This window comes from Canis aureus, chromosome 4 (assembly GCF_053574225.1).
Source record: "Canis aureus isolate CA01 chromosome 4, VMU_Caureus_v.1.0, whole genome shotgun sequence".
Taxonomy (NCBI): domain Eukaryota; kingdom Metazoa; phylum Chordata; class Mammalia; order Carnivora; family Canidae; genus Canis; species Canis aureus.
The window spans coordinates 33983051-34127229 of NC_135614.1; the positions used below are offsets into that span (position 1 = coordinate 33983051).

A 144179-nucleotide genomic window follows, 5' to 3' on the forward strand; every position below is an offset into this window, starting at 1 on the left:
CTTGGTTAAATTACTCTGACATTTTAGATACAAGCCAATTGGCCATACATTTATTTCCAACCTCTTTATCCAGTTCCATTGACCAGCATGTCCATCTTTACCACAGTGCCACCCTGTTGTGATTACTGTCCCTTAAAGTAAATCTTTTTATCAAGTAGTGTTAAATCCTTCAATATATTTTGTTTTTTGAAATTGTTTAAGCTATTCTAGGTTTAGGTATTCTTTGATTTTCCGCTAAAACTTTAATCTTGTCAATTTCTGCAAAATCTGCTAGATTTGTCATGAACATTACATCAAATATACATACTTGGAGTGAATTGACAGCCATGCTGATGCTTGCAATTCAAACACAATATATTTTCTTTATTTACACTGTCTATACATCTATTTTGCAATATTTTGAAGTTTTTAGCATATATATTCTAGACATCTTAAATTTATCCCTAAGTATGTTATTTTGGGTGCTATTACAAATTGAGTTCTTCAATTTTGTTTGGATTACTCATTGCCAGTAAATAGAAATATAATTGGTTTTCGTATCTTTAATTTTGATAAGCTTATTTACTCTAACCTACTTATAAATACTTTAGGGTCTTTAATATGCATAAGCATGAAGTCTGCAAATAAGGACTGCCACTTTTTCAATCTTATGTATTTTCTTGCCTTATTTCACCACTTAGGACTTTCAGTATAACATTAGATAGGAAAGAGCAATTCCATTGCTGAGTTTTAAAATATCCAACTATTATTGTGGAATTTTTGCCTCAGGTATTTTGAACCTCTGTCATTAGTTGCCTGCATGTTTATGATTATTATGCCTCCCTGAAGTGACCAATGTAATTACAAAATTTCCCCTTTATCTCCAGCAATATTTTAGGGTTTTTTAAGATTTTATTTATTCACGAAAGACATAGAGAGAGACATAGGAGAAGCAGGCTCCGTGCAGGGACCCAATGGGAGACTCGATCCCAGGACCCTGAGATCATGACCTGACCTGAGCCAAAGGCAGACACTCAACCATTGAGCCACCGAGGTGCCCCTGGCAATATTTTAGTTTTAAAATCTATTTTACCTGATATAAATATAGCTGTTACAATATTTTAATGCTTAGTTGGCCTGGTGTATCTTTTCCTGTTGATTTACTTTCAATTTTCCTGTGACTAGCATGTATAATGTGTCATTTCTAGAGAAGACTGAACACTAGATTTAATGAAATATAAGTTGTGGAGAATCTGGTTTCCATTCTTTTTCCCTGGTGAGTGCTATTTCTTTTGTTTTAAGAAGCAATTATCTTAGATGAACTTGAAGTACAAAGTCTGTTTCTTATGCAGTGTGTCAAGTCTCAGTTCAGATAAGTTATCTTTATCTGAGTAACTTTGAGTCTTAGAGAAGACTTGGGGATTTCCTATTTGGATCCTCCCCCTCCAGGATCCTCCCACTCTGTTTAGTGGTCACAGTGACCCTAGCTTAATTTTATTTTATTCCCCAGGCCAAAATACTGCAGATGTTTCCTCTGATCTCCCTACCCCACTACTGATGTGGCTCATTAAAGGTATTTGGGCTCAACCTAAGAATCATAAATACAGGAACTCATATCATCAAACTCCCCTCTCTGGGTACACACCATACCACCTGGTCTACTAATGTTCATTGTCTAGTGCCCACAGCGCTGTTTTTTTTAAATTATATATACTGCTTATAGTTATTTTCTGTGAGAGATTCAGTCTAGTAGAATCATAGACTGTCATTATCATCAGATCTCTATCTATTCTCCCATAATGACTGTTTTTTCCACTAGCCTTAAATGGGGAGATATCAACGTAGAGCTGACATTTGCTAAAATAGCAAGCATAGTGTTTTCAGATCATTCTTACTGTCCATGTAGGGTTTTTTTTTTTTAAGATTTTATTTGTTTATTCATGCAAGACACAGAGAGACTGAAATATAGGCAGAGGGAGAAGCAGGCTCCATGCAGGGACTCTGATGTGGGACTCGATCCCAGGACTCCGGGGTCATGCCCTGAGCCAAAGGCAGATGCTCAACCGCTGAGCCACCCAGGCATCCCTGTCCATTTAGGCTCTTGGAGCATCTTCCTTTCATATCCAATTAAAGAACAGGTTGAAGTATGTTGTCCCTGGTTCAACTGCAATGTCCAATCAGCAACTGATCCAAAGTCTCCTGCTCCAAAGATCAGGTTTATCAACCAAACATCAGCTACTGTTCAGACCCTGTAGTTCCTGAAAGCATTGCTACTTCTTGCGAACATTTTATGCTTCTGTTCTTGTTTACACTTATTTTCTCATCTGCTACGAAATTAGGGTGTGACATTGTTTTAAAGCCCTTACATTTACTGCTATATCAGATCCTAAAAGTTTTGGTCCCCGAAGGATGCAAATAAAGGGAAGATGATGGTTTCAAAAATATCTCTTAGGCAACCAGGGAGTAACATCCCTTTTCCTGGTAAGTCAAGCCTCTGAACATCAGAACTAGAGGTGAATCAACTGATTTCACACATTCTTTGAAGTAGTGTGTCCTGTTGATTTTTAGAAGATGAAGGATATAACATATAATAAAAATAATCTTCATAACCCATGACCCCCCATGATTTAATAAGTAAAAGTTCTACCCTGTTGGCCTTAAAAAATAAAATAGCCAGTTATCTTACCAGCAAAAATGAGTTTATTCAGGAGTAGCAAACTATGTTCAAGACAAGCAAACTATGGTGAGCCATGGTCAAATCCAGACAGCAAAGGAGAAGAGTATTCCTTTTATGGAGAAAAAGATGGAGGCAGGAGGGGCTGTTTAGGATGAAAGTTCATTGAGGAGAAAGAGTTCAGAGTAGCTGTCACTTCTTTCTGGCTGAATGTGGCAATTTCTCATTGGCTAGGCTGTTGTTGATGGCCAGGGCATCTTCCTTCTTTCCAACAGGATATGTAAAGTAAGTTTCTTCCTATTGAAAAATGTGAGGTGTGATTCTTCCTGCTGGAGTTTGTGCATGGCTGCAAGTGGAGGTACATGAGAGCTTCCCCTTTTGGGTTTCCTAACTCCATTTTAAGTATGGTTTCCTTTATTTATTTTCTTTTTTTTTTTTTTCAGGCGAAGAGTATTCATTGTTTAATTATTACCAGTGGAAACAGGAATTTTCCTTTCAATCTACCACAGTGTTTCATAGAAGCAATGTTGCCTTAATATTATATTTCATGAAAACAGTTCATTTGAGCCAGATCAAATCCAGCTGAGGTTGAAATAAAAGGTGAAGGAAAGTGCTGTGAATGAAGTGAATCCTGGATCATTACAGATTCTTCACCATCCAACATCATAATAGAAGCAGGACTCTCTTACAGCTATGGATGACCTTAACATACTACTTCAAATCAAAATAAAGATACCTGCACCCACCCTACATTTAGAATATGCATTTCAGTATTCACCTAGCAGGCCAAGATCCAGAAGTTTTCATTCAAAGCAGCTATGCCTGTGGCATACCCATAATCTCTCACCAACCTACAGTCAAGTTACAAAGTCCAAAGCAAGTAATACTTTAGCCTGACCTCCCAAGGACCATCTTTATTTTCAAAACCCAGTGTTAACACATCACATTTTTTCTGTTTTAGAGAGCAATGGCTATTATTTGTCTTGCTGTGAATGTTTGTTTTTAATGAGAAATCAGGAGATATGTCAGGCCCACGTAGTCTGGCATCACGTTAACCCAAAATTGTCAATAACCTGATTTCTGATTTAAATCCTCTTCCAGGATTTAAGATTTGGCTTCTAGTTAAGCTCTTACACTGATTCCCACTGTGACTTTGGCCAAAGTCTATTTAGATGAGGACTATGAAATCACTCATCTATGATCAGATGATGAACTTATACCATAATGTAAATCAACATACTGCTTCATTCACCAAAGGGAGGGAGGGAGGAAAGGAGAGAAAGAGAGAGAGAGAGAGAGAGAGAGAGAGAGATGAGGAGAGAAAGAGAGAGTCCAAGAAACACACTTAACAAATTGGTGGTTACCAGAGGTGAGGAGGTGAGGTGGCAGGAGATGGGTTAAATAAGGATGAGTATTAACATTACACTTATCATGATGAGCACTGTGTTATGTTTAAAATCACTGAATCACTATATCGTACACCTGAAATTAATATAACACTGTGTGTTAACTATATTGGAATTAAAATTTTAAAACTTAATACACAACAAAAACCTTACTACCAAAAAAAAGGGGGGGGGAGAGAAATAAGGTCAGCCAAGTAAACAGTGTAATTAGTTATGGATTGTATTTACATTGTATTTACATTCCCTCATTCTGATGGCTTTTTTTTTTTTTTACATGACTCGATCCTAGAACTGACAAGAATAGCATTATCAGGCTATAACTTAGATTAATGAAATCTGAAATTTCAAACTTCAATAATGCACTCTTCATATCTCTAATTGTAGGTTGATACTGAGGAGAAATCATTCTTGGGATGCAGCAGAATATTTACTCATTCAACAAATCCTTGAGCACCTACTATATACCTAGTAGAGATACATATTTGATACATCAGCAAATCAAACAAAAATCCCTGTCCTCATAGAGCCATCACTGAGTGGAGGAGATGGGGTGTAATAATAAAGATAATAAATAAATCAACTATGTGAATAGCTGGGCAAAAGACAATTCCAGGAAAAAAAAAAGTCCAGCAAAAAAAAAAATTAAAAACTAGGCATGCCTAGAGTGTTTGAGAAATCACAGATGCCAGCATAGCTGGAGCAAAAGGAATCAGATAAGGACTAGAAAAACCACCAGTAGGAGTCCAGATCACATAGGACCTTGTAGAGACTTGGATTTTTGGCATGAGTCAGTTGGAAGACTTTTAGAGGACTTAAAGAGCTTATGCAACAACTTTAATTTTTAAAGGCTTGATCTAATTGCTAGGTAGAAAAGAGCCTGATGCAGAGCAAAGGTAAAGTTAGGAAACTTTTGTATTAGTCCTGGCAAGTGATGATGGATAATGGTCAAAGTAGAAGTGGTGAGAAGTAGTTGTAGTAGCAATGTGTTTTGAATATAGAGTCAATGATATTTCCCAAATTTTTTAGATCAAGTATGAAACAGAGAAGAGTCAAAATGACTACAATGAATTTACAGGGAGCAAAAAGACAGATGGGCTGCTGTAAAGAAGATAGGAAAGGATGTGGATGAAGACATTTGAAGGTGGGATGGAAACATGATAAATTTGTTTTTAATATTTAGGTGGAACTGCCAAGGAAGGCATTAGATATACAGATCTGGAGTTTAAAAACAAGATCTAGATTCAAGATAGAAAGCTGGGAGTTATCAGTATATAGAAGATATTTAAAGTAATGGAAATAAAATTATTTCAAGAAACTTTCCAGAAATGTTTTAAGACAGAAATTCTCATTTTTCTCCATTTCCTACTCCAAACCATTTCAAACACAGCCTACAGGGAGATGTTGCTAGTTTACAGGTTTTCAGGACCCTGGCTCTGGCACCAGGCCTGGATGCACCTGCTGATGCTGACTGGTTGGCAGGTACACATCACCAGGTACACATCACCAGTCGTCAGGAAGTCATGGAGATGACAGATTTGGCTCTGAGAACCTGAAGCAATTATACACCCTCTAGTCCTGGCAGCTACTCCAGAATCAAGGCAGGGGGCCTGCCAGGATCCCACCTTGATGGTGTGAATACATAACTGTGCATTACCTAATGAGGAGGCTGTGCGCCAATAACATTCTTGCTTGTCAAAAATTTTATACCCTAAAGAAAACAATACCAAAAGCTGAGAGACTTCTAAAGCTGTGAATAAAGTAGTCGCACACCCCACAAATAACTAAATATTAATTATTAAAGTACTTTCCCAAAAATAATAAATATCTATGGAAACAAGAGAAGGTAAAGTTGATGTAAGGCTAAGAAGGACTGGAGAAGATCTATGCTTAAGAAAAAAGAAAAATAACATTGACATCACCTATTCAGGCTTGCTGGAATCAGAGAACTCAGGTATATTTTGGGGGGAAAAAAAGAGTAAGCCAAAAGCAAGTAGAACTGAAGTCAGAAGCACTAACTGAACTCTCTGGGTGGCCCTCAAATAGGTAGCCCAAAGTCCAATAGTTACTGTTCAAAGAGGTGCCTTGAACTTGGGTTTGCTTTAGCCTAGTATCTATCAGCTCTGGTGTAAAAGGTCCTCAGAAAAGGAGCCTCTGAATCAGCCATCTCCAACGTCCCATCAAAATATCTATGAAGAAGCTCAGAAAAGCATGAAAAATTTTAAAAAAGGACTGAAAATAGGTTTTAAAAGTCAGCCAGCTGCCAGAAGATGAGAATAATTTAAATGTATAAAACTAAGAAAACAACACTTAAAAATATATTCTGTGGCCCACCTGGGCTGTTTTCTTGGTGACAGGTATCATGACCTCTCTTCTACCACAAGCTGCCATGGGCAATGGACCTGAACAGACATTTCTTCAGAGAAAACATACAAGTAGCCAACTGGTAGAAGAAAAGATGCTCCATATCACTAATTGTCAGAGAAATGCAAATCAAAATCACAATTGGATATCACCAAAAATCTGTTAGGATGTTCATTATTTTAAAAAAAGGAAAGATAACAAGTGTTGGCAAGGATATGGAGAAATTGGAACTCTTGCACACTGTTGATAACGCAAATTGGTACAGCAGCCCGCAAACCAATGTGATGGCTCCTCAAAAAATTCGAAATAGGATAACTATGATCCAACAATCCCACATCTGTGTATTTATCCAAAGGAATTGAAATCAGAATCCCGAAGAGATTAAAAAAAACAGGCAGAAGACATGAACAGACATTTTTTTCAAAGAAGATGGCCAACAGAGACATGAAATAACACTCAACATCACTAATCATCAGGGAAATGCAAAGCAAAGCCACCTTATACCTGTCAGATGACTAATATCAAAAAGACAAAAAATAAGTTCTGGTAAGGAGGTGGAGAAAAAGGATTTCTCATGCACTGTTGGTGGAAAAATAAATTGGTCCAGCCACCGTGGAAAACAGTATGGAACAGTTCATCAAAAACTTGAAAACGGAAGTACTGTATGATCCAGTAATTCCACCACTACTGGGTATTTACCTTCTCCCAAAAATGAAAACACTAATCCAAAAATAGGTATGTACCTCTAAGTGTATTGCATTATCTATGATAGCCAAGATATGGAAGCAACCTAAGTGTCTATCGATAGATGAATGAACATGATATCTGTTCATTCATATCTGATATCTGTGATATCACGCACACTCACAAACATAGAACATGTATATATACAAATGTACATATACACAATGGAATATTACACAGCCATAGAAAGGATGCAATCTTGCCATTTGTGACAACATGGATGGACCCACTGGGTATTATGCTAAGTGGGTCAGACAGAGAAAGACAAACACCATATAATTCCACTCATATGTGGAATCTAAAAATCAAATGAGCCAACAAAAGAGCAGAATCAGACTTATAAATACAGAGAAGTGATGGTTGCCAGAAGGTAGGTGGTTGGAGAGATAAATAAAATGGGGGAAAAGGGATGGGAGATACAAGCTCCCAGTTACGGAATAAATAAGTCATAGGAATGAAAGGCACAGCATAGGGTGTGTAGTCATTGATATTTTAATAATATTGCATGGTGGTAGATGGTAGCTACGCTTGTGAGCAAAGCATAACGTACAGGGACGTGGAATCACTATATTGCACACCTGAAACCAATATAGTATTGTGTGTTGATGACACTCAAAATTTTTTTAAATAAAAACTAAAATAATAAAAATTTAATGCAAATGCAGTATAACTGGAACACACAAGTTGGTGTCCCACCTTTCCCTTTTCCATCGCATTATGCCTTTACTACAGTTTTTGTCACACTCTATTGTATTAACCGCTTTTGTTTCCCCCTCACCCAGACTATATGCACCTGGAGGGCAGGGACTTTTGATCTTTTGGAGTTGCCCACACCAGTGCAGAGCTTTGTATATAGAAAGTTGAATCACATGGAATCGCTGCTTTCAAATATTTTGGTCTACAGAAAAAAAAAAAGTAGCTATTTTCATATAATTCAACCTGATAGGATTCGATGGGTATATATTCAATCAATGCTGAGTTAGATAGAAGCTGAGTCTCCACAGGGTAACCAATATCAGACTCACTTCTACAACCCTAAATATCAAAAGACAGACAAGTATCTATAGAATTTTAAGTATTGAAAGCCTAAAATTTATACCCAGACTGCCTTTTCAAATGTGAATGCTACAGAAAAACTGTCTGAGATATTTCAATTCTCAGAAATTGTATCATTCCTTTAACATTTATGAAAAAGATAACTTCAAGGAAATATTCCAAATGGCCAAGATATTCCAAATGATACTGGGATATTAGTGCTAAGTACAATTCCTGGCAGTATCTAGGGGAAGCTAAAAAATAAACTCTCATCAGGGTATCTGCCCACATCTGGGGCAGGTGGAAATCTGGAGAGCTCACCCGCCTGCAGGCATCCAGCCCAGGTATGAAGAATGGGAGTATCCCTCCTCCTCTTTCTCCTGTAGTTCAAGCAAAGAGCTGGCCAGAAAGGTTGGCAGAGGAGAAGTTCCAAGATAAACTATAAGGGTACCCCCTAAATCAGGGAGAGCCCAAGACTTCAGACTGAATAATACTCAGCTCTAGAAAAACAACAACAACAAGACCACTGCACTGGTTTTTAGGGCCCTGCCTCTAGTCCACAAGAATGGAGAGTCCTCCCCAGACCCGTGCAGATCAGAAAAGGAACATCCTAGCAAAGGACGGAGACAACAGGGACACCTGGTCAGGTTAGACTGGCAAGAGTGTCTAAGGATCTCCTGCTTCACCTTGGTGCCAATCCTCCCATATCAGAGAACAAAGTGTGGCTAAGCTGGCAGGTGAGAATCAGTATGAGGATACAGGAGCACACAGAGTCACGCTTTAAGTGTCTCTTCATGGTTGGGGAGCCTGGGTGGCTCAGTTGGTTAAACATCTGAGTCTTGATTTCAGCTCAGCTCATGATCTCAGGGTTGTGTGACTGAACCCTGCATCAGGCTCCCCACTCAGCAGGGAGTCTGCTTGAGAGTCTCCCTCTCTCCGTGCGCATGCACGCACTCTCTCTAAAATATTCTTTAAAAAAAAGAATTCTTTAAAAAAAAAAAAGTCTCTCCGTGGCTGAAGGATAAAGTACCAACTCCCTGGAAGATCAGGTCTTGCATGTCATTCCTAAGCACTCCCAAGGACGTGTGTTTTGTCTCGCTGAAGTACACCCATCTCCAGGGAGCTCTGGCCACAGAGTTGGTGATTCCTTCCTTCACGCGACCAGCTCTAAGCCACACACCATGCTGCTCTGTAAGGACTTGATTACGCCTGTGTTTCTGCTCCTTGGCAAGGACCATCTCCCTGCATCTCCAGTGCCTATCACAGAGCCAGACTACAGAAAGATACACAAAATATGGACCACAGGACACATGGAGCCACATGTGAGCTCCTCTAAGCCATTGAGGACAAGGCGGTATGACTACAGGGTGGGGTTGCTAAATTTATTGGCATATGGGGAAAAAATGGGACTTGGGGACTATTGCTTGGACTTTACCCTGACTGCCTCTTTGATCTCAGGCTGTAAATCTTTCATAGAAACGCTCATCTTTGCCTTCTTCAAGGCAGGAAGGTGACAGGTGCAACTGGCTGGCATTGAGGAATGCTTATAAATGATGACAAGAACTCAGGACTTGAAAAGTGTTACATTTGGGTGTTATTTTTTAACTCCAGGAGACAGCACCTACGAAATATATTTTCTGACTTTATAGCCTCCATGCATAAATAAATAAATACGAGGCATTTTGATGTAGTGGAACCACCAAGGGCTTGGTTTCACAGATGTGGTTTCCAAATTCTAGCTCTACCACTTAATAAGAAAGTGAGGTGATAGGTTCTGAAGCTGGGATATTCCCCTTTAGCCCACAGAGCTGTGAAAATCATGGACAAATCAATGTAATAGGCCTAAATCTGAGCGGGGCTCCTATTACACACGCAGCAAATGTCTATCTCCCCACCTTTCTGTGTCAGATCCCGCTCTAGAGCCCCAGAAATCTATGCATCAAGACAAAATAAGTTTTAGCCTCCAAATAAATATTATATAATCCTATAAATATAAGAAAGTTCCTAGCCCTTAGTGTTTTCTTATTCAGCTAAATGATCTGGAGAATCACCAGGGAATTCTGGAATCCGTTGGCTGTGGATTTTAATGTGAAGACTTTAATGTTTCTTTCAAATGTAAAAATGCTGTGATATTCTTTGGTGCCTCTGGATCCCTTCAACCTTGATATCACCGAGAATGAAAAATAGTAATTGGATTCACCTCTGCAAGGGCTTAAGCTGCCCAAGTCCTAGACACTGCCAGGACAGCATCTTCCATAGTTGCTCTACTCCCTTGGCAATGCTTCCCGGGGAGTCTAGAAGGTTCAGAGAGAGACCAAAACAGGGTACGAGTTGGACAAGTGTAACTCCAGGGCATATAAGGGCCTCAGAGCTTAGGAATGCAGAGGAAAAGCAGCTGTGGGTGAAGGTGTCAGGGATGAAGTGGATCTTCCAGGGGACACGGTGGCCTGCAAATCTGCACTGCGTCTAAGGTTGTGATGAAGCAGGTTTGCTCCCCACAGACCTTGCTCTCAGAGGAGCTAAACCTGGTGGCTGCTGAAGCAGTATAGCAGGGAGCTCTTAAGCCAAGTGTGATGACCGGGGTCAGGGGAGGTCAAGCAGCCCTGTGCCTTTCTCAGTCCTAATTCTGAAATGCTTAACCCCAGCTGACCTCTTCATTCCTTCTGGCTCTATGGCCCGTGGTTGCTCTGCTGTTTCCTTCCCCTCCGTGCTCCTACCAGTAACGCGGACAGGAATTACCTTCACTGAGCAGCGCCCGGAGACGTATCAGCACGGCTCCTTTCCCGAACACAGGCTGTCTCTCTATCCAGGTAAGTGGATTTCAGCTGTCTTGCAGCAACACCTCTGTCAATTCAAGCTGATGCTTCAAATCCATCCCTGTCCTCCCTTCTCGTCCTCCCTCCCTCTCCTTGTGCCTAACTTCTTAGCAGATGACCTCAGCATTCTGGGTGATGACTCTGAATAAGCCCTGAGGTGGAGCTGAGGGTATGCTGATGGGTCCAGTCCAGTAGGTGGTAGAGCCCAGGGGTGGAGGCTGAGGTTGGGGCAGGGCTCTAACTTAGCAGGAAGGGGAAGCTAAGCAGATGTCCAAAATTGGCAAAACTGGAAATTGGAGCATTGAGGGTTCTACGGGTGCCCTGAGCTTCCCCAAGTTATTCAAAGTATATACAGTAACTTGATTAATCTCCCACTTGTAGGAATGGGTCTCCCTGTCCTCACAAGGATCGATCTAGACTGGGGTGATCCTGCAGGAGGAGGGGAGAACCCTTGAAGACTATGGACTGCACCCCAGAGTTAGTACATGTCCCCAAGCTCTAGCCACACTGGTCCTCTCCCCCAGTTGGCAGCCTTTACACAGCCTCCTTCCCCTGGTCAGGAAGCTTTTCTACTGCCCTTCTCTCCACACGGGAGCTTCCTGGTAATCTTTCAACATTCAGCTCTCCCTAAGCCCCAGACCAGACCAGGCCACCCTGCTTTTTAAGGGTGCCCTGCACTTTTCCTAGACATCCCTTATCACAGCTGATAATTATCAGTCTCTGATACCACTTGATTCATATCTGTTTCTTCAAGGTTGTAAGATCCATGAGGCAGAGATAGTATGGATTTTATTCTGACCCCAAGAGCCTAATATGTGTACCGTAATTATTGCTTCCATTAATGCATTAATGAGTTTGTCAAGGCCTTCTCTGCTAGCAGTATACTCAGCATCTTAACTGTGTCACCTCATACAATCCACACAAGGACCTAACAGGGTTGGTGATGTCATTTTCCTCGTTTTGCTGGTGAGGGAACTGAGGCTTAGAGGGATTAGTTAACCTACCCCAGGGTGTCAGACCCAGGTAGAAGTGGGGTCACTGTGTGAACTCAGGCCCACCTAATGCCAATGCTTGAGCTCCTTGACAATGATCCATAGTTTTTACACAGGGGACAAGCACAAGGCATGAATTCTGAAGTCCTCGAGGTGGCTATGGTCGTACTCACCCTCACTAAGTGCCCAGTTTGGGCATATCACTCCTCTACACTCCCTAGGCCTCAATTGACTTTTTGTATGGAGGCAGCTGGACTAGATTATCTTTATTTATTTGGCGCCTACTAGGATTCTCTGGGAAGACATCAAAAATATCTCCTGGACAAAGAAAGGAACTAAATGGCCTTTATCTCTCTAAAGAGAAATGCCCAGGACATCAGTAAAAGAAGAGCAGGAAATAGGCCTTTAGACATTGGGGTGAAGGGGAGCTCTCCTCAGATTATCCTGGTCACAGGCAAATTCTTTCATGGCCCTTCCTTTCGGACCAAGCACTTGGCCTGTGCTCTTACCTTCTCTCGACTCCCCGCCGTCACTAGCTTTCAGGCTCGTGGCTCACAGCTTAGTGATCCCCAAACACGGGGCTCCATTCCCTAGAGGCACATTTCCACCCACCTTTTCAGATGGCCCCTTAGATGTCCACATGTGTGTTATACCATTATTTCAACTTTACAATGATCCCCTTCAAAATCTTCACATCTTTTAGGGGCCTAATAACAATGCTCTTGGGCATCAAAGCTAAAGATAAGAAAAACCTCCAAAGAAAGTCACCCGTAACACCTCTCTTTGCTTCATCCCCTGTCTCCAGCCATCCCCCAGTCTTACAATTGCCCTGCTGTAGTGTTTCCCAGAGCGATCCCCATCTGTTCCCAGCCATTTCCGATCCTCTGGGGGCAGGCTCAAGTCATCTTATACCTAAATGGCTGTGGGAGCCTTCCTGCCAGTCTCCTTGCTTTGGTCTCTCTCATTTCAACCCACGCTGCCACCCTTTGTCCAGTCCCAGCCCCTTGACAGCCGTTTGTGAAATCAAAGCTCAGCCACCTGTTAAGGGTCAGAGGTAGTGGCAAAAGAATGTATTAGGAATGTCCGGTTTGGGTTTGGGCCACAAAATCAATGGTACTTTTTATAGACGTGGTTGAGACATGGCAGGGGCACATTCTTAAAACATGAATTTCCCTAGTGGTACCACGCTACCTACAAAAGTAACTGCTGGAGCTTTTTTATTATTATCATTTAATCTGGCCTTCAAAGCCTTATTTTACTTGTTACCGGTATAAAGTTCACTCCTCTGCAATCCATCCCCAGTAGCTCCAGCTGGGCTGTTCTAGCATTGTCCCACCCACACCACACTTACTCCTGCCTCTTTCATATAATTTGTCTCCACTTGTAAAGGCTTCCACCCTCGTTTTCCACACATGCAAATCCAAATATACTTCAAAGCCTAACTATTGCTGCCCTGCCTTCCTTTAAATTTCTTCCAACTTTTCCAGGTCATCCCAGAAACCCCCAAGCGCACAGATGACTCTTGGGGGCTCATTTAGCCTGAGCTTATATCTCCCAGTGGATTTTTAACCACTTGCTAGCCCATTTCTTAGTCACTTCAAGAGGCTAAAGGAAAGGTAGGCTACTTAAGCATAGGAAGGAAACTTGTCTGATCCTCATGTGTTCCCCAGCCCCTCGCACAGCTCTGAGTCTAGGACATAGGCTCACCAAGAGGTGTCGATTGGTTGTGATACTCGGTCAGGTAGGTTGCTCTATCTGAAGCTATGTGCACAGACCCGCAACCAAGACATCCTGGAGATGATGGGCAGGTTTCTACTTAGCTCTAAAGCCAGAATCCTCACTTTTTCCTGCATGGTTGTAGTTCTGATCTGGTAGCTCCAAAACAACCCATGGTTGTCTAGATTATTGAAAACCCTAATTGCAACACTCACAACTTGAAGTAGCTGTGCGTATCTTCAACTAGAAAGCTTAGGGTGTGCAAGGATAAAAAACCTCAAGCGACACATCAGTGCAGGTACCACCATTGAAAACTCCACATGGAGAGCTATTTAAGATTCAAGTTGATCTTGCAACTGCCTGCAGCCTCTCTAAATTCTAAAGCCACCTGAAGGATTTACCTTTCTAAGGAAAGGAGGTGCTCAAGCATGGCTATACTTATCCCCCTGAAAGGAGCCAAGAAAAGGCACTGAAACATACCAAGGATTTCCAGTGACCTAAAAAGACTAAAAGGCTATTAACAATGAAGGCTACGATACGATTTGAAGAGTGTTCGCACTCAAGTTCAATATTTGAACTTTCCCCAAGCTCCCAGACCTTCACCCAGATTAAGTATGTCCTTTTTCTTTATCTAAAAATGTTTCTGAGCCACTCTGTTCCTGAAATATGAATTTCCTCTTCTTCCTGGAAAAAAATACCCCTTTCCTTTTTCTTTCTTTCTTATTCATTGTCCTTTAATACAATGCCAACTCCGGTGCTTGTCATCCTCAGGCCCAAGACAGTGTCTAGGTCAGCCTCCATAAACGTCCTCTAGCTAGACCGTGTGCCTGAATAGCACAACCTGCATTTCTGCTCCATAGAGCCACGAGGCAGTTCCGAGGGCCTGTGTATGGGGTTAGGGTTGCCTGTCTCACAGAGACATCTGCTGGAGCCAGCCTCACATTGCAGCTCTACGACGTATGGCCGCCTAGAGATCCATACCTGTGCAGAGGCACTGTGCAGCCCTATGCTTCAAAGTTAGCTTATGGCTGTATGTCTAATCGGCCCCATTTCCTACCCACTATGAATTAAAAGGAAAAAGAATATTCACTGGGCATCCCTTAAGTGCAGATACAATGGTAGGTACTTTCTATTTACCACTATAAGACCCTGTCATTGCCCCAGAAACAACCGGTAGATTTCCTGTCCAAACAGAAGCAGGCACGTGTAACTCGAATGCTGCTAATCTTTCTGTGTCTGCAAATCTGAATGCTCAAGGTCTATCCAGGTGGAGTCCTGGTCTGCTGGGGCTTTATAAATAATTCATTAATCTACGGCATCATCCATCGTTTGACGTCTCTTCCCAAACACACGTGAGCATTACCAAATGGGGTAGGAAAAAGATGGAGCTTTTATCAAGCATTTACTAAGAGCTAGGCCCATTTCATACCCCATCACATTGAGTCCTCAAACAATCAAGTTGCTATCTCCACTTAATAACTGAAGGTCCCAGAAAGCTGATTAAGTTGAAGATGGCACAGCTAATAAGCCATTGGGCTGAAATAAAAACTCAAAGCTCTTTTCTCAATCTACTTGAGCCTTGTCCTTTTACAGCCTAATGCAGTACTCACGTTTCTACAAAGCTGGCTCTTGGCATGTATGGTAAGTAATTTTTCATAGGCAAAGCCAGCTTACTAGTAAGAAACAGAGCCCCAACATCAGCAAGAGTCAGAAAGAGAAATGGAGGCTGAAATTCCATCTGAAGAATTATAGATCAGCTGAGCACATTTTTTTTATAACTAAAATGCATCACTACCTTTTTGTATTTCTTTGTGAAACATCTTAATAAGCAGGGGGTGGAAAATATAGTGGAGGCCATGCTGCGACCATCTAGTTTGCAAGAAATAACAAATGAGCTCAAACCACCAGGAGATAGATTGGTACAGAGGGAGAGCAGCCCCTGATTCCAAAGTCAGAATTTAAGTGGCTTTAGCACCTGAAACAGGTGGACTCCCCACAGGGATCTCTGATGATGAAGGGGGAAAGCAGCAACACGGGGTAGAAGGAGCAATCACAACAAGGTCAGAGTAGAGACAACCTATGAAATTCAAGGTCACAAAGGAGCTATGAAAGGAAGATGCTAAGGAGAACTGAAAAGAGGCGGCTGCAGAAAGCAGTGAAGAAATCCACTGAAAATGCCAAAAATGGTGAAATGCCCCTACACAAGAGACCGCAGAAGCCAGGCCTGGGGTATACATATATGTGTATGTGTTCATGGGTAACATGAAAAGCCATAGTCCGTACGCATGCAAAAATTCTGAATAGATGCGTTGGCTACAGTTCCCTGAGTCTGCCCGGAGACTTCTAAGCAGGATGGCCCAATCCCCAGGACAGATGAGTGTTTCAGCACTGTACTCCTACGGAGTATAGACACCCAGGGAATGTTCGTAACAGAAATCATCCTAGCACCGTGGCCAGGCTTCTGGGTGCCCATCTGTCATGCCTCTCCACTAGGGCTGTTAGGAATCACAATAATTAGGTCCAGTGCACTCACCTACACAGTGTCTTCAAGACTGAATGAACCACTACCCTCTTCAAACGGATGTGACCACCACCACCCTGACCTGGCTGTCCAGTCAGAAGTTAATGTTTCTTAGAGCATCATAGCTCATGTAAGTGTTCCAATGGGGTAAGTTTTTCAAAGGGAACATTTGTTCATAACTTTGTCTCCCTAGGACCTATCATGTTAGTAGGAAAGATAACACGGTTGGCAGATATCAATTATTTGTATGACAGGGTGAATCATGATCAGAACAAAGAGCAGTAAACTTCCCAAGGAGGAGATCTGAGCTCAAGAAAATGAGACTTACTCCTGCCCCATCCACACTATATATAACCTTGAGTTCCCTGAGCTTCAGCTGTTCCACATGTAAAACGAGCATTAAAAACTCAAGAAGTGGAGGAAAGTGGAGTGATATGATGGAAGTAAACAAATGATGCTAATTGGATCCTACTCCATAAATGTTCCCTCAAATTTGCAAACTCTAAAAGCATTGAAATGGCAATTACAAATTGGAAGTTTTGTCTACCAGCTGGAACGGATTCCAAGCTTGGGAGATGCTGGAGGCCAGCTTTTCCTCGTCCTCCTCCTCTTCATCTTTTGTTGAGCCTACTGTGTGTTGGGGCTAGGTTTCATACAGTATCTCATTGAAACTTCAAAATAACATTCAGAGGTAGACATATCCATTCTTGGCAGACCACGAAATCAAGGCCCAGCGAAGGGAGGTCACTTGCCAAAGGTCTCATAGCTAGTCTGTGACCCAATCAGAATATGAACTCAAGTCTCTGAGACAAAGCACACCATTTACCTGTAATGCCTTTCTGCAAATGGCCCATGGGATTGAGTCCTTGATGGGAACTAATCCTGGGCAGGCTAAATTCCCTAACTTCTCAGTTCCTCTGTTTGACTCCCAACATCTAAGAATTATTTTATGTGTCTTATGAGTGCTTTAAACCTCAAAGCCACTGAACTGGAGAAAACAAATCACATTTCCTTCCAAGTGCTAGCACTCCGGGTGTCCCCAGTGCCCATCTTGTTGAAAAGGATGTTGTCTCTAGACCCAGGTGACACCCAAGGGGGGAATGTCAACACTGAATTAGCTGATTGGATTTTTGCTTCATCACCCGGGGGAAAGCACACATAGCTCTTTTTTCTGTGTGCAGAGGTATCAACTAAAACGTCTATGGCTAAGTAGGTTCCCTGTTCATCGATCTGCTGTGGTTTGCAAATGACCCCTCTGATAACACAAATTCGGTATCCTTAAAGGGGCCATAAAATCAAACATCCACTAACCTATCACTAACCCTGACAACAACCCAAACCTTTCTTTTCTCAGTGGTGGCCTGGGGCTCCCAACCCACATTCAGGCCTGGAGCTCTGTAGACACCATTTCTCCTGGGGCTCAGTCAGCACTAAAGTCATGAATATCTCACAAATGGAAACTCTTGCCAGGAGAGAAAGTGAATGGTGCCAAGATGATACCATCCATGTGGGGCCTCCAGCCAAGGCCAAGAGAATGAAGTAAAAAATAAACAACATCAACAACAAAAGAAACAGTAACCATAACCAAAAAAAGGTATTTGTTCAGAGCTCATTGATTCATCCAAATATATTTAATGAACACAGACTGTCAGGTGCTTGGTAAGGCCTCTGGATGTAGCAAAGAGGAAGATACTAGCCCTGCCTCTTAAGTGGGTTCCAAGACCATGGATCTGGTTTCATCAAAAGATATATTGATAGAGAACGACAATGCAGTGTGAGAAGTGTATTCATCAAGAGATGCACAGATACGTTTAGGGCAACGTTAAACTTTTTGCTGATGATCCGATAGACTTCATAAAGGAGGGGTCGCATGAGTTGGACCTTAAAGAAAAGAACAGTTTCCACTAGAGATCGCCTGGAGGTCTTAAGGAGAGAATGACAACTTGAGGTCCGGAATGATTTATCATGGGCAGAGAGAGCTGGAGAGCAACTTAACATGTCTCTGTGTAGCTGTTGGAGAGCAAAAAATTGATAAAAGGCTGCCCGCGGTAAGAACCCAAGGCAGAAAGGACTACGTCAGGGGCCGAATGGCCAACAGCATCCCCAAAGACCAGCAGAGTCCAGGTTAGGCCCCAGGACCCTGTCTTCTGATGACACCTGGGGAAAGGCCCTTCACTGTGCTTGTAGGGGAAGGGGAGTTTGTTCCTGTGGGATTTTAAAAGTCTATTTCAACACACATAAGTCACACAGCCTTGTGAAGCGCTGCTCAAAGGGCAGGAAAAGAAAAACATGAGTTGGTAAAATGAGTGTTGCTGCCTCTACTGTGGTCTGAACAACAGATGCAGCCGTGCTCCTTACTGCTTGCAAGGTGGCTCTTGCCACCAGCCCGAAGATGAATTCCTCAACAAGGGCCTTGCTGATGCTTTTCTCCGTTCAAGGCCAGACAAGAAAAACAATCATCTGCTAGAACAAAAGAGATAATTAAAAAAAAACTATCTTCAGATTGTTTTCATTAACATACAAATGCCTTAAAAGGGGGGGGGTGGAAAAAACCAAAATCCTTCTTGAGAGGATTAGATGAGGCAATTCAGGAAGAGCACACTCAAGGGAAAATGGAAGGAACTAGTGATTCGCCAAGGCCCAGGGACCACACAACTGCTCCGAGGTCAAAGAAGGAAGGTGGAGGCGCCAGTCTGAGCTCCTGGGTTGCATGGCAGGGATCCATGGGGCTCCTGGGGCGGTAGCTCATGGCCCTGTCCCCGTGTCCTGCTAGAAGAGCAGAAGCATGTGGGGTTGGCTTCGCTCATGGTGCCCCTGCTGGGCCCAGCGCCATGTGGCTCAGGGACAGCAGGGGACACTAGGCCTGTCTTCCCCGGCACACTTTCCAGTTGGCAGGGCGTCTCTGAACTCCCCCAGGCTCCCCGAGTAGTTCCCTACCGCACCCACAAGCTCCAAGGGGCGTTACAGATGCCAGCACGACAGCCACCATGGGGGAGTGTCCTCCGCGGGCCCACAAGTCGGTCTCTCAAGGGAGCACGGGTTCCTGTCCATCCCCCTGCAACCAACCAAGTCGTGGCCCAGAACGGGCACCCCTGGCAGGGTGGCGGGGCCCAGGAAGAGAGCCCAGTCTATGGCCCGCCACCCGGACCCATCCCCAGCAGCACCAGCCCCACACGAGGTTGCTCACTATGTGCCCCTGAACTCACGGCTTTATTTATTTATTTATTTTTAATATCATCTTTTAAGATCTGATTTTGTTTTCAAGCAGGCTCTGTGCCCAGTGTAGAGCCTGACGCGGGGCCTGGGACTCCCGACGCTTGACCAGCTGAGCCACTCAGGCCCCAAACTGGTTTCTTTCCTCAAACTGCTTCTTCTGACTTCCCTCACGCACCTGTGTCTTTGATTTCTGCTCCTTGGACCTTCTGGTAACTCCTCAGTGCCCCGGGTCTCCCTACCCCGCCACAGAAGAGGATGGGTCAGCCAACCATTTAAGTCATGGAAGGTCAGGGGTCGCCCCAGCTTCCCTTCCCTGATGTGCTTCGACGGAAAGGAAGCGGACACGCTCGCCCCTGAGAAACGTTTAAGACGGCCTTCTCCGGTCAAGGGAGAAATGAGGTTCTTGGTGGTCAATGACTGGGTTCGAGGCCTCTCACAAAGAGCTGGAGGAGAACGGGGCTGATGGGAGGAGGAAGCCAACACACAAAACAAAAGCAGTTCTGAAGAAAACACAACTCCACAGGAATTTCCCTGAGGTCAAGAAAGTCTAAGAATGAGAAAAGGGGGTGATGCAAAGATGGCCAGAACCCTAAGGCTTCTCCCTAGGACGCCAGCCCGCAAAGGGATGGGGACATCGAGGGTGGGGTCTAAGGGATCCCGGGAGGGACTTGGTGCAGGTGCCAGGAGCTCAGTCCTCACGAGGGTACCCTGTCGGCCACACGCCGCCTCCCTTATCAGGGGTGGGCTTCATCCCAGCAGCATGTAGCCCGCCACCTGCCACCCCCTCAAGCCCTGGCCAGTAGCCCGGCTCCAGAATGCCCCCCCATCCCTGCCACCTGGTTCCTGTACCTGTGTGCTGTTCCATGCAAATACACACGCACGCACACAGACGGCAGCTTCTGTCGTGTTTCCTCGGTCTCTCCCACGCATGTGACACATACTCACTCCGGGGGAACCAGCTGCCTTATCATGAGAAGCCTCAGGCAGTCAGTAAGGAGGCCCATCTGGCAAGGAAGCCAACAGCCAACGAGAGCTGAGGCCTCCTTCCAACCACCACCCAAGAGGCCTTGCACGCGGATCCACCCCAGGCCACGCTCTGAAAGGACTGTGGCCCCAAAGTGGGGCCTCCTGAGTGACCCTGAGCCAGGATCCCGCAGCTAACCTGCTCCCAGACCACGACCCTCACAAACTACGAAGTTGCATCTATTTTGTGTTTTTATGCCGGTCGGGGTACTTCGCTAGGCAACCCAAAACCACATGGCGCACTTTACCCCATGCAGACAACCCGTTTTTCACTTCTAGAATATCTAAGCACCCAAGAAGCATGGAACACATGGCTGGACACTCACCGGAGTGATAGTGAGAACCTCGGCCCCGCTCGTACACATCGGGCTGACGGAGCAAAGTTCAAAGGTTATGCCTGCCTTGTGGGGGCCTCACGCCAAGCCCCGCTCACTGCCCCCGGCCACACGGACGGAGCCGGAGCCTTTCCTCCAGCCCCCCAGCATCCGTCACTCCTCCTTGCGGCCCCCGTACGCCCCCAAGCCTACTGTCAGGGTTCTGAGCCACAGCCCAGGCATGGCACCTCCTCAAGATCCTTCACTCATTCCTCTGACTTCTACAGAATAATGTTTAATTATAATTAGGGCCCAACTCTCCCCTAGCGCTCCCCCTGGAGAAGAAAATGGAGAAGAAAGAGGAGATATAATGGGTCTGGTTGGGGTTTTTTAATTTTTTTTTTTTTCCTGTTCTGCAGCTGTTGTTCAGCTCTCAGGCTAGTCTGAGGGGAAAGGTCATGTCCCCACTCAAACACGAGCCCGGTGGGAAGGCGGTGGTGGCTCAGGCCTCAGTCTCCACAGGTGTCAGCGTCCCTGGACATCAGATCAGGTGTGAAAGGAAGTATTGACAGGAAAAGGGGTGGACAGTCATAGGTGCCCCCGTCCTGGCTCCTAGGAACACTCTCCATGAGGAGCACAGCCAGGAATCGGGGCCGCCAAGGCTCAGGTGGTCCGTCCGGCAGCAACTGGGCTGCGTCAGCCTGGAGCTCAGGCCAGGGGGTCCAGCAGGCCCAGCCAGGCCCGCGCTAGCAGCCTGCAGGTGCTGGTTAGGCTGCGGCAAGTGCCATCAGGCCCCGGACAAGCCACACCGACTGGGTTTCAGTCGTCTCTGGTGACGGCTGGACCGGGCACTCGGGAGGCCTGGCCTGAGCTCCTGGAACTGGCACAGCCCTCCTGGAACAGAAGCTGGGCCTCACTTAACGTCTCCCCTGAGGGAGGTTCGCTCCTGCTGGAAGTAGCATTGGTCCCCTCAGCCGTCATTTCTACCATCATCATTCAGCCATCATTTCCTCGGGGTCACACATGGTTACAGAATGGACACCTTCAAGCTCCCGGGCAGAGGAGACACACTGGCCACAGGCGGAGATGTCCTCAGTCCTCACGACGCCTCAGCAGCAAGTACTACAGGCATTTTCTGTTTTTTCTTTTTTTTTTTATTTATAAGATTTTATTTATTCATGAGAGACAGAGAGAGAGAGAGGCAGAGACTCAGGCAGAGGGAGAAGCAGGCTCCACACAGGGAACCCAACGTGGAACTCAACTTTGGATCTCCAGGGTCACACCCTGGGCCAAAGGCAGGCGCTAAACTGCTGAGCCACCCAGGGATCCCTGTTCTTTTTATTTCCTTCTGTTTTCTTTGCTTCATGGTTACTGTTACTTCTTTTCACTTTTCTCTCATTTATTTCCCTCCTCTCCTCTAGACGCATAACCCAGTCCCCATCACCTTCCTCCTCCCTCCCTCCGCCCTCTTCCCGCTCACAAGCTTTCTGCTGCTCCCACCACCATGGGTCATGAGGCCCTGCCCTACAGTTCCCTAAACTAAGGCCGCACAGGAGGGAAGGTCTAAACGTGGTTGACTGACATGGATGCCCTTCACATCCTGGTCAGGCTCTTCAACTCATTTCCCAACATCCATCTTCCCTTCTCCTGGGTGGCTTCTCCAGAAAAGGCCCACTTACTTCCATCCAGGCTACACCTCTCTGCACCCCCTTGGGGCACCCAGTCATGATACAGCCTCGTGCCCCATCTGCTAAGACAGGGGTGATCTAGCATTACTCAAATTATTCAAAGGTCAGGGTGAGACAGTGACACAGACAAGACTTTAAGATTGTATTTATTCATGAGACACACAGCTAGAGGAAGAAGCAGGCTCCATGCGGGGAGCCTGACATGGGACTCCATCCGGGGACTCCAGGATCATACCCTGGGCCAAAGGCAGGTGCTAAACCATTGAACCACCCAGGGATCCCGAGACAAGACTTCATTTTTTAAAAAAGATTTATTTATGAGAGAGAGAGAGAGAGAAAGATCGGCAGAGACACAGGCAGAGGGAGAAGCAGGCTCCATGCCGGGAGCCCGACGCGGGACTCGATCCCGAGACTCCAGGATCATACCCTGGGCCAAAGGCAGGCACGAAACCGCTGAGCCACCCAGGGATCCCCCCCAGACAAGACTTTAAATGCTGGGGCTGTGCCATTTCTCCAAGCTGGGTAATCTGGGACACATAACTCATCCTTGCTCACTCTTGGTTTCCCAATCTAAGGAATAGTTTCCATAAAGTAACCAGGATTCCTGCACGGGCCAGAGAGATGATGTAGTAGCACACCTACCACAGTGCTTGGAACATGGTAAATACTCCAAAATTACCGGGCATTTCACCCTTTATTGTATCCCTTCGTTTGCCCTCTCACTCTCCAAACTGAAAAGCCCATAAGAACACATGCCTTACATTTGAAGACCTCTCTAGCCCAGCCCGACTATGATGCCCCATTTGTTGCCAGTGTCAAGGAAAGTTGAGATTTTGATGACAATTAGAGCATCAGTACTAGGCACTTATCACAAGAAGGTGCTGAGGGGAGTAAGCGGTTGACAGATTCACTGTTGGGAAAACAATTCAGAGTTTTGGCAAAAATCTCCCCAGATGGTTGGCCAAACCAGACCAGGTTTGCTTACCTATGACCTCAACTTCCAGTCTCCTGCTGGGAACTCTACGTGTTTCAGAAAACCCACACTGTCAGCTAAAAAGGCCGCAATACCCAAACATCACCCTCAGGGACAGTGGCTGTGGCTCACAACTGTTGGAGGAGTCGCACCAGGGAATCTGTGTCATTTAGACACCAGCTCACAGGTGCCTCCCACCCAGGCTCTGATGAGACGTGCAAAATCTAATCCTGTAGGGTCTCAGGATTATTATTATGTGTTTTATTTCCTAGCAATTAAGAACTGGCCAACGAAGCAAGGCTGCACTCTTCCCTCTTTAGGCAGGCGGACTTCTAGGTAAAGGCACTCAGCAAACATCATTTACAACCAAAGAGCCCACTTGGGTAACACGAGACCTACTGGCTGAAGGGTCCAAGTGTTGCCCACAATTCTCCCCACGCCAGTAAATGAAAGATGCCTTTATTTGGACTCCAAAGATGGTATCTGTTACCTTTTCTGGGAAAGATATTAGGGAATTCATCATCCTACTAAGAGCCCTGATCTTTGCTTGTCTCCATCAGGATTTTCTGTAGCAGAGAATGGAGCTCTAATTATTAGGAGAGAAGCAAGAACTGCAAAAAGGCACTGAGTTTTCTCATAGGAAGAGTCAAGCACTAAAAGAACTCTGGTTTGGGGCCTTTATTCTTCTGGTCAGACCCACCTGCCTAGATCTGACCAGATTTTCAGAAGTGAAGGTGCAAGACCCCTACCCCGCATAGCCCTCCTCCTGCGTATGCTGCCCACTGTTCCACCAAGACACAGTCAAGGACCCTGTACTCTTGACAGTCACTTGCAAGAGCACTGTGCCATTTCCAGCCACGGGAACCAGGAAGGAAAAGTTTATAGGCTGCTTCTGGAAAGGCCAGTGAATCAAAAAGGAAAAACTCCCCAGTTCCCCAATGGGGTGATAAATGCAGGTAAGCTGGCCACTGGCCTTTTAAATGTCTCACAAAATTCACTTGCTTCAGAAGCACAGGAAAAAAACAAAAACAAGAAAACCCTGACTCTTTTCCCTTTGTCCTCTCACTTCAGAAACTGACTTGTTTCTTGAGATTTTTATTTTTCTTTTCCATGAAAGGGACAGAATCATTAACCACCCTTGGGCTTTCCCAGGACCACATTAATCTGATTTGGGGTATTTCCCTTCGGTTAGAAATGGTAAAGTGAGCCAACTCCAAGCTCCTGAAATGGAAACCTGTGTCACTCACTCCTCATGCAAAGCCCCAAGGCTCCCTGGTGGAATCGGAGACTCGAATTGGCCTTGTTCTTTTACCCAGGCAATTAATAATGCATTTGGCAAAAAAAAAAAAAAAAAAAAAGACTTGTTTGCTAGGCTCCAGAGACAGCTGCCAATGTTCCGTAATTGAGTCCAACCTGCTCAGCTAAGGTGCTTTTCTCCAGGATCTGCTGGGTGGGAGCTGCGGGGACCCTGCCAACGATGCGCTCTCCCTGGGAAGGACATGCTGGCTCATTATTTGCATAATCAGACCAACTCCCCCAGCATGTGTATGGCACTTTGCAGTTTACATAACGTTTCTCAACAGTTATTTCAGTTAATAGTTACTGCTCGTGTCTCCCATTTGCATTTCCAAAAAAAAAAAAATGGACAGTAGATAAGCCCCACCATACCTTCTCAGGTGTGACTGATTTCATACAGGATTGTTCAACTCGATGACAGTTGCGTTTACTCTGGGTCTTTCCTATCCTGTTAACATTCCAAAACTGGGGATGCTGCTTTCCACAGAACACCCACCCCCAAAAAATGACTCATCTCCAGAAACAAGTTTGAGGCATATGTGATTCCTATTTAAAGTCCTCTCAACTCCCTATTCTTCAAAGGATACAGTTTAAAATCTTTAGCCAGATTCTGTTGATGCACATGGATCTAAATGATTAATTTAAACCACTATGCGGTCATGTTCCTGTGGGTACGTAGGCCACAGTGGATGCCTCCATTGCCTTCCTGGGGAGTGATCTTTTTTGGCTATTACAGTGTTTCACTGCAGGTGCTTGTACATGTCTCTAGTGTATTCACACCAGAATTTCACCAGGCTGGAAATAAAAGTCCTGTGGTAACAAGGAGAAACTTAGAATGTCTGACTCCATTTTGCTGCCATCCCCTTGCCTTTGTGATCTATAGCTTAGAAACTTCTGCTTAGCCCTGCATAGAAGCATGCATATTAGCTAAGATTTGCAAATTACTTCTTAACCAAAATCTACCTCACCAGAGGAGATAAGTACACACAGAAGTGACTATGCTGGGGCACCTGGGTGGCTCAGCGGTTGAGCATCTGCCCTCAGCTCAAGGGCATGACCCCGGGGTCCTGGGATCGAGTCCCCCATCGGGCTCCCTGAGAGGAGCCTGCTTCTCCCTCTCACTGTGTCTCTGCCTCTCTCTGGATCTCTCATGAATAAAATCTTTAAAAAAAAGAAACAAACCAATGACTATGCTAGGTTTAAGATTTACAGGAACATGACCAGATCCTTATAAGCCAAGATCAACTGACCTAGGACAAAGAAGTTACAGGACCTTCCTTGATGCCTACAGATGCTCAGTACCTCTGGACTTCAACCTCTCCCAATTCCCCCTCTTCCTGACATAAACTCAAAATCTCATGCTCAGAGGGGTGGTTCTATAGGACAATCGTCCACTATCTCCTCAGTCTGCTGGCTTTCCAAATCAAGTCACTTTCCTACCCAACATCTTGCCTCTTAATTCACTGGTTCGTCGTGCAGCAAAGCAGATGAGCTTGGACTTGGTTATGATTTGGCCAGCCAGCCAGGAGCAACTGCCAGCCAGGTGGCCAGCCTGTCTGTCCCACGGATTTGTCAGGTAAGTCCCTAGCAGCGGCAGGGACCATTTGTTGGGGGGCTTTCCCCTTGAGTACCTGGAGTGGGACTGGTTGCCCCTGCCTCTGACACTTGGGGCAAGGAATGGACAAACCTCTCCAAGACATCAGACTGGAAAGTGGGGTAAATCTCTCCGCTGTGTACAACCAGGAACTCCCTTTCCCTTGGTCTGGGCTTTTCCTTTAGAAGAAGCCACTTTGTTAGCATTTGTGGGGGGTGCACTGTGAGAGACGGGCAAATAGTTGTTAGACTTTTACCCAATTTGCAAACCAGTTCCTTTGCATTTGGTTGGTTTGTTGCTGCAGCTTTTGGGATCTTTGGACAAAACAAGCCATGTTAGATTTGTTTTATAAAATGCCTTGAATGTTCTTGACTGTGTTCCTTCTCCCATTCAGTTGCCTCCAGATAGGGGGTTTGGCTCTCTTGGCTTGTCTAGGAGGCTGTCTGGCTCAGTCAGTGAAGCTCTGGCTTTGGGAGAAAAACCAGAAACCGAGAAGCAATTTGGTTCAGTTGGTGAAACTCCAACGGTACTGCAGGCTCCATTCACAGTTTTGTTCCTTCTGTGTCCTGGGTTTTTGCCTAGGAAGATGGCACTGCCCCTCCTGTCCCCCCAAAGGAAGTACATCAGCACGTATTTTTGAATAAAGGGTGCTGAGGGCTGAAAGGCAACCAAAGAAGCCTATTTTGCAGGACGGAGAGACAGAAGATGGAGATAAAGGAATGTTAGTCCAGATTTTGAATCTGCCCCTGCCCTTGCCAGCAGCACCCCTGCTGCGTCTGCCCGCACCTCTACCTCCCTCTGCTCCTGCACCATGGCCAGTACAGCCCACAGGAGGTTCCCTGTGCCTCTGGAGCTATTGGCTCCTCCTCCTTTTACCTTCACTGTCAAGGAACAAAAAAGACCCCATGCAGATGGGCCGCCACCTTTTGAGGTCCAAACTGAAGCACCTACTACATCAGCATGAAGGGGCCCAGGGTCTCCCCTGGATTTCACCCACTTCAGATTTCCCCCCAGAAGCCCCAGGTATAATTGAGAGTGGGGAACACCCTGACTTTTAGTGGGCACAGGTGCAACATACTCAGAATTAAAGCTAACTCAAGGTTGTTAGCTTAATTAAAATAAACATGTCTTTAGAGTTATCAGCATCAGATGTAAAACTTCATGCTACCAAGGTTTATTAAAGGTCACATAAGCTTATGTTATCTCTGTTGCAATTCATCAGCAAAAAGAGGACTTAAAATAATGGTTAATTTTATCTGACTCAGGACGTTTTCATGGGTAATTAAGAGCAAGCAGGTTAATAAAAAAATTTATAGGTAAACTTTTTTTAAATTTTTTATTGGTGTTCAATTTGTCAACATACAGAATAACACCCAGTGCTCATCCTGTCAAGTGCCTTCCTCAGTGCCCGCCACCCAGTCACCCCCACCCCCCACCCACCTCCCCTTCCACCACCCCTAGTTCGTTTCCCAGAGTTAGGTAAACTTTTAAATAGCTTTCAAAATCTGTGGTAAACCTGAAACTTCAAAGTTTCTAAGTTAAAAGGTAAATTTAATTAAAGTCATCGGATAGCTAAGTCTTTTCCAAATATGTTAAAAATACTAAAATATTACTAAACATAAGTTTGTCAGCTTTTATCTTATTACAGAAAAACTACTGATACCTGGATCTGTTAATAAAGGTGTTTTAGGTTTCGTTGAAAGTTGCACTATAAAAAAAACATTTCTAGAAATTATAAAATGTATTTATGAATTTGTCAATCTAAGGAATTCTGGTGTAACAGGTTCCCAATTGGTCACTACTTAGTTTTCATTGGAAACTAAGGTTTCTAAGGGTTAAAATTCTGATAAATATAACTAAATCCTGGGTCACATGGGTGGTTCAGATGGTTAAACATCCAACTCTTGATTTCAACATTAGGTCATGATCTCAGGGTCATGAGATTGACTCCCGTGTCATGCTCCTCACTGGGCATAGAGCCTGCTTAAGATTATCTCTCTCCCTCTCTGCCCCTCCCTTCAGTGCACTCTCTCTCTCAAAAAAAAAAAAAAAAAAAAAAAAAAAAAAAGGAAGAAAGAAAGAAAAAGAAAGAAAGAAAGAAAGAAAAAAGAAAATATATAATTAAGACTGCTAGAAATAAGGAAAACAACTCTGCATGTAGAGAAAGCATGAGAGGTGTAGCAAAGGTATAAGAAATTAGAACATTTTTTGTTGAGGGAAAAGAAAATAATTTTGTCCTGAAATTAGATTGGTTGTTTAAAGAGGAAAACCTTAGGACAAAATCTGAATGAAGAAAAGTTGTATATGAAGTTTGTGAAGGGGAATCTTTGAAATAAATCTTATGCATGGTTAGGACTAAGACTGGAATGAATGAGTTTTTAAAATACACCAGTTTAAGATTGGAATTTGTTTTTTCCCTTGTTAAAAAGACAGTTTTCTTGGATTGTTGGTCTACTCTTGATAAATTGTAAATAAGCCCTTTTTATCTGACCAGAAAAATAAAGTTTCAGTGTTTTATCTTCATCACATCTTTGGTTACTTAAAACTTCTCAGTATTAAAAGAGCTAAGCTGTGGAGGTCATATTGGTTCAATGGATAATATAAAGTTTTATAATAATCTGTAACCTTATTTAGGCATGTGCTTTAGAACCATCCAAGGCTCTTAATAAAATTCCAAAAAATTCAAATTCTAAATGAGATCTTTTTGACTACTCAGGTTTGTTTATCTGGTATGTTAAGTTACATAGGAGGCATTGTCAAACAAATGGCAAACCTTCTTAGGTAATATGTGGGCAAATGCTATAACTATTCCAGAAATTATATAAAATTTCTAAAGTTTTAATGTATCATGGTATGTTATCATATGTAATTCTAATTATTGAAATATACATCACAAAGGTAACTGAATTTCCTTGTCAACTGCATTATAATGAACACTCATCACATTTTTAACCATGGCCATTTTTGAGTCTTTTGGGAATGAGAGGTGCAGACACTTCCAGTGCTGTCCGGCAGACCCACATGGAGGGTACAGAAATCAACAAGAGTCTGCTGGCTCTGAAGGAGTGCATCAGGGCCCTCGGACAGAACAAGGCTCACACCCCGCTTCGAGAGAGCAAGCTGACACAGGTGCTGAGGGACTCCTTTATCGGGGAGAGCTCAAGGACCTGCATGATCGCCATGATCTCACCAGGCATAAGCTCCTGTGAATATACTTTAAACACACTAAGATATGCAGACAGGGTCAAGGAGCTGAGCCCCCACAGTGGGTCCAGTGGGGAGCAGCCAGTTCAAATGGAAACCGAAGAGATGGAAGCCAGCTCTCATGGGTCCCTGGTCTCAGGCAATTTCTCCAAGGAAGAGGAGGAACTATCTTCCCAGATGTCCAGCTTTAATGAAGCCATGTCTCAGATCAGGGAATTGGAGGAAAGGGCTATGGAGGAGTTCAAGGAGATTATATAGCAAGGGCCAGGCTGGCTTGAGCTCTCCAAGATGACCGAACAGCCAGACTATGACCTGGAGACCTTTGTGAACAAGGCAGAGTCTGCCGTGATCCAGCAAGCCAAGCACTTCTCAGCCCTGCGTGATGTCATCAAGGCCTTGCGCCTGGCCATGCAGCTGGAAGAGGAGGCCAGCAAACAAATAAGCAACAAGAAACGGCCCCAGTGACGACTGCAAATAAAAGATCTGTTAAAAAAAAAAAAAAAAAAAAAAAGTTACAGTTACTGCTTCACCCCAATGCCCTTGTAAATGTGTTTCAGCTTCAAGGAGATGCATGAAAATGACTTTTGACAAGTACAGGTTTCTGATATCTTTAAGATCCTAAAACTAAAAATTTCCAGAACTAATGGAAAAACTGCATTCAAACAGAAAAATTAGTAACATAGGACTGAATAAACTGAGGAAGATGATCATAGTTTTTATGACTGTTATTTGAAACTTTGCTGGTTCTCTAATGTTTGCTTTTCTAGATTTAAAGAAACTTTTCTCTCAAGATATCTATGAATTACAAAAATATGAAAAAAAATATTCCTTTGTGAGCAAATTTAAATTTATCTTTTTTCCCTACCTGAATCCTCAAAAATTCAGGAACTCTTGGTGAGTATTGTTTCTTTCGTGGCAATTCTAATTATTTGCATAAGTTCAACAAGAATCTGTTCTTCTTGTAACAGGACACTGCTGAAAACATCAGTTATTTGACCAAGGCTTTGACTGGAATGTTGTCTTTGAGACACACACACATGGACTCAGAGGTGATAAACCAGTTTTAAGCAACTAAGTTTGACCTTATGGAGCCAGTAAAGCCCCTTGAAAATGGTGGTCTGATGCTTTGCTTAAAGGGTTCCCAGCAGCCTTGAGTACCTGGGTGGCTCAGCTGATTAAGTGGCCAACTCTTGATTTTGGCTCAGGTCATGTTCTCAAGGTCATGAGATTGAGCCCTACATCAGACTCCAAGCTGGGCATGGGGCCTGCTCAAGATTCTCTCCCCCTCCTTCTGCCCATCCTCCCACACTCATGCATGCTCGCTCTCAAATAAATAAAATCTTAAAAACACACGCAAAAACAACAACCACAACAACAGAGTTCCAAAGAGCTTTGCCAAGTTAAGAATGTCACTTCCTAGCAGGTGCAGGAATCTCAGGATATTTTGTAGACCTCAAGAAAAGAGGAATTCACCCAAACCTACAAGTATCACAGGCACATTTGATGGCAAGTATTTGGTGTGGTTTTTAGCCTTGAAAGGCTATTAAAAGTCCAATATGAAATTACTTATAAAAACTTCTAGCAAAGCAAGTTTAAAAGAAGCTACATGAAAAAAATAAAATAAAATAAAAAAATAAAATAAAAAATATAAAATAAAATAAAATAAAATAAAAAGCTACATGGTCAACTGCTATTCCTGCTGTACTTCCGTAAATAATGGAATAAGTGTCTTACATACTTATGTAAATAATGGAATAAGTGTCTCTCCCCCTGCCCTTCCCCCTACTGGCATGCACACTTGCATGCAGTCCCTCAACTAAAAAAATCTTTAAAAAAACAAAACAAAACACTCCTACATTCCTAGGGAATCCATGCAGCAAGAATACATTCATGGTATCAGTGTGTTTTGATATTCTTATCCTCACACAGACGCTACACAAACTACACCTACACACTACACACCCATACATGCTACACATGAACAACCCTAGATTCACTTTGTTAATAACTCAGAATTTTTGCCTCTGTGATCACAATTAAGCTGTAAGTTTTCCTTTTGTATGCTTCCTCTGCATGATTTTGAAATCAAGGTTATAATAAACTCATAAAATTCATTGAGATATTTTCTTTCTTGCCTAGTCTCTGAAAATACTTCTATAATGTAAAGATTATCTATTCTTAAAGGTTTGAAAGAAGAGGTTTGTAAATGATCTGGATCTATTTTTCATTAGTATTTGAGGAAATTCAGTAAATTTCTAGTAACTGATTTCTTTTAGGGGAATTTTCTATTTATAAATAATTTTCTAGAAATATTTTTTTAAGATTGTATTTATTTATTTATTCATGAGAGACACACACAGAGAGAGAGAGAGACAGAGAGAGAGGCAGAGACACAGGCAGAGGGAGAAGCAGGCTCCTCACAGGGAGCCCGATGTGGGACTCGATCCCAGGTCTCCAGGATCACACCCTGGGCCAAAGGCAACGCTAAACCACTGAGCCACCCGGGCTGCCCCTAGAAATAATTTTCTGTTTACAAATGGTTTTATAGACTTCTATTCTTTAAAAATTTCCAGTTTTTCATCACATAGTCATTCATGATTTCTCTCCATAAATATTTAAAACCCTATGACCTTCAGTTGAGGGTTCCTGAACACACCAATAGTAAAAATTAGCATTTCAACCCTAGCAGGGGGCACCGACCTATGGTCAACAAATCGTAGGGAACATTTTTCCCACCCAAAATATCAACTTTTGCTGTCTGCCTCTATGTGTCCAAGGGTGTATTCCTTTTTCTGAACTATTTTTTCATACTATTTTATTCTACTATTTTATGCAAAGGTCTCAGTTGCAATATGCTGCCTGGGCAACAGCATGGCTTTAATTTTGCAGGCAGATGTTAAAATTCGTACCACTGGAAAGGAGTTAAGACAGCAGAGAGGGGACCCTAAGCTTGTCTCATCCCTTAAACACAGCTAGATAGTTAGCAAATAGTTCTGAACACACCAGAAATCAGTCGGAGATCTGAGAGAATAAAAACTACAAGTCTACATAGAAAAGCGATCACCTTTTGAAAGGTAGGAGGTGCAGAGTTGACATAGAGGAGCTATAATTATAGGTACTGTGGCAGGAAGGGAGCCTTGCTCATGGAGGCTACCGCAAAGTATTATAAGCAGAATGCAAAATCTGAACTTTTAGAAGTCTGCGACCATGGGGGACATGCCTGACTTATGGTGCACAGGGGGTAAAGTGTGGTATAATCTTGGGAGTCACAGCATGGTCTGAGGGTCCCCTGGGTTGCAAGAATGGGTGGCTCCAACCTGCTGTGCTGTGCCCAGCCGTGGAAGAGAGGAAGCCACTGAGAGCAGCAAGTCCTGGTGTCAGCTTTCTGCTCCATTTTGCCATAAACTCCAAATTGCTTCACAGTTTGTGAGACCACTTTCCTGGAAGAGGACAGGAAATGGCAAAAGTGTGACAAGACCCCCTCCCCCAAGAGGATCATCACAGGTCCCTGCCGCAGGGGTCCCTAAAACTTGGAGTTTAGAAACTCAGTTGCGCACCTGAGATAAGAAAGCTCAGACACAGGCAGGGTGAAGGCAGGGTTCAGACAGAAATCAGGGACACAAAAGGTGATTATTGCTATTCTGTGAGGGCTCCCAAAAAGTGGGGGTTGTGAGCTTTCAGCCCTGGGGCTAGAGAGCAGGGCGTCACCATCTTCATCCCACCCATGGAAAGCCTTCAGGGAGCAAAACAGTGTCACCTCATGGAGGCAAGAGCCACTTATACCAAGTCCCATCCTCTTTACCCCAGAGAAGTGTTTCCATTGAAACAAGTTAGCTGGAGAATCAGCGCAGCAGTCCCCTCCCCCAGAAGAGCACCACAAACAACTTGCTCCCACCAAGTCTGCTGATCACAGAGTGCTGCAAATCTTCAGCTCTAGGGGAAATAGGATCTAGCTTCCTTTTTACTTTCATTCTTTATTCTTTTTACTACTATTCATTTTTTCAATTCCTTTTTTTTTTCCCCAATTTTGAGTTTTATGTATTTTGTATATTTTTTTATTTTCATTTTATTTTGGAAAAGCAGGCCAAAACACACCCAGGATCTATTTTTTGTTTTGGGTTTTGTTTTATTCTTTTCCAGACAAAATGACAAGATGAAGAAATTATCCCAAAAGAAAAAATAGGAAGTAAGACTCATGGCCAGATATTTAATCAATACAGATTAAAATGTCTTAACTAGAATTGAAAACAATGACTCTAAGGATATTAACTGGGCTTGAAAAAAGCATAGGACGCAGCAGAGAATCCCTTACTGCAGAGATAAAATAACTAAAATCTAGTCAGGCCAAAATTAGAAACTCTATAACTGAGATGCAAACCCAAATGTATGCTATAAAAATGAGGATGGATGAAGCAGAGGAACAAATCAGTGATACAGAAGATAAAATTATGGAAAATTATAAAGCTGAAAAAAAGAGGGAAAGAAAGGTAATGGACCATGAAGGTAGACTTAGGGAACTCAGCAACTTATTAAAATGTAGTAACATTGATATCTTGAGTTCCAGAACATGAAGAGAGAGAAAAAAGGGCAGAAGGTTTATTCAAACAAATTATAGTTGAAAACTTCCATAACCTGGAAGGACACAGACCTCAAAATCCAAGAAGCACAGAGAACTGCCATTAAATTCAACAAAAGCTAATCATCACCAAGGCATACCATAGTCAAATTCACAAAACACACAGACAAAAAAACCTGAAAGCAGCAAGGGCAAAGATCTTTGACCTACGAGAAAAGACAGACCAGATTTTCAGCATATCTGTCCTTGGCAGGCCAGAAGAGTGGCAGGATATATTCAACACGCTGATTGGGAAAAACATGCAGCCAAAAACTCTATCCAGTAAGGCTGTCATTCATAATAGGAGAGATAAAGACTTTCCCAGACAAAAGCTAGAAGAGTTTGTAACCACTAAACCAGCCCCTGCAAGAAATTTTAAGGGGGACTCTCTGAGTGCAGGAAAAAAAAAAAAAAAAGACCAAAGCAAAAAGACTAGAAAAGACCAGAGAATATCACCAAAGCTACGAACTTTACAAGTAATACAATGGCACTAAATTCATCTTTCAACAATCACTCTGTATGTAAGTAGCCTAAATGCTCCAATCAAAAGGCATAAGGTATTGAGAATGTATAAAAAACAAGATCCAACTATATACTGGCTACAAGAGATTCATTTAGATTCAAAGTTTAGATTGAAAGTGAGGGGATGGAGAACCATCATCAGCTAAAGGACATCAAAAGAAAGCCAGGGTAGCCATATTTATGACAGACAAATTAGATTTTAGAACAAAGACTGTAACAAGAAATGAAGAAGGGCATTATATCATAATTAAGGGGTCTAGTCATGAAGAAGATCTAATAATTATAAGTATTTATGCCCCCAACTTGGGAGCATCCAAATATATAAGTTAATAATATACACTCAAAATAATAACAGTAGAGGACTATACTACCCCACTTACTGCAATGGACAGATCGTCAAAACAGAAAATCAAAAAGGAAACAAGGGCTTTGAATGACACACTGGACTGGATGGATTTAACAGATATATTCAAAACATTTGATCCTAAAGCAGAAGACACATTCTTTTCAGGTGCACATGGTACATTCTCCAGAATAGATCACATACTGGATCACAAGTCAACCCTCCCTGAGTACAAAGGGTTGAGATCAAATCATGCATTTTCAGACCACGATGCTATCAAACTTGAAGTCAACCACAAGAAAACATTTGGAAAGACCTCAAATACATGAAGGTTAAAGAACATCCTACTAAAGAATGAATGCGTCAACCAAGAAATTAAAGAATAAAAAAATACACAGAAGCAAATAAAAATGAAAACACAACAGTCCAAAATCTTTGGAATGCAGCAAACACAGTCCTAAGAGGGAAGAAAATCTGATCTACTGAGATAGATCTCCTACTACCAAGGCCACTGAAGGATTTGCTGTCACCCTTCCCAGTCTGTTTCCCAGAAACCTTGCCATTTCTAGCATACACCAAGTACCTCTCCTTTCTTGCAAGTTTAATTCTGCTTTTAAAGGAATATCGAGGGCAGCCCGGGTGGCTCAGCAGTTTAGCGCTGCCTTCAGCCCAGGGTGTGGGTCGGGCTCCCTGCATGGAGCCTGCTTCTACCTCTGCCTGTGTCTCTGCTGCACCCCCCTCCCGTGTGTGTGTGTGTGTGTGTGTGTGTGTGTGTGTCTCATGAATAAGTAAATTAAAAATCAAATAAATAGATAAATAAATGGATTTCGATTTCATAAAGCATTTCTAGTGCTATGACAACGGCAGGGTCTTCAACTATGTCTCTGAGGTATCATGGGAAGAGGAGAGTCGACTGGCTCCTAAGGCTGCAGAATCCTGGAATCTGGAACCAGTGAGGAATTAAAACCTAGGCCTATATGAGGAGGCTTCATTGAGGAAGAAACATTTTAGCTGAGACCTGATGGAAAGCAGGATTATTTATATAGAGCTGGGAAAGAGGAAGGAGGCATGCTTAGTTGTAAACAGATCTTCACACTGTAAATTTAAGGCAACCCCAAATTGTAATAATCTGAAGGGAAAAAAGCTAAACAGACAAAAACCCTGAATGAAAGGAGTAGATGCAGGGTAAGTGAATAAGGGAGAACTAGTGAATGAAGTAAGAAAACTTTTCGGTTGAGAGCTCCCAAACGAAGCAAGGCTATGTATTTAGCTCTGTTCAAACCCTGAAAGCATCAACCCAGAAAAGCCATTCCCAGAATAACTGGCCCCAGACAGACACAGCTTTGAGTCTGTGTAATTGGTGCTGTGCTAAGAGGCTGGTGGTGAAGTGGCTGGATCCTAGCCGGAAACGGGCCACTTCAGTGTAATTGGAGGAACAAGATGTCCTCAAACAGAGTCCAGTACCTGAGTAATCAGGGCTGTCCTGAGGACGTAAAGCCCAAGGTGAAACGAGCCACTCCAGTAAATGACACAAACATTGGCTAAACTTCATCTCATTCTAAGTACAAGTTCAAGCCCACTTTCCACCTTGCAAAGTGAAATCAGAGGCATTTTTATTCATGAAGTGAATCAAACCCAGGGATAAAAACAGTACTGCTCCACTTGTAAAGGTGCCTTTTATAGCTGGCGTAAGAGCTGTGAACAAAGTGATAAAAGGGGCTGGGGTGGCTGGACTATTTCCCCATTCTTGTTAGAACAAATTCACACATACACTAAAGTGTTTTGTCTTTTTCTCACTTTGGCCCCAAATGCAAGCAGGCGATAAAATAGTTTGTGAGCTAAATCCATTTTGAAAGAGCAGCATTATGAGTGCGTCTGGGCAGATGAAGGGATCAGGGCCTGTTCATATTAAATAAACACTAGTTATAACCAAGTCCTTTGAACATTTGCATCCAGGGATGAAAATCTTAATTATCTGACAAAAGGCTGTTTAATCACCAAGATCTGAGCAAGTACTGAAAACTTCCAGCCCGCCGGCCCGCCCTCCGTTTTGCATGTAAAGACATCAGTGATGTTAAGAAATCAGAGCTGTCCGTCTTAAGCTCTGGACGCTCCAGGTCCCTCAGCAATACACTCTTTAAAGGGAAAATGCTAGATAGATTGAGAAATTCTATTGCAACTAAATGTTTCTCCATCAACTAGGCAAAATTTCTAGATTCCAATATGGAATTTCTTAGTTTTCTATTTCCAGCAAAATTTTCAGGTGGGAGTTGGGGGCAGCATCAGAGTTCATTCAAAATCAGTGAGGACTATCTTGTGGTAGGGATATAATTTTACCAGCTTTGGTAAAACAAGAATGCAATACCCCCAGGCTTCGTGATGGGCCTTAATTACAAAGATATAGACAAATTAGAAAGAGGAAAAGTTCTGAGAGAAGGGGAGAGACAGAAAGAACAAAAACTGTAGTTCAGAAGGAGGAGAGACTCCTTCCGGCTCAGCATCTTCCAAAACAATTGCTGTCACACTCTAGGCATTATGGGAAGTTAGTAGATTTTTTTTTTTTTTATGTCCCTAATGTGAAATAGGGACGCCTGGATGGCTCAGCAGTTGAGCATCTGCCTGTGGCTCAGGTCGTGATCCCATGGTCCCGGGATCGAGTCCTGCATCAGGCTCCCTGCACGGAGCCTGCTTCTCCCTCTGCCTTGGTCTCTGCTTCTCTCTGTCTCTCTCATGAATAAATAAAACCTTTTAAAAAGATTTACAATTATGCTGCAGAGAACACTTCCCTGGAAGGTTTTCACACAACTGCTTACACCTTGAACTACATCCCAAGTGAGGGAAGAGGAGGGCAGTGGGGTTGGAAGATGGAGAAGGATATCATGGGATGATAATGACCTGAGCTGGAAGCCAAGTTTGCTCAGGATGCAGTAGGAAGGGAAGGCAACGATGCTGGCAAAGCCTGTACCAGGATACACAGGAAGAAACATTAAGGACTTGATTCAACTGGAGTAGGAAGTGGAAGGAGGAACCAAAGGGAATTATGCTTACAAGATTTCATGGATGCTTTAGGTTTCCTCCAAATTCACATTTAAACCCAACTTTGCTGTTTATCGTACTTTTCCTGACTTCTTGAACCTGTGAATTAAGTATTTCACCAAATTTTGCAACTTTCCAGCCTTTATTTCTTCAAGTACCACCCTGGCCCATTCTCCTCCTTCCTTGTGGAATGTTACAGTTCCATAGCTTGTTTGATGTTGTGTTTATCTGAGGTTCTATTCAGTTTTGTCTTCAAATTAGTTGTGACCTTATGCCTTATTGTGTAAAGTCTAACTCTTCACCACAAAAATTTTATTCTTAATCCTAGGGTATGTCATCCTCAACTCCAAAGACCTAATATTTCTGAGTTTTCCACTGAAAGTCTAAGGTACTTAGAGGCATCTCCTCACTCTGCTCTGGAACGCTGCTATCTCCTGTCCTGTTCTCTGATATCACCATTCAGCTCTTGACCTACAGGGGGAAATTTGTATGAAGCCTCATAAAACCCTTCTCTGGACACATGCAGCTCAGCCTTTGGCCACAGGCCCATGCTGTATCCTCCTAGATTACAGAGGTTCCTGCCCCCCATGCACCCAGGTCCACACAATGGCCCCTCCTCAGCTAGCTCACTCTGCAAATCACAGCAGTTTCAGCATCCTTGGACTTCATCTTTGGATTCTTAGCTTAGAGAGAATGTGGCTCTATTTGGGACCACTCGCCTTCCCTTATGTCAGGAAAGTGACTCCAGACAAAAAGCTGGAGCAATCGGGGGAGGGGGTGCTTACCTTGTTCCCTTTCTCTCCGAGAGCAGCATCCTATACTGCCTGTCGCCCAATGCTTCACATATTTTGTCTGGGTTTATAGTCATTTTCAGTGGAAGGAAAAATCCAATATCACTGTCATGGCTGGAAGCAGAGTAAAGAATTTTGATAGCATGTTCATCATTATTCAAAATTCTATACCCAGTCACCATGTTATTTATGTATAAAGCCGGCTGAAACTCATACTGCTAGGGCTCAGAAAGCATACTGCCCCATACAGCTTTCCTGAAAAAGAAGTACCCAAAATTCTGTAACCTCCAAAACTGTGCAAAAATTCAATTATACTTAAGATGCCACATAAAAGAAATGATTGAGAAGACTAAAACTGGTCAAATTTGAATCTGTTTCTAAATAACTACTGATGTAATCCTGAAACATCATGTAAATTGAAAACAAAACCACTAAAAAAAAGATACGAAATAAAAATGTCAAATGTATTTACTAGATGTTATGGAGCACCCCACATTTTGCTCATTTTAGTGTATATAACTTCTTTCTAGCTTTCCGTAATAGCTGCTTGTACTTTTTTTTTTTTTCTTTTTTTTTTTTTTTTTTTTTTTGCTTGTACGTTTCTAATGGCCATTGAGCCAGGGCACCCATCACTGTGGATTTGAGGGGTCTGCTGTGATGACAGCTGCAGATTCCTCCTATTGCCAACACCAAGTGCCTTCCCATTTACATGTACCTGTGTCATACAAGCCTTGCTTTCTATTTCCAGGTTGCCCTGCTGCCGCTGAGGAACAAGAAGCCGTGGGACCCACCCAGCACCCACAAAAGCACAGCCCAAAGAGGACAAAGTCAAACTTTGATTAATAAGGCACAGGATTCAAAAGATACCAATCTCCCCCTTTCTTCTGAATGAACTGCTCAAAGTTCTATAGAATTTTTTTTCAGTTACTTGGAAAATATAAGAAAAGGCAATCAGTCCACTTGCCACATGTTCCCTGACATGTGCTCTTCCGCCTTCCCTCCCTTATCCCAAATTCTCCCTCAGTCCCATCCCCCAGAATTGCATTCTCGCACTCAAAATGATACAAGAGCGTTATGTATGATATAGTAACAGATCTAGAAGCCGAGGCTGTACTTAAAATAAGAATATTTGGGGGAAATAAAGAATATGTAAACACATTAAAACATGTCACAATATAGGATAATCGAATACTGCCTTCAATCTTGCCATTGGTAAAGAAATTTTTAAGTGAAAGAAAAATTGCTGGCATAAAGATAATTTCTGGACAGCTGGGGGAAAAAGTCTCAAAGAAAACTTACAAAATATAGAAAAATATAGGACACAAGGGTAGGAAACAACTAGCAGAAAAGAAGGAAAAAAGGAAGTATAAGATACAATTAATATACCACAACAGGATTTTTTTAAGAACTGCCTCAGTACAAGCACTGTTTGGAACCTGGATAAATGAATCAAATCAGATATGGACTCCAATCTACTACGTTGGGGGAAACAGAAATTAATAAACAAACGTGTAATTGCATGCCACATGATTGCTGTGGGTGAAAGCCATGCTTCCATGTGAGCCCATAACAGAGGATCTGACCTAGCCATAGCTTGGGGTTGGAATCAGAGGAAAAAAAAAAAAAAAATCAAGCTCTATGCTTGACAACAGCCTTCATATGGGGCACTCTCCCAACCTATCCGTGATCATTTTCTCTCCCATAACATGACAGCAAGTCATAATCCCTACCTGACGTGTTTTTTGTGAACCAGAGGAGATGATGCTATTGAGAACATTTTGCAACCTGTAGATCCCTCCACCTGAGGATTTGTGACTTGGTTTCTCGTCTCCTTAAAAATCAGCATGACACTTAACACATAGTAGGTGTTAGATACTGAAAAATCTCCTAAACCTTTTAACGGGCCTAAATAGTGCCAGTCTAGCAAATAAAATGATGTAAAATCAACTTGATTTTTCCTGTTACCATTCATTCTCTTGTGTCCCTGCCATCACAGCTCACACCTACAGAAAGATTTTATGGGAGAAGTTGTGACAAGAGTTTAAAAAAAAAAAAAAAAGTGCACACATTGCTCTAAGTATGAGAGCTAATAGAGTAGCATTTGCTATAATGTATAGGTGAAATAAAGCATCTAGGCTCCACAAATGACTGGGTCTGCCTCAATCCATTCGCTTAGATGAATCATGAATTGCTTTCAATTCTTGCTCCCTCTGAGCTACAGAGATTTCCAAACTGAAATCCTGCTACTGCGTTCAATAGGTACTGATGATGGAAAAGCCATTTCTTTAATGAGAATTTGGTAGGAAATGGTTTCTTTGTGACTCCTCCTCCTCCATTGAATTGTTCCTAGAATTCAAACAGAAAGGGGACTCACTCCTATAATTTGTCCAAACTAAGGTATCTTGAAATGACAGATAATGCACAATTTGCTTTTCGGAAATAGAGTCCTATCTCATGAGCTCCGAAGGAGGAATAACTGAATTGATTTGTGAGAAATCAAAAGAGAAAAACACTTTCCAATCTTCAGTAGCACAGGAAAAAATATTTCACCTACTATACAACCTGAGCCCTATCACAGGATTATAGTCGGGGCTCGGGTCAAAGGCAACTGATAACATTCTAATTTGATCGCCTTTTCTAAGTTTTTAGACATACGGCCTGATTCTAGGCCTAAATGTTTTCATGGAAATATTGGAAAATGAATGAGATAAGCTCTACATCTTGAAACTCGGCATCAGGGTTTTTGTTTTTGAGATAATTACAGACGTGTATGTGCTGCTAAGAAATAATAGTAATGTATTTCCTCTTTACTCCATTTTCCCCAGTGAGAAACTTCTTATAAAACTATCGTACAAACCACAACCAGGATAGCCACACATTAAAACAATCTACAAATCTCAGATTTCTTCAGTTTTTTTTTGTGCTTATGCTATGAATTGTTTCACACATATAGATTCATGAACCTAACATTCTATCTGCACAAGCATTTTCCATGTCGATGTTTTATGACCTTTCCCACATCATTCCTTGTCCTCACAATAATCCTTTGGGATTTTTCCCTCACTCAGCAAAACATGAGGTTTTTTTTTTTCCAAATTGTTGCACATATCAACAGCTTTGTTCCTTTATACTGGTAAGCAGTACTCTATGGTGTGATGTACCATGACTTAACCATTCTGCCACGGGAAAACACGGATTGTTCCACATACTGGGCTATTAAAAGTAAAGTTGCTACTTAACATTCATTCACAGATTTTTGTGTAAACATGAATCTTCATTTCTTTGGGATAAATGTCCAAGAGTGCAATTGCTGGGTCATATGGTCATTGCGTGTTGAGTTTTATAAAACATGGGGGAACTGTTTTCAGAGTGGATAGAACCTCTTACGTTCCCACCAACAATGTAAGAGTGATGTGGTTTCTCTCTCTGCGTCTTCGTTAGCCTTTGGTGTTGTCGATATATATATATATTTTTTTTTAATTTTAGGCATTCTAATAGATGTGCAGTGATATCACATTGTGGTCTCCATTTGCATTTCCCTAGTGGCTAATGATGCTAAATGTTTGCACATATGCTGATTTGCTCTGTTTTTCATTCTTTTGCTTCTCTTCTTGTAGGTTGCTTGGGCTTTTTAAAAAAAAAAAAAAAAAAAAAGATACCATCCTGACTCATTTATTGTGTTTCTTCACATAGTGCTATGTATAGCTTTGTTGTGGCTGCTCTGTGTTACAATATACATACAGGACTGTCTACTGGTATCAAAGTTATGCCACTCGGATTGAAGCATGGAAACCTATTTAGGTCATGTCACACTTTTAAATGTCATGTCTTGAGAATCAGTATTATAATTTACATTTTAATCACGTAGGTTTTATAAAACTCATGAGAGGGATAGTCTACTTACCCATTGATCTGTTCTTTCCATTGTTTTTCCTTCCAGCCTCACGTTTCAAGATTCTTTCTTCTGTCATTTCCCTTCTGTTTCAAGAAACTCTTTCAGCTATTCTTTAAGCAATATTTTATTAGTTGTCTTTCAACTTAGAATGTCTTTATTTCCTCTTCATTTATGAGGAAGTTTTGCTGGCTATAGAATTCTTGGCTAACTGTTCTCTTCTTTTGCCGCTTTAACAATATTATGACATTTCTGGCATCCATAGTCTCAGGTGAAAAACCCAGTTATTTGAGTGGTCCTTTCTCTCCTGGTTTATTTATTTTTTACCTTTTACCTCCCGCACTTTACCCATTTCTTTCAACCCACACCCCACCTCTGGCAACCACCAATACATTCTCTGATTCTATAAGCTTGTTTAAAAAAAAAAAAAAAAAGATTCCATATATAAGAGATCATATATTTGTCCTTCTCTGACTTATTTCACTTAGCATAATGCCTTCGAGGTCCATCCATGTCACAAATGGCAATGATTCATTCCTTTTCATGGCTAAATATTTTATGTGTATGTATGCATGTGTGTGTATACACACATCTCTATCTTAAGCACTGATAGATGCTTAAGTTGTTTCCATCTCTTATCTATTGTAAATAATGCTGCAGTAAACATGTGGGTACAGATAGCCTTTTGAGGTAGCATTTTCACTTTCTTCAAATAAACACCCAGAAATGGAATTGCTGGATATCCGATAGTTCTATTTTTAATTTGAGGAGCATCCATATTTTCATAGTGGTGGCACCAATTTACATTCCCATCAACAAGGCACAAGTGTTCCCTCTTCTCCACATCCTTGCCAATATTTTTTTATCTCTTGCCTTTTTGATAATTTTTTGATAATAGCTATTCTAACAGGTGTGAGGTGCTGTCTCGCTATGGTTTTGATGTGCATTTCACTGATGATTAGTGATGCAGAACATCTTTTCATATGTCTGTTGGCCATCTGTAGGCCTTTGGAAAAAGGTCTATTCAGATCTTCTGCCCTTTTTTAAAATCAATTTTTTTCTATTAAGTTTTAGTTCTTTATATATTTTGGATATTTACCCCTTATCAGCTACACGATTTGCAAATATGTTCTCCCATTCAGTAGGCTGACTTCTATTTTTGTTGATAGCTTTCCCTTGCTGTGCAGAAGCTTTTTAGTTTTATATAATCTTTTTTATTATTATTTTTGCCTTTGTTACCTTTACTTTTTGTGTCAAACCATCATCCCCAAGACCTTTCTCAAGGAGCTTACCACCTATGTTTTCTTCTAGCAGTTTCATGGTTTGGGGTCTTACATTCAAATCTTTCATTTTAAATTTTGTGTATCATAGAAGATAATGGTCCAGATTCACCTTTTTGTATGTGGCTGTCCAGTTTTCCCAGCATCATTTATTTAAGAGACTGTCTTTCTCCATTGTATTTTCTTAGCCCCTTTGTCATAAATTGACCACATCTATCTCTGGGCTCTCAATTCTGTTCCATTGGTGCACAAGTCTGTTTTATGTCAATACCATTCTTTTTTTTTTAAATACCATTCTATTTTAATTGTAACAGCTTTGTAATAGAGTTTGAAAACGGGGAGAAGCATGGTACCTCTAGCTCTGTTCTTTCTCAAAATTGTTTTGGTGATTCGGGGTCTTTTGTGAGTGAATATAAGTCTTAGGATTATTCTTTTAAGTGAAAATATGCCATTGGAATTTTGATAGGGATCATACTGAATCTGTACATTGCTTTGAGTGGTATGGACATTTTAACAATATTAATTCTTCCACTCCATGAGAATGAAAATACCTTCCCATTTATTGTGTCTTTGATTTCTTTCCTTAACGTCTTGCAATTTTCAGTATACGGGACTTCCACCTCCTTGGTTAAATTTATTCCTAAGTATTTTATTCTTTTTGATGTAATTATGAGATTTTAATTTCTGCTTCCCATAGTTTATTAGTGTAAAGAAATACAAATTTTTGTGTACTGATTTTAAATCCTGCATCACTAGTGTATTACTTTTATTTGAATTAAATGCACCAACATATATCATTCGTCTCAGATGTAGTGTTCAATAATTTGTCAGTTGCATTTAACACCCAGTGCTCATCATATCATGTGCCATCCTTAATGCCCATCACCCAATTACCCCATCTTCCCACCTGGCTCCCCTCCAGGAACCCCTCTTAATCCAGTTAAGAGTCTTTCAGTTTTTCTCCCTCTCTGAGGACTTTCTGGTTTTCCCTTCCTTCCCCTAGGATTCTCTGTGCTGTTTCTTATATTCCACATGAGTGAAACCATAGAACCATCTTTCACTGGTTGACTTATTTCACTCAACAAAATACCCTCTAGTTCCATCCATGTTGATGTAAACTGTAAGTATTCATCCTTTCTGATGGCCAAGTAATATTCCATTGTATATAGAGACCACATCTTTATCCATTTATCTGTCAGTGGACATCTTTGATCCTCTCAATTGATGCAGAAAAAGCATTTGACAAAATATAGCATCATTTCTTAATTAAAAATCTCCACAGTGTAGGGATAGAGGGAACATACTTCAGTATCATAAAAGCCATATACAAGACCCCACACTAAATATAATTCTTAATGAGGAAAAACAGAGTTTTCCCCTAAGGTCAAAAACATGACAGGGATGCTCACTCTCACCACTGTTGTTCAACGCAGCACTAGAAGTCCTAGCCTCAGAAATCAGGCAACCAAAAGAAAAGGCACACAAATTGGCAAAGAAGTAATCAAACTCTCACTCTTTGCAGATGACATGATACTTTATGTGGAAAGTACTGTATTATTTCTAATGTTTTTTTAACAGAATCTTTAGGGTTTTCTAAATATGTCATCTGAAAATAGTAATAGTTTTACTTATTCCTTTCCTATTTGGATCCTTTTTCTTTTTTTGTCTAATTTCTCTAGCTAGGACTTCCAATACTATGTTGAATAAAAATGAGAGGGGGTATATTTGCCTTGTTCCTGATCTCAGAAGAAAACTGTCAACTTTTTACCACTGCTTTAAAGAATTTTTGTTTTTAATTTTCATAAGTTTAAGATGAGTTTTGGTATAAATATCTTTGTATTTATTCTATTTGGATTTTTCTCTGCTTCTTAAATCTGTCAGTGTATGTCTTTCATTAAATTTGAGAAGCTTTCAGCCATTATTTTCTTCAAAAACTCATTCCTACTGTCTCATCTTCTGGGACTCGATATGTTTGGATATTGTTCCTCAGGTCTTTGAGGCTCTATTCATTTTTTTCAGTTTATTGTCACTGGGAAAATTCTATTTATCTGCCCTCAATTTCATAGATTTTTTTCCCTATAATCTTTGCTCTATGATTGAGCCTTTTGGGTTTTTTAATATTTCAGTTCTATCATATCACTTGGTTCTTTTTTTAAAGCATCTACTTCTTTGCTAAGATTTTTTTCTATTTTTTTCATTTGTCTTATGAATATATATTATATATATTATATATATATATATATATATATATAATACATATAGCCCTTAAGCTTTTTTAGTTAATATTTCAGTTCTATCCTATCACTTGGTTCTTTTTTTAAAGCATCTACTTTGCTAAGATTTTTTTCTATTTTTTTATTTGTCTTATGAATATATATATATATATAATACAATACATATAAGCCCTTCATCTTTATAAGATCATTTCAATATCTGGTTCATCTGAGTGTAGGCATCAGTTGTCTTAGCTAATTCCATTTGTAACCTCTCCTGTTTCTTTCTCTGATGGACAATTTTCTATTGTATCCTGGACATTAAATTAGGAGACTCAGGTTCCTGTTTAAATAATTTTAGTATGCAGTCACCCTGTTTCAGAATCAACACATGGATCCCAGGCCTACTATTTTGGGCTGTTGTTCCAATGCATTTTAATTTTCAGAGCCTTTAGGATGCCATTTTGGCCTACTATGTTTATCTGACACTGCTGAGATTTCCGCTGTTCCTTGCTGAGGCTGCCTGAGAGAGAAGGAGCTTCCCCAAATGGGCCACCTGATGCCCCTAGGTAGAGGAACAAAGAGTATTTCCTGGACCAGATACTTGTTCTGTCAGGATGCTCCCTACCAGAGCCACTATTTGCTTGAAATCTCTTGTGGGGGAAATGATATTTTGGGCTGCAGGATACGGAGAGTTCTTGGGCTTGGGCCAGCTGCTTGTTTTTTGCAGGAAACTTCTGCCAAAATCTCCTGGCCACCCCTTATCTCTAGGTTAGGAAGGGAAATGTCAGATCCAGCATGAATGGGAAGTACTTTCTGGGCCAGAGCATTTGCTGTGCCAGGACTCCCCCTACTTGCAGATGCTGCCTGGCCACCCGATGTCTTGAGGTGAGGAAAAAGGAGTTTTAAGTCTAGTAGGAAGTAAAAGTGCTTCCCATTGGCTCCTCAAGACAGGTATTTGACTCCTCTTATCAGTTCTACTGATCTTGCAGCCAGGACGTCTCATTCAGTTCAAGAGAATGCCAAGAGGTCCTCTCACTATGTTGTTCCTTCTGGTTCAGTGTCTATAACCAGCCCATCTGCCTCTGTTCAGGCTTCTCTTTTGGTTGCCTCTCATTTCCAAAGCTTATCGTTATCATGACCAGAGAGGAACAAGGAGAAATGGTCTCGTGCCATTTTTATGCTTTCAGCTTCCCTTCTGAACCAAATCTTAAATTGGCAGCGTGTAGGACAAAGACAAGTTCCAGAAGTATTTCTGTTCATTCCAAGATATTTTTTAATGTATGTCTGAAGTTAAATAACAAATATGTTAAAATCAGAAGGGTCCACAGAAAGTTCTATAGTCCTGGATTCTCTGAGAAAATTAAATGTGGCCACCTGGGCCTGAATTGGGGGCACAATCAGCTGAAAAAGTAGACAAGCATCCCTCTCCAGACACGGCACTTGTACCACCTATTCCCCTTTTCAAGGCCAGGCTTTTTCAGTCATTTAAATCACCAGTCTGGCCTTTGAGTTAAGAAACTTGACTTAGCCTACTACCGAACAATCACAAACCTTTATAAGTGCATTTTACACTTTCCCATAAATTCTTTCACTTGATCTTTACCATAAAAAAAATGGCACTATTTAATCCTAACTCTAAATAACAGATTGTACTATTTCCATTTCACAGCTGAGGAGACTAGGTTTTAGAATGAGGATGTGAATTACCAAGGTCATAGTGCTATTTAGTGACAGAGTTGGGATTCAACGTTCATCTTCTGACCCCACATCTGGGATGCTTTACTTGCTCCTGATAGCATAGGAGACTAAGAGGATGTTCCAAAATATTGCCACAAATATAAGACCACATTGCTCTGACACGTGAATGTCCTTTCGAAAACAGACTCATGGATTCCTTCAGCCATCATTCATTTGCACCTAGGTTGTATACTTACTTCATTAGGGCAATTAAACAGACAAAACAAAAATCTGAATCACCCCAAAGTAAACTTGAGCATTACCTTTCCAATCAATTCTATCACACTTCAGGCAGACTGCTTTGCTGGCACTCAGGTTGATGGGATGGGTACAAACCTACCACACCACACACGTCTCCCACCTGCACAGGTTTTAAATATAGTCTAGGAGACTGGACCAACACACTTTTAAACAATCTATAGTCTTCTATGATAGAAATCTCGGTTGTGTAGATTTGCATGGAGAACAGCTATTGGAAAGCAAAGAAGTTGAGATACTTAAGACTTAATGATTTATTCTGTAGTCTGTATCTTCTATAAAAGGGTGACCTTTGATAAAACTACTGGGAGTATAGAAGGAATCAGAAGTGTCATAGAAACACCATGAATAATGCCTCCTTGTGAGTGATCTTTCTGGTGTCACTGCTGCAAACTCAGCCAAATGACCAGTTTTCCTGAGGGATAGATAAAGAATAACCCCGTCTCTGCAACCATGCAGCAAGAACTGTTAAAAAAAAAAGAAAAAAAAAAGAAAGAAAGAAAAAGAATGAACAAGAATGAACAGATAGGCTCAGACAAATGAGAGTGTTTGTTGCCCGAACAGGGAGGCAGCATGTTTGAATGGAGAGGACAGAAAGTAGGTGAGGTGTAGAAGCAGCAGCAACTCAACAAATACAAAGTCCAAAGGGCATGGTGGTTTTAAACCCTGGGCTCAAATTCTAAAATACTCCATTTCTCTTGAGGTTGGCAGGCTTGTTGCCAACTTTGACCAGTAGAGTATGGCAGGAGGGAAGCTGAGTGACGTCCAAGGCTAGGTCATCATGGCCACGTTCAAACACCTGCTCCTGGAGTCCTGAGCTGCCACACTAAGTGGGTCTCATGTGGGCTTCTCTAGATGAGAGCGAGTCCAGCCTTCCTGCCATTCCACCATAGGTGGCAGACATAGGAGTGAAGAAGGTTCCAGATAAACCCAACCCCAGCCGTTCAAACCACCCCCAATCTCAATAAGTCTTCCCAGCTGGGGTCCCAGACATCACAGAGACAACCCCTGCGGTCTACACACTCTCTAAATTCCTGACACATTAAATCCAATAGCAAATCAAAATTGTTATCATTTTAAGTCACTAACTTTTGAAGCTGTTTATTATGCAGAAATAGAACAGAGGGTAGTTATAAAGGCAAAATGGGGGAGAGAGAGAGGTAGGTTTAGTAGACAGTGGGTGCAGGAGGTAGAATTAAGCTTGACTACAGAACACAGCTGAAATGTGAATGGGAAAGTCAGTGGTAAGAAACCACATGAGCTTCAAAGGACTAGGAGCCTCTGCTGCAAGCCCAACTCTGGGTGCCAGCAACATGTATAAAAAGCTAGAATTACATTCATTCATGACAGCATGAGATTATTCTCCAGGAAAATGCCAACTGGTCTTTTGTATTTTTCCTTCTGTACAAAAGAACTCTCACTTTCACCAGAACCCGCCCACCCACCCCCTCCTCAGCCTGCAGCACCCAGTCTCACACAGCCTTGTGGGCAAATGCCACCCAAGGCATCCACTCCTCAAGAAACCAGAATTCACCAGCACTCTGGTGGAAGGCCCTTAGTTGTGTGAATCCCGTGTCCCAGAGTTGCTGAATCCACCTCATATCTTATTCTAAGCTGGTGTACTGGACAACCGCCCTCATGTCTTAGACCACAACACTTGGTTACGATGCACCCTCTTTACCTTCCTGGGCTGGACTTGCCTCACTTTAACTCCTGGCTGGCATCCCGTGTGCACCAGGCACACCACCTGACTTGGATGCTCCCACAGTTAGACAGGAGTCCCCATGCTGCATTGAATGTCCAGAGAATGAGCAACTGGCCATCCTACTTTGGGGGATTTCCCTGAAGAGTTGTGTTTGTTGTCCAAACCCCAATAGCTGCTTCCTCCCGCTCCACAGTGGACCCACCTACCTTGAAGACATACCCTCTAAGTTGTAATAACTCTTGCAGGAAGTGCAGCAGTTTGATAATAGACCAAACACTGCCCGCCCAGATCCAGTATGAAACCTCTTTTCTTTTAAGCACTTCCTCTGATTCCCCAAACACCAGTGCAGAAGGTCAAAGATGTATGCCAGCTCGGTGCTTCCCTGATTTACTTGTGGCTGACTACAAAGCCAGCCCTCCTCCGTGGAGCCATTCGTCTAAGTGGGATACTTAAGTTCAGATTTCCCGTTAATACCCGTGGAGCCAACTCCCAGCTTACTCAGCTCTGAGACCAGAGGAAAGACTTAATGGACCTCAAAGTCTCACAAGTTGGCAATTTAAGCAGAAATTTCCAAATTTTCCAAAGGAACTGATTTCCTGCTTCAGTCGCTAGAAGGGAGAACAGAACTGGAGAATGTGACAGTCTGGTGACCTCATTGCCAAGGAAATTGGGCTGCAAGATTATGAAGTAGCACCTCATGGGTCACAAGCCTTAGCAGACACCTCCCATCAGCCAATGATAAGCATCAGAGAAACACCCAACAATGGACTCATTCTTTTCTCCCAAAGGAGGGAAGCAAGAGCAAGTGTGAGGGGCTGGGAGGAGAAGTTCTGAGCTTTGATTGAGCCCCATTGTCGAGCTGTCTGGGAAGATTGCACAGCTGGGCTAAGTGTTGTATTCAGCAAAACATATGATGGACAGTGCTTTTGTGCCAAGGACACTCCAGTCAGCGCGGAGCCTTAGACGCCTGAGAAAATTAAAGCCTTTTCAGGTTCTTTCGCAACACATCTGATTTCTATATTAAATTTGAGTGTGGATGGGCATTGTGTCGGGTAATTGCCAGCCCTGAATGTCACCTTAGGTGTCAGGCTTGCTCCGATCTCAGACAGGGAAAAGCCAGCTCCCCCAGCACTCACACTGCCCCAGATATGAGTGACAGCACGGGGTGTGCGGGGAGGGGGCCGGGGCTTGAAAGAGAGATGGCTGGAGTCTTATCCCATTAATTTCCGGCCCCACCTGATTTTATACACAAGAATAGGATCTATAGGTTTCTGACCTCTAAGTCACAAAGCCTGGGCTAGAAGAGAAGTTACCTGTGTTAACATCACAGGCAGCAAGCATCAAACCCCAGGCTGAAAAGGAGGAGAAAAGGGAATCTGGTATTACATGGTAGAAAACGGCCGGGTTGGCCCGGGAGCCCACATCATCACAACCACAAAATATAGATGATTCACATCCTCATCAGGCTGATGGCTTTGTTGTGGGAAACTGGAGACATTCTCGGGATGGGCCAGGTGTTAAGGGAGTAGCCTGTCCATGGCAGGTCAAGCAGGGCATAGTCCAGAGTGAAGACCTGTGTGCTAGGCACGGCACTAGATGGCCTTACGCACATCAGGTAACCCAACTTACAGAAAAATACACAGAGATTCCGAGAAGTTCAGGGATGGTCAAGGTCAGTTACTTACAGAGCTGGTATTCAAACCCAGGTCTCTTGAACCCCTCGACAGTATCCAAATGTCACCTCTTCAGAGAAACCTTCCCGGCCCACCTGAAGCACCAGACCCTCCATCGCTAGCACATCACTAAAGCCGAATGGTTCTTCTTAGCCCTTGCTACTATCCAAGTTATTCTGTTTACTCATTGCATACAGGTGCCCTATCTCTCCTCATAGAATGTCAATTCAATGAAAGCAAGGATTTCATCTCCTGCATGGCTGCCTCTCCAGAGCCAACAACAATGCCTACACAAGAATTGATGCACAATACATGCACAGGAAATGAATTCAAGCCAGCCTGAGGGGTCTCTGATGCTTCTTCCTTTGGGCATAGGATTGGGGGTAAGGCCAACTCAGCAGAAAGTTCAGAGCTCATCTTCTAAAGGAACATGAAGGTGGGTATGCAGCAGGAAGCATGGCCCCTGGCATCAGTGGATAGGCTGGGACCAGAGGGCTAGAAATAAGGCCATGAGTGAAACTCTTACCATAGAGCCACCCCATCTATAAAATGAGACTAATAATAGAGCCTAAATCATAGACCTATTGGAGGGTTAAAGGAGTTAATATAGGTAAACTCTTAGGGGTACCTGGGTGGCTCAGCAGCTGAGCATCTGCCTTTGGCTCAGGTCATGATCCCTGGGTCCTGGGATGGAGTCCTGCATCTCTGTGTCTCTCATGAATAAAATATTTTGATAAATAAAATTTAAAAAATAAAGCCTGACAGGAGTCCTCAGTAAGTGCCCATTATTGTATTTCTTTCACGGATAGAATCAGCAAGTTTAGGATGTATTGTGTATTAGGTATTGCACTGAGAGCTTTGTAAAAAGTATTTTTTTATCAATAGATGAAATTAGATGAGTATTTATATGTGTATGTGTATATATGTGTGTATATATAGATCATAGATTATATATAATTATAAATTATTATAAATGTATAAATTATTATTATAAATTAAATTATAAATTATAGGTTGGATAAAGAAAATGGAAAATTTTCTTCAAAGATTTTAAGATCACCCAAAGTTACTAAGGAGGAGGACAAGGCTTTAAGCCCCTATTTGACTCCCAAGATGGAATTCCTCACCATAACAGAATAACTGGCTACTTTTCTTTCTGGCTTGAACAGCTCTGTACCCCAGAACACACGGGTTCTGTCCCCCAGTCATGGCCTCCAATGCTCAGTGCATGAACATGGAAGTTCTGCAGGAATGGGAGGACCCCAAAGCCTTGTCCTTGGGCAGCCAGCACTTCTGGAAATAAGTACCGTGCCAGCCGCGCTGAAGCAAGCTGTAGCCACCCTGCGAGGAGATAATTTCCTGTAGGCCCTGGTGCATCCCTGGGCCAGGGAAGCAATGTGAGGCAGCAAACCCAGAAGGTCCCTCTCCTGGAACCTCCAGGGTCCACACCAGCTCTCCTATAGCAGGGCCTTGCCTACTCCAAACCTGCTCTTCCAACAGCTGGACTAAAACTGGAAGTTCAGGAAGCTGAAACAGGAGGAAGGACCTGGAGGTGAGGGTGGCGAGGAGGTCACGGGGTGAGTTAGAGTCGGCGACGTGCTTGGACAAACGGCCCCCCATCTCAGCGGCTTGTACAACAAAGCTTTACTTCTTATACCACAGGCTGCACAGTCAGTAAGGAGGAGGGGTGAGCAGGCGGCCCCCCCAGGCTCTTCCCATGTGCTTGCTCCCTTCCTCCCAGACGCCTGGGAGCTTTCTAGGCCTTGGAACTCTGTGTTGGATCTTGGGCATGTAGCCGGCCAGCAAGGCCCGAGGGAGCCAGAAGGGAGTATCTACCACACGGGAAATATTTTATTGCCAGACCCTAAAGAGGCACACGGCACTTGTACCCACAGGCCACTTGCCAAAATCTAACCAAACTGCAAGGGGTACTAAGAAACGTAGTCAAGCTGCCGTGCGTGGAGGGAGCATGCTTGTCGAAAACCTAAGATCCTCTTTTGCGGTTTCCATTTCTTTAGAAATGAGCTGTGTCCAAGTCATAGGACAGCGGGGACTGACCTGCCCGGCATGAATTCCCTTCGGCCAGGTCCAAACTGCCCACCCTGGGAGTTCTCACGTACACACAGGCCAACCATTCAGTAGCCCCCCCGAGCTCCTGTGGAGCGGGAGTCCAGGATGGGAATGGGGAGCGCCTGCATGTGCGTGCAAGGCCTGCGTGTACGTGCAAGGCCTGCTACACATGCAAGGCCTGCAGACTCGGGCGCTCTGCAAAGTGGGGTTCCCCGAGGCAACCTCACAGTCACTCGCATGCCCCCTGGACTTCCTCAGCTCCCCCCAGCGTTGCAAACCCCCGAGGTGACTAGCCTCCTCAGCTGAGGGCTCTGGAGCCAACAAGACATGGGCCACCTCTAAAGGGCTACCGTTTTCCTGCGGCCAATGCCACAACCGCTGGGGCGCCCGCACCCTACTACGAGTCCTGTGATTCAGCCAGCATTTGTTGAACACGACGGGGGCAGGCAACAGATTCCAAGTAAAAAAGCAATTAGAAGAAAGCTCCCACCCTGATAGAGCTTTCCATCTGTTGGGGGAGGCAGAAGGGGCCTCCAAGCCCAGAGACGGCACCCAAGCCAGGCCCCGGGGACCAGAGGCGGGTGTCCTGCTAACCAAGCGCTGGAGCCGAGACCTGGGGCGTGCGAAGCAGCTACTCCCCCTGGACGGAGGGGGCAGGGGGGTGACCAACACACAGCGCCTGAGCAAAGGCGGCAATGACCAAGTGGTTCCACGAGGCTGGAGAAAGGAGTCTGAGCGGGAAGAGAAGCCAAGTCAGTCCAGCCCAGGCAGGCAGACGCAGGTTGTCTCCAGGCACTTAGGTGCTACCCAAAGACTAAGGGGCAGCCCCGAAGGCCCTGCAGGAAGGAAACATGGTCAGGTTTGTGCGGAAGAAGAGCCGCCCCCTGTGACCACAGGGGCCAAGGGGAGAGCGCGAGGGCCAGAGGCAGGCCGTGTAGCAGGTGCTGGGGGCCCACACACCCCGAAGGCAACAGGATGGAGCGGGCCCGGCCGCATCCAGCACAAGCAGGAGCTCTGCATATGATGCCTCCACACACCAGAATGTTCTCTCCTAAGGAACTCCTGAGGGTGCCGCCCGAGCAGGGGAAGGGCTATGTTCTGAGCACGAGCAGGCCCGAGCAGTTCACCGCACGACGCTGCACAGAGCACCCCCAGGGGTGCAAGAACAAGCAGGCCACCTGCCTCATGCCCCCGGAGGCCAGGCTGCCCGCTGCCAGCTCCCTGGCCGCCCTCCCACCACCGTTGTGGGGGTCCCCGCGAGAAGTGGCTGCCTCCACAGGCAAAAGTGAGGAAAGGGGTAACACAGTGAAGGAAGAAGAGTGGCCCTGGCATGCAAACTGCGGGGTGAGGAGAAGACTGGGAGGCGCCACAGGCCTCCAGGAGGGCATCTCACAGACCCTGCCTCTGGCTTCCTGCCCTCAACCCTGAGTAACCCCCGAGGGGCTGGCAAGGCTTGGGTAGACTTGGGCCATCTCAGCAGGCAGGCGGCACAAGCAGCTGCCCTGCAGGCAGGTCGGGTCTTGGAGGGGCGCTTGTACTCCAGGCAAACGCGCTGCGAACGGGTATTTGGGGGGACAGTCAGCCGCCTTGAATCTCCAGGCCCACTGTCCTTGAGTTCACCCTCAAGGCTGATTCTCCTCCTCCTCAACGAAGTCATACCGGATGAGTTCATCTACCCTCTCTGAATGCTTTTGTGTTTCCAGGGCAGTTGGGATGACAAGTGCCACTCCTGGGTGGGTTCACATTTTGATCTTTTTCTTCTCAGAGGAAGGTGGGGACTCCTGCCCACTTTGGCACAATGATAGTCATCCTAACAACTTCTCATTCATAAAGGATTAGGATTATGAAATATTTTCATTTGTGCCAAATTCTTTTTTTTTTTGGCTGAGTTTTTTTTAATTCAACTTGCCAACGTAGAACACCCAGTGTTCATCCCATTAAGTGCCAAATTCCTCATTTTCTTTTAGCTGAGTTTTTATATTTTTTAAATTCAATTTGCCAACGTATAACACCCAATGCTCATCAAGTGCCAAATTCCTCACTTTTGAAACAAACTATAATCGCATTTTAAAAAAATAAAAATTTTAAAAATCGCATTTTTATTTCATCCTTCATCTAGTTATGCATGAAAGTTGTGTCTTTGTTCTGATTATGGATTTTTTTTATTTAATTCTGTGGTATCCCAGTCAGGAAATGTGGCATGTGTCATTTTATACTCTTTGGAACATACTAAGATTTCCTTTTGGGCATACATGATCAACCCCTGTTGAATCCTTGATTTATCTCAGTCAGCTGAAATGCATCTTAGCACAGTTTCTAGGAGGAATGAAAAAGTGGCATCCTTTCTAAACCACTGCATTTCTAAAAGTGGCTTTTTATGGATTCACACACAAAAGACAATTTAGCTGAACATAGAAATCTTGGGTCACAACCTTCTTCATTTAAGCCTCTAGAGATGGCAGTTCTGGGTTGGAGGGGAATCTGAGTGAGTGGATGTTTCCTCCTTTGTAGATACCTTGTTCCTCTGTTGAGATGCTTGCAGGCTTTTTTTTTTTTTTTTTTTTTTTTTTTTAGCTCATCAAAATAGTGTCTTCTTTTCTCATCTTCTGTGGCAGCCCTAGTGGCTCTGAAAACACAAGGATACTTCAGAGGAGGCAAGACACCACGTAGTGGGGTTGGGGGACCCACGGCTGATATATCAAATTTACAAATGCACAGATTATAAACTGCTGAATGAGGAGGCACAAGCCACCTGCGCGGAGCCAGGAGGTAGCTCCTAGGATCTGAGCTCCCACTTTGGGGAAGTGAAACCCATAGGGTCGTTTTGATTAAAAACAGTTTCAACCTGCCTGCAAAAAGTAGTAGAGTCACAAGATTTCCTACTTACAGATCCCAGAAATGGACTGTGGGGGAGGGGGTGAAATTAGGTGCCATCCAATGAACTTCCAATGAGGAAGGGCACTCTTCCAACCCAGGTAATGGAGAAGAGAGAGAGAGAGAATGAGCGTGCAAGTACAGGGTAGCAAGTGCCTATTAGTTATGAGGTGGTTGGGCCAGAGATCACTAACTTTTCCCAGGCTTAACTCTGCTTATTTTAAAAGGTACCCCAGGAAACGTAAAGTGTGAACTTAAAGCAGGCATCCTGAACTCAAGTCCTTAAGATATAATATCCAGACTCCGTGTGAACAGGGTTATCATCCTGCAAAATGCCTAGGTAGCAACTCAGAAAAACTAAAGTTATGTTTCCCATCACAGGGAGGCAAGCTCTGTGGCTTCTGGGAAATGTCCCCCATAGGGACGTGGGAGGACTATACTTTTCATGGCAACCTCCCAAGCTACACCAAGCATTAGCCATGAGCACAGTAACTCAAGCACACACTCCTGTGCACTCACTTCCCCTCGTGAGCACAGCTTTATTATAAATCAATAGGATTTCTGCAGCAAGGGCAAAAGTCACGTGTGTGGGACTGAGCAAAGAATAAGTTGAACCTTGAAAAGGATTTTCCTAGCTGTAGGGTATCTTCTCCTCCAGGCTTTTGTCTCAACAACAGATGCCAGTGTTCACACCCATGCCCTGCTTTCCTCTGAGTGTTGCCTCTGTCCGTGCCTGAATCTAGTGGGTCCTATGCCTCAGAACTAGTGAGGCCCTGAGCCATTCTCCCCACCCCACATAGGTCTCATACTAAAACATTATGGGACTATACTCCAGGACCTGGAAAAGGTATCTCAAGAAAACCGTAAGAGAAGATGGCACAAAGCTGGTGGAGGTGGTCCTGCTAAAAATGGAATTGGCCTCAAGATGCTTACCAATAGAATCCTAATAGAGGTATGAGGATGTAAGAGCGGTAGGACACCTGCCTCATTTTCCAGAAGGAGATCTTGCAGAAGGACAGCCTCATAGGGAAAACCGGCCAAGCCCACCCGCCGTCAGCAGGTACCAGTCCCACCACTATTATGTGAATGAATGCTCCACAGGGCACTCCTGTACGAACACGTACGGCAGCCCCTTTGAGAGGACACCCCCAGCTCAAGACGGTGAGTTAGATCAGACCTGAAATTGCTAACTGGCATGTCTAGTCTGAAAAGGGTGAAATCCTTAAACTCTCATTTAATATCTATCATGGACTAAACATGTCCCCCTAAAATCTGTATGCTGAAATCTAATTTCCATCATCTGTGATGATGTGTAGAGGGGGAGCCCGTGAGAGGCAACTAAATCAAGGGTAGAGCCTCCTCTCCCACCCATGACGTGATTGGTGCCCTTATAAGGAGAACTTACCCCCTCCAGGCCTGCCTCTTGGGTGAAGAACCTTTCAAGGTGCCTGAAGTCTATCCCTTTTCCAGGGGACCCACACCTGCTGCTCACTCCCACTCCCATCTCCCCCCAGTGTTCTCTGCCCTTTGCCACACGAGGACACAGCAAGATAACAGCCGTCTATGAAACAGGAAGAAGGCCCTCTCCAGATGCAGAATCTACCAGGGACTTGATCCTGGACTCCCCAGCCAACTAGTGAGAAATAAATTGGCTGTTGAAGCCCCATAGTCTAAGGCATTTGTGGTATAGCAACCCAAACCCAAGACAATAGCTCTTCTGAAATTTTCTCCCATATATCTGTGACCAGAAAGCACTGCTATGACATACTAGGACATGAGGTACTTCCCTAAAATTCATCTACTCCTAAGTGTTTCCAGAGATGCTAGACCTGAGAGATATTCATCAGTACGACGATGTAACTGTCAAAGGAGTTTCAGCTGGGAAAGCCTACGCCAAGAATTCAAAGCTCTGAAACAGCATAAAGAATACCACTGAACCTTATTTAGCCCAATGCTCCCCAAAGTATTTGGCCACAAAGAACCCTTTTCAAGTAATACTCATTAACATCCAAGACCCCAGAGCACACTTGGAAAAATACTGTGCTAAGAAAACCTTCCAGATCAAAGGATTTGTCACACGGCCTCCTTACCACACCCCCTCGGCGTGGTCCCAGCCAGAAATCAACAGAAGAGAAAGCAGAGTGTAACCTGTTTATTGAATTAGCTGGACTCAGGAGGGTGCCTTCTCACTGGGTCTCCTCTTAACCTGCTCAGACAAACCCAAGGAGTCTGTCCCTGAGTGAAATCCCAAGCAGGTTGCAGAGCTTTCTAGGTCATTCTCAGCTACTAACAGTGGTATCATGTTCGGAAGCAAAAAGAAAAAAAAAAAAAAAAAAAAAAAAACTGTCATCTTGAATACTATAACTTCAATCTCCTATTCAACTTAAAACTTCTCTCCCCAAACCACCACATCAGGGCTAAGAGAGCGAGCCCAAAATGGGAAAAGGGAAATTAGTCGTTCTTGACCTTTTTCTCAAGCATTGCCCCAGGCTCAACTGTTCTTCTCCCATGCACTGTACTGCACCTGGGTGCTCTTTGTTGGGGAAGGGAGAAGAGCCATGGGAGAAGAATGTCAAAGTGCCTGATATGCCCGGTGCTATTTCCAGTCCTCTCTGGGTTTTTAAATGCCTTTAGTCCTAGAGAACATTCAAATAAGGACTCTTTTGTCCTATGGGGGCATCCCAGGGGTTTCTTCAAAGATCCCCTATGGCAGAGACATCCTGCCTGTACTCACTCACATGCATATTGCCTCTTCTAACTACTCAGTAGGACAGTGCTCTAAACCCCTGGCATCCAGCAGTCCATCAGAGAGAGGGTCATCTTACCCCCTCCAGGCCAACCTCCTGGGTGAGGAACCTTTCAAGGTGCCTGAAGTCTATCCCTTTTCCAAGGGACCCATTTCTGCTGCTCACTCCCACTCCCATCTCTCTGCACAGCCATCAGAGCCAACCCCAGGAAGTATCCCAGCTGAGGGCCTTTTCAGGTGTGGATTAGGTCTCTGTCTCCACATTCTTCAAAATCCAGGGAACACTTTTCATGCTCTCTTTGGGACTCTGCAGAGCTCCCCCTCCCTCTCAACTTGATGATAAAGAACTCACTTCACTCCCTCATGGGAATGGCCCATTCCCATGGCCCAGCTCATTGACATCTCTGTGTAGGTTGGATTCCCTGAATATAGACTCTGAAATGGGGATTTACACCAAGGAGTTTTATTGAGGAGCACATGCAAGAGTGACTCCTGTAAAGAAGGAAAGGGAGAAGCTGAACTTCCACAAGGTTGCATCAGCTCTCAGCTGATCTACCAGGGAGCTCTGAAGCCAGACTGGCCTTTCTCAGATTGCAGCAAAGGGTCATAAAATCCCTTTAAACCCCTGCACACTGGCTGGATATAGGCCGCCCCCAGGAAGTGTGTACAAACTTGGGCAAAGGTGACTTCCTCAAAGATTTCCCAGAAAAGGATGCTGTCATGGATCACAGGAGCCAGCTCTCCCAGCAGCTGGTGGCCTGAGAGCCCACATGCTGAGGGTGGGACTTGAGGTACTCTACAGCACAGGGCCTTCAGGCCCCAAATGTCAAAGACAGACCAGACCTACTTCACGTCCTCTTCAGAAATGAGTGCTTGCTATTTTGTGTTGATCTTGTTGTCATTTTCACTCATCAATGGGAACCTCAGGTATTTGTTAAAGCTGGGGAGCTAGTGGTGCGATCCCCAGGAGGGACAGCAATGAGTCCCTATTCTTTCCTGGCTCTGCTCATCACTGTCTGGGTTCAGCTCATGTCACCCACCAGTCTCAATTTCCCTAGATATAAATCAAGACAGCAAAACCACTCTGCCTACCTCTCTTGACCACGGTGACCTACAGATGAGACATCTGATGCACATGAAAGGCTTCAGGATCTGCTACAGACACACTGAAACCTCTTCAAAGTATTCACATGATATTAATAGATTTGCTGAGCACTTTCTGCTCAAGCTCCATCAGCGTTTGGTGATCAACTCTCCTAGAAAATAGCATTCATGACAGAACTTCTGCAAAGTCAGTCTTCATCCCTGGGGAAGCCACCAGGCACCACCCTAAAGGTCATGGACAGACACTAAGGGCTGTGAGCCAGGGTAGGTCAGATGGCAAAGCAATAGGTCACAGAGACTGAGGAGATGACCTGTACTTCTGGCTCTGCCATTCAGAGACATGTAAGTCACTCCCTATGCTGGAATCTGCTGCATCTATAAAATGAAAGCATTGTTCCAGGGCAGGACTTTCAAACTCTTTCAGTAACAGAACTCTGTTTTCAAGTAGAAATTTTTTTCAAACCCTAGTACATGAAAGTGTTAAACAGTCTCTTCTGATGTTTAAACACGGGCTGGTGATGAAAATTTCCAAATTTTGTAGTCTTAGGAGTCCTAATAATGCAATCACTCTGAAAATAGTTCCTGTGTGTCTACCATGTGCCAGGCATGCTCCTAGGCAGGATGTCCAGCAATGTGTGACAGGAGGGATATCCAGTACAATCCCTGCCCTCCAGGAATTCATGGTCAATTGGGTGGGCCAACTCATGTGCAATCACAGTACAGAATGAGAAGTTGTCAGATAGGAGAATTTTAAGCACATCAGAGATTTTTAACCCAGGTTTGGCATTATGAGGAAGTCATGGTTTATATTCCAGGGAAACTGGGTGTAAAGCATGTGTTAGAATGACTGGTGACTGGATGTGAGGGTAATCTGGCTGTGACATCTGTCACCCAATTCATTGCCAAGGTTGAGTCCACTGATCTGGCTCACCAGACAGGGTCCTCCCTCCCTTACCACTCCATGAGCATCCCTCCTATTGCTATATGCGTGAAGAGGATGACCTTCCCAGTAGAGAAGGACTGCTCTTTGGTCAAGAGCATAAGAGTAGCTGCACTCTCCTGTTAGAACCTCCAAAACAAGCTCTCAAGGTCCATTTGTAGGAGGAAGTGGGGTTATCAAGCTTCCAAGACTCCAGAAACATCCAAATGAAGTGCTGCATGTGGCAGTCTGCCTTTCAGAAGGGAGGAAGGAGAGAAAAAGAATGACTAGCTACTGAAGAGAGAACTCTTCCTGGTAGAAAGCCTGGCTTTTCCAGAGGCTCAGAATAGAGAGACAGGCAGACAGGCAGACACACACTGACTTTTGAAGAACTGAGTAAAGATTGGTTCCAATATAAAAGAAAGAATTGAAGGTAGGAGATGGAAGAAACAATTCAGCACTGCATAGACCACAAAAAGGTCACTCATGAAACACTAAGAAAATTGGGTTTTATCAAAAGTGCCATGAAAACCCAGTAATGGATTTTTAGCAAAGTTTAAGACTCACTAGTCTAGGTGACCCCTCAGAGTATCTCCAACACTAATGCTTCCAATAACAGATTTCATTAAGCCCAGCCAATAAAGTCTTGCACATTAATTAAGCCATTCAGCAAATATTTGCTAAATGTAATTAAAAGGTGATTATTTAAATCATAAAGACTTAGGGAAACATCCTTGGGGGGGGGGAAGATAAAGGTAAATCTATTGCTGGCAGAAAACCCAATTTATATTTTCAGCGGATATCATCACATCTCCAGGAGGAAAGAAAAGGAAGGGAGAAGATTCAGAAGGGTACAGACAAGGGGAAGGAGAAAGTGGCTGCCTAAAACAATATAGGTCAAGACTGGGATGCTTTGGGGCTAAGAAAAAAAGAATGAGAGGTCACGAAACACTGAGTGAGAAAGTTAATTGGGATGCTGAATCAGGGCAGCTAAGAAGGTGAGTGCTTCCTATCCAGGACCAGAGCCAGTTAGTAGGTGACTGAGACAGCCCCCCAAGGACTAGACCAGGGAATGTGGACCCCTAGAAGCTGAGCAGTATCCCAAATAGTCATTAAATCTCAAAAGAGACAAAAATCTTGTACTCAGAAGATGATCTATCAATCAAAGTGTCCCAACTTTGACTGACATCGTTGGCCTCTAGAAAACCTTACCTCTCAGTGTTTACACCCTCATAGAGTACTTTCCCTGACTCGGGCTTGGCCACGTGACTTGTGTTGGCCAATGTGACATTATCAGGGTTGATCCAGTAGGGGCCTATCCTCCTAGAATGCCCTCTTTAGGGGCACCTGGGTGGTTCAGTAGTTGAGCACCTGTCTTTGGCTCAAGTCGTGACCCCGGGGTCCTGGAATCAAGTCCCGCATCAGGCTCCCTGGGGGGAGCCTGCTTCTCCCTCTGTCTCTCATGAATAAATAAATAAAATCTTCGAAAAAAAAAAAAAATTTCCCTCTTGAAACCCAGCTGCCATGCTGTCAAAAAATCCAGCCTACCTTGTTGGAGAAAAGGGCCACGTAGAAAAGCTCTGAGGGATGACACCACATGGAGAAAGAGGCTTCAGGGAAAGACCCTAGATGCCCAGTTGAATGCAGCCACATGAGTCACCCCAGTCAACATTGCACAGAGCAGGAACACAGCTTCAGCAACTCCCAGAATCATGAAACACCACAAATTGTTGCCACTTTAAGTCACCAAATTTTCGAGTGGTTTGTCACATAAGCAATACTACTAGAAAGAAATGGAAAGTAAGGAAGCAGGGAAGATTGAAACATGAAGAACATACCTAGAAGTTCTAACGTCAGTAAAAGTTCCAGGAGGACAATGAAGAATGACAGGGATGAAGTAATAAGAATTTCTCAGGATTGACAAAACATATTCAGACAACAGATTCTCACCAAGACGTACACCTAGAACACAACGGTGACAGTTCAGGACACCAAGGATACATATAAAATCCACAAAAACTTCTGCAAAGTGTTTCAAACATCCCCAGGGTAGAATGAAAATGAGAGCAGCATTAAACTTCTGGTTGAAAACACTTGACACAAAAAACAAATTCTTCAAAATTCTGAGGAAAATTACTTTGAACCTAAAATCCTATATCCAGCCAAATTCATATTCAGAGGAAAACAAAATATAAATATGTATGGATATATAAGGATTCATAGATTTATCTCACTGAACCCCTTTGAAAGGATTGAATATATACACACAAAAAAAATAAGACAACATGAGATAGAAGAAATAAAGGAGAAGAAATCACTAAATCTTGTAGTTAAATATAAGCAACCATTAATTCCAATTTTTTTTTTTAATCAAGAAATTACTATCTGGAACCAAAATGCCAGACAATCTCAAAATAAACTGTGGTGTTATGAAGGAGAAGAGAGAAATAAAAGACTAGGGGTGGGGGATACGGATTCCAAAGGACAAAACCCCCAAAGAGGAAAAACAAAGAATGCTTAATCAATTCAGGAGAATTAGAGGAGAGCAAGAGAAAGACTGAGAGACAGAAAAAGCAAGATAAGGTGGCAAGAATGAGTTTAAACTTCAGAAATCATAATAGCTGTGACTGCCTTTCCTTCCTCTATTAAACTCATTAGTAGGGTTTCAAAAAAAAAAAAACAATCTAGTTACAGATGTTGCTAATGGGACACACAAAGGATAGAAAAACAGACACAGAGAATGTTGCCATCAGGCAAATGCTAATGACTTTATCAGCTTGGGGGGCTGTGCCCAATGATGCGGTAGGAAGTGGCACTGCAGTGTCAACCACTCTCAGCATTGGACCCTACCATGGCTCTTGTCACAACACCTGGGTGTATAAACCAAAAAATCAGTAGGTATGGTGTCAAAATTGAGGAGACACATGGCGTTATTTCTACTCAACTTGGAGTATCCTAAGGGAGGTGAAGCATGCTAAAACAAAAAACACCACCAGAACAAAACAAAAAACCCAGAACACCTCCATGCAGCTGGTCACAACATCTTTCCGGCTTCTCCAGACAAAGGGAAGCATCATGATAAGGACCATGAAAGGGGGCTGCTGAGAGTTCCTCCCTCAGCATCCACCGGATGCGTGGGCCACACAGCTTGGAGCTCTGACAGGAATTGGGGGCTTGTCTGAGAAGATCATCAGTGGTCAGGGAGGCCTCTTCACAGCCCAGCCGGGGTCCCCACATCAGTGTTGGCAGTTCACGGCCTGAGATCAGGAGGTGGAAACAGAGCTTTATGACAAATCTGGTCTGAGAACATTTCCTTTGGCTCTCATGTTTTTTGGGTTTTTTTGTTAAGTTTTGAATTAATTGCCAATATTTGAAACTTAGAAAATCCTACTTTAAATATGAGCATCTCTGGCTTTTGAGAAGTTGGGAGATCTGGCCACACTGGGCCAACGTTCCCACAAGGTAGCCATCAGTTCAGTTCAGGGAGAAGATGGCCCCCTCAAAGCGTGAATGCACTCCCCCATCTGCCCTTGTCCCTGACTCCAGGGGGTCTCATAGCCAGGCCTGACAGCTGCTGTGTGACAGATCGTCTCCAGTCTGTGAGCCCAGAATCCAAACCCAAGGATTCCAAAGAGCCCCAGCCTTGGGTGTCTCATGGAGACAATATGGACTCTCCAAGTAGGAAGGGGTCATGGCTATGCTCTAGCCCAAGTTCCATCATTTACCAATGAGGAGACAGAGGCCCGAGGAGAGAAGGGAGTCTGCAAGGTCACACCAAGTGTGGCACCAACAAGAGACAGAGTCCGGGTCTTCCCACTATAGCTCCATGTTCGCTCCCCCTTTGACTTAGCAACTTCCTCAGCTTGTCAGCCAGGCTTTTCAGGGAGAACAGCCTACTTGCTCCAAGTTTTTTTTTTATCACAACTGGAATTGTGATAAAATTGTTAGGATGCATACGCTGGATCTGCTTACTTCCTTTTCTTTCCCCCAAATGAGGAGAGAAATCTACTTCGGGTGCTATTAGTAATCTTTAAAATGGCCCTGTTTCACTGTTGCCAAGGAGTGGAGAAGTTGGAAGCCTTGAGCACTGCTGGTAGGAACGTAAAATGGTGCAGCCATTCTGGAAAGCAGCATGAGGGTCCCCAAAAGTTAAAATGAGAATTACTGTATGATCCAGGAATTCCACTCCAGGGTATATACCCTTTGAAAGCAGGGACCTTAGCAGGTATGTGTACACCCATGTCCATAGTGGCATCATTCACAAAGGTCAAAAGAAGAAGCAACCCAAGTGTCCATGGACATGTGAATGGATAAGCAAAACAGCGTCTAGAACATACACACAATGGAATATTATTCAACTTCAAAAATGAAGGAAATTCTGACCTGTGCCTCAACACAGATGAACCTTGAAGATGTTATGCTAAGAGAATAAATCACAAAAGGACAAATATTCTATGATTCCACTTAGAGGAGGTACTCAGATTAGTCATATTCACACAGAAAGTAGAGTGACGGCTGCCAGGGGCTGCAGGGAGGGGGCTGTGGGGTGCCTGTTGAATCAGTAGACAATGTCACTTCTGCAAAATGGAAACGTTCCTTTGGGAGCAGGAGGGAAGCATTGTCTGGTGAGGTTAGAGCAGAGACCCTAGAGACAGGCTGCTCGGCTTCAAAGTCCACCTCCCCTCCAGACACTCTGCACTCAGACAACTTGCTTAACCTTTCTGAGCCTTAGATACAGAACAGAGACCCTGCAGACACAAAACAGGACTAGCAGGTACCTCTTGTTGGGAGGATTACAAGAGTTAGAAGTGCTTAGAAGAGCAGCAGCCCATAGTAAGAACCATACACAGTTGGACTGTGAACAACACAGGGGTTAGGGCTGCTGAACCCCATGCAGCTGAAAATCCATGCAAAACTTTTGATTTCCCAATATCCTAACTCCTAGCAGCCTACTGTTAACCAGAAGCCTTGCCAATAACAGTTAACACGTTTTAGAATATGTTGTGTGGATTATATACTGAATTTTTAAAGTGAGCTAAAAAAAAAAAAGGAAAATACTAAGAGAAAAGGCATTAACAATACAGTATTTATCAGGAAAAAAAATCCACATGTAAGTGGACCTGTGCTGTTCAATTCCATGTTGATCAAGCGTCCATTGTGCGTTAGCATTTATTATTGATATGACAATCGTTGTTTTGTTGTTAGAGATTTCTGATGCACTTTCCCTGAAACAGAGCGCTCTCTACAGAGAGGAACAGAACTGTTTTTACTCTCTTATGCCTAAAATCCTGACTCTGCGCCTCAAAACCTATTTGCCACATATGCAGAAACACGTCTATTAAAGGAAATAGGGTGTTATGACACGTTGTTGTGATGATGGCCTTGATGACATTCTCTGCAACCATCAGCTCAACCTCAGAAGGCATCAGCTCATATTCAGAAGGGACAAGAAGGTTCCACATAAATGTCTCTCGAGGACTTAGCTTAGGAAGGCTGATCCCCCATCTGGCTGCTGCTCTTCTCATTTCTATCTTCCAAGCCTACCTGCCTCCAGGTGTCCATCTGCCATCATGAGCGGACAGCGTTTGTCACACTCCCTCCCTGCTCCTAGGGAAGGGTACGCGCATCCTTTCCTAGACAACCTTGAGACCACTTAGCCCTTTTCTCAAAGATGAGCTAGGCACTGATGATGGCCACCGAGCTCCCCAGGCCATTCCTGCTGCCGCCCACTTACCCCCCCACGTGCTGCCTTCTCCCCCGACTTCCATCAGCTTAGCAGCCAGCTCTGTGCCTGACTGAATAAGCACGCAGCCAAGGCAGCTGTGCTGACCTTCCATCATGTCAGATCTCTGATTTTCAAAGACACACACACAGAAGACATGATTAACCCCCTGTTCCTGGAAGACAGGGTTGGAGAACCAAATTATTAGGCCCACTATTCACCCCTAAAATGAACAGATTTCCCTGCAGTGACCTATAGATGTCAAGTGGCTATTCTTTCCACAGCTCTGCAGATAAGAAGGCAGAAATACAGAGCACAGCCCAGCCTGGCCTGCTCCCCTCGTGATATGGGCCTACGAAGGTAGGCAGGCAAAATCTGTCTCAGCCCTGTGAGTAATCCCAGGTGAGTCCTGTCTTTCTGCTCTCAGCCCAGTCTTATTCAAATTAAAAAGCCTCGGAGAGCAAGAATCTGTCCACTGCAGAAATGCCAGGCTGACCAAGAAGCAGCCAAAGAAATTTACCCCTTCCCACATCCAGAGTGTCTAGGGGGTACAAACGTAATAACATCTCTAACCCAGCTCACAGATTGACTTGCAAATGTGCCCTGTCACAGCTCTGCACATTCCCCCCGGAATTCAGAGCTATTTCTTTGTGCTCCTGCTGAGTGCTTGCTCAGATATTGGCTCTATTCCCTGGGTTCCCAGTCAGACCCAGGCAGCCGTGCTGCGAGGTCTCTGCCTCAACAGGGACGCAAAGCAGGTTCACGGCCACCTGCCATTGATCATGCCCAAAAGCGGATAGCCACGTTGCCATCCTCCACATGAAGGAGATGCCCCCAATCCAGCCTGATGTTCAACCTCTGGTTCCTCCTGCCGGAGTCTGCAGGGTTGGGGTAGGATGGAAGTAGATTTTCTCCCACTCATCAGTTTAACAGAAGTCAATCTGCTTCTCAGAAGAGTAGTTCAAGCACATGTAGGACCACCTCCAGATGGTGTCTTTCCCAGTCCCAAATCCAGGAGAAGCACTTTGCCAGGAATCTCCCTCCAGTGTCTTTACTATTTCTAGAGATCTGAAATTGTACCATTGAACTCAAGAAGCCCACTCTGGCCACGGCGAAGAGACAGTGGTACTTCTTCCAATGCCCCATCGCTCTTTCTCTGATCACGTGCAAAATAACCACAAGGAAACACAAGTAAACAGAAATGAAGACATTGACCACAAAAAAGCTTTACTTAGAAACAATGATGATCAAAAAAGGCAGGAAAAATGCTGAAGGAAGCCCAGTACCTGACATGGATCTCCCACCAAAAAACAAGATTAAAAAAGTTATATATAACTACATATTATTCGGTAATAAGGAACTAAGAAAGGTATTATAAACATAAAACTAAAAGAACAAGAATTAGAAGCAATAGAGCTACAGAAAAATCAAGTTAGTGGACTAGAATTTCAACTCAAAATAGATTATGAGGAAAAAAGAAAATAAAATATAACAAATATCAAGAGGAACACTTGAATTCTTGAATAACTAAATTATTATATAGGTCAGCTGGAACAGAAGCAATATTGAAAGTTATAGTTAGGGCAGCCCGGGTGGCTCAGCGGTTTAGCGCCGCCTTCAGCCCAGGGTGTGATCCTGGAGACCCAGGATCGAGTCCCACGTCAGGCTCCCTGCATGGAGCCTGCTTCTCCTTCTGCCTGGGTCTGTTTCTCCCCCCTACCTTAATGAATAAATAAAATCTTTTAAAAAATTTTTTAAAAAGACATAATTAAACAAAATGCCTAAGAAATTAGAATATTGAAAATTAAAGTGATTTACTGGATTCTGGAAAAATTATGATGCAGAAGTCAGCACCAAGATGTATCATAGAATTATTAGGTCCTCCTCTATTAAAAACAAATGAGTGAGCCAAGGTTATAATATCCAGCCAGATTTTCATTTATATGTGACAGTGACTAAGGTATTCTCGACATAAAAATGTTCATAACATGAGAGGCTATTCTCAGTAGTAATCATAGAAACTAATATCCACTGAGCATCTCTATCTGCCCCAAACTGTGCCAGTCATTACTCCATGATCCATCATGTACTAACCCCATTCGATCCTCACTATCTATGAGATCTATTATGATCACCACCACCCCAACTTACAAGGGATAAAACTGGGACCCGGAGAGGTTAAATAGTCTCCCAGATAGGATACTGCAGGTTAGTGACAGAGCCAGGACTGAAGCCAGTCATCATACTCAAATCCCAAGCTTTGAACCACTGTCCAGTGCAGAATGTAAAGATGCACAAAATCTACCACCACTGTGGTTGTTAGGGATTGAGATGGCAATCAGACGCAGGTGACCTAATAGGCTCTCACCTAACGCTAAACTGACTTAAGTTATTAAAGGGCACAGGACAAGAAATGCAGCAGATGCTCCTCTTCAACTCCTAAGAAAGCCCAACAGCTACCTTAACATCTTGCTTACATGAGACGGTTACCACCGCCCCAGACCACAGCCAAAGTTGCATGGGAGGCACCTCAGCACAGATGCTGCAGCCTCAGTTTCTCACCAACCTTCCTAGTTGCATAGGCCTGAGGCCTGCATGCCAACTCAAGGGTTCCCTGGGCTAGAGGCAGACCTTCATAGGAGATGTAGCAGCTACAACAGCCCGCATTTACCCTGGATGGGTGGCTTTTTTAAGATTTTATTTATTCATGAGACAGAGAGAAAAAGGCAGAGACACAGGCAGAGGGAGAAGCAGGCTCCCCATGGGAAGCCCAAGGTGGGACTCAATCCCAGGACCCCAGATCACGACCTGAGCCCAAGGCAGATGCTCCACCACTGAGCCAACCAGGCGCCCTAGCGCCAGTTAAGAGAATCAAACTGGGAAAAGATGAGTCCAGAGGTCATGCTCCCAGGCAGGCACAGATCAGCCCAGGCCAAAGAAGCACTCTTTCCTTACAGCTCTGTAACTTTGCTGTAAGGAAATTTGGAGCTTCTTGTAGAACATATTTTTGTTCCACATCCTCACATCATACAAATACATCTCTCACTTCAAATGTAAAAGTAAGTCTTACAGAAAAGGAACAAGAGGAAGAGTCAGGTGTCCATTCTGATTACACAGACCAAACCCTTTCTCTAGGTAGTACACTTCGAATGTCACCAGGGAGGTCTGGGGAGGAGTTTTGTTTGTTGTGTTCCGCAGCCACCTAGAGAGAGATCAGACCCAGAAGGGCTGAGGCTCTTGAGTCATTAGGCCAGCAGGAGAGAACAAAGCAAGCTACAATGGAAACCAGCATGCCCAGTGCAGGGACTCGCCAGGAGACTAGTTCTGATTTGGGGAAGCAAAACGCATACAAAAAAAAAAAAAGAGAAAGAAAGAAAAAGATCTTCCAGACACTACAAAGGCCTCCCTGAAAACTTAAGTGACAAGATGTGTTCTGAGAAAGTCAACAAGAGCTAATCAAAGGCTGACAGGTTTCTAACAGGATCTCTGTGTGTTTATTTCAAAGATGGTCTTTGAAGGTGTTTCAGAAGTCAAGGACACTTCCAGGGAGAGTCAACACAAAGTTACTCGGAGTAAAAAAGAACAGACACAAAAAGGCCTCTTTTGTCTTGCCAGAGGTAACCGGGAAAGAACAGCATGAGATGTGCTTAGGGCACAACCCACTGCTACTGGCCTGTAAGCTTCTAGGGCAACCCCTCTCTCCAAGGGATGATCTAGGATCAAGTACCAGTATGTGGGCTTTCTGCCTAAATATTTCCACAGGGATGGCTGACTGGGTGAATCAACAGCATGCACTCACTCAGAAGCCCCGCGTGTCAAGCAAAGATACACGCTATCACGTCATCCTTCATAGCTGAAGTCAGCAAACTGGCCCACGGGCCACGTCCAGGCCTTCCCCCGTTTTAGTCGAGAGATACTGGAATACAGTAAAGACTGGCCTCACGAGCAAGTGGTGTGTGCAGTCCTTGAGGGCCCCACACTTAGGAGGGCCCCACATTTGGTTTAATGTGCTGTTGACTTTTTGAAATTCTTGATTTTCCAACAAGGAGCTTTAGGTTTCCATTGCGTACTGGGCCATACATACAACACAGTGGGGCTGGGGCTGGGGGTCCTGAACATGGCTGTTTACCAATGGTCTGTGGCGGCTTTCATACCAAAGTGGCAGAGTTGAAGAGTTGCAATAGCTACAAATGTTTATCATCTAGCCCCTTGCAGAACGTTTGCTGCTCCTGCTTCATATGATACTAGGTTGTGGTGCACGGGTTATACAGAGTACAGGTAGGAGCACGGTCGTGCTTCCTGTAATGGGGAGACCACAGGCTTGGATTACGAAGAACTCCAGGAAACAAATGGAGAGTTGCTAGAGGGGAGATGGGGGTGGAAAGGGTAACTGGGTGATGGGCATGAAGGAGGGCACTTTGATGTAATGAGCACTGGATATTATATGCAACTGATGAATCACTAAATCCTACCTCTGAAACTTATATTAAAAAAAAAAAGACCCAGAGGTAAGCCTAGCTCTGCCTTTGGTAGGCCTGTTGGTTTACCTCATTTCTCACCCTGAATTTCCTCACCATTATTTAAAATTTGTGTCCTATATTACTAACCAGAGTTTAAGTGTTCTTCATAATTCTTATTTTTTGTGTAAGGATCTTATACTTCTATAAAGATAAAAGATGAGGTCATAAAAACTTATAAACTAGTCACCAAGTATGCAAAACAAGAAACCCCATCTGATGGCTGGCCGTTTGACACATCTTTAGGAAAATCTACAGACTCCGTGTGTCTTGGAACATCCTTCAGGGAGAAGGGGAACTAATTTATTAGCTGACTGCTTACCATCTTTGGTTGAACGTTCTTGTTGGTTAAAGCTACCTCTGGGAGTCATTAGCTTTCTTGGTCCCAAGTTGTGTGACTCCACCCTCTGAGCAGTCACCTCTGTAGTTCAGGTTGGACCTGCCAATGGAGCTGCCATGGCAATATGGGAAGAACACTGAAGCCCAGCCTTTGCCTCTAGAGGCAGAGCTCAACTGGGACCTTAGGAAATAAGGTGTCAAATACAATTCACAATAGTAAGTCTTCCAATCCATTAAAATATGATGTTTTCTGTTTATTTGTGCAGAAATAAATTTCTTATAAATTATTTATAAATATTAATATTTTAATACATTAATATTTAATAAGTAAAATTATTTTTAATTAAATTTTTAATAAATTAAATTTATTTCCTTTAATTTTATTAGTTTTTGTAGTTCTAGTTTTGTAGTTTATTAGTTTTGTAGTTTTGTAATTTTGTAGTTTTTGTAGTTTTATTAGTTTTGTAGTGCATTATTTTTAGTTTTCAGTATAGAAGTCTTTTACCTTGGATTCAGTTTACTCCTGTTTTAATCTTTTTGATGCTATTGTAAATGGGATTGTTCTCTTAATTTCCTTTTTGGATGGTTCTTTACCAGTGTATAGTAACAACTCATTTTTGTGTCCTGAAATTTGAATTTACAAATATTTTAGGCTCTGCAGGCCTTATGTAAATCTACTTGATACATCACATTAACAGAATGAAGGCTAAAAAACCTACGAGCTTCTTCATACAGAAAAAAGAAAAAAAAACACCTGACAAAATTCAAAATTCAACACCCAATCATGTAAATAACACTCAACAAACTAGGTACAGAATATACCTCAATATAAAAAGGCTATATATGGCAACCCCACAGCTATCATCATACTCAATGGTGAAAAACTGAAAGTTTTTCCCTTATGATAAGGCAAGAATGCCTACTCTCACTTCTACTCAACATAATACTGCAAGTTCTAGCCAGAGCGATTAGGCAAGAAAATAAAAGAATCCAAATCAGAAGGGAAGAAGCAAAATGATCTATTAACAGATGACATAATCTTATATGGAGAAACCCTAATTGACTTTGTATAAAACCACGAAGAGATAACATCTAAAATTTTGACAGTTGGAATATCAAAAACCCACTTTATATTTCATCCTCTAATTAAAAAAGAACAGTTATTTATTTTTTTTTTAATCATGAGAGACAGACATAGGCAGAGGGAAAAGCAGGCTCCCCTTGTGGGAAGCCCGATGCAGGATTCAATCCCAGGACCCCGTGATCACACCCTGAGCCAAAGGCAAGTCGCTCAACCACTGAGCCACCAGGTGCTCCAAGAAAAGTTTTGTAAGTTCCCTTTAGTGACATCTTGATACTCTTTCTCTGCTTAAAGTATTAAAATGTTTCTTGCAGTCCTAGTAGAAAAACAGTCTGTGATTTTAATACAAAACTGCCTGCAACTAGATCTGCTCACCAATAGGGGATTGAGATCCAAGTGACCACAGAGTATTTCGGAAACACACACAACCACACACTTTCCCAGGATGGATGCTGTGGTGCATGCCCTCCCCACACCTACCACCATACCTGTTCCCTGTGTATACTGTGCCTAGGAACCAGAAAAGTAGGAGTTGGACTTGGGCCAAATTGAAGCAAGATAACCAAGTTTACTGGGGCTTCTGGAAGCAGAAATTTGTATAGGAGGAAATGCTGGGGGGAAAAGTAACTATATGGGGTGTTTTTACTAAAGAATAAAGTTCTAGGGTGGCTTTAGTATGTGACTGAAGCACCTGTTCGAAGGGTGGATCCCTAGGGTTTCCATCCAAGACAGCCAGCTCATTCTGCTGAGAACTTAAGCTCAAGGAGTCTTTAATTTTGACTATTATTCAAGAAACAAAGTTTGCATTATAGCAGGGCAAAGTTTCATCCTAAATGTTAATTCTACCTGGAACCCATCCACATTCCCCTCTTCCATGATATTAAGAGCTTGGGAATGAAACAATATAAGGCAGGAGTCAGCATACTTTTTCTATAAAGGACCAGATAGTATCTTAGGCTTTGCAGGTTATAAAGGTCTTGGTTGAAATTACTCACGTCTGTCCTTGGGGCATGAAAACAGCCATAGCTAATATGTAAATGAATGAGAATGACCGTGGCCCGATAAAACAAAACTTTGCTTCCAAAAATAGGGAGCTGCCAAGATTTGGCCCATGGGACATGGTCTGCTGACCCTTGATATAAGGCAAGTGAGCAGCCTCACAAATCTTAGTGCAGCCCTCGTGGGAGGCCTGAGTATCCTAGCCTTAATTGTGAATGTGACATTTCTCATCCAGAAGAGGTGCTACCTAATAGATCCTGCCCCTGGGTGGTTCTGAGTCCCGTCTCCTCTTTTCCTATACAAATTCCTTGTGCTATCAATCTGCACTCATCAAGCAAAAGGGTGCTGACCCCGGGCTAAGAGCTACCCCATTTCTGAAGATGGGTTAGTCAAGCCTGCTCTGGTCCAGCAGCCACCTCTCCCATTTCCAGCAATGACTGATAACAGGAGGGAGCCTTTGTTTGCACAAAGAGAGCTGGCTCAGCAAGCTCGGGAGAAAATGATTTTCTCTTTCGGTAGGAAAAAAAAAAAAAAAAAGGTTAAAAATGCCAATGTTCTGTTTGCACTATCATTATTCTATTAATCCTGACCTTGAAAACTGAAAATCAACTACCGTATAATCATAGCATAATTGTCTGGTAATATCTGTCCTTGAAACTGGAACACTGGAAATCCGTTCTCAGAGCTGGAATTCACACAGTAATTAATCTTAAACTCATGGAACAACACAGACATGGCAAAATGTATGTTCCTTAGTCAACCCTGGATAAAGACATTGTGCATTATTGAAGGGTCTGATGTACTTGGGCCACACAAGGTTTACAGTGAAGGAAAGTAAATATGTACTTTTCAGATGTGTTTATTACAGGCAACATTTCCTGACAGCTATAAAGCTGGTGAGGCTGGACTTAGATAGAAGCCCTGTTTTATCTACTTTGGACACCAAACTAATCTAATAGGTATCTAGGAGCCAATCAGATAATTAGTTCTCTGTAACAATGCTGAAAGGCTTTATGGAGACAAGAAACAGTACGAGTTCCCCAAGACAGGACTTACATACACAGTTGACTTGAACAGAAGGGCTGACAAGAGCTCCTCAGTGCTGTCTTGTTCCAGAAACTCAGTGTGTTTAAAGGAGGATCTTAAAAGGGGAGGAGGAGGAAAGGGATATGTCCAGCCAGCAAAGTGGCACAGCAAGGGATAGGGAGCTCGAAGACCCCAAACAAAGACACTCAAGTACAGAAAGTTGAGTCTGAAGGTCGTAGGTCGGGGTCTCTCTGTTGTTCATATATGTGTAAGCCACCCAGGGGGCTTGCTTAGCCATGTGCAGATTCGGATTCAGTAGGCCTGGGGTAGAGGCCAAGATACCGTGTTTCTCATGAGCACCTGGGGACACACCTTGTACACCTGAGTAGCAAGGGTGTAAGCCTTCAGCAGTTACAGTTGGAAAGGGATGCGCAGAGGTTAGAAGCCAGCCCTGAGAGATCACCCCATCCCAACTCCTCATTACACGGGTGAGGAAATGGAAGCCAGGGAGGTTAAGTGATTTGCCCAGGGTTATGTTAATGAGAAAGCCATGGGACTTCCATTTCAGGGCATTTTACTGCTCTATTAAATCTCTACGAAGGATTCCCGAAGAGTTGGAGGTGTTTAAGTTTTTGGAAGAATTTCTTTTATTTATCCAGATCGTGAAAAGATATTTCCAAATTTCTTTTTTTAATGACAATTTCACAGTAGTCCTATAACTGTTCACTTATTCCCAAGCCCAGGACTGTGCTAGGAAGGAAAGAGATCATCTTCACAATGGATCATTAACTTCCTCTATTTTGAGTAATTTCATACACAAAGATTCTTTAATTTCAATTAATCTGAACAACCATGATCTTAAGAACTGGGTTGTCTGAAAATATGACAGATTTTTAGTCTGGAAAAAAAATTTAGCAAAATTCATGGACTTTGGGGGAAAAGAAAGGAATTTCCTGGGGAAGAAAACTGCACAATTATTTACTTTATCACCATGTTATCTAGGAAACTTTCCAAGTCAACAGTTGTAATCATGGTCCCACAGCTAGTCTAACCAAACCAATTTCCTAGTCTCCTAACTTTTATTCCAAGTTGCATATCCCTACAAACCTTTAAGTCTGAAATATTACAACATCTTAAGCATCATCTCTGGGAAAGGGCAATGTTACGTTTCTGAGCTTTTGTTCCACTTTTCCCTGGACCCAGAAAGAGGGGCAATTGTTCTGTTCAAAGACTCCTCGGGCAACCAAAGGTCCAGGAATCCAAGCTCAGCTAACGCTCACGTTCAGTTTACTGAGTGGTCTGCCTCTCTGGCCAAACAGAACCTTGGGTGGAGGACCGAGGAGAAGTGAAGCTTCATCCTGAGTCCCAGCATTCCGCTTGTCTGACCAGGTGGGCCAGGGAGACCTTCCACCACAGAGCCTCACCAACTCTTCATAAGGGTATTTCATTAACATTTCCTGACGTCCCCTCTGGGGTTTTGCACTCAGGTATCTGCCTGGAAGCCAGTTCCAGAATTTTTTGATGGGGGCTCTGTTGCTGGCTCCCCCTCTGAATGGTCAGACTAGGGACTTTGTAGCCATACATTTAAATAGCTTATTTAGCTGTGCATGTTCCACATTAATTGCTCCCACCTTCAATTGGATTTGTGCTTCATAATTTTCTCCTTACACAAATAATACAGATAAAATTTGATGGGCCTGGTGGGCCGTGGGCTGGAAGACACAGAGACTTGATGCTGATACATGCAGAGGAAACGGGTGCCACAGACCATGGCTGGTGGGGCTCTCTGTTCCAGAGCAGAGTGCCTGGTCTGGCTAGGTCTCCCATTCCTGCCTCTTCCTTTCCACCTCCCCCAAATTTTGTCAGTGGGATACAGGAGAACCTACCAAGCAAAAGGTAACCCTCCAGAAGCTTGCTTAATGATTCCTGTTGGGGGGCACAAGGTAACTATTTTCGATTACTTTCTCTTTATGTTCCCTGACCCTCAACAAACGGTTGAAGACACCATCAGGGCATTTCACCAGCTTTGGGATTTTGGCTCTCTGCATGCACTGTAAGCATTCTTAGAAGAGTTAGCCAGGAAGAGTATTTTCCATTGAGAGGACTTGCGTAAAACAGAAGTTTGTATTTAGCAGAAAACATTTTTCTCCTTCGTGCCATGTTCTAGTTCTACAAAGTTTTAGAGTTTCTATTCTGCTCTGTGTCTGGCCGGCCAGCCCATATCTGTCTGCCTCGCTCACCACATCTATTCACCAGACAGGTGCAGAGGGACTCCCCAAGAGAACATTCTGGCCAGGACACGGTCAGTGTTCTAATCACCAGTGGCAATGCCAGGCACCAAGGAATGTAAATCATCATCAGGGGCGAGGCCACATAATGGCTTTGGGCATTCAGCTTGGACTTATAAGCTGCTGTCGGCAGTTTTTATGAATACTAAGTAATTATGACTGGAGGACAATGCTGAAATTTATCAACACTAAGCTTTGGCCTGATACCACCATCACACTGCATTAGAGAAAGCTCTGGCTTGTCACTCAGCCTGAGCTCCAAACACCTCCTTGCTGCCACTCGCGGACCTCAGATGCCAATGAGCTTTGCTTGCATCTGTTAGCATAGAGAATTCAAGGACAACACAGAGGCCTGAGTGGCAGTGTCCTGGTGAACCCAGAAGGTCGGTGTGAAAGAAGGGAGATCTCTACTGGCATCGCCTTGGGATAAACTGGGTCTTCATCCTATGTTATCATTGCTAGAGAAGGCAGTGCCACCAACATAAAATGTTCCTAAACTCTCTCCCTCCTCAACAAACCCACCCCTTTGCCTGTGTTCTTCACCTTAGTAAAGGTCCCCACCATCCCTCAGTTGTCTAAACTAGAAAACGAGGCTGTTCCCAGCACTTCCCTCTTTCCCTAATCCCAGCATCTATTCAATAACCAAGTTCCACCCATTCAATATCCACAGTGTCACCTGAACATAGTCTCATCACAGACCCCTAACTAAGGTACTCAGCTGGGCTAGTAGAACATCTTCACCTGAGGCCTCCTACTCTTTAGCCCCTGCTCATTCCCATTCAGCTCAATCCACCCTCCACATATCCTTAGTTTTCACCCTAAAATAAAAACCTGCCCAGGGCACTCCTCTTATTTAAAACTTCTAAAGGTTCCCATAAGCTACAGAATAAAATTCAGACTCTTTAGCATTGTTATCCTGAAAGTTTTTGGCCTTCGAACCCACCACCCATGTTTTCGTTTTGTTTTGTTTTTTTTTTATTTTCACTTCCTATTACCTCCACATCCCCATGCTATGTAAACCAAACTCCTCTTTCCCAACCAAGTCAAACCCTTTCATACCTTCTGCCTGAAGTGCCATTTCTCCTGCCTTGTCACCATGGAAAAATCATACAAACTCCAGATTTGCTCAAAGATAACATCTTCTGTAAGACTTTCTCTGACGCCCTTTACTTATCATGATATAATTATTTTTCTGGTGTTATCAGCAGTATTTCACATGCCTATTATCTAAGAGCACAGTGGATCTTCCTGGTCTCTGAATTTCTAGCTCCCAGCATATATTCTTTACGCACTGATATTCAGAAAAAGAAGGACAAGAGTCCGTTAGTGCATTGCTGAGAAAGATCATACAGAAAGCACCAATTTTATCCTTTATGTGGGTGGATATCCCATAATACTCAAGAGTCCAAGCTTTTGGGGGAAATGGATGTCGTGGACATATAAGCTCTTAGGATAGCAAATGGAACTTCCAACAAATTGGGCAACTGCTCCACATGCACTAAAGCCCAGTATTTTATTAGAAAATCACTTTTGCCACTCAAATCCAAGGCTCTCAGCCAACTCCAAGCCCAGATGGATAAAAGGCCACTGGCATGATGCTACCCATCCCCAACATGCCCAGACACTCCTGTTGTGCATCTGGGTCAAAGTTAGGCTGCTAGAAGATAATCACAGCAATATAAATATAGCTCCAAAACTTCCTATCGGGCAGAGCTGGGTAGAAGAGGGTAAAGTAGAACCTGGAGTCCATGAGGGACAGGAAACAAACTTGGAAGAAAGCCAACACACACTTGTTTTTTCCTTCAGTGTTTATCCACAAAGACAATACTAAAAGGTTAAGATAGAGGTTGGAGTGTACTCTTTTGCTGGAGAATGACAATTTTAATGCCTGTGGTTAAAGTGCCAATCTGCTAAATGCTAAATATCTTAATATCTTTTATTTTCATGGGAATTGGACTAGAGAAAAATGGGGAGACCAGCAGGGAAGAATGAGTCCTTCCAAAGGCCAAGTTTTCTCCCCACTGGTGTCCAAACAGACACCAGCCCAAGCATACACCTTGCCCCAAATCACCAGGGGACCTCTCGTCAAACCTTGTTTCAATATCCATTTTCAGTTTGGAACTAGATATTTTCATTTCCACATATCATAATCCAGAGTTGGAGACTAGAGGATAAGAAAAAGCACATGCTTTTTTATTTCTGGGAATGCTTGGCTCTGTCAATGACTTCAATGCAAGACGAACATCCTTAATCTGTGTCTCAGTTTCCTTATATGAGAAATGGGAAGCCAGCCCCATAGCCTTATCATTTCATCTGAAGTGACAAAAGTAGGGAGCAGACAACTGGCACACAGAAGTATGTAATAAATTCCAATGACCACCCCCCTCCAACTCCCTTCCAATGGTAGGCTCATTTGTTTAATATTTTTTAGCATCTTTATTAGAAATAGGTACACTGCTGAAATGAACAGAAAGCCCTGGTATTTGCCTGAGCTAATGACATTCAAGAGCCCCCCACACCCTCCTCACACACGTAACTATTACAAGCCATGCAGGCCACACTGCGTGTTAGAAGGCAAAAAGAATTTGATTTTCATCTTCCTTAAGTGAGATAAAAGGTGAAAAATGAACAGGATAAATAAGGTCATTCTCCTTGTAGGTCTTGCAAATATTTAGATCTCATTTTGAAAGGACAAACTAATCTCTGCTCTATTGAAACTTTTCTTCCTTACACAATGTGAAATACAGCAGTAAATTGATGATGTTGGTATTTCTAAGTATCTGGTCGATAGAAGCAACAGGTTAGATAGAGGGGGAAAAAAAAAAGTAATTTCTTTTCAGAAGGAAGTAACCCATTGATATTACATCAGTTGCTACTAGGCCAACTCTGAATTGATTTTTGTGTAGTGAATAGTTCTCTTTTCTTGCATTAATAGTTGAGCAACAATGAGTACTGGCAAGTTACCAAAATTAAATTATAGAGCCATCAGCTATGTCTAATGATACAAGTGTCTTTTGAGCAGAGAGGACTTGGAAGATAAGGATAAATGTCCATATCCTTTAATGAAAGTTAAGGGATAACTTATCAAGAAAAATTAAAGCTTTGTCTTGTAATGGCAATTTGAACTATTTCTTTTTCCTTGGTGAACCCCTCCCCCTACAATCCTCATTAAAAGACCAAAGTCCCTAAAATTAAAGGAAAATTTATAATCAGTAATGGAAGCGATAAGAATATTCTCATTTTAGAAATTTTTAGAAACTTCTAGAATGTCTCCTACAGAATGGTCTAGGTTGAAGAAAGGCTGATGGCCCATTTCTTCTCACCAACTACCCTCAAAGTTAGCATCAGAGACTCAAGTAGGAGATATGTGGGAAGGAAGTGAAGCTGGGCCTTGGTACACTTGACTGATAAAACAGTTTACACCAGTGCTGCTGGGAAGGGAAGACAGACCTGGTAAATCCTCACCAGTCAGCCCAGCATGCCCTCAGCACCAAATATAATGTGGGAGCTACACTGTCCTCCAAGAGACGGTCATACCTAAACTCCATCCCAGGGCCAACTACATAACCCATGCGTCCCAAAGAAAAATGAAAATGCAGGCTCCTTATTCAAAAGGCATTAAAAAGTTTAAGATAGCAATAGCAAAGCATTAAACCAAGCATGGAGCCCTTTTAGGCATGAGCCCCTATGTGGCTGCATACATAACATGCCCATGAAACCAGCCACACCTATCTACCTGAGTAACTACTCAGAATCTTCTTGCTGCTCATCCAGCTCCAACCATTTCATCACCCTAGTATTCATGTGGGCATCCTCCCCCAACTCTGACCCACCCTAACTCTCCTCTGTACTCTCAGGAACACATGACCTTGGCCAGAAAACTCCCCCATTGCTATCTGAACTCCCCCCACCCTGTCCTGTAACCCGGCTATCCCTGAGGCTACTACCTGCCCTGAAGCCTTCCCAAGACGCTGCTGGTACCTTTCTATTTACCTCTTTTGGTGAGATGGATATAGGAGTCCTCCTTCCTCCACACCCCTCACTCTGCTTCTAATAAACAGTTCCTCCCACATCTTGCTCAGAGGCCAGGTCCTGCTGTCATCCACCCCTCCCAAACATAGAATCTACTGGTCACCTAGTCATGCCCTGCACTCACTCTAGAGTTTGTCTTTTCGCCTCTGACATCCTCTTGGCCGATCTAACATCCCTGTGGATAACCTACCCCACACCTAACTTGCTGATGAGCACCTTGACCTCCATACCAACCCCCACTCCATCCCAGCACCCCCCACCCCCAGACACATGCACACAATCTCGCAGGCTTTCCTTGAATGAAACTGAACCACCATAACATCTCATTTTCAGGGATTTCATTCTTACAGATCCTCCTCTCTGCCAGTTAGTTCCCTTTAGCACCCCCAATAAGACAATTATTTATCCCCATCGACACCTCCAGTGCATTGACTCCCTCTATTATTGCATTACCCATTACTCCCCCACTGTCTTTACTTTTTGCTGAGTCCAATTTAGACTCCATTGTTCATCGTTGTAATTGCTCCCTTGCAGAGGCCTCATCATCTCCCTTACTTCTTTCCCTGTCGTATATTCATGTGGGGGAAAACCCTAACTGTCTGCCTGGCTCAGTGCCAACTTGAGTCAGAAAGCCAAAAGGGATCCCTGAGTGAAAGGCCAAATAAAGTGATAACCACATCTTGATCATTCTGGTGCCTTTCCTTTTTAATTTCAAAGCTAAAGAAAAAAATTCTAAGCACTCAACAAAATAAAGCACACTACTACAAAGGAACAAAAATATCAGGTGATAAACATCTTCCCTAAAATCCTAAATTCATCAATTCTACATGATTTTTCAGAGGCCTCAGAATCCTGATCCTTGCAAGTTCTTACACACGTACAAGGACAAGGAAGCAATCTCAGCTGGTCCAAGTAGGCTCACCACATGTATCATCCCAAAATAAACACACTCCATGTCACCAAAAGAGGAATCAAAACCAGAAAAATCAAAAGTGAGGAAGCCATCTTAAAGAATAAACCCAGCACAAGATGTCCAAATAGTTGCTAATATGGTTATAAAACTAACAAAAGTGTTAAAAATAAATCCCCTCATGAGGATTAAATGCAAAATGCTTCTACCAGTCTGTCATATAGTTGACTATGATTATTACAAAGAAATTGATTTGTTATTAATCTCAATCTAAAGTCCCAAACTCTGAAAAAAAAAAATTCAAGGAAATTGATGGGAAAGGAAAGGATGAAGCAGAAGGTGTAGAGAAAGGAAATAAAATCATATTAAGTTCTCATCCTATGCCAAGTTAAGTCCAAAAATACCAGTGTTCTTGAAGCCAATGATTAGAAGCAAGATGTGAGAGAGTATGGGCATGCATCTGTGTATGCTGTTTCATTTAATGCTGTGATCCTCCCTCTAGGAGTGTGCACCCTATCTACCCAGCAAAGTGTTTTGTAAATCCACAGGGCCACTGTGGAGTGAAGTGATGCAGCAACCCTACACACAGCCCAGCTATTTGCTGAGTGTGAGTGTTTTTCTTTGTAACCCCACAGAAGATATGGCCAAAAAGAGAGCAGACCACCCTTTAAAATGGGAACTCCCACCCAGGCCCTTGGACCTAGAGCCCATCTTGTCTCTTGTACAGAAGCTGGTCCACCTCAACCCACACAGCCAGAGAACAAGCCCATCTAGCATAGAGCCCCAGTGTCAGCACCAGGTCTAAGAGGATCTTCAGGTTCCGCACTTCCCGAGCCCAAGACTTCCCACAGCAGAGTCGCAGTGTTGACATCATTTGCCCTGTTACCTTGACTGCCTTCACATCAGCTGGAGAAGGCTTTCAGCACAATAACATCAAAACAAAGGAAGGCATCTTTAACAGCAATGGCAGTTGTTGGAGAGTCAAAATTGCCAGAAGCAAGCAAAAGGGAGACAGACTGAGAATCATGACGTCCCAATTAGAGGACACAAGATGTCCAAGGAACAAAAAGGAATTGGAACCAAGAGAACACCAATTATCTTAGACCACATTTTTAAATTCCCATAATTTCATTTATTTTGTCTCTCTACTAATGTTCACCTTGTGGGTACATTTATAACCTCCATGTAAGGTGGAGAGACTCCCCATCCCTGACTCCTTTGCTATAATTCCCAAAGGTGATACTTAGTCTTATTTCTCTTCAGTGTGTGTTTGGAAAGCATCCAGAATGGTTATTCTAACAAAACCTGCCTGGCGGGGAAAGGGACGTGGCTCTATAAGATGCTGTCCCCTCGCATAACACTATCAATAGAGGTTCTATTTTTTTTTCTGAATTCATAGTAATATTGCTGGAGCTTGAGGGCTCCAGAATATTGCTGTTTTCAGCAGGGAACAGGAAGACATGACCCCATCCATGGCGGCCAGCTTGATGTAACCCAGACACACCTGCTCGCACTCCATCTACAGCGTGGGATAATTAATACCTTGCTCACAGCCTTTCACTTTCCACTTTGCCAATGCCACAGTCACATACAACAGACTTCCCAGATTGGATATTAATGATTTACTCTCTGAAATCTAAGAGTGCTCACAAAACATGAGAGTGAGTGGCTGAAAAATAATGTAAATAGAAAACAACCCCCTCACCCCATCTGGGTGATGATTTATGGGAGGAGGTCTCCATAGTCTCTTGACTATGGCAGAGGTGGGTAGAGGAAGAGGGCCTGGCTGCCCATCTTCTTCAAACATCTCTGTTGCCTACTGATAGCATGGGGATCCACTACAGGGCGAGAGCTCTCCCCACATAGCTGAACCAATAGAACTCATTCATATTCCCTCACAAAAAAGCAAGAGGCACTTCTGTCAGCAGCAAAGTCCAACAATCGGATGCCCGGGCTCTGTTCCCTCAGCCACTCAGTTCCCACTTCCACCCTGAGGGCTCTTCATACCCCTGTCCCTGCAAATCCACCTGGATTGCCACCTTGGAGACCCAGCCCAGAGCTCACCTCCTAACAAGAGTTGTTCCTTCCTTACTCCATATCACGCTGATTATTAATTTCTTCCATATCCTGCCACCTTCCAGCATGGAATCAATTTACTGGTCAACTTAGAGTGGACTACTGTTGCATAGTCCTGGGTCTCAAATGAAACATTTTTCAAACAAAGCCACACTGGTTTACAGTCATACTGTACCACACAAGCCTCTTCAGATAATTATCTCAATACCTCAAGCCATGGGTCTTTACCATTTCCACATTCAGATGAAGAAACTTGCCCAAGGCCAGATAACTAGAAAATACTTGGCTCAAACTTAGGCCTCAGTGATTGGTCAGTCTCATTCCTACACTTGGAAAACCATAATTCCAAAGCTTGGAAAACCACAATTCCAATTCCAAACTTCTCCCTGGTTTTTGGCTCATTCCATCCTTTCACTAATAACCTTCCCTTGATGCTACTGCTTTCACTTTCTTGGGCAACAGAAACATTTCTAAGAATGTTGATGGAAGCTCACTGAGGCAGGAAGTGAGAGGACACGGCACCTCCTTCTCAGAAATTCAGATGATGAGCAGGGAAGGGAAGAGGAGAAGAGGTGCACACTCACTACAGCAGGGGCTCTGCTCTCTGTGGCCGTGTGTCATTGTGGGATTCCCCCCAGACATGAGAAGCAAGACTGGGCGAAAAGGAAGAGCTGGAAGATAAAGAGAAAACAGGGACCAGAAGGGGTGATAAATTCGAATGGCAAGGATACTGTTAAGAGGGAGTCTGGAAAGGGGCTCAAAGCAGGAGTTTTCAAGGTTGACAAATCCTGGATGAGCCAGATACTTAATCTCTCTGAGCTTTAGTTTCTGCACTTGCAAAACAAGGATGATTATCGCCGCTACGGTGATAAATGAGATAAAGCCTAAAACATATTTAACCTAGTGGCTGATTCATAGCAAACACTCAGTAAGTGTTTGAAATTCTTATAGGCTTTTTAGAATGAAAAATAACAGAATACCCAGAAGAAAAGGAACCCAGCAAATATACGACCATATTAACAAACAGGTATTATGGACATTAAAATTGGCAATCAAAGCCGCAAAGGGGGAGAAAAGCATCGCACGTTTGTTCTTTCAGAAAGGGGCACGTGATCTAGGAAGGAAGCACAGAACATGTTTTCTTTCAGTCGGAAGGAAGTTGCACAGAGGGCACTGCACTCATTGGCATCAGTGGCTGGGAACAGGTTGGGGTCAGGGGACATCCTCTTCTAAACCACAGAGGTGAAACCAACAGATGAACAATTTTTCAACAGATGTACAAACTCGCCAGAGCTGTGCTGAATAGTGTTCATAATAGAATTAATAGCCAACAGTTGCTGAGAACTCATGCCTGCCACGTGACAGTCTATGCCCTAATATGTATCATTACTACACTAAGCACATAACTATCGCTAACCACAGGCCTATTATTTTCCTTGTATCGTAACTGGGGAAATGGGATATAGGGAGGATGACTTACCTAGAGTCACAAAATTGGTGAATTGTAAACACAGCTGCAATCTCAAAGTGACTAAAAGCCCAAGCCCTAAATGATGGGGCTGACCTAACCCATAACTCAATTTCTGAGATTTGAGGGATGTAAATACCTCACAGTAGCAGAATTCTAAAGATCTAAACTGTTGCAGTCATTTTAAGGTCCCCTAAGGGATATAGAAAAACAATGAGAAATCCTGGTTTAAAATTGAGGATTAGCCACATGTTTAGCTATTCTCCTGGAAGAAGAAAAACTAGAGTTAAGAATCAACACCTGAATTTTGGAAACATCAGCTGACTTGCCCTAGTCTATTCTCTGGTGCTCTACCATCCAACCTCAATCTTCTTGCATAATTCTCAGTAAAATGCTAACTCGGTCGTTTGAATTTGGTCCAACCAAAACCTTGGACCCATCCTTGACTCCTCCCTCTCCTACATGCCACATCTAATCAATCATCTATTCCTATCAGCAATGCCTTTATACTAGATCTATGGCTCAACCACTTCTGACCACCAGCGTTGTTGCCACCACGGTCGAAGTCAACGCAGTTCATACTGGGGTTGTTGTGAGAGGCTCAGTGGAATTCCTGCTTCCTATGTCCCCTCCACTCTTCCCACATCAGCCAGAACAAGCCTTTTTAAAACATGTCTGCTTAAATGTCATATCTCGGCCTAAAGTCCCCAGATAGCCTCCCATCTCAGAAAAAAAGAACAAAATTCTTACAATGGCCTAAAAGACTCTACATAGCATCACCCATCACATTTCTCTGACCTCCTGTCATGCTGGGTTCACTATACCTTAGCCACTCGAGCCTACCCCTCTTCTTGCTGGAATAGGCCAGGTGAGCTTCAAAAGGGGGGACCTTTTCATGCAGCCTGAGGCCTTCTCCCTGACAACCCGTGGTCTATTTTCACACATCCTCTGGTCTCTGCTCAAATACCATATCAAAAAGGCCAGTCTACCCTTTGTAAATTAGCACCCTACCAACCTCTCATGAAGGCAAAATTTAGGGCTGTTTTGTTACTGCTCCATCACAAGTGCCTAGGACTCTCTGAAAACATAAGAGATATCCCATAAATATTGTCTAAATGATGCATGAATAAAGAACATGAAGGCAGATAATATGGCTTATTTCTCTTCATCTCCCCCAACAATCCCTGGCACACAAGAGACATTCAATAAATGTGGAGATTTGGGAGGTTAATTGAGTATCTGTATTAGTCATAGTTCTCCAGAAAAACAGAACCAAGAGATGAGATGTGCATACGTATAGAAAGAGATTTAAGTAATTGGCTCCTGTGGTTACGGAGTCTGGCAAGTTCAAAATCTGTAGGGTAGGCCATCAGGCTGGATACCCAAGGGAGAGTCTATGTTGCAAATAAAGTCTGAAAGCTATCTGCTGCAGAATTCCCTTTTGCTCAGAGAAAGTCAGTCTTTTGTTCTATTCAGGACTTCAGTTGACTGGATGAGACCTACCCACATTTTGGAGAGCAATTTGCTTTATTCAATTTAAATGTTAGTCTCATCCAAAAACCCTGCCAGAGAAACATTCAGAATGTTGTTTGACCACATTTCTGGGCACTATGGCCCAGCCAAACTGACACATAAAATAATCCCAAACAGCATCCTATTAAGGTGAATCGATAGGATATATCAGATTAAAGAAGAATATTGTAACAAGAATCGAATGCTTTATAAGCAAAATGGCCTATGTCATTAAGCATTTAACAGACACCTGTAGGGCGACACACTGTGCTAAGCGCAGCAGGGAATAAGTCTCAGTTGGCCTCTTCAAAGAACTCCTGGGAACTACATACACATCTATCATCCCACATGTGTTATCACTGCTTCACATCCACTTGACTAGCTAGGGTCCCAAGAAAGATTGCACACCTCAGCACCCAGGCCCTTGTCCACTGAACTAGGTATATACACATCAGTAAGAGATTTGACAACTATACAGAATAACTAAGCAAAAGTAAAGAGCCATATGTTACAAAAGAGGGAAAAACAGCCTCTCTTGGGGGTTTGTGTCTAACAACTGCCCCTTCCTTAGAGACTGTCCCCTGGCTAGAAGGCTGGCCCCCAGTAGCCATGTCTGTATCTTGGACACTTGCCTTCCTTCTCTACCCCATCTGCCTTCTCCTGATTTCAAGTCCCTTGAATTCTCCAAGTCACAGTTTCCTCTGGGAAAACCTACCTACCTACTAGTTAGTAAGTTCCACTGAGAACAGAGCTTTGTCTGGATTGTTCACCTAGCCTAACTTATTAGTTATTGCTATAATTACAATGATCATTGCTACAATTATTAATTCAGAAAAGGGAAGCCCTTTCATGATTTGGAGCACTAGCATGGTGTCCCTATGACTCAGGTTGAGTTCACTTTAAGTAGTCATCTCTTTATAACAATACAAAGAGGACTTTTTAGCTCCCAATTTCATGATGAAGACATAATAAGCTCATGCCAGAGTTGACTGAGCTCATGCTCAGTAAAGGGCACTGTGAACATCCCACCATGTACATGTGCCACTCCGTAGCACCTCCAAAGTTTTCATGGTCTACGATTTGAGTAATCTGTATTTCCATGACTAAACTACCATTCCACAGGAACTAAGCGTAATTTTATTCACAGTTGAATCCCATCACATAACACAGTGCCTGGCTGAGTTAAGCAAAACAGACTAGATGAGGCCAAAGAACCAAACCTCCAAACTTCAAATGTCAGTGGAATAACACCATAAATGTCTGTTTCGTTATTACTCATGCTATATCTCCATCATGGACTGGTAGGGGGCTATGCTCCACATAGTCACTCAGGAATCCTGGGAGATGGCAGCTCTACCATTCTGTTGTAGCTACATGATCTGGAACACATCGCTTCCTCAATCATGGGGTCTGCTCATGTGCAGAAGTTGCCATGTACCAACAATTCAGTGTTTTGGCCTTGGAGTGACATGTCCACCCACAGCCTCTTGGCCAAAAGGAGTCTCTAGGCCCAACTATCTGCAAAAGATTTGGAAAAAGAAAAAAACCAAAACATAACTTGTGAGCATTACTCTCCCTACCATACAGGCACCATGATAGGTGTCCAATAAGTATTTCTGATTGAATGTATGAATAAATAAGTGACTGATAACAATCTCTGAGCACTCCACAATGAGTCAATCTATTTCACGCCCCATGTCACCCTAGAAGACAAGACTCCGAGTCCATCTAGTTGTTCTTCTAAGCCCTAAGTCATTTGCTTAAGCTTCCATTCAATACTCACGATGCCCATGTCACAGATAAGTAACTGACTGTCTCAGAGTCTTTGGTATTTCTGAAGTTCTTCAATGGGCTGCATTGGCTTGTCCCTAATCTCCAGTAAACTAGATCTTGAAACAAAGGCAAAATCCTGGTTCCAGGACTTACCAATGATGTTCAGGCCATGAAAACAGCAAAGGGGTGAGAAAGTAATTTTCTCTAAGAAAATCTTGAATGAAAAATAGCAGTGATTATGTCTAAAGTCACAAGAGACAGAAATAAAGGGACACCTATCAAAGTCTGCTGTACAATATAGAGTCTAAATTCTCAAAGAGGCCACTAAGGCTTGAAGCATAGGACCAAACACATGAAACTATCCTTTTGTTTTTTTTTTTTTTACCAACTCACCATTTCTGAGAAAATGGTTTTCACTACCTCAGATCTTTAGTTTCAAAATTCTTATCCTTCAGTAAGCCAATCAATTATCTGTGCCCAAATGAATAGTTCGAAGGACAAGGAGAGAGAAAACAGGAAATCCCAAAAACACATAGAAAGAAAGAACCCAAATCCCTATTCTAGACACGCTTGTTTCCAGGCCTCATACCCAGGGCCTCCAGAGCCAGGAGTATGTCCCATCCCCATAGCCAGTGGACCCCAGACTGAAGAAGGCCAGCAAACGAATAGACCTCAACTAACAAAATGCTCCTCTTTAATTCTCAAGTGTCAGGAATCAATAAGGTGTTTTTTTTGTTTTTTGTTTTTTTTTTTAAGATTGTATTTATTTGTTCATGAGAGACACAGAGAGAGAGGCAGAGACACAGGCAGAGGGAGAAGCAGGATCCATGCAGGGAGCCCGACATGGGACTCCATCCCGGGACCCCAGGATCAGGCCCTCGGCTGAAGGCAGACACCCAACCACTGAGCCCCCCAGGTGTCCCTCGGGAATCTATAATCACTGGCACACACTCAGCATAAAATGGTAACCAGACTCAGGTCTAACCTGCCTCGATGGAGTTGAGCAAAAAATTAAAAGGACTCTCGTTAAGAGAAAGATTGTGCAGATCCAACAAGAGGAGATGCGAGGATGACATGCAAAGGATGTGAGGAAAGATGCAAAAAAAGAATCCCCGTATCCTACTTTCCAGTCAGGCTGCTCTTCACAGCTTTGCAATAACCCTATCCTCTTCATGTGATCCAAGTTGAGTGAGATCTGTCCCTTTCAGCCAAAAGGGACTTGATTCTACAAATATTAACATTAATGACAATTAGCATTTATTAAACACTTACTTTGTATATCTGGCACGACACTAAAACTTCTATACTATTGTCTCATTCTTATGAGGGCAGTACTATTTTTTTTAATCAATTTTACGTTTGGGGAAATTAAGGCTCTGAGAGGCTACTTTGATTGTAACTCCCAGCTGAGGCAGGAATTACACACAGGTGGATCCAACTCAGAACTTACGCTCTTAGCTACCGCACTAGGCTACTCCTTGACCCCTGAGCTGGGCCATCTTAGGAATCGGAGAACCACAGGAGAGCAACCCACTCCTCTAAAAGTCTCTCACCTGGCTCTCATGGACAGTGACCTTATAACGAAGTTGGAAGAGTGTGGAGTTCAGGTAGGAGTTGGATTTAAATTGCGGCTCTACAGTTTAATCTTCCCCCAACCCTCACCTCACTGTCTTCACTTCTGTCTAATGTTCAGGGTTGCAAAGGAATTAAACGGCAAATGGAACAGCACCAAGCAGAGCATCTAGCTTTCAATAAATATCAGCTCCCTTCCCGGTTTGTGTGGTTTAGAAGATGACAGAGCTACATTTGCAAAGTATAGGATGCGGTAGGTGACCGTACATCACATCCCTCCCCTCCCTCCATTCTGTAACTTCTAAGATGTCTTGGCCATCAGCTTGATGCCACGGTCACTTCAAAACATCCACAGAGCCTCAGCTCAGCGCCTTTACATGAGGGCCACTGATCCCTCGAGTCAAGGCTATTTTTTTTTTTGTTCTTCTAAAATGTGTGCGGCTCTCAGGGAGCTGAGAGAATGGTCTTTGAAAAGCAAGAAATGCCAGCCTGCTTGTCCTCAGAGTTGTCACCAGTGAAAAGTGTTACAGCAGGTTAATGAATTTTTCCAAAAGACTGAACTGTCATGGGGGAAAAGAGTAGGAAGAGGGTGATCTACCTGCGGGACTCTAGCATGGGCCTCGTTAACACCTGTCGCTACAGGCGACTGCAAGCGAAGTCCAAACTGGACAGAGACTCCTGCCCACCGGAGATGGATTCCAACTACGTATCTGGAAAAGGCAAGTGTCTCTCCATTCAGCCACAGCCTTTGGTGGGTGGTGCCTGCATTTCCTCTTTTCTCAGACAAGAGCTTGGGAGCCTATAGCCTCCTCTTCTTGCAGAAACACTACCTACACAGGGTAGATGACCACCAGCACAAGGGAGGGACAAGCAAGAGGCTCCCCACTTCACGTAACCACTGGGGAAAAGACCTCGCTTCCTTCAGGAGGTGGTGGAGCTTCAGATGTTGGTGTCCTCCACTCAAAGTGTGGTCGGTGGGCCAGCGATGCCTGTATCACCGGAGAGCAGGAACGTTACAGGGTCCCCAGGCTAGTCACAGCCCTCTAAATTAGAATCTGCCCAGTGCAAGGGCGGGAACGGTGTAGATGCAGATGCTGACTCCAGGTAGGCCTGAGACCCTGCATGTCAGGCAAGCTCCTGAGCGGTGCCAGTGGCACACTCCTTAGAGCAGATTCGTGAGCCCCTGCTCACTGTGAGTAACTGCCCCAGCTGCTCTTAGCCCTGCCCTACGGCATCCGTGTCATCCCAAGGGGTCACCCATTCCATACTGCTGGAGCAGAGGAAGCCAACTGCTCACCAGAAGGGGTGGGGGGTCCCTCCTTCATCTGTGTGGTCCATCTCCCTGGAAGGGAGAGGGAGCTGCCACTTGGTCATGGAAGAGGCTCCTTCCTTGTCCCCAAGGGTAACCACGTGACCAGTTCTCACCAAAGTGATGTAAGCAGGAATGCCACCGATTACAGCCCAGCCAGGCCTCTTGGGAAGTGGGGGCACCTTCCCCATGCTCTTCCCACTCTCCTGGCTGGGGACTCTCGGGTCGGGGTGGATCCTCAACCAACAAGATGGAAAGAGACCACATCCCTGAGTCGACGTGTGAAAGAAACCCACTCCTCTGGCCTTCAACCCTGACATGGATGGTTACACGTGCAAGAAACCGGTTTTGGTTGTTTTATGTGACTGAAACTATGGTATTTTTTTTTTCCAGTAGCTGATGTTACATTAATAGCACTGCCAATACTGTGTCCCCCAAATTATAATTGTTACCCAGTCATGGCTATGCCCTGCCAGGCCCTGTTCAGGATGTTCTATAGACACGGTCTCCCAACCCCCGCAGCTAAAAGGCTCCCACTTCGCAGGCACAAACTGCAGCTCTGAAGGCATTAAAATAACCTGCTTGGGACCCCACCCCCACCTAGCAAGAGCCGGGACTGAGACCAGGGAAGGGGTTTGGCCCCCTGGAGATCTGAGCACACCAGACATTACCTCCCAGGCCCCTTCTTGCAGGCCCCCTCACCCCCCGCCCCTTCCCGAGGGGCCTTTCCCTGCTGGCCCGTCCTCACAAAGTCATTACCAAGGCGACCCCTGACAGATGCAGGAATTCTCCACCCACGTAGCCCCAGGCCTCTCCTGGAGCTCCCTTCTCTCCAGCATCTCTCTGCATTTAGCAGCACAAAATGCCTGCTGTCAGGACAGCTTAATGTTCCTTGTAGGTCGAGGCTACTGGCTGCTTGACCAACGTCCTTATCACTGAGCTGGCCTCCTTCACCAGCTGTTGTGGGGTTTTCCCCCCTTCTCCTCCTCGCAGACGTACACACGGTGAACTACAAGAATAGTTGCACAAAGCCTCCCCAACTAAGGGCCCTGAGCTCTGGGGTGGGGGAGGGTGAAATGGGCCTGATTGCCCCTGCACTCCCGGCCACAGGGCCTCCCTGCCGCGGCCTTGCTGGCCGAGCCCACCCTCCGGCTCTTCACCTCACCCCCCCCCCAATTCCCACGCGGGAATTTGGCCAGCGAGGCACCTGTTCTCCTCCCAGGGCTCCTCTGGTCATCCTCAGCCATGGGTAGAGCTTAAACCCCCAGGGAGAGGGTGGGCCCTGGGGAGCGGAGGCCCGAGCCCCCCTTCGGACTCAGGCAGAAACAGTGAGGCAGACAGGAAGCCAAGCGGGTGAGAGAGAAACCCAAGGCCTTATCTGTGTAGGAGCAGGTGTCCATGCAGGAAGAAGTGGCCTGAAGTGGAAGGGAGGATTTGATAGGTCTAAGATCAGGGAAAGCTCCGCTGAGACCCTAAAGTGGTTGTGAAAGGACGACTCGGGCCTCCGGGGGATCCAGAACTCCCACTCCTGGGGCAGCTCCACCTCTGCTGCGCAGCGGACTTGGGGTAGCTTCCCGCGGTGTGGGTGTGTGTGTGCGCCCCAACTGGGAGCCTCTTTCTTTCCCTGCCGTGCTCATCCGTCTCTTATTAGAGCCTCACGGCCTCCGATTCCCGCCAAAGCAGCCGAGGACGAGGCAGCCTGGGAGGCAGGCTCGCTGGCAAGCCCCGGTGACCGCAAGGCCGCTCGGCACAGGCTCTTCATGGGCCCAGAGGCAGGCGGCTTAGTCCTGTCGGGGGCTCGGCAGCAACAGAGGCACAACTCAACCCCAGGCCTTCTGACCTGTTGGTGAGGCCAAGCAAGACCCGTCTCTGACCACCACAGACTGAGGCTTCAGAAGGAAACTTCTGGAAACATATTGTGCAGAGCTGCCAGGATAGACGGTGGCGTGGCAATGCAACCCACACCTCGGGGTACACGTGGTGCCCTGGGGCTGACGGAAAGAAAGGATGCTTCGCCTCCCCACCAGGCCTGGCTCTGTCAGCCACGTGACTCAGGGTTGTAACCGGGTCCGACTCCTTTTCTACCTTCTTGTGTCCATCAAAGTCCCCTTAATTTGCTCAAAGGCACTTGTCTAGCGCAGCCACCATCTGCCGTCGGGATGTGGGGCTCCTCCATGGTGCCCTGCAGCCGATAATCGAGGGGGCCTTCAGGTCCACCAGGCTGAGATTCAAATCCCTCCTGTGCAGCTTACAGATCGAACGTGCTGTGTGACCTGGAGCCAATAATTCAACGTCTCTGCATCTCAAACGGCCTCATCTAATGGGCTTTAGGGTAATATCAGGGATCCAAGCGAGAAATTCTAAAACTGGAGTTAATGATAAAGTTGCAAGCGTAACACGATTGGCTTAGATGCTTAACAAATGGTTAACTCCCCAGAAACAATCTGGGAACCCAGAAGTCTAGACAAAGACAAATATACTTCCCAGAGCAGAAAGACTTGCTCAGGGAAGACATTTCACAACTGCATTTGTGAAGTCTGTCCAGGATTTACGTTTTTTACCTGCAAGAGTGGACACTGAACCTTCCTGTCTTGGGCACCATCAACCCGCCTCTTCAGCCTGCCCGTAGTGGCTTGGGGGGTGGGGGCGAGTAAGGGCTCCCCTAAAATAACAACAAACCATGCTCCTGTTCAAAGACTAAGGAAGCACCAGAGAGGATTCTAGAAGGAGGCATGTACACGACTTTGAGTAGTCGAGAGAGTTTCACACTGAAGAACCAATAGCCTGAGTTCTTCTTCCAGTCCTAACAGTAGCCCCTTGTGTTACACAGATAACTGATTCTCCAATAAATGAAATAAGTCCTGGACAAGTCAGGCATGATCCATTGCCTAATGAGATCATATCAAATTATCACATAATAGTGCCAGGCATATACACAAACACCTGTGTTGCCGATGTCTCTCACTTCCTTTATTACCTTGCACTATTGTGCGACTCAAATGCAAGCATTTACATGTAACCGCTCTGCAAGCTGCAGAGCACTTGGATAGATGACGACCTCATTGGTAACACTTGACCCCTCTGGTCTCAGTTTCCCCATCTTTAAAGGATGGAGCATATAGCCTGGCTTCTACTGCTCACACACCACCATCTTACAGGTTGATAAAGAATCAGACTAAGGGAAGAATGGGAAAGAGTTGTAGAAGCCAATTCACTCTACAATAGGTGTTCATCTGTGGTCCTGTTAATGGGATACAAGCTGGTCCTGTTAATGGGATACAAGCTTTTTCAGGGGAAAAGAAATCACCCTTCCAAGAAATAGAGTTCATTCCTGTGACCCTCCCCTACAAGGAGCCCTGGGGCCCTTTTTACTAGATTGTGGAGACTGAAGCCTCCGTCAGACAACTGCACCAACATCTCAGGTCTCCGAAAATGACAAAGCCCTCAGAGCTCTTTCTCAGAGCCTCTGGAGCCCACGACAGAGTTGAAGAATCAGGAACCCCAGCTGCCTCTAACCCTTCACGGTGCTATCACCACTGAGCCACAACGGGACACTCACAACGGGGGTGGGGTGAGGGCCGGGGGAGGGGGGTCGGTGGAGAAGAAGCAGCAGGAGGAAGGAGCTCAGGAAACAAAGGTTCTGGCTTAATAAATGGCTCATCCCTGTGCACACAGAGAGCCTGGAGGAGGGAAATGCCAGCAAGCAGGCAGGGTGAGGCAAGGCCGAACAGTTCAGAACCTGCCAGCTGCGTGCCACTGTCCAAAGGACCCCTATCCTCCCCCCTCGCCCACCACACTAGGAATCAGGATCAGCTCAGCTTCCCTCTGATTGATAAAGCCCCTGAATAGGTCAAGCCCTCCTGGACATGTGTCTCCATGTGCCTCAGTAGAAGTAGCATTTGATAGGAGAAATGTCAGAGAAAGGTCTTGAAATAAAGATGCTGATTTCTGTAGCTATTGAAGCCTCTGAGCCCTGCAGCTCCAAAGGCCACCCTCGGGGGCCCCTCACACAGAGCTGCAATGGTGAGAGCTCTGGACATCGTCCTCCTCACACTCCAGGAGGACTTCACCCCAGCTCCTTGGCCCACTTCCACACTCCCAGCTCCCAGGGACCCAGGCCATGGCTGGTCACGCTCAACTGAAATGCAGAAATGAAGACTCTATGTCCCTCTGTCTAGAGCTTCCAGTTCGGTGGAAGAGACAGCTACAGTTGAGTACCTTGTAGTTCGCAAAGGCTACTTGGGCAAGGACTGTGGGGGTTCATAGGGGAGCTTTCCCCAACCTGCAGAGCAGGAAAGTCTGAAGATGCAAGTTCTAGGGTGGGGTCCAGAAAAGGTGAGGAAAAAGAGCTGAGTGCAGGGGTGGGTGAGGTTTTTCCCAGCAGGGAGAGCATCCCGAGCCAATCCAGAGCCACAAGCCGTGGACTGATAGGGTCTAAGCCACTGGGGTTGCTGGAGAATGAGTAAAGTACGATGCCAAGAGGTCCCATGGATGGGCACAGGTTGCAGGAGGAGATGCTACAGAACCTGGAACAGGCAGCAATGGGCTCAGACTCTGACAGCCTCACAGCTCTATGGGAAGGAGCAAGCTAGGCAGAAAAGGAGGTCCTACTTAGGAGGCAGAGGGACCCAGGTGAGGAATGTATGACGGCCCAATTACACAAGAGTCCTGAGGATTCCAGCAACTCCCCAGATAGAACCCCCAGGATCTGGAGCCTGCTGAAATGGGGAGTTTGATATTTGAAAGAAATAAACATAGAGGAACAGGCAGGCCACTGACTCAGAAGAACATAGTGAGGGTGGGTGGCACCGTCAACCAAAACAGAGTTCTTCACTTTGAGGAGAGCCGTGGTTGGGGGGCATGGGGAGTCTGAGGGTTCTGGGAGACTCGCATGTAGGAATGAAGACTTGGAAGCTAGATGATCAAACTGTAGCTCCTTTCCTGCCACTGTGCTGCAAGGAGCATGTCTGATGGTTCACACTGTACAATAAATGCCAAGTGAATGAATGCTTTGAGGTACAGGGCAAATCACGGGGGAACTCATGAGACACGGGGATAGGGAGGGACAGGGAAGCATATAAACACTTACTGAAACAAGGATATAACAAAGGACAAACACATTTCACCCAGCTGGACTCTTACCACAGTCTGGAATTGGTAGGATTCCCATTTTGCAGAAGATGCTAACGACACAAAGGAACAAAATAGGTAATTTTTGCCCACAGTTTCTAAGTGGTCTCCCTATACTTCAAACCCTATTCTGGCTCATGTCGCAGTGGTTCAGAGCTCCAGCTATGGAACTGAATGAGCCTGGCTGTCACCCATTAACTGTGTGGCTTCAAGAAGTTACTTAAGAACTCTGAGGCAATCTCAGCTATGAAATGCAAATACATAGGATACACATCTCCTGGAACATTTTAAGAATTAAATGAGAGGTTATCAGTAAGCCTATAAGGGCTTCTAGCACACCATGAGCACTCAGCACATACCAGCTGACGTTGCTCCAAAGCTTCTCTCCCAGCCTCAGGACAGCACAGTAAGAACCACCAGAAGTGGGGCCTGTGGTTGTGGTCTTGTTCTTCTAAGAGAAGAATGTCATTTCATCCACTTACTTGCAGGTAAGCAGCCCCAGAGTTAGAGGCTGAAACTACCCAATGGCATTTTCTTTTCTTAAGCATATCTACTGCACTGATAAGGAAAAAGACCCTTCTCCATGGTGTTGTTTGTGGGCGAGTTCATTCCTCTCTGCCTTTGGTAATATACTAGCTCTTATACCATACATGTACTCTAGAAAGGAAAGCAATGTATGTGAGTGCATGTGCACACACATCTCCTTTACCCTTAAAAAAATTCACTTTGGCCTTGAAAAGTTGCACCAGTGTTTGCCAAGTGTCATCCCAGGCTCAGCAGCCTCAGCATCATATGAGAACTTGTTAGGAATGTGAATTCCCCAAGTCCTACCCTAGACCCATTGAGCCAGAAGTTCTGGGAGTTGGACCCTGCTTGTGACTGACAAGTCCTCCACGTGATTCTGATGCTCTCAATTTTGAAACCCATTGCCTGGGATAAAAGCAGAAGAGTCACCCCAATTTGCCACTCACTGGAGTAAAGGTTAGAGAAAGCCAATGGAGTCAATCCTTAAACCCTCCAACCTCAACATCAATGATCCTACCTCACCTCGCCTTTTTTTCATCTCTCACACCCTGGGCTACAGAAAAGGGCTCTTGACCACATGGGATATTTCATTTTGAAGAGGTACCTCCAAGCAACAGATCCTAACCAAAGCCAAGGATTCTTCAGCCCTAAACCTAAAGCCAGAAAAATATTTTCCAAAGCAAACCACATATCACTTTTCCCTAAATCATTCCATCCTTCAGGATGCCTGAAAAAAGTAGTCAATAGTTACATATGTGGCTTTTATTCCGAGAAACACAAATGCCAACAGAGGTTAGGCTGACAGCTTGAATGACTACAGTGACCTGGGTTGGGGAGTAGTCAGGAATGGTGGGGCCTGTGGAAAATAAAGGTAGGGCAGGACAATCTTAAAAAGCAACTGATTGTCAGCCCAGCTGCAGCTTTACAACAGGGTGTGAATCTAATGCAGCCAGATCTTCCAGCATTCCAGGAGAAGCCAGAAATCCAAATGTTTGTGGGAAATCCTCTCCAATGTAAATGTTAGCACAACTGTTTTCCAAACACTGTGTGTGTCACACAGCTGTGGGTCAGACTTGGCTACAGGCCATAACCTTTGCTCTACAGAAACATGATTGATAGATGATAGATGGAAGGAAGGAAAGAAGGAAAGAAGGAAAGAAGGAAAGAAGGAAAGAAGGAAAGAAGGAAAGAAGGAAAGAAGGAAAGAAGGAAAGAAGGAAAGAAGGAAAGAAGGAAAGAAGGAAAGAAGGAAAGAAGGAAAGAAGAAGGGAGAACCATCAAGGAGTTTTGTTTTTTTACTATAATTAGGTTGGTTGCTGATTGCCTCGTCATTTTGGATAATGACCTCTATTAAAATGGGGCTTTGAATCTGCAGGACCAATGAACACCTATAGATGACATTGGTGAACCAGCACTGACCACCAGCAATTCCCTTCCTAAAAATCTGTCACTCCTCCAAATTAGAAGGGAAACACTAATAATACAGGGGAAGAAGAGACATTGACTGCTGTGGGCATGTGTCCCTGGATTGGAGTGTCTCCTCCAAGGACACTCCTTGAGTAAACAGTGACATCCACTGGCTAAAAAAATTAGATCCTGAGTCCTATTCATAGAAGAAAAGGAACCTCCCAACAGGTTAGCAAGATAGTGTCGATCCAGGCTGGGGATTTTCAGGTACCGACAGAGGAGTAAGAGGAATGAATCCAGAGCCAAGAGAAAGATTTGGGAAGAACACAGATTTTAATAAGAACAAGAGAGAAATGTGATTCCCAGTACATGCTGGGCTGCTGCTTTACATTTCAGAATCAGAGATCTCCTTGCTGTGCTCAGGTTCAGCTGTCAGATGCTGGAACCAGAAGGCACCTATGGCTCTATACCACCTAGTTCAGGTTTCTCAACCCTATATGCCTACCAAGACCCTAAAATGTGGCTAGTCCAAACTGCAATAGACTGTAAGTGTAAGCTACACATTAATTTTAAAGACATACTAATGGGGAAAAAAAGTGTAAGGTAGCTCCTAATTATGATATGTATATGCTGAAATCATTGTATTAAGTTAAATAAAATTATAAAAATTATAAAAATATATTATAAAACCTCAAGATTTCTTTTTACTTTGTTGTCACTATCAGAAAATGCAAGGGGTGCCTAGGTGGCTCAGTCGATTAAGTGTCCAACTCTTGATCTTAGCTCAGGTCTTGATCTCAGGGTGGTGAGTTCAAGCCCCATGTTGGTCTCCACACTGGCCATAGAGACAACTTAAAAAAACAAATTCAAAATACGTGTGTGGTTGGCATTCCATTTCAGTGGGCAGCAGTTATAAGTCATCTAGCACAATCATTCTCAATCTTGCTGAGTAACAGAAACTCCTGGGGAGCTCATAAAACACACAGATGCGGGGGGCCCCCCCACCCTCACAGATCCTAATTCAATTGGTAGAGGGGATATAATGGGCAGAAACACCATAAACGTACTCTCCTGCAGTTTCCTTTCTCTATCATTTCTACATCTAAGCTGTCCTTGATTCCCCTGAATTTTATTGATCTGTAGTCCTCCTTAAGCACCACTTTTATCCTGTACTTCTCTGCTTGCAAATAAATAATGCCTTTATTCATGTAACAGACATTAGGCACCTACCTTGTGCTCCAGGCACTAAGAATACAGAATGAAGAAGACAGTTTTCTTCTCTCTTGGAGCTTATATTTGGAGTGGTGTGGGGGAGATCAATCAAATCAGTTAATCAAGAAAAATATCATGGCATCAGTCTTAGCAATATTTTTTGGACCAGTCTCCTCAGGCAAGGGCAACAATAGCTAAAATAAACAAAATGGCATTACATCTAGCTTAAAAGCTTTTGCACAGTGAAGGAAATCATCAACGAAATGAAAGGCATTCTATTGAATGGAAGATTATTTGCAAATCATGGATACTATAAGGGGTTAATATCAAAGATGAAGAACTCACACAATATCAAAAAAACAAACCCAGGGGCCCTGGGTGGCTCAGTTTGTTAAGCGTCTGCCTTTGGCTCAAGTCATGATCTCAGTCAGGGTCCTGGGATCAAGCCCCATGTCGGCCTCCCTGCTCAGCAGGGAATCTGCTTCTTCCTCTCCCTCTGCCTCTCCCCCTGCCAGTGCACACTTTCTCTAACAAATAAAATCTTAAAAAAAAAAAAAAAGAAGACAACATACAGATGGCAAACAGACACATGAAAAGATGCTCAACATCATTAACCATCAGGGAAATGCACATCAAAACCACAATGAGATATCACCGCACACTTGTCAGATCAGCTATTATCAAAAAGACAAAAAAATAACAAGTGTTGGTGATGATGTAGAGAAAAGGGATCCCTTGTACACTGTTGGTGGGAATGTGAATTGGTACAGCCACTATAGGAAACAATTTGGAGATACCTTAAGAAGTTAAACAGAATGATGATTTGATCCAGCAATTCCACTTCTGGGTACTTATCCAAAAAAACAAAAACACTATTTGAAGAGAGATAAGTATCCCTACATTCATTGCAGTACTATTTACAATAGCCAGGCTGTGTAAGCAATGTAAGTGCCCACCAGTGGTTGAATGAAGTATACACACATGCATGGTAATATTACTCAGCCACAAAAAAGAATGAAATCTTGTTATTTGCAACAATGTGAATGGACCTAGATGGTATCCTGCTAAGTGAATACGTCAGATACAGACAACTACCATAGAATTTCACTTCCATATGAAATACAAAAAACAAACAAACATACTCAGATACAAGAAACTATTGGTTTCCAGAGTGAGGAGAAGAGTTTGGGGCACAGGCAAATAGATGAAGAAGACTAAAAGGTACAAACAATTTAAAAAGATATTCCTGGGTGGTTCAGCAGTTTAGTACCTGCCTTCCACCCAGGGTGTGATCCTAGAGACCCAGGATTGAGTCCCACATCAGGATCCCTGCATGGAGCCTGCTTCTCCCTCTGCCCCACCCCCTCTCTCTCTCTCATGAATAAATCAATAAAATATTTAAATACGTGTGTGTGTGTGTGTGTGTGTGTGTGTAACAGGGATGTAATGTACAGCAAATGGAATATATTCAATAATATTGTAATAACTTTGCATAGTAACTAGACTTACGAGGACCATTTCATAACATACAAAATTTGGATCACTATGGTGTGCACCTAAGACTAATAGGGTATTATTATAAAATTTTATAAGAGGGCACCTGGGTGGGTCAGTCAGTCAAGTGGCTGCCTTTAGCTCAGGGTCATGATCTCAGGGTCCTGGGATGGAGCTCGGCATTGGGCTCCCTGCTCAGCGAGGAGTCTGCTTCTCCCCCCTGCCCCTCTCCCTGCTCATGTGCTCTTTCTCAAATAAAATCTTTTTTTAAAGTGTTTAAGGAAAATATCAGCAGAGAACTAAAACAGAGTAATAGAAGATAAACTGGGTGATCGTGTTAGGTGACCTGGCCAAGGAAGGCCTCTTTGAAGACAGTCCAACTGACGTCTAAGTGATGCCAGCCATGAGAAGATTATTTAGAGGTGGTCATTGAAGATGAAGTCTCCTAGGCAGAAAGGAAAGAGGATAGAGGATTGAAAGATTTCTACAAAGATGAGATCTGCTATTTATATCATTTAGTGGCTGGGTAGAGACAGAGAAGCCTGCAGAAGAAACTAGATGGAGTGGCCAAAAAGGAGAGAGAAGGAGACATGCCTCCAGAGATTGTTTCAAATCAGTGCTGTTTGAGAAGGAAGCTCAAGCAGCTTAAAGCCAGACAGATAAGATCAGTTTGAGGACCTAAAGGAGCAACAGGCAGAGGAGTCCCCACTTAGGGCAACATGGGTCAGGACAACAATCCTCCATAGAAAGATTTCCTTTCAAAATGCAAAGAGCTTCTCAGGAACAAGAGGTACCCAGAGAGTCTTGCTCTCATTAACTGGTGTTCCCAGGGGAGGGGAGGGGGGTGGTACAGGTTCAGGCACCAGAGAAGCAGAAGAAACACTCAGGAAGATAGAGGAGTTTGCCAAAAAAGCCCAGGAATAGACTGGGAGAAACACAAATGTGAAAGTGAACAGGGGCCTAGGGAGCGGGTGTCTCCTTCCACCTCCATGCTGCTAATCACATGTGGTCTCCGTTATCATTGCTCTTGGAAGTCTTGGCTTCTCTACTAGAATTTAATCTGTTTTCCTTTGTTTTTTTCTCCTGGCGCAGGAGACTGGAAAACGCTCAGTGAGTGAAGAGTGAGTGATGACAAGGCTGAAGCCCCAGTGCCACACCTCTGCCAGCCTCCTAGGCTCCGTTTATGTTGCTGCACCACCACCACCACCACCACCACCTCCCCACCCGCCACCCCATGAGCTGAGAAGCCTGACTGCATGGGTGCAAATCTAGGCTCGCCATCTTGCAAGCAGAGTGATCTAACCCAGCGAGTCCCCTCATCTTTCCATGCCTCTAGCTCCAGGCTCAGGAAGATGTCCCCATCTGATGGACTTGTGAGAATCTGAGGCATCATGATGGGAAAAGCAGCTAGAGCGGGTAGAAAATAATAAACACTAAATATTAACTCTTCCTATTCTTTATCCCAAAAGCCTCTCCCTACTCCAGGTCTAGCCTCATGCTTCCATAATCTTGCTTTTGGGATCATCTAAAAGCCTACAGTGTCCTTCCCACAGCTAGGCTTGGCCCCTTGGAGACATCTGGGCATCTCTCAAGCCCCAGAACCTCCAGCCACGGCCCCACACAGCCAGGCACACCCTCCTCACTGAACCTTGCAGATCCATGTGGTCACCATCCTGGTGTGACTTATAGGCTGCTCTTCTCTAGACAGAAACCCCCAGCATCCAGAGGTGGGGTCTCACCGTCTCCCCACTCCCCACACTCAAGTCACCATCCAGAACACAGGAGACCATGACAATGCAAACCTGGGGTCACGGAGACTGGGATCTGCATCCAGGCTCTGTGAGGAGGTTTCCGAAGGCAAGTTATTCTAGGTCTTGGGCCTCAGTTTGTGATCCGGAAAGTGGCACTTGCAAAGCCTGCCTTACAACAGAGCTGTGATGACTCAAACAGCCAAAGGAACATAAGGTAGAACTACTACTGCTTCTGCATCTCCTTGAGGATTTAGGTGCTCTGTTAAATCCTTCAACATGCACTTGGCCTTCCACTAACTAGCCCCTGAGCCTGCTCTCCTCGTTAGCCTGTTTCCAGCTTCTTCAGCCCCTCCACCTGGCTGGTAAGGAACAGAGACCTGGCATTTTCCTTCTGTCTCTTAATAAATGCAGGTACAGTTTCCTTTAATGGGCTGTCAGTGGGCAGTAAGGATCCAGACTGCACAATTATATGAAACAAATGCTTGGCCTCTCTGCTAACAGCTGGGAAGCTCCAAAAACCCTTAGGTGCTGGAAAACAGACTCCAGAGTGAGTCTGTTAAGAGCACGGCCCACTGCTGTTAAGATACAGCCTTGTTCCTGTGCCTTTAGCATTATTTTTCTCTTAAACTTGGGAGTTCACACAGCAGGGTAGGATGGCGGAGGGTAAAGAGGATGATGACTGCTCTTTAGAGAAATAACCTGCAAATGATTTCTACTGTAGATGGACAACCTTGCCTGCTCAACCTCCGCTTCCAGACCCCCCACAACACCTGGGCCCTTTCCTTCCTTACTTTCAATAGCCATAGCTCAGCCCCCAGAGCCCATGGCTGAGCCCCTGTGGAAGGGAGGTCCTAGGGGGTTCAGGCTTGGTGTGAGTCATGTCATAGAAGCTGCACCCGCAGGGTCAGTGAGAGGTTGGGAGCAGCTCAAAAATAAATAATTACCCTGCCGTGTTCCTAAAAGGCTACCCGGGCCCCCTATGTTGCATATGTTTGTCAATACAAATCCACCTGAGGTTTGTCTTAGTCTAGACCAGAACACATTGTTGGTGGCCCCGCTTATCCCATAAACAAAGCCTTGCGTGAATATGAATTCTGGACTCACTTGACTAGGGAAGCTTTCAAATGTCCGATAAGTTTGTTCCCTTGTCGTGCCAGCTCAGGAGGAAATAGTGTTGGCTGTGGCTTATGTGTTCACTTTCCAAGATAAGAAATAGGGGGGTCAGGCCCACTTTCTGGAGGATGATCATTAGTGTTTAACTAATGCTTCCTGAGCACCTCACTATGCGCTGGTTGGGAAGAGAGGCAGTTAACCAAATCAGAGTAGGTTAGATTTCTGGGATGGAGGGCTGAGAGCAGGGAAGATAATAGAAGCAGGCAGCTTACAGCATGGTGTCTGGTGAGCTCTTTTGCAGACCCAAGAGCCAGAGCTAAAGGATTAGACGCCCAGCAGTGAGCTCTGGAGACTGACAGGAGGCCTCAATGCCCTCTATCCTCCGGCCTCCGTTATCTGTGAGACTAAGCAAATCCCTGAGTTTCCCAGTGTAGGTCCTTCCTCCATTCAATGGAGGTGACAACCCCTCTCTTTCAGGGGGTTGACTGGGACTCAAGAGGCTTTCAGTCAACATTAGCTTCCTTCCCCTTAAGCCAGCAGAGCAGAAGCTGGAGAACCAGTGGGGCTTTGGAAGCAGAACCAAACCTGAGTTCCAGTTCTCTAGCTTATTTGCTGTGTGAAGCTGGGCAAGTAACCTCCACCTCGGCGCCTCGTACCCTCTGCTCTCAAGTGGAAATTATAATGCTTGCCGGCTGGGCAGAAGAGGGACAGATGAGAACGTACCTCAAGGCCTGGCAAGCACTGAAGGTTGTCCAGTCCAGTCCTTTCAGGGAGGCCCAGGTATGAACTGGCTTATCAGCCTATCTCGGGTGCTTGGCCCCAAGTCCCCCAAAGCATAGGAAGTGAAGAGCAATCTTTGAAAGAATGAATTTCCTGATTTTTCCCAATGACAAAACAAGACCCAAGGATGTTAGGTAATTTACCTTATAAAAAAAAAAAGATTTTATTTATTCATGAGAGACAGAGAGAGGCAGAGACACAGGCAGAGGGAGAAGCAGGCTCTCTGCAGGGACCCGATGTGGGACTCCATCCCAGGTCTCCGGGATCATGCCCTGGGCTGAAGGCAGGCACTAAACCGCTGAGCCACCCAAGGATCCCTAATTTACCCTTTCAAGGGGAATTTTGCACAAAGTCAAAAAGCAATGTGGCGACCAAACCTGACCGGGGTGGGGTGGGGGGGTCTAGTACACCAAGGTACCCCTCTGGGAAGCACAGAGGACCCCAGAATTGGGGTGACCTGACAGGCAAATGTGAATGCTCCTCTGCCTCAAGCTTGAGCTGCAAAAATTGCACAAACACCTCAGTCAGGGCTAAAGGGGGGAAAAATACCATTTTTACGATTTAATTAGAAAAAAAAAAAAAAAAAGTAGTTCAGGGTGACTAGATTGGGAGAGGACCCAGCACACTGCAATTCTCAGGGTCGCATAGGCTTTATTGGCGAGATTCGGGGAAACGTGCTAAACCACAGCAGCTGAATTTTCACCTCCGCATGTTCTGATAAATGCAAAACGGGAGCAGGTCTGAGCTTGCCTCGATGAACCGGAAGCACGATGAGGCCTAAGCTTAGGAGATTATGGCCTTTCTGAGCTTCATTACATGTGATGCTAGCTCATCCTCTACATGCCGGGAAAACTATGGAAATCACCCTTTTTATCACCGAGCCGGTGACAGGAACACTCAGGAGAAGCTGTCACACTGCTGGCCCGCGGCCCCCTACTCCCCCTGAACCCCCCTCTCCCCATGGGATTCCTGGCAACTTCGATTCCTTTAACCAAGCCAAGGACCTTGGGTAAATCGTATCATCCCCCCTGGGCCTGCGTCCTCATCTACCAAGGGGAAGGCAAGGACCCACGGGGTTAGGTCAGGCCAGACGTTCAGCGAGCGCTGGGTCCACAGCAGGCGCTTACTGGTGCTGCCCTGGCTGCCACCCAGCACGCCTCCTCTCATCTGCCGGCGGACCCACCAGAGGAACAAGAACTTCCAAACCCAAGTCAGAGGAGATCTTTGAGTTTAGTATTTTGGATTTAAAACAAAAAGGGCGTCGGTGAATGTACAAGCACTGGAATGAGAAACTGGGCCGTGCATTAGCTGCCAGGTACACGGGGCTCCCATCGCCTTCTAGAACCAGGGATGGATCACCAAGTCACGGACAACTCACTCCTTGCTGGGCCCTTCTGTGCTCAAGCACCATAACCTGGGTACACAGTTCATCCACATTTCGTCCTCCACTCACTTCCCCCTTTTTAATTTAAGTATTGGATCCTTTCAGTATCTCTGCCGTGACCTTCAGCGACTACAAGCGGGGCATTTACCCCGACTTTTACCCCATCAGTGCTGCCCCTCACTTCAGCCGGGCCTGCGTCCCTAGCTGTTGGATTCTGATTCCCGAAAGATACATCAATTCTCCTTCTATAACACCTGCCTCTTTTAGCTCCATCCATTTTATCAGCAGGTCGTAAAATCAGAGAAACGTATTGCGGACAACAGGGCGAGGGAACGGAAACACTGTGGAACAGGAAAAGCGCCCAGCAGTTTTGTAATAAGCAGCGGGGTAGAAGTTCCCCAAATCATGTGCCCTAGGGTCAGCCTGCCCAGCATGCTCCTCCCTGTGGGCCCAGGTGAGTCACTTGGCCCCTCTGAGTCTCCATCACCCCCCACCCCCCAGCTATAAAATGAGAGGGAGATGATCAACCTTGTGGGATTTGTTGTTGGGGCAACTGACTGAGCTCATACAGATTTCTGATCCGTAGTCGTGCCGGGTAAACAGGAGATTTCACACAATCTTCCTAACGAGCCTATGGATGTTACTAACTTTCCCAGCTACAGATAAGGAAAGTGAGGCTCAGGGCATTTGGGTAACTTGCTAGTAACCCAGCAAGGTGGGTCTGGGAACCTAGCCCAGGCGGCCTGTCCTAAAAGGCCCATCAGCCCCGGGCTGCCACCTAAGAGTGCTCCATGCCCAGTTACTGATGTGTTTTGTTTTTTTAATTTATTCATGAGACAGAGGCAGAGAGGCAGAGACCCAGGCAGAGGGAGAAGCAGGCTCCCTGCAGGGAGCTCAATGTGGGACTCGATCCCAGGACCCCAGTATCACACCCTGAGCCAAAGGTAGAGGCTCAACCACTAGCTGCCCAGGCACCCAAGGGTGCTGTTCTTATCCATGTGTCCAGCCACTGCAGTTCAGCCTTCTCTCCTATGCTACCAGGGAGGCGGGGAGCTAAAGTGGGTGCCAGGCAATAAGTATAACTGAGTTTATCCTTTCTCTGTTAATTTCCATGGAAGCAGAAACCCATCTGACAAAGGTAAGTCCTTAATGAGCAATTCTGATCCAAGGCCCCAAATGCAAATTTTTGTCCCCACGCACAGCAGACAGCAAAATATTAGACGGGAATAACCTTAGGATGAGGAGGACTACACCACACACACACAATCACCTAAGATGACAACTAAGGAGATATTTTCTTCCATGGGTTAGACCTTACCTAGCAAAGATTCTCTACCCCTGAGCACCTGCTCAGTCCAAACTTCAGACAAATATTAGGCTATTATCCTAAGCCTCTGGGTTCGAAGGAAATAAAGGATGATTCCACTGAAGGTTTCGGGATGGTAGGTAAAGGAACCAAGCCATGGCGAGGCCTTTATGGCCCCTATGGGAGATCACCAGCTCAAAATAGGATTCGTGGAGTTTAAAACAGGCACGTGGATTCCTACACTTCACTGTATTGCACTTTGCAGAGATAGCAGGGGTTTTTTTTGTTTTTGACAAATTGAAGGCTCCTGACTACCCTACGTCAAGCAAGCACCCTTTCTCCTATAGCACCTGCTCACCTCATGTCTCTGTGCGACATTTTGGCAATTCTCTCAATATTTCAAACTTTTTGATTATATATTTGTTGTGATCAGTGATCTTTGATGTTACTATTGTTACTTGTTTGGGGGGTGCCATGACCCATGCTCATGTTAGACCACAAAGTTAGTAAATGTTATGTTGGGACTACTCCACCAACCAACTACTACCCCATGTCTCCCCTCAGGCCGCCCTGTTCCCTGAGACACAACAATATTAACATCAGGCCAATTAATAACCCTATAATGGCTCCTAAGTGTCCAAGTGAAAGGAAGACTCGCACATCTCTCACTTTAAAGTGAGAGTCAGAAATGACCAAGCTTAGCAAGGATGGGGAGTCTAAAGCCAAGATTTGTGGAAAGCTGAGACAGATCGAAAGCTAGACTGCACCAAACAGCGACTCAAGTGAAGGAAAAGGCAAAGTTTGTGAAGGAAATTAAAAGCGCCGCTCCAGTGAACACAGAAATGATGAGCAAGCAAAACAGCTTTATTGCTGGTAGGGAGAAAGTTTCCGTGGTCTGGAGAGAAAACTCCAACCAGCCGCCACGTTCTCCTAAGCCAAAGCCTCATCCAGAGCAAGGCGCTAACTCTCCTCAACTCCATGGAGGCTGGGAGAGGGGAGGACGCTGCAGAGGCTGGATCACAAGATCTAGGAGGCCATTCTGCATAACACAAGTGCAAGGTGAAGCTGCAGGAGCTGATGTAGGAGCTGCAGCAAGTTATCCAGAGGATTTAGCTAAGGTAATGAGCAAAGGTAGCTGCTCTCAACAGATTTTCAATATAGATGAAAAGGCTTCTATTGGAAGATTTTCAGAGCCAGAGAGAAGTCAACACCTGGCTTCAAAGGACACACTGACTCTCTTGGCAGGAGCTAACGTAGCTGGAGACTTGAAGCTGATGCCAATGTTCATTTGCCGTCTTGAAAATTCTAGGCCTCTTAAGAATTACATTAGATCTACTCTTCCTAGGCTCTGTGAATAGGAGAACAAAGGCTGGGTAACACATCTGTTTACAACAGGCTTTACTGAATATTTTAAGCCTACTGTTGAGACCCACTACTCAAGAAAAAAAGGATTTCTTTCAAAATATTACTGCTCACTGTCAGTGCACCTGGTCACGCAAGAGCTCTGATAGAGATGTGCAACAAGATGAATGTTTGGATGCTAATAAAACATCCATTCTGCAGCCCACGGATCATGCAGTGATTTTTTTTTACTTTCAAGTCTTGTTATTTAAGAAGTACATTTTATAAGGCGATAGCTGCCATAGATAATAAAAAAATCCATCAGAGGAATTACGAAGCTTTTAAATTCTAGTGACTTAAAATTTTTTTAAGATTTTATTTACTTTTTCACAAGATACACAGAGAGAGAGAGAGGCAGAGACACAGGCAGAGGGAGAAGCAGGCTCCCCGCAGGGAGCCCGACGTGGGACTTGATCCCAGGACCCCGGGATCATGCCCTGAGCTGAAGGCAGATGCTCAACCACTGAGCCACCCACGTGTCCCAAGTGACTTAAATTTTAGTGATTTAAAAAAATCACTTAATTTAAAAAAATAAAATTTTTTTAAAAAATCACTTAATTTAAAAAAATAAAAATAAAATTTTAAAAATTACTTAATTTGGGGCACCTGGGTGGTTCAGTCAGTCAAGCATCTGCTTTCTGCTCAGGTCATGATCTCAGGGTCCTCGAATCAAGCCCCACATCAGGCTCCCGCTTAGTGGGGAATCTGTTTCTCCCTCTCCCTATGCCTCTCCCCACCCACTTATGCTTCTCATTTTCAAACAGATAAAATCTTTTAAAAATAAAATCACAATTTTTTTAAAGATGTTATTTATTTATTGAGAGACAGAGAGAGAGATAGAGAGGCAGAGACACGGGCAAAGGGAGAAGCAAGCTCCCTGCAGGAAGCCCGATGCAGGACTTGATCCCAGGACTGGGATTTGGAGAGAAGTTCTACTTGGATAAGATGCTCTCAAATAGCATTGCATGCTACAGGGAAATTGTTTGTGAAAGGAAAAGTCAATCAATGCGGTAAACTTCAATGCTGTCTCATTTTAAGAAATTGTCACAGCCGCCCCAGCCCTCAGCAGCTACCACCCTGATGAGTCCACAGCCCATCAACAGCAACAAGACCCTCCACAAGCAAGAAGATTGTTAAAAGTTCAGATAATGGCTAGTATTTTTTTCAGCAAGACTTTTTAAAATTAAGATATGTACACTGGCTTTTTAGGCATAATGTTATTACTTAATAGACCACAGTATAGTATAAACATAATTTTTAGATGCCCTGTGAGCCCCCCAAAATTATCTGACTTGCTTTAGGGCAATAGTCACTTCATTGTGATGGTCTGAAACCAAGCATGCCAGATCTCCAAGATTTGCCTACACTGCTTCTGTACGCAAAGCAGCCCAGACAGCATGATGGATGGGGCTAAATATACTGCAGCCCTGCATAATTTCTTTCTTACTGGAGAATTCAAGCCAATTCCGAGCTGGCCTCTCTGTGTGATGAATGACGCCTGGAAACCACCCCTCCTGTCCCAGAACCAGATGTCTGGTCAGCCACTGGCAGCTGGGAGCTTCCTGAAAGCTGAAAGAGGAGGAGAGGCTCATTGGCCCAGAGTTAGAATCTAGCCTAGAGATTGCACATTAGAATCACCTGGGGAAGCATCTGAAGACGTCAAGGCCTGGGCCGCATTCCAGGTCAAGGCAGGACAAGGGCACCATGAGTTTTGAATTTCCTCAGCTGATTCCAACGTGCAGACAAGTTCAGGAACCGCTGGTTTAGACTTGTGGTTCTTACCTGGGAGCAGTTTTGCCCCCCTGGGTGCATTTGACATTGTCAGAAGATATTTTTGGCATCACACTGGGGATGGTGCTACTGACATAGTAGGAGGCGGCCAGGATGCTGCCGAACATCTTACAGTACACCAGACAGCCCCCACCATGAGGAATTACCCGGCCAAATTATCAACAGGGCCCAGACTGAGAAACCTGGTTTAGACTCTTACTACTCAAAGGGTGGCTCATGGACCAACCAGTAGCAGAGCAGGAATGCAGAACCTCAGGCCCCACCTAACAGACAGGATCTCCTGGTGACCCACATGCACATTTTAGAATGATCCTTTTAGGGCTATTTTGTATAATAGATCCTATTAGGGCTATTTTGTATAATAAGAGGTCCCCTCAGTGTAAACTGCTATGCTTTTTTGTTTTTTTAACACACAGCAATGATTTCTTTCAAGAAATCTAAGATTGTGCTAACTCCTCCAGCTTACAGACATGAACAGCCTCCGGCTTTAGAATCTGACAAATGCAGGTTTAGATCGCAGCTTAGTGTCGCACCCCAAATTCCCTACCCAAGTCTCAGTTGCCTGATCCGCACATGGAGAAAATGGACAGAGACTATGCAAAGCTAGAATCTGAGCTTCAACCGAGTGTGTTTGTCCTTGGGCAATTTACTTTCCTTTTCTTAACCTGAAGCTCCTCTTCTAGATGGAAAAAGAGCAAAATCACACCTGAATATGGAGAGGATCCAGATGTCCAATTTTAAGGGGTCAATGTGGGGGGAAAAAGAAAAAAAGAAGCTATTTAAAAAAAAAAAAAAGCCAATGTGGAGTAGGTGTTCACGTGCAGTCATCACTTGCCTGCTTCCTGAAATGCAGTTGGAGCTCCATAAATGGGATAGCCTTTAATTCAAATTGCACACTGAAGAACCATAAATCTCTTCCCTGTATCAATCTGGCGGGGCATATGTTCACAGTCATAGACTCCCCCCTTCATCCAGTCTGGGGCCAACACAGAAGGAGGATGTTGTCATCTGCTGTTTTGTCTCATTGCTTCTGTTGAGACTGCAGCTCAAGGGTGGGCGTCACACCTCGCCTTTCTCCTGCAATCCCACAGCACTTTGCAGCTTGGCGAGGTGCACAAAAAGTCCTCAACAAATGTTTTCTGCTCGTGACTCAGAATTCAAAGACCCACAAACTAGTTAGAAGGGAACTGGGATTCAAACTCGATTCCTCTAATCCTCCGTCCCAACCTGGCTTTATGTCACCATCCTACCTATCTCCATGGCAGGTGTTCCTGTACACACACCCCCCAACACCCCCCCACACACACAATGCAACAATTAATGAACTCTTCCCTGATGGGAACTTCTGTAAAGATTTGGTTACTCATCTTTTACTGCTCAACTGGATTGAAAGTGCCTCAAAACAGGAGCTATGCCCTGTCCTTGTTCTGTGTTCATTGTGACCCTTTATACATTACTGAGCTCGCCTCGGAAGCTTAATAAATTTTTGTTATCCAACGGATTGATTAAAGAGTTGTTTGATTAGGTCACAATCAACTGGAATAGATACAACATAAACATAAAAGACACACATTGCAATTATATAACCTCTGTCTTTAGGAAAGTCCTATAACTTCCTAAAGATTTTACTACATTTGAGATAGACCTACTCACCCAGCCCTCACCAACTCCAAGAAAACAAATTAGACACTCTACAAAGGGAGGATGATGAAAGGAGTAGAGGTGGCATTGGAAACCCATACTTACAAAGCTTCTCGGGGGCATTTTGAACAACAATCACATGAGCCTGACAAAGTGAGAGAAAGGAGAGGAAGAGCTCTTGGAAAGAAGGGAAAAGCATGACATTGGAAGAAAAAAACCACCATCAAGTGGAACAGTGAAGAGTTTTCCTGGATGGGTTTGCAAGAGGGTGTCCAGTGCATTCAAAGGGGTAGGACAGGTAACTGACTTCAGGGGCTGTAGAGAACATAACCAACAGTGACAGGAGTGTAAGTGCCACAGTAGATGAGTCAGAACTAAGTTTCAGTGATTCTGGGCAGGCTACAACGCCACAGGGTCCAAGTGCCTTGGTTTTAGCCCAGGAACCATGGATAAGCTTGGCGGGCCTCCAGTTCCCATGACAAAGTAGAGTTTGGAGTCCTTGGGTTTGAGCAGAGATTTTTCGATTCTACTTTTTTTTTGGGGGGGGGGGGGCACAGAAACTAAGCACCTGCTACGTGTTAACTCAGGCAAAGCAGCCATGAAAAGAAAGGAGCACGGACTTACGCCAGGTTAAAAGCAGACATGCTAAGTGGCTAATTTCTTGTGACAGAAAACAAGGCAAAGGACCGCTACTTCTCACCCCCTACCCTCCTATAGGCTGTCCCAGAGCCAGGGTTCAGAGGAGAGATTGTCACCACTTGGTGGAATAAGGATCTTTGAAAACTTTAACGGAGTTCGAGCTCGATCTACCCAAATTCCTCACCTCTCTTGGGGGGGTGGTTGGAGGATAGCTGTGGGTTCACCAGGGCAGAGCTGGAAATTCCTAGACCTCAGGCTACAGGGAGAGATCAGCCAGAGAGTCAAAGAAAACTAAAGAGTGAGAGGAGGGTGAAGGGGAAACCCACACCCAATAGCACAAAGCACTGAAGGGCTCTGGGGCCCGGGAGGCTGGTGAGGAGAGTGGAGAGTAGGAGAAGCATCAATGCTTGAGGACTTTCTCGAAAGAGAAATCTTTTCCTGGGCTGCTGTTTATGTGCACCACCCCCCCATAGGCCATTCATAGGACCCAAAACAGAAACGGGCCAGCCCTGCCTGAGGCCTCAGGATATCATTTCTTCCTTCTTGGAAAAAAAAAAAAAAAAGAATTAAAAAGCTCTCCCTCTTCCAACTGAAGAGCAGAGTCTTAGATCAATCTGGAGCATTCTGTAGGTTACTATGAAGGTAACACAGCAGGGGTAGACCCAGCTCTGGTATTCTGGGGAAAGGGCCTGGATCTCAGATTATGGCTCTCAGGAAGGGAGAGAGGCTGCATTTAAAGGGATTAAAGGGATAACAGGAGTCACTGGCTGGCTCAGTTGGTGGGACATGGGACTCTTGATCTTGGGGTTGTGAGTTCAAGCCCTGGGTGTGGAGATCCCTTAAAAATAAAATTAAAAAAATAAAGGTATAATAGCATAGAAATGGTATTTTTAAATCACTTTGAAAAACAAAACTGTAAAATGTTTGAATTTACACACATGTGCACACCTGTTCAAAACAAAATTTGTTCGAAGTGATACAGATGCCCTTCTTCAGTGTAATGAAAGGATGTCCCTCTGTTACTGATAAGACTTCGCAAAGCTTTATTTTCAGAAACATTTGTAGGACTGAAGTGTGATCCTTTGGTTACCAGTGAGGAATGCAATTTGTGACCACCTACTTTGTTCCAGGCCAGCACCCGACCGTCCCAGGTAGGTGCCCTTTATAGAACCACCCAATGAGATAGTGCTCTTATCTTTCAGTTAGAGAAAAACCAAGACATTCGCAAATTGACAATCTGGTAGGAACTTCTGCCCCCGCCCACCCCCCCCCACCACCATCACAACCAAACCGTCCCGTGGCAGGGATGCTGCATCTCCACTAGCTGGTTTTAAGTCAATCTACCAAATGACCACTGAACATCCTCCCTTCCACCACCAGCCCCCGATTCCCGGAAGGCATAAGAAAATGCAGTATCTTTTCAGAGCACATTGATATTCCCCTCCATCACCCTCCTCCTCCTCCATTCCAGCAGCACATAAATTACCAGCTCTGTTGTCAAATGCAGCATGTAATTGTGTTTAGCATAACATCCCAAGGGAGAAGAGGAGCCATCAGCTCTGCTATGGGCCGAGACATGCCAGGGTGCGCGAGAATGAAGGCTGAAGTGTGGTGTCCACCCTCTCCTCTCTTCCCACCTCCCTAGGAGCCCAGCAAGCCCGGGCCTGTCTGTCATCACAAACAGGAATAGACAGATCAGAGTGTGGAGTGGGTAAGCAATCCCAGCAAAGAAACTGCGAGCCTTTTACTTGCAAACTGCACAAACCTAGGAAAGAAAAAATATTTCCATCTCCTTTTTGATGGCCAAGGAACAGGTCCTCTCTACACCTGTTTCATCAAATCAGCACAAAGAAATGTGATTTAGGTAATTACTGAGCCATATTATGTAATAACTATCTCACTTGAGGGAACGCAGGAGGAATTAGGGGAAAGCCCGCCGTCGGGGCTACTATCAGACTTGTCCAAGGCAACCCACAGCAGGTGAATACAAAGTGGGTGGTATTTTTTTCCTGGACTCCCATTTTAGAGCCACACTTGTCCTTTATCCCAACATGGACCCAATTCCCTGTGGACCTTGCTCCAGCTGACTGACCCAGCTGGAAATTAACTGAACAAAAGGGCAATCTTTGGGAAGTCCTCAAATCAATACAGGTCACACTTGGGGGGAAAAAAATGATCCTCACCACAATGTCAACTGGAATGAAGTCTGACCACACATAAAACCCCAAAATTAAAAACCATGACTTACACAATCCTCTCAACTCAAAGTTCTGATCAAGAGCTCCAGTAGGGATCAGGACCCTAGGCTTTCTTGGTTTTTCTACTCCATCACCCACAGATCAAGGCTTCCATCCTCAAAGGCCCCCTAGGGTCCAGATGGCTGCTGGAGCACCGGCGTCACCTCTGAACAACAGGCACTAGAGAGGAGGAAGTAAGGATGGACAAACAAGTTGTCCCTCCCTTAAAGAGCCTTTCTAAATTTTCTATGCACAAACTTCAGCTCACACTGTGGCCAGAAATACTAACATACTCACACCTGACTGCAGGGGAGCCTGGCATGTGTAGTTTACACAGTCTCCACCAGGAATCTGTTCCTAAGACAACAAAATAAAGATAATGGGGACCAAACCATGGTCTCTGACATAATCATCACCACCACCACCACCACCACCTCTCTAATGAGGGTTTTCTAGGCTATCCACCTTAATTCAGGGTACTCAGTAGGGGAACGGGCTCACAGAGCCCAGGTCACTTACAAAGTCACAGAATCAAGATGTAAACCTGGAAGACTATTAAGATTTGTGCTGATGTCAAACTCCAAAATTTATCTACTTGACATAAATGTCTCATATGATCAAAGTTAATTGAGAAGAACTTCGCTTTTTAACTTGAAGGCAACTGTTTATCCAGATATCATATGACCGATCTCTCTGGCTGCCTCCAGCCCAAGATTCTAATCACTGCACTTTTACCTTCCCATGGTAATTTCATGCACTCGACACAGTTGTAGAAAAACTATGGATTTGGGGGATCCTTGAATGCATAAGCCAAATATAGTACCCCTTGAAACCTCACCCTAGAAAGGGAAGCATTATTTGCATTTTGCTGAGGAGGATATCAGAAAGGCTAAGTCCATATCACGCCCTCTCGACCCCTCCCCCCTACCATGCACATACTCTAACTTTTCATAGTTCAATCAAGTGGCAAGTACTGTTCTACTGAACACCCAGTATCATCCCTTTTTTGTCCTCTAATGATAGCTAAAGATGCATTTCTCTCCTTAATTCATTCCTATTATGTCCTGCGACCTCCTTCACACTTATCTTGGTTGGGAGCTCTCTTTTATAACTATTCAAGAGGAAGGCTGACCTGGTTATAACCCCACTCCTCGGTCTGCACATCCTCAGGCCTAATTGCATGCCAGGTTCCCAAATGGGAGAAGGTCAACAATCAAGAAAAATGTAGCTTCCTAGCTGCTGGACAGAAAAGTAAATATTTTATTAACCCATAAGCAAAATGTCAAACAGTGGAAAGCCTGAGCCAATAGCATTCTTGAATGAGATGTCTCAGCCAGGAAAACCCGAGAGCTGCCTAGAACTCTTCCTTTTAATGCTCTACGTTAGGATTATGTTGGTACCAGCAGCCAACATACCTGAAGATGCCATATATAGAACTGGATCTGACAACTCCTTTCTATTACACATCCTGAGCACCTAGGCCTAGCACTCCTCAATACTGGGGATATAGGAGCAAGAAAGGCTACCAATCTGCCTTCAGGTAATTCATAACCTAGTGAGTAAACTAGACGTACGAGTTAACAATCCCAGGTCACAGATTTAGGGCTCTGCTCAATGAATAAAGCACTAAGGCTATCATGGGGGCTGCCTGAAGGAGACAGCACCAGAAGAGGAGTCTTGACTCCTTACATTAACCAGAGGCTGTGAGTCTCCCATAGGGAACCCTCAGTTATCAGTCTTGAGCCAATAAGGGCTTTGTCCCAGGCCCAGAAGCAGATCCACCTCTACCTGCATTAGTGATTGGCACTCACTTTTACTGGAAATTGCTGGGGAGATTGAGAAAATGATAAATCATGCAATAAAGAGCTCACACAATTTTAGATCCCTGGGAGAGATTTCTTTCCCTTGCTGGGATCAGTCCCCAGCTCTCAGATGCCTCACTTCACCCCCATTGCACCACATACCCTTCAATCTCATCAACATTGCTAGTCACCAGTTCCCACCCTCAACCTCCATGTTCAGCTTGGCAAAAACCGGAGTCCAAAGGTCTGCAAAGAGCTTCTTGAGAAAACACTTTAGGGAATCATGTTATACAAGAAAATCCTTAGAGAATCTCCTCCTACTCCAGGCTACTAATAAAAAATGTTGACCCCACAAAAACCAGGCTGAGGAAAGAGAGATCATTCTGCTTCTTCGAAAACAAAATGTTTTCCGGATCATTGCACTGGGAAGGATTGTTCCCCAGGTGTAGGTGGTAGAAAAGGGATTTCAGGAAAGGAAATCACACGAGCAAGGACAAGAAGCTAGGAAAGTGCATGTCCCACCGAGAGCTCCATCCATGTGGATGTCTCACCCAAGTGTCCCACCAGCAAAGGGTGTGGTATGGTTAGAACAAAGAGACCAAAGACAGGAGTCTGCAATGATCACGCGAGATGAGAGACTTGAGAACACCTCCTTCTGGTTCCAGGTGTGGTTTCATTCTGGAACTTAGTGCCACATTACTGCACTATGTTCCCAGCCTTCATTTTAGCTTCCCAAGGTGTCTCGGACATTCTTAACAGGGGTAATTAATTAGCTTGTCCTTTGTTGTGTTTCATTGCAGAGTGAGGAGCACAGATAGTAAGGTTTGGTTGTGGCTTTCAACTTAAGGTTGAAGTAATTTGGGGGTTAGACAGGGGTATGCATCCACACACAGAGTTGATTCTGTTACACCTACTTTAGTTTTTAACTTTTTATTCCGTTATTATATTTATTCATTTCGATTCTGCCTATTTCCAAATAGAGACTTTGAAAAAGCTTACCTTAAAAGAAATACACTAAGACTTCACTCAGGTTAGAATACTCAGGTTAGAATAACCAAATACTTAAGGGATTAGGAAAAATGGGCAATTTTGAAGTTCTGATTAAGGAAAGCTACCACTGAGTAAAAATGGGAGGCTTCCCAAGCAAGCATTAAAGACTTGTAATGTGATGGATTAAAAAATAAGGAAAAAAACCTGTATTCCATGGGTATTCTTAATAGCGAATGGTCATTATGGTTAAAGAAATACTGGGAACTAAGACCCATATTTTAATAGATTATAAAACAATCCCCTTTATTCCTCTTGTTCTTTCTCAACACTGCATTGAATCTCAAGTTCCAAGATGAACTTTTCTGTTTGTTCTAGCCATACATCCTCCTTAAATTGTATTTGATAAACAAAAAGCACTCACCAACTCCAAATGGTTCTTCTCTCCCAGTTGCACTTATTTGACCACAATGACAGGCTTTAGTCTGCCCAAGGTTCACATCTAATTCACAGACTGAAGCGTCATTATGTGATCTTCCCACCAAAGAAAGCTAGGTGGGGAGTTAGTGGATGTCACCACCAAATAATAGGAAAATCAAAGATTACTACCTCTCAATCCTTGTTAGCATGAAAATATAATTATACATTTTACATGTTTCAGAGGCGAAGGTCATGCCTGTCTGAATACCTATTGGCTTGCAATCTTATCAGTTAAAAGGAAAGCATCAATTTATTTGAACAGCCTTTGTCAATGTTGGTCTGAGAGTGTGCTGCATGAAATAATGATTAGCATTAAATTAATAATAGCTCCTATTCATTGAGTATCTTCTAAGTGCCAGTACTTTGCAAACAGTGTGTTATTTAATTCTGACAACAATCCTGTGTCTTCTGTTATATTAATGAGAAGCCAAAATTGACAGAGGTTAAGTGACTTGCGTAATTCAAGCTAGTTCCAAGACAGAAGTCAAACCCATGTGTATCTGACTCTGAGGCTTGTAGAACAACACGGTGAATGATATCTTTAGTAGAAATTTTACCACCCTAAAGAGCTAAATAATATACAGACGACAATGGAGACCACAGATGTCATGACAATAAAGCTCTGTTCTATAAAAGTAATTTCATAGGAGAAACAGAGCAGCGAAGTTGTCAACCCAGCCCCTCCTAGAAGAACTGTCCTCTGTCACCCTCTCAGTTCACATGGACACAGTCAAGGATCCTGGCTCCATTTTGTCTGAGGTGATCCAGACTTCCTGGTTCTAGAGTGGTGTTGGCCCATGAGTGACCCAACATAAATCAGACTTTTTTCCAGGAGATTTCCATTTGGAATTAAGAAATTTCAGGCTGGCTCAATCTACTGAAAAGAGATAAAAATTCAAATCCTCTGTGGGTTAAACGTGGTTTCTACCCTGTGACCTGGAGACATATAAGGACTCTAAAGAAAAAAATGAGGTAGCTTTGAGAAAGGAAGGTGGGTGAGGTCTGCAAAGGTTGTGGGCTGCCAGCTTCTGCTTCCATTCATTCTCAAGGGTCAGCTGCCTTCCTGACCTGTGCTGAGACCAATACACTTTTAATAAATCTCCCTTTTTTCTGCTTAAAGTAAATCCTGTAGATTCCTTCTCCAAAGAGCTGAGAGCACCTTAACTACTCAGGGTAATCTGATCAAAGAAGGTCTAGACTTCCCGAGTGGTCTACTTTAAGGAATACAGTATGAATCCTGGGCAGAAGGAGGGGGAGGGGAAGGTGGGGGGAGGTTGAGGGCTGAATAATAAACATGTCCCTCAGACTTCTCCCTCCCGAGGGTCAATAATCTCTTTCAGTTTAAAAGAAACTGGAAAAACTAAAGTAAGACTCATGCAAGAATCTGAAGAACCAGCATTCTGTGTTTGGAATATTCATATCCTAAAGCTGATAGCCCTGAAATCAAAGATCATGTGTTTGATGTGATAAAGTGGCTAAGGAGAGATCGTTCACCTGCACATCTCATAGCAAGTAGTTAAGGCCTATCGATGAGGTTCAACATTAAGTGCTGTCTTGATCTGTAGTAAAACTGGCAGATCCTCAATGAGCTAACCCCTTCCCCCCTCCACTCCCATGGAGAAGGTTCCCCAGTCAAATAACTCTCCTCATCAAAGGAGCTAAGTAAAGTTCCCTTTCTTTCCCTGATGGCCCATGGAATTATTCCAACCAACCAACCACATCCCTTCCCACCACTGCCTCTGCCACCGCTCCCACCATGAACCAGCACCAGGTATGCTCTTGATACCATCAAAGCCTGCCTTCCACAGCCCATGGTGGTTCATCCTGTTCCCAAGCTCAATGCGGCCATGGCCTTGTGTGGTGCAGTTCCTTCCTACCCTGGACTATATGTGTGGCTCCTTTCAATCTCATCTGTCCAGTATCAAGTGTCGTGTGTTTGGCCGTCCCTGTAACCCCAGGGTGGTTCACCAATGGGGCAAACAGAAGGTGATTTAACACAGCAGCAGAGATCAGTCAGAGAAGGACCTGTGTGGGTAGCGTGTGCCTATGCAGATGGGAAGACAGACCAGTAATAGCCTCTCAGTGAGGGAATGCTTCTCCAGGCTTCCATGGGAACATGGGAAAACTCACTGCAAGAATAACAGAGCATACCTGAACCTGCTTGCCAGCTATACCGTCTGCTGGGACCTTGCACAAAATGACTAAAAATGACAGGGTCAACCATCAAATGGTTCCTAGATCAACAACTTCAGAATAACCCATATAGAAAAGATAACCAACCCACCCTGAGGTTCTGATGCTAACTTCCAAACCTTATTTAGTCAGAATTAAGAAGCTTCACTAAGTGAAGCCAAGCAAATTGCTTCTGTTGTGATTAGAACCAGACATCTTTTCGTTTTTCCATTGTCCCAACCCTGATGATCCTCTTCCATGGGTTCTTGACTCTTAAGTGTGTTCATCTGTTAAATGGGAAGAACACTACACTCCGAGGGTTATAGTCATGTCTGTATAGCACTTAGAGCAGCTTCAACACACCCAAGTTCTTGCTAAGCATTAGAGGTACTTGAGAGAGAACATCAACTTCATGAAACCTCCACAGAGCTACGATCAATCCAGAAAGACGTGAATTACTCAAAGGAATCTGAGAACAAGGCTGCCTAATGTGTGATCTAAAGCATTAAAATGTGTAGAACCAACCACCTTTCCAAACAGCCCCAGGGAAGTGAAGGATTAATGTGGGCTGGGTCTGCCGACTAAGTTTTTGAGGAGGAAGAATGGATCTTGGCTTCAGAGACACATGGAAGTGTTAGAGAAGGCTACTGCATAGGAAATGAAGCTCTAGCAATTTCTCACTAAACACAGATTCATGGTCCTAGAAAACATCATAATTAGCAAAATTGCATTTGGCAGGATCACATTTTTTTAAATGAAAGTTTCAGTAAATCTCCACTTACGAACCCCTACCATATGCCGTATTTCCTCCAGAAGGTGACTCATGTGAGGATGTGTCACTATTTCGCCTGGGTTCCTGCTGCACCAGGAAAGGGCCCTCATGCTCCATTACGTAACTAACATATAACATACTAAGGCTTAAATCTCAATCCACAAACTCAGATGTCAAGTGCATATAACTCCCCCACTACGTCGTACATACTCCACTTCAGCTCCAGATGACATAATTTCTAGGGGACTTACATAGTGCCAAAGCGGCAACAGGGGTGGTAGCTCAGGTCCTCAAAATCATCTCCGTAGGCCTGGTCCTAGATTTTTGGTCCATGTGAGCTGCCCCAGTCTCAGAGCCTCTCTTGCTACTTCCCTCCGATTTTACACACAAGGAAACCGTTCTCTTGCCAAAGCCCCTGACGCAAGGCCATTTCTTCAGCATCCCGCTGTATTCCCCAACTATACCCGCTAAAACTCCCCAGGGTCCAGCAACATCAGTGTTAGTACTTCTCCAACTGAGTCTCTCTCCTCTAAATCAAAGGGTTCCTTTTCAAAGAAAAAAAAATGGAGGAGAGTGAGGGGCAGGGAGGTGGGGTGAAGTATTGTTTCCCCAATATTTTTTTTCTAGACCATGAGTCCTTTCTGTCTCCCATAACAGATGAAACTTTTAAAGCCAGAAGCCAAAAGGACTGCTCTTTTCTGTCACATCCCCTCTGTAAGTGGATAGGCACAGACCCACTGAGCTGCTTATATGGGAGAGAGGCCCAAAGGAGCAAAGGAATGACCAGGGACAAAAACTCTTCATGTAAAATTACCCTCTCACTTCATCTGCCTGTGACTCTGCCTCCCCTAGTCGTGTGAGCGCTCTGTTGCCATTTGGACAGACTGTGGTGTTCATCTTTGCCTCTCCGCTGCATATCACGGGCCTAGGAACTCAGTACCCAGGAGAGGAATGGGGGGGGGGGGGGGGGGGGGTGCGGAGATCTTGCCCTTCCAGCCCACATGTCCTATTTTGCCATCCCAAGCTGGATTCCCCTGGCTCTCCACACCCTCACACCCAAAAGAAATAAGATACACTCTCTTTTCACAGGGTTTGGAAGGTGTTCTTTTCCTTTCCTAAGCTGCAAAATAAATAATGCATAGGCTTTTTAACTATTTTTGGCAGCTAGAAGAATTAAATATATATATGTGCATGCATGTAGGTTTATTCGCAAACATCCCCACAAATTAATTTACGCATATATGCTAACGTAATGTAATGGGCTTTATTTCAGCCGTGAAAAGACCGTGCCTTCAAGGTCTAAAAACCAAATTTTTTTTTTTTTTTGGAACTTCCCAAATAAACTAAATAGAACTATCACTGTTCTCAGAGTGGGCCTCTGGGGGAACCCAAATTATGACAATTGGGATGGCTTCTGCATGGAAAAGATGCCTCTGGAAGTTATGAAGCACGAAGAGGAGTGAGCAGGTGAAGAGTGAAGACAGGAGGCACCTGTGAACAGCAGACACCCCACAGGTGCTTTGACTTCTATACCCTCACAGCTTTCCCCCAACACAAACTAGACACTCAACTACTTTGAGAACATGGGCATAAGTGCTTCAGATGAGCTAACAATGGTTTCATGCTGCGGAAAGGTGATTTGATGGAGACCAACAGTTCTCCAAGTGTGGTCCCTGGACCCATATCAGCATCACCATTCCCTGGGAGTGCAAATCCCCAGGCCCATCTGGGAATCCCAGACCTTGGAATGTCTGAAGGTGGCTACCGGCAGTCAGTGCCTTAATAAGCCTTCCATGCCATGCCCGAATCTGAGAACTACTGTTACCGGCTACAGGAAGGTGACAGAGGATGGTAAGCTGTGCGTGTGACAAGAAGATGAGGCCAGATCATAAGCAGTGGGGCTCTCTGCCACTTACTTTTGGGCACGGCATTCATCCAGAGGCTTCCTCCTTTTGGCCCATAAAACAGTTGTTACCAATAATACATACTTCTCATGGGTGTCCGGGAGCATGAAGTGCAGCAACGCATATAAAAGATCTTCATAATTGTTAAAATGTCAGAGAAATGGAAGGCAAGCAGGCAGGCTGGTTATAAAAAGCCAGCAGCAGTAGCAGGGGAACAGCTTGATTGGAGGTTCCAGCACATTCTGAACAGCCCTCTGAGGGCCTGAACAGCTGCTGGGATCAGCCCCACATCTCCCCAAATTCAACAGCCATTTGTCTGCCCTTGCTAACACATGCCAAGGCCTACAGCCCCCTGGGACCAGCCTCCAAGAGCCAGCAGCCACTTCCGTCTGACGTCCTCCCCGCACGGTGACCACAGATGGTGAGGATTTACAAAGGGCAGATTTTAAAGATGCCTGGCTCTGGGATTTTTCTCACTGCATTGCCTTTTCAAATGTAACCACTGAAAGAGCAAAGAACCAGGAGGGAGAGAAGAGTGGAGGCCCTGATCCAGGTTCCACATCCCCCGGCTCCCCTCTGCCTAGGTCAGCTCCTAGGAGGCTGGCCTGCTATGCGTCAGAAACGAAGGGCTAAGTAGGTCACAGAGCAGGGATCTGAGGAGGAGGCTTGATTCAGATCTGGGCAAGCAGGTTGCTCCCGTCCCTTGCTGTTAACAGAATAGAAGCACACAGCATCTCCCCATCCTAAGCCCTGCTGGGGCCTGTGACCAGTGGGCTCTGTAGGGACGAGGGGCCACAGCACATGGGTATCCAGGCATTTACCCTTCTCTAAGTGGACTGTCATGGTTCAGTTTCTACCCCCAAGTTCTTAATGGCCTTTGGGGCTGAGCGCCACAGAAACACTGGGGAGCATAAAAAAATACTGTACGATGAGGCCACAATAGATCCAGCACGTTTCCCTAGCATTTTATGGAGAGACGGCCGAGGTCCCTAACCTTTATCTATCATGGTACTGAGGTTTTCCGGCAGAGAGCGAGCAAAATTTAAAAAATGGTCTTAGCATAGATTTTTTTTTTTTTTTGTCAAGTATAAAAACTGACAAGTGATACCAGTTTGCAAAAGGGAGAAGTTTTTCTACAATGGATATATTTTTTTTTCCTACAGACTCAGATGAGATGACCTCCAGATCACTACCAATTCTGAGATTCAAGCATCCCAGCAATGCTATCCGCTAGAAAAATCTAGAAAACTATAGTCCTTGGACACACAGGTTACAACTCTAAGCATAAAATTCTGGGAACTCTTTTTACCTAATGTCTAAGATTATCCTCAAGTGTTTAAGTTTTCCACTAAATGGTGTGGCCTGTCCAAGTTCTTGAAGCAGAAATTGAAATGGCATTACACTTTTAGCTCTCAGGTTCTGACAGGAGGCCAAGGGCAAGAGAGTGTGGAGACAAGAGTCACCCAAAGGAGAAAGGATGAGCAATTTCCTTTCTTATGGCTCTGGACAAATTTTGTAAGTTGACTTAGAGCTTAAAACACCACCGAGAAATGAGGGTGAGAGAGGGTATTTTTTCCTGGCCTCCTGGTTCTTTACAAACGGCTTGCAAATATCGCTGGCCCTAGCACTCCAGCCAAGGAAGGTCGGGAAAAGAGAAAGATCATACAAGGGAAGAACAGCTCAAGCCTGTGGTTTTATAAACACCATCTCCTTCCTTCTTACTGGTGTTCCCCTAAGCCTGCAGCTACAGTTTTTCACATTTTTGTATTTGTACGGATGCCAATTTAGCTCAGAGAGCAAACTAAACCACAGCTCTCAAATACACTCTGAAAACTGGAGGTTCATGTTTGGCCAGAGTCTTACCCACATCAAGCTGAGGGCTGCGGCCAGGGAATCCCACTCAGCTTTCCTTTGTATTTTACTTCCAGAGTAAGAGGATCAGGGCTGACACATTAGCTTCGATTGGAAGCATTTTGCAATCAGCATGTACAACAGCACAACGTGAAGCTGTACAAATTCAGTCCTCAACCATCTCAGAGCAATAGGACTGCACAGGAAGACTATGCCGGGCTTCCTCAAGAACTCCAAGAACTCAAATGCCTCATGTATGATGCTCTTTTAGCCTCTCTAGCTGTTCACCAGAGGCCTGTCCTTGCTCAGCCCTGTGTTGAGGGGGGACAGAGGCAGGGATTGCCCATAAGGTACGAGTTTTAGGTTCAATAAATCCACCCCACATCAACATCCAGAGCACAGGGCTTGCTGGCAAGACAGCAGGTAACATGCCCAGAAGCACAGAGCATCCTGAGAGAAAAGGTCAAGACCTGAACTCTATACCCTTTTGAGGTTCGAGGCTTTTAGTACAAACCAATTATCATGCCCTTATTATCAACAGAGTGGGAGGGGGAGCCTAGATCCAGAAAATTTTTAATGCTCATTGCTCAGTGAAATGCCTAGAGACTGAAGAACGAACACGGTAGCTCTGGCAAAGCACCCCTGCCAGCCCATTCGAAGCACATAGTGACGGACACATCCCAGGCTAAGCTGTCCTCAAGGGCTCCTGCTTTCTCCCACCCATGTGGTTGCCCCATTTCCAAGAACCACCTGCTCCCACTCGTAGATTCCTCCTATAATAGAGTCTTTCTTCACAAGCTTTCTTGCCGCCCACCATCCTGAGCTCCCCAAACACACATCCCCTGTCTGTTCTTTCCCCCTCATCTTTTAGCTGAAAAGGTCATCACTCCATCATACCCAGCCAACATTTTCCTAAAAAGGATCTCAGGACTGTTGGGACCCAAGAGACCATAAAGGAGATTATGTGAAAGACTGAAAGCACCAAGACTATTCAGGAGATGAGTGCAGTAGTCCACACATAGATGAGAGGAGCTGGGACAGGGTTGAGGCAGTGGGGAGGGTGAGAAGAAATCAGACTGAGAAAGAACTTAAATGCATTATAATGGATTGAAAGGAGCGGGGGGAGGCATATGGAAGAGTCCATGGTGGCCCCTACATTCTTTTAATTCTTTTTTTATTTAAATTCAATTAGCCAGCATATAGTACATCACTAGTTTCAGGTGTAGTGTGCAATAATTCACCAGTTACCTATAACACCCAGCTCATCACATCTCACGCCCTCCATAATGCCCATTAGTCTTGTTTCGAGCAAATAGGTGGATGGTGGTGCCATTCTCAGATATGGAGAAGGTTTGGCAAAAGCCACAAGAGGTCATGTTCGAACACAAGTCTTGCATTGCCTACTGCACATCTAACCAGAAATGCTTGAATAGACAGTTCGATACATAAATGCGGAGCAAGGGATGTCGATCTGATAACAATCCTGCATCATAACCTATCTTGTACCCTTAGGCTGGTGAAGGAGGACACTTCAGTTAAACGATATCATGTTATAGGCAAGTTAAGACTCAGATCAAGAAATTTGCTCAAAGTCCCAAAGCTAAGTAAGTGTCTGATTCCAACAAAGGTCACCTATTCTTGTATCTAGTCATCTATTGAACATTAAGTGCCAAGCATGAGCCAGATACTGTGGGATCTAAAAAATACCAGAATAAAAGAGACAACCAGGAGAGAATAAATGCTGACAAATATTATTCATATTTGAGGAACTTCTAGTGTAGTGAAGACGACAAAGGCATTAACATAATTAGAGAAATCTTTAAAAGGGGAGCATCAGAAACTGCATAGGACATTGTGGCCATACCAAAGAGAGGTGCCTGACCCCAGCCAGAGGCTCCATGTGCCTCTCATGCCAGTCCAATTTTTTTCCATCCACTGTGCTCATAATTAGGCCAAGGGCACCCAGCTCAGCTACAGCTGAGCTAAAGCTGTAATTCAATTATATGAGTCCCAGTTGGGACTTTACACACCGGTAATATTGCTTATAGTACTATCAAGCCTTCATATCTTGATGGAAAGTGAAGATCCAAGCAACCCCAGAGCTAGTTTAATGACCCACGTTCTCCTTTTAGGAATTCAGTAGCTTCTCCATGGGCATGTTGGTGACTGCATGGTTGTGACCTGGTGATGGAGAAATCCATGACTTAATTCTGTCTCATTTGAGGAAGCAGAGTGAGGCCTTACTGTACAGGCCCCTGTACATCTGGGATATAACACACAGAAGATGTAGATAACTGTCTTAGTACCTTAGACACATGCTGTGTATCAGAAACTGCTCTAAGGGGACGACTGGGTGGCTTGAGCTCCTGCCTTTGGCTCACATCATGATCCCAGGGTCCTAGAATCAAGTCCCGCACTGGAGTCCCTGCAAGGAGCCTGCTGCTCCCTCTGCCTGTGTCTCAGCCTCTTATTCTGTGTGTCTCATGAATAAATGTTTTTTTAAAAAAGAAAGAAAAACTGTTCTAAGTACTATTCATACATTATCTTCACAACACTCATGCAGGGTCAATAAAATTAGCAGCCCTATTTTACAAATGACGTGACCCGGGGTTGTAAGTGGCAGGTGCAGGATGGGAACCAGGCAGTGTAGCCACAGAGCCTCTTGATTATTACATGGACCATTATGTTATGATAAGTGGATACTTAAAGCAGCAGCTTCATGTTGACCATCACAGCTTTGTGTCCCTCCACACAGCAGCACTTAACAGTGTCAACCCAAAGGGGAAAAATCCCCCCAACCATGCCTACCACTGCTCTTCCCACCTTCCCCTCCACCACCCCTCCCTCTCACACTGCAGATTTTCCCCCTCAAGCTGGCCCAATTTACATAATTGCTTTGTGCTTCTCTGCACAGACCAGATTTACACTGTCCAGAAACCTGCATAGAATGGATTCTTCATAGATGCTAGGAACTCTTTCCATTTTGCTGCTGGTTTTACACCGTTAAACTGCCCACCCAACTGCTGATAAAATACAATAATGTGATTTATCTCCAAGCACACAGAAACATCTCAACAAATTGGATTTACTTTATCTTCTAGAAAATATTGTTTGGGGTTTTCCAAGATGTCCTTTTCACAGCATCAGCCTAATGATAAGTTGAGATGACTGAGAAAAAGGGAAGAACTTCATTTATACTCACTCTCCCATCTGATTCTGAGAAAGATTGGTCTGTGCTGTACTCCCCCTGAAGGCTTTGCAACCTTTTGTTATTCTCTGCTCTCACTTCCACCCTAACCCTGGACTCCACCCCCCAGGAGAGGGACTCAGAGGCCAAGAAAGGTAGACCCTCTTCACTCTATTATCCTGCATCCATCATCCTTAGGATAAGGACAATAATGACCCAGGACCTCCTGTCACTAATACCCAGTATCCTTCACTCACCCTCATCCCCCTGCAGATCAGAACCTCACTCACTTGCCCAGATCCTAGTCTTTTGAGAGTTTTGTTTTTTTTTTTTTTTTTTTAGCCAAGCACTCCACTGTCATTCCATTTCCTGAACAGTCCCCAAACTGACTTTATCTAGCGATTCCTGACCAATACAGCTTTCTCCATAGTCCTGTCCTCAAGGGAGGGATGTCCTGCTGGCAGCTCTTATTTCAGGGTATATTTTGTAATTTGTCCACCTTCCCCACCCCCACCACATCCGTATCTGTCATCCCACAGATGATGGACATTGGATATGGTGGGGGTTAGGGAAGGTGGACAAATGAGTTCTGCTCTACTGGGTAATCATAAGGAATACGAAATTCTTGGCCCTTTTAGAGGAAACTGCCCCACTCATAGTATCTGAAAATAAAGCCTTTGTCCTTCTCCCCCAACCCCTCAATCCTGGTCTACTGTACTAAATTTGGGCTCCTGAACCAATATCAATAAGTTCAGAGTCAACAGACTGAATCTGGTACAGTAGAGGATCAGTGAGGTGACCTATCACAAGTCACTGCCAAAAACCAGGAAAAGCTAAGCTAATCAGATTTGTAATCTCAGGAATTTGAGTTGCAAAATACAGAGCAATCAAGCAGCTCATAATGGGAAATAAAAACAGGTGTAATAAAGAGAATAAAATAGGGACACCTGGGTGGCTCAGTGGTTGGGTGTCTGCCTTTGGCTCAGGTCATGATCCTGGGGTCCAGATCCCTCTGCCTCTGCTTCTCCCTCTCATGAATAAAATCTTTTAAAAAAGAATAGAATAGGCAAGTCCCAAGGTAGACCAAGGGCCACAAGGAGCCACAAGATGCCAAGAGTAAGCCAAAATTGGAGGAAACAGAAGTTATGACAAAATAGACTCCAAATATACTATGAATGGTTTACAGTAGAAAATTCAAACTCTCTTGTTATGCCTCATTGATCACCAGATCCACCTGTGAATCCAATCCCTCCTTTCCTCAGCCATTGCTCTACTAAGGCTGTTCTTTCCAAAGAACTTCATTTAAGCGACCTTCAATCAGTCTCTCAGCCATAATCTCTGCCATACCCTCCACACTGCCACTATAATCATTTTTTGAAAGTAAATTTGATTCTCTCTGTCCATCCTTAAACACCTCAGTTATTTCTCTATCTTTCCTGACAGGGTCCAATCGCCTTCATATGGAATTCATGTTGAAAGCCTAAGACATAAGAAATGCACGATGTATGGGCATCTAGTCACATCGTCAACATCTTTACCATACTACCATCATATCAATACCAGGATCATCATCACTGCCCATACCTTCTTCCCTGCTCCCTCCCCTCCAACACACCTAACTTATTTTCCAAACTTGGCATACTATTTCACAGCACCACGTCTGAATGCTTCTTACATGTCTAAAAACCCCTTACCTCCTCCTTGAATGACTATTACTCTAAGCTGATCCCTAACTTCTCCAGGTTTCCATATTTGTATCTGTGTACCCATCTGTGCACACTGTCCACATTTGTATCTATGTACATTTCATAGTTTCTATAATCAATTTCTGTGGCAAATTAAAAATGATCACCAATGCTTTAATATTCCTCTTGACAGGCAAAGGAGGGGATTCATCTCCCTTCAATCACTTGAGCTCCCACTTGAGCTTGTGACTATTTTGGCCCATGAAACATGACAGAAATAACTCCATGCCTTAAGAAACTGGTCACTTTGGGGCACCTGGTGACTCAGTCGGTTAAGCATCTGCCTTTGGCTTGGGTCATGACCCCAGCATCCTAGGGTCAAGCCCCACACCAGGCTTCCTCACCCTCTGCTACTCCCCCACCCCCCGCTTGTACTCTCTCAAATAAAATCTTAAAAAAAAAAAAAAAAAAAAAACTAGTAGCTTCAGGAAGCCAACAAAATTAAAAGGCAACCTACTAAATGGGAGAAGATATTTACAAATGATATATCTGATAAGGGGTTAGTATCCAAAATATATAAAGAACTCCTACAGCTCAATAGCTAAAACAAACAGAACAGTGCAACTAAAAAATCCGGCAGAAGATCTGAACTGACATTTTTCCAAAGACCCCATAAAGATGGTCAACAGGTACATGAAAAGATGCTAACATCACTCAGTATCAAGGAAATGCAAATCAAAGCCACAATGAGGTCTCCCCTCACACCTATTAAAATGGCTTATACCAAAAAGACAAGTGTTGGCAAGGGTGTGAAGAAAACCTTTGTGCGTTGTTGGTAAAAACGCAAATTGGTACAGGCACCATAGGAAACAGTATGAAGGCTCCTAAAAAAATTAAAACTAGAGGAGTTTAGGAAGATGGTGGAGTAGGAAAACCCTCAGCTCACCTCTCCCCACAGTACGACTAGATAACCGTCCCATCGTTGCAACTAATCCAGAAAACCTGAAGACTGGCAGAACAGAGTTCCCACAGTTAATCACAGAGAAGACCACACTGAAAATGGTAGAAGGGACAGAGACCTGGTCAGCAACCAAACTCTTGGTCAGACCAACCACAAACAAGAGGGACATGAGCACAGAGAAGGGAGAGGAACAAACCCCACACTAGGCAACCCAGACACAGGGGACCTGCAAGGGGAAGATAAGTCCCCATCACATGAACAACAGAGAGCCTTAACTTCACAAGTTTTTATAATCAGTGGGGCTTAACACAGGAAAATTTAAAAATCAGTGGGCTCAGTTGAGGGCAATAGGAAACAGATGCCCCCCCCCCTTAAAGAGCCAGCATAACAATTGTGCTGAGATACAGTATAGAAGCAGCAGTTTGAAAAGCACCTGGATATGGAAGATTTACCAATCTCACAGTACATGCTGGAGCGGCAGGGTTCTTTAAGAGACTTTGCCAAGAACAAAAGGGCTGGTGAGCAGCATTTTTCCCCCAGCCCACCCACCTAGATACCAGACACCTGTGGAGCCAGTGTAAACACACTCAGCATAGCTTGCTAACAGTAGGTCCCTGCCCCATTGCTCTCCTGGGGCCCTGCCCAATCCTACCAGCCCTACCTAGCCAGAGTCCCTCCCAAGCAGTGCCTGATGCATCTCATTCTGTAAGCGACCTTGATGGGGACCAGCACCAAGATAACCATACACACCAGTTTGACTGCAGCCCCAGGAGTGGGCTGGGGGAAGACATCTGATTTGACTGCTGGTGTCATCCTCCAATGAAAGCCTCCCAAGGGACAATGCAGGGAGCATGCCCTGCAGTTCCATGTAACCAAAGCTCTAGCAAAGGGGCTGAGGGCAGGCATGTGGTCTGACTCAAATACAAGTCCAAGGCAGCCTACATTGGCTCCTTAACAGCACAGGGACCAAACCTTTCCCACTTGGGCAAAGTGGGCCCTTGCATCTGACTGCACTGAAAGCAATTATGGCTTAACAGTAGGGTGCATGGGACACACATACAAGACAGCCCTAAAACACCAGATTCTGATGAACAGGGAACATTCCACTATAGGGTGCTACAAGACCTCTTCTTCACAAGGCCACTTTACTCCACCACTAAACCAGCATTACAAGAAACATCAAAGGCAATTCTTTGAGTGGACATAAAAAGCCGTAATAGGCTAAGTAAGAAAATTAGGAAAGGAAAAAATTTCACAGATAAACACAAACATAATAAAAATGGACAAAAGTATTAAAATCAATCATAGGTTTAAAAAAAAAATCAGTCAAGGCATTCACAAAATAAAAGGATGTAAGATATAACCTATACATAAAACATTGTTGGGAGGGTGGGGAATAAAAATATGGTGCTTTCAAAAGGGGTTCAAACTTAACCGTGAACTTAATGGAGATTGTTACCTGCATAGGATAAACCTAATGGTAACCACAAATCAAAAACTGGTAATATACCAAAAAAAAAAAAAAAAAAAAAAAAGAGAGAGAGAGAGAAATCCAAGCATATCATTAAAGAAAACCAGAAAACCACAAGGGAAGATGAAGAATCGGCAAAGAACTACAAAAGCAACCACAAAGCAAGTAACAAGATGGCAATGAGTACATACCTATCAAAAATTACTTTGAGTGCAAATGCACTAAATGCCCCAATCAAAACATTGGATAAAAAAGCAAGACCCATACATATGCTGCTTACTTCTGATCTAAAGAGAAGTGCAGACTGAAAACGGAGGAATTAGGAAACATTGGTCATGTGAAAGGAAGTGAAAAGAGTAGCCGCACTTAGACAATACAGACTAAAAGACTGTAACAAGAGACATAGGACACTATAATCATAAAAGGAATAATCCAAGATATAACAATTGTAAATATTTGAGCACCCAAATACGTAAAACAGTTAATAACAAAGATAAAGGAATGAATCGATAGTAATACAATAGTAGTACAGGACTTTAACACCCCACTTACATCAATGGACAGATTAGCCAAACAGAACATCAACGAGGAAACTGACTTTGAATCACATGCTGGACAAGGTGGATTTAATAGATATTCAGAACATTCCATGCTAAAATAGCAGAATATACATTCCCATTATGGAACATTCTCCAAAATAGACCACATACTAGGTGACAAAACAAGTCTTAAATTCAGAAAGACTAAAATCATGGGGCATCTGTGTGGCCCAGATAGTCGAGTGTCCAAGTGTTGTTTCTGGCTCAGGTCATGACCTCAGAGTCATGAGATTGAGCCCTGCATCAGACTCTGTGCTGAGTGTGAAGCCTGCTTAAGATTCTCTCTCCCCCTCTGCCCCTGCCCCTTGCTTATGCATGTGCTCGCTCTTTCTCAAAAAAGACTGAATCCATATCCTGCATCTTTCCCAACTATTCTGCTAGTAAACTAGAAGTCAACAATAAGGAAAAAAATCTGTAAAGAACATAAACACATCGAGGCTAAACAACATGCTACTAAACAATGAATGGGTCAACCAAGAAATCAAAGAGGAAATCAAAAGTTACATGAAGACAAATGAAAATGAAAAAACAATGGTCCAAAATCTTTGGGATGCAGCAAAACCTGTTTTAATAGGGAAAATTATAGCAATAGAGGTCTACTTAAAACAGCAAGAGAAATCTTAAGCAACTTAACCTTATACCTAAAGGAGCTGGGGGAGGGCGAGGGAAGCCCAATGCCAGTAGAAGGAAGAAAATAAAAAGAGCAAAAATAAATGAAGGACTAAAACACAATAGAGCAGACCAATGAAATCAGGAGCTGGTTCTTTGAAGAGATCAACAAATTTGATAGAACTTTAGCCAGAGATAAAGAAGGTTCAAAAATCAGAAATGAAAGAGGAAAAATAACCAAGACCACATAAGTATAAAGGACAAGAATACTGTGAAAAATTACATGTTAACAAATTGGAATAACCTAGAAGAAATGGATAAACTTCCAGAAACATAACCTTCCAAAGCTTAATCAGGAAAAAAAAAAAAAAAAAAAAAAAAAATTGGAAAACCTGAATGGACCAATTACCAGCAATGAAATTGAGTCAGTAATTTAAAAATTCCCAATAAAAGGACCAGACAGCTTCACATGTGAATTCTACCAACTATTTAAAGAGGAATCAGTACATATTCTTCTCAAAGCATTCCCAAAAACAGAAGAGGAAGATTCCAAATTCATTCTATGAAACCAGCATTACCCAGATACCAAAACTAGATAAAGACACTATGAAAAAAAGAACTACAAGAAAATATCTCTGATAAACAGACACAAAAATCCTCAACAAGATATTAGCAAACCAAATCCAACAATACATTTAAAAAAAAAATCATTCCCCACAATCAAGTGGGATTTACTCAGGGATGCAAGGGTGGTTCAATATTCCCAAATCAACATGATACATCACTTTAACAAGAGTAAAGAGAATAACCATATGATCACTTCAATAGGTGAAGAGACATTTGACATAGTATAACAACCACTCATGACAAACACTCAACTTTAGAGGAAACATGCCTCAACATAATAAAAGCCATATATGAAAAAACCCACAGCTAACATACTCAGTGAGGAAAAATAGAGCTCTTCCCCTAAATTCAGAAACAAGAATGTCCACTCTCTGCGCCCCTCCCCCCCACTTTATTCAACATAGTACCAGAAGTCCTAGCCACAACAACCAGATAAGAAATAAATGGCATCTAAACTGGGAAGAAGGAAAACTATCACTATTTGCAAACATAACATATGTAGAAAACCCAAAAGACTCCACCAAAAGAACTACTTGAACTGATAAATGAATTCAGTAAGGTCACAGGATTGAAAAATCCATATACAGAAATCCGTCACATTTTTATACACTAATAATGAAGTAGAAAGGGAAATTAACAATCCCATTTGCAATTGCACCAAAAATAATACCTAGGAATAAACTTAAGTGAAAGACAGGGACTCTGAAAACTATAGAATACTGATAAAAGAAATTGAAGATGACACAAGTAGAAAGAGATTCCATGCTCATGAAATGGAAGAACCAATATGGTTTAAAAAGTCCATGTTACCCAAAGCAACCTACAGATTCAATGCAATCCATATCAAAATACCAACAGAATTTTTCACAGAACTAGAATATCCTAAAATAAGTATGGAACCACAAAAGGTGAAGACAAAGAAATTTTGGGGTAGGGGGAAGCACAAAACTGGAGGTATCATAATCCCACACTTCAAGATACAGTACAAAGCTAGTCATCAAAACAGTATGGTGCTGGCACAAAAATAGACACAGATCAATAGAACAGAGCCTAGAAATAAACCTGTGTTATTTATCTACAATTCATCTACAACAAAGGAGACAAGGATATACAATGGGGAAAATAGTCTCCTCAACACATAGTGCTGGAAAAACTGGACAGCTAGCTACATGCAAGAGAATGAAAGCAGACTACTTTCTTATACCATACACAAAAATAAACTCCAAATAGATTAAGGACCTAACTATGAAACCTGAAAGCATAAAATTCCTAGAGGAAAACACAGGCAGCAATCTCTGATATCAGTCATAGAGATATTTTTCTAGATAGGTCTTCTTTGACAAGGGAAACAAAAGCAAGGTTAAACTATTGGGAATACACGTAAGATTTTTGTACAGCATAGGAAACCAACAAAATAGACAACCTGCTGAATAGAAGATGTTTGCAAAGGATGTATCTGATAAGGGGTGAATATCCAAAATATGTAAAGAACTTAAACAGCACATCACACACAGAAAACAATCCGATTAAGAAATGGGCAGAAGACACAGACATTTCTCTAAGGGCAACATATAAATGCCCAACAGATGTATGCAAAGATGCTGGACATTGCTTACCAAGGAAATGCAAATAAGATTAGCACAATGTGATATCACCCATATCTGTCAAAACAGCTAAAATCAAAAACGCGAGTGACAAGTGTTGGTGAGGATGTGGAGAAAATGGAATGCTTGAGGCCTGTTGGTGGGAATACAAACTGGTGCAGCCACTGTAGAAAACAGTGTGGAGGTGCCTCAAAAAAATTAAAAGTCAGATTACCCTATGATCCAATAATCACACTACTGGGTATATACCCAAAGAATATGAAAACACTAATTTGAGAAGATAACATGCACCCCTACATTTATTGCAACATTATTTACAATAGCCAAGAAATGGAAGCAACTTTATCCATAGATGAATGGTGTACATATACCACGGAATACTCAGCCATTAAACAAAAATCTTGCCATTTGCAGCAACATGGATGGATCTACAGGGTATAATGCCAAGTGAAGAAGTCAGAAAGAAACACATATGATCTCACTTATACGTGAAATCTAAAAAGCTCAGATTCAGAAAACAGATGGTTGCCAGAGGCAAAGGGGTAGAAAGTGGGCAACATGGGTCAAGGAAGTCAAAAGGTACAAACTTCAGTTATACTTAAATCACAAGGATGTAATGCACAACATGGCAACTATAATTAACGATACAATACTGCATATTTAAAAGTTGCTAAGAGTAAATCTTACAAGTTCTCATCACAAGAAAAGACGACCAGTAACCATGTCAGGGGACAGACATTAACTACCTAGTATGGTGATCATTTGACAATATATACAAATATCAAACCTTTATGTTAATACCAGAAGCTAACCTGATGTTGCATGTCAGATATGCCTCAATAAAAAAGGTCTTTAAAAGGAGAGAGAAATTAGCAGCTGCTACTTTCTGTTCTCCTAGGAAACACTCTCTGTCGTCTATGGACGTTCTAAGAAGCCATATGAGGAGTCTGGACCATTGTGAGGCTGCCATTCTGGAGAAACCACGTGTGGGTCCAGGTGAAGGCTCTGCTAAGCCCAGATTTCCAGAAATTCCCAGCAGATTCCAGCCACATGTATCCAGCTCGGGCAGTCAGTCCACCAACCAGTGATCACCAAGTCACCTCTGTAGACACCACATGGGAAAGAATAGTCCTAAAAACCCTGCCCAAATTCCTCGCCCCTCCCCCCCCCAAAAAAAAAAATCAAGCTAGATAACAAAATGACTATTGTTTTCAGCCACTGAACTTGAAGTGATCACAATAGGTACCTGCACAGCCTCCTATACTAGAGCAGAAGTATCAAGGCTAATTATCTGTATCTGCGAAATTGTGTGAACTACCTGTGAACAATTTGTGGACATTAGATGTACAAACCACCCAAACCCACTCTAATGTTCCGCGTGATCTGTTCTCCACAACCAACACGGCTTTAAGACATGTACCCTACATACTATAAGCCCTACTTCCAATTCTCTTGGCCCGCCATATAAATCAACGCAGTCAAAAGGAATGCTGTAGTTATAGAAATCTTCTTTCAAATGGTTCCACGTAATTTTTGATGGCTCCTAATAAAAATATCTAAGCAATGAAACCCGCAAACAGAAGACTTCTTACATCAAAAAAAAAAAAAAAAAAAAAAAGAAGACTTCTTACATCTCAACTTGTACAGATAACTTCCCCAAGTCACTATGCTCCAGAGGCTCTGTAAAGAGCCAGATGAGTATTTTATGCTATTTAGGTCATAGACACACATCTGTCATTAATGCCCCCAAAGCAGCTATGGGCAGCACATACATGAGCGGGTGTGTGCTCTGAATGTTCATGTCTCCCCAAAATGTGCATGTTGAAGCTCTAATCACAAATGTGATGGTAGGTAGAGGTAGAGCCTTTGGGAGGTAATATTTGAGGTTTAGATGGGGGCAATATGCAGTTAGTGTTCTTTTAAGAAGGAAAGGCTTATAGTACAGCATGCTCTCTCTCCTTACCCCGTGAGGATAAAATAAGGAGGGGACTGGCTGGAAACCACGAGGAGAGCACTCACCAACCTGAGGGGGCCAGTGCCTTGATTGTGAACTGACTTCCCAGCCTCCAGAACTGTGAGAAGCTAATGTGTCATCCGCTATCCAGCCCGTGGAATTCCACGGCTGCTTAGTTCAGCATCCTGAACTAAGATAGTGTGGCCACGCCCCAAATACAACTTTTATTTACAAACACATACTGAAGCTGGTTTGGGCTAGGAAGCTGTCATTTGTCAATCTCCGGCCTGGACTAGGACATGAAGATAATAAAACCACACAGGTGGTCTGTGAGCACTAAATGGATCAAGGTATGAAAGTCCTTTGCAGACAAAAAGGCAGCAAAGAGAAGAAAGGATGAGCTGAGAGGGGAGGCAGGAAGCAATAAAGGTAACCTGTCCTGACTCTATGGTTTGCTGAAGGCCCCACTTTGATCATGGTGTATGAAGCCCTGAATAGCAGTGCACTCAAAAGAATCTGCAGTCCTGCCCCTAGAGACCAAATTTGAACTAGTATTTAAAGTCAGATTTCCTAGAGTCTCAGCTGTTCAAGCTTGATTTATGGCGTTGCAGGATGCAGTTTCCAAAACTAGATTGGAACACAGCACACAATCAGCCATGCAGAGAGTTTTAGGCAAGGAATTCCCGTAGCCCTCTTCTTTCTGGAATCAACGAAGAATTACTAGGTCAGTCACCAGGCCAGAGGGTTATGGAAACAGAGGAGTCTGACCACACCTTAACCTGAGCCTGTGGAGGCTGAGAAAATTAAGGCCATTCCACCTTAAGTTCAGCGTTAGCACAAGTGCAGCCATCCCAGGCCCCTGTGAATAAGTGCTGAACTTTACTTCAGTTACAGGAAAAAACTGCTTAACACCCTTGAAAGCCCCATATTAGAATGGGAACAGAGCTTAAGAAATTCCTTCATCCCTTCTGGAAATTCTCTAGACCAGCCCATAAAACTCAGCTGGAACCTACCTCGGGGTCCAAGTCCCTGCTCCACTGTTACAGATATACTTGGACCCAAGCTTGAGCTTGTTAATAAGCCCTCATGTACTTGCATTGGTGTCAGCTTCTTGGTGGTTTCTTGGATTCACAATCTTGGGCACAACAGAGACCGTGATCTAGCAAGGGGAGCACACAAACCACGAGAGGAAACAATGGCAAAATGCAAAGAGGTTTCTTAGGAACAGACTCAGTGGAACTCAGTCATTCCTGCCACCCCATGTCTTCTAAATACTTTTATGTTTTTATAGTTCTCTATTTTGTATTCCACCTTCCAGATGTAGGATTGACCATGAGAATGTTCCAAGTCTCCCTGGCAGCTATGATGCAGGCAAGTGGCTTCAGTCCTACAACCAGACACACTGCCACAAGACTGGGATGTGGGAGTCCTGTGAGGGAACAGGTGAAGGTGCTGGACTCAGTGGGAATGAAGAGCATCAGGCACAGCTCGGGCTGGGACCACGGGAAGAAAGGGCTACTGAACACCAGGACCAGGCCATTCCCAGAGCCTATTTCACCAAGCTCCACAACCAGCGAGGGAACAGTCACGTCCTCAGCCAGTCCACTCCTGCTCATGCGAGCTACACTGCATTGTCGTCGGCCACGTGAGGACCTTCAGGATTACCCAGGGGTGCACGGTGCAAGAACACTTCTCAGAGGCAATGATGTTCAAGAGGAGTCATTCTAGAAGGACTTCATAGACTGCACACACTCCATCGGCAAAGACCCTGAAACCTAGGAGAGGCCTGCTTTGTTCAGGAGTGATGGGGAATGGGGCACAGGCACTGACCGGTGATGGTACTGAGAACAGAGGCTGGGATCGGGACATCTTCTCTAACCCATGGAAAGGGCATTTGTATACTGAATAAATGGAGTGCAATGAAGTGAATTTGAGCAAGGGGTTGCCAATATCATATTTGCATTTGGGGAACCTCCTTTGGCAGCAATGAGAGGTGAAGGTGGTGAGGGAAGGAGAGCTTCTAGGAGGTTGTTGCAGTCATCCGGGTGAGAGGTAACCAGATTGAAGTTGAATCCACGGTGGCGTGAGTAAGGAAAAAAGCAGATTGATTTGCTCTGCTGAGATTTTGATTTAATCAGGAAAGAAGCAACACAGCAGATTCACCCATGTTGCCTCTCTACTAGAGGAGAGAATGTTCCTTGAAAAACAACTGAATTGCAACGTTGGAGCTCTATTTCCCCAGGGCAACACTGCAGAGAGCCAGCGCACGCAGACCCCTGTGGATACTGTCACGAACATGCAGGTGTCTCTAGAAGTAGACTGGAAGCAGGGAGATAAAAAGCTTTATTTTATGACTATTGCCCAAAGCACTTTTTTTTTTTTTTTTTTTTGAGCAGAGGTGCCTCTGGGACAAGCTGGGAGATACATCTTAGAAAGGTGACATGGTTATTCATTTCCACAGAGTCTCATTCTTCACTGGGTTTCTACATCCAACTTCCGTCCCCTTGTCTAGGACAGCACATCAAGAAATTCCCTTACCTGAGGAAACTGGAGCGATCACTATATGCGCCTTCTGGCACAAGGGCTCGATTTCCAGACAACTTTCTTATTCAAAGCAGAGGAAGGGGGAATGGGAAGATGGGATTCCAGGAACAAGGGAGTGAGTGGAAGCCAGCACGCAGAAGAGCCAACCAAGACCTTCTCAGGCGGCCCTCCATGGGTTGCCTTTTTCCTCACCGCCCTGCCTTCCTCCCTCTAGGTAAAAATAGAAGAACATTCTTCCTCTTCCCAGCTTTTAAACCTTGGGCAAGGAACATGGCTTAGGTTGGATTTAAGATAAGGAAAATATTAACGTCTGACACCGAGGTTTGGGGAGGATTGAATACAGTAACGTGGAGGGCATACAGCATAGGCTTCAGCTGTCTCCAAGGCTGCCTCGCGTTCCATCCAGTGGACAGTTGCATTATTTTACATAACCATCTCCGATCTGGCATTATGGGTGTTACCAGTTAATCACAATTCGAGACAATGCAAAATAAACGTCTCTGCTTATGTAACTTTTTATAGAGTTGTTTCCTTATTTTCCTTAGGTGTAAAAAAAAAAAAAAATCCAAGAAATTGTACTGTTGTATCAATTTGGACATCCACAAGGCTGCTGTACGATCCTAATCCCCCAACTCATGCTCTGAAACACAGTCATGAGCCCCACTTTTCTCAATGAGAAATGCCATCCACCAAAACTTTGGACAGAATTTCCATTGCTTTTTGCTTCTCAGGCAATATTATAGAGTCTTATACTTGAGTATAAATTTATGAAACAGTAAATGAGTTGAAGTTGTGTTTTGAATCAAAACTAGTAACACATACACTGGTTCGAAAGTTCAGTTCAAATTTTGATTTCATAATTGTATTTGTTTCATAATTTTCTCCACTGTACTAAAAATTTATGGTTCTAGGGGCACCTGGGTGGTACATTCCATTAAGCATAGGACTCTTGGCTTTGGCTCAAGCTCAAGGCATCTCAGGGTCTTAAATCGAGCCCTAAGTGGGGCTCCATACTCAGTGTGGAGTCCACTTCAGATTCTCTCTCTCTCTCCCTCCCCACTCCGCTCTGCCCCTGCCACTTATGCTCTAACAAATCTTTTAAAAAGTTTATGGTTCTAGTTGCCAATCTTAACATACACAGTTTAAATAATACTAAGTGGGGAAGGAAACCTATATACATTAACACCAAGAAGAAAACCCTAAATCACCACCAAAATTAATTGCATTAATGGGGATAAACTCTAGATGGTAGGATAATAGGGATTTTACTATCTTTTTTATAGTAAACATTCCTTCAAGTATGTGTTCATGTCTATTTTGGAGAGAGCAGGGCAGTGGAAAAAGTCTTGGCATGTGTCAGACTCATGAGTACAAGATCCTGTTCAGCCACTTACTGGCTGGATGACTCCTCTGAACCTAACTTGCAAACTCACAGGGTTCCTGTAATGACTAAAAGGTCTGAAAGCAATCATTAACTGTCCCTAGGGAGCAGTAGGCACTCAGTGAATGATGCCTTCACCTCTAAAGTGGAAGTGAGGCGTCTCCTGGTATCAGCCTCCTTCCACCTGGCCTAGTGAACATTTCCCCCCTTGCCATCCGTTTGGGTCCCTTCCTTTAAGGTTGCATCTCAGAGGGATTAAAAATAAAGAGCAATTGTAGAACAGATCATGGATAATTGGTTAATTAGCATTTCAGGAATAAGGAAAGAGGAAACTCAAACCCCCCAGATAAATGAATGACAGGCTGGGTCAAAAAGATCCTGCTCATAAAAAGGCTCCACTCAGAGCCTGAGGAAGCTTCTCAGCCTGTCTTTACTTTTGTTTTCTCTTGTCTTTCTAAAGCCACTATCGTCCTCTCTGCCTTTCCCTTCCCCCTGGCTGCATCTCCTTTTGCCTATTGCCCACATTCCCACTTTTCACTCCCCACCCCCCACTCGTATTTCTCCCATCTTCTCTTCCTTTGATTAACTGAGTAGTTTAGGGTTTATAATCTTTATTTTAGTATCAAGAGAATGGAGCCTTTGATTTTTTGTACCCAAAAATATTTCATGGAGACTTTTATTGTAAAGGATGCTTATAATGGGGTGCCTCAGTGGCTCAGTTGGTTAAGCATCTGACTCTTGATTTTGGCTCAGGTCATTATCTCAGGGTCATGAGGTTGAGTGCTGCATCAGGCTCCATGCTTAACAGGAAGTCTTCTAGAAGAATCTATCTCCCCCTCCTTCTCCTCTGCCCCCTTCCCCCTAAGGAAATTAAAAAAAAAAAAAAAAGACGCATGTAACATAAACTATCTTATTTGAGTTGGTGGCAAGTCACAGAAGGGAAGTCTCCCCATTGTGTTAGTATTGAACCTGGCTACTTTGCACCTGCCAATTTGCTATGTGAGCCTGATTTCCAGACAAAATCTGGAGTAAGAAAGCCAGATCCTAAGCATGTTCTATGGGATTCCCCAAAGGACTAATCCAGGGGGCACAGAAAGACTAACAGCCCCCCCCCCATTTCTAGAAGATTCTGTTGCAATCTTGTCACAGTTTAAGATGCCTTGGTTAGGATAATAGGGGTATCCTTAGACCCAACCAGCCCAATGAGACAAGGCTGGGGGGTCAGGAGAGTAGTAAAGATAGGAAATCGGGAAGGCGGATCACAAGAACCCTAGCCACCAAAGGCATCATCCTCTCTGGCTTGAGCCCCCACAATGGGCAGTAAAGGGCATGTACATACAGATAATAGGCACTTCTGTTCTCACGGGGTCTGTCGTCTTCCAGTAAGATCTAAATAAGTGATAGAGTTCACTCATGCTTAGGCTTTACACAGCAAGCAAAGCATTGGTTGGTAGCCACTATTTGCAGAAGAGACTGGAATGGGAAGGGAGTTAGGATTGCTACATAAAATTAAAAGAACAAGAACAGAACAAGAACTCTGACCTTTTATCTTTTCCCAAGATATCTGTCCAAATTCTCTCTGGACTGAGTTTTGTTTCTTGGATAAGAAGATAAGGATCTACCACCCTAGACATTTAAAAATCGGAGATGGAAACTTTTGTAAGTGTGTGTGTGTGTGTGTGTGTGTGTGTGTGTGTGTGAATATTTAGATGCTGCAAATTCAGAACAGTCCACTAGAACCCCTGGTCTTTTTAGATAACTCAGCTATAAAATGCTGCAGTTCACAAGAACAGCTCTGCCCTGTTGAGCACGGCAGACCTC

General features: G+C 44.0%; 1 protein-coding gene and 1 long non-coding RNA gene across 2 annotated transcripts; one reads left to right on the forward strand and one right to left on the reverse strand.

Annotated features, from left to right (window-relative positions):
- The first annotated feature begins 25942 nt into the window (after nt 1-25942).
- LOC144312479 (uncharacterized) lies at nt 25943-40806 on the forward strand. Its single transcript, XR_013377969.1, has 2 exons — nt 25943-26330; nt 39608-40806. It is a non-coding gene; the product is annotated as an uncharacterized LOC144312479 (long non-coding RNA).
- On the reverse strand, nt 29473-62603 carry LOC144312478 (uncharacterized). Its single transcript, XM_077895224.1, has 4 exons — nt 62546-62603; nt 38854-38973; nt 32870-32992; nt 29473-30035 (listed from the first exon to the last, which is right to left on the reverse strand). Exons 2-4 carry the CDS (start codon nt 38934-38936, stop codon nt 29858-29860), a joined length of 384 nt encoding a protein of 127 aa, XP_077751350.1. The 5' UTR covers nt 38937-38973; nt 62546-62603; the 3' UTR covers nt 29473-29857.
- Nucleotides 62604-144179: the final 81576 nt, after the last annotated feature.

Bases quoted from the DNA above. Each gene is read 5' to 3' on its own strand.
- LOC144312478 (XM_077895224.1), bottom strand. From the start codon at position 38,936: ATGACTATAAACCCAGACAAAATATGTGAAGCATTGGGCGACAGGCAG. The intron at 32,993-38,853 runs GTAAGCACCCCC...GTCCTCTTCCAG, and splicing joins TCGGAGAGAAAGGGAACAAG to GAAAGTGGTCTCACAAACTG. The intron at 30,036-32,869 runs GTTGGAGCCACC...TTTTTTTAACAG, and splicing joins GGCTGGGCACAGCACAGCAG to ATCTTTTATTTGCAGTCGTC.